The following is a 144,179-nucleotide window of genomic DNA, read 5'->3' as shown; positions in this document are numbered from 1 at the left end:
CCATTTTATTTTATTGTATTTTTGAGTGTTCCATCAACGCAGCCTTACCCGTGGAACTAGTTTTCCCTTGAGCACTCAAGTAATGATTCTTATAAGGTAACAGCTGTGGGCCGATAGATTCTATATATTTCTGTGGAAGCTACAGTTGTTTGGAAGGTCAGCCATCAAATGGAGCTCATTTTTCACTGGAGACAAAGGCAGTGCCAAGGTCTTTGCAATTTGTATGGAATTAAGCTAGTTCTGTAGAAGTGAAAACATGGGCATTAGAACAGTTTTCTTTTTTAAAAAAATACAGCAGAAGATTTATATCTTTAAAAATTCTGAAATATTGATCAACCAGTAAAGTTTTAATGAGATTTGTAAAACAAATGATAAAGCAAAAGTTATTGCTGTTTGTAGAAAAAAAAAATCCTTATTAAAGAGATCTTATTATTCCGAAATTTACTATTTACTACACTAGAATTATTATAATTAATGAGATTAGACCTGTAAAATCAGAGATAGAACAGAGAGGGTAATAAAATAACAGTTTTTGCTGTGTGTTTGTTAATTCAGCAAAATTCAAAGAAACTTGACATTATTTCGATTAACAGTTTGAAGCTATCTCTAAGCATAGAAATGGATACGTAATACAAATGCTGCTGGATTATGGACACTTCTTTTTCTTTGGATATGTGATATTTTTGCTTCCTTTTTTTTTTCTTTTTTTTTTTTTTATTACTCCCACCTTCCTATCCTCCAATATACATCATTTCCCCCAGATAATCAATGTTTATTAACTGGCATGACTCTATCCAAAGCTATCTCATGGGCCATGTCATCATACACATGCATATATATTCATCTAAGATGCTGTTTTGTTTAAATCAAAAATAGAAAACAAAATACAAAATAGAAATACAAAAACAGAAAACTTTCCTCTGCATTCAGCTTTTCTCACTTAACATGACATCCTGGAATTTCTTTATGTTAACTGGTGTAGAATCCCTTCTTTTTAATATGTGTCATATTGTATGGAAATGAAGTACTATCAAATGCTGGCTCCCCAAAATAATACCAAAGCAACCTGTTGATCAGACTAAGTGAGTTTATGGCTTAGTGGCATAAAGGGGAGAGCACTGCCTCCACAGAGCCATGGTAGTGTCTCAGAGAGGAAAGAGCAAAATCAGGATATCTATTGAGTTTGAAACCTGATTGAAGGTGATTCTTTCAATTTGGAGACTTGGTTAAGTTGGGTAAAGATCATAAAATAATAACTTCCTATTTTCAGTTCTTGTAAAATTCCTATTGTTCAGCAGTTTTCTTGGGATATAATTGACAATTTTTGTACATATTTAAAATGGACAACCTGGCCAGGCATAGTGGTTCATGCTTGTAATCCCAGCACTTTGGGAGGCCAAGACGGGTGGATCGCCTGAGGTCAGGAGTTCAAGACCAGTCTGGCCAACATAGTGAATCCCTTTCTCTAATAAAAATACAAAAATTAGCTGGGCATGGTTGCAGGTGCCTGTAATCCCAGCTACTCAGGAGGCTGAGGCAGAAGAATCACCTGAGCCTGGGAGGTGGAGGTTGCAGTGAGCTGAGATTGCATCACTGCACTCCAGGCTGGATGACAGAGCGAAACTCCCCCTAAAAATAAAATAAAATAAGACAACTTGATAAGCTGTGATGTGTATACACCCATAGAGCCATCAGCACAATCAAGCTAGTGAACATCCCCGCAGCTCCCAAAGTTTCCTCATGCTCATTTATAATTCTTCCCTTTCTGCCCTCCTCTCACTCCATCCCAGGCAACCACTGATCTGCTTTTTCTAACAATACATTCTAGAATTTCACATCATGAAATCACATAATATGGCTTCTTTTTCTCTGGTATCTTTCACTTAGCATAATTGTTTTGAGATTCACTTACATTGCATATATCAATAGTGCATTGACTTTCTTGTTGAAAAAGTATTCCATTGTGTGAATATACCACAATTTTTCATCCATTCATCACTTGAAGGACATTTGATTGTTTCCAGTTTTGGCTGTTATTAAGAAAGCTACTAAATATTTGTGCAGTTTTTGTAAAAAAACATATGCTTTCATTTCTGTTGGATATACACCCAGAAGAATGGTTGAATACAGTTGATTTTTATCTTCTGAAGAAACTGCCCAAGTGTTTTCCAAAGTTGAATCATTTTACATTCCCAATAGCAGTGTATAAAATTTCCAGTTTCTCCATATCCTAACCAATAGTTGGTATAATCAGTCTTTTTAATTTTAGCGTAACAGGTGTGTAGTGACTTCACATTGTGGTACTAATTTCATTTCCTTAATGACTAATAATGTTGAACATTATGCTGTTGTAGAGTGGAGTGTGTTCTATAAATGTGAACCAGGTCATGTTGATTGATGGTGCTATTAATCTCTACTGTATCTTGGTTGATTTTCTGTGAACTTGTTATATTAACTCTGAGAAATGGCTATATATATATATATATATATATATATATATACATACATATACTTTTTTTTTTTTGAGACGTAGTCTCGCTCTGTCACACAGGCTGGAGTGCAGTGGTGCGATATTGGCTCACTGCACCCTCCACCTCCTGGGTTCAAGTGATTCTCCTGCCTCAGCCTCCTGAGTAGCTGGGATTACAGGTGCACACCACCATGCCTGGCTAATTTTTGTATTTTTTAGTAGAGATGGGATTTCACCGTGTTGGCCAGGCTGGTATCAAACTCCTGACCTCAGGATCTGCCCACCTCGGCCTCCCAAATGCTAGGATTGCAGGTGTGAGCCACCTCACCTGGCCCCAGTTCATATATTTTTAAAGTTCCATTTTCAAAGCCATAAACACTTATAATTTTAAGTCCTTTTGACTAATTATTCCCTTTATCATTATAAAATTACCTTCTTTATCCTGGACAATTTTTTAAAATATTCTTGATATTAATACAGACATTGAAGCTTTCTTTTGAACAGTCTTAGCATGGGATATCTTTTTGCATACTTATGTATTTAACCTATTTGTACCTTTAAGTTTAAAGTGTGTTTCTTGTAGACAACATATAATTGGACCTTGCTTTTTTAGCTAATTTGACAATCTCTGCCTTTTAATTGAGGTATTTAAACTATTTGTAGTTAATGTGATTATTGATATGATTAGGCCTTAATTGATAATTTTTCATTTATTTCTTATTTGTTACATCTGTTCTTTATTGTCCTTTCCCTCGTTTTCTGCCTTCTTTTGAATCGAGTCTTTTTTATGATTACATTTTGTCTTCTTTTGTTGGCTCTTCAGCTATAACTCTTTGTGGTATTATTTTAGTGGTTGCTTTAGGATTTATAGCAAATATCTTTATCACCATCTACTTTCAAGTAGTATTGTACCATTTCATGTATAATATAAAAACTTACAAGTTACATATTTCTATTTCTCCCCTCCCCGACTTTTTTTTTTGAGATGGAGTCTCACTCTGTCGCCAGGCTGGAGAGTGCAGTGGCGCGATCTCAGCTCACTGTAACCTCCGCCTCCCCAGTTCAGGCGATTCTCCTGCCTCAGCCTTCTGAGTAGGTGGGACTACAGGTGCGTGACACCACGCTCAGCTAATTTTTTTTTATATTTTCAGTAGAGACAGGGGCAGGGGTTATTTCACCATGTTGGCCAGGATGGTTTCAATCTCCTGACCTCATGATCCACCCACCTCAGCCTCCCAAAGTGCTGGGATTACAGACGTGAGCTACCACGCCCAGCCCTCTCCCTGACTTTATGCTATTGTTTTAATACATTTTATTTTTATGTGGTAAACCCACAATGCATTATTATTTGTGTTTAAACTGTTAAATATATTTTAAAGAGATACTACTAATAAAAATTCTTATACAACTATCCATGTTTTTACCATTTTCTGTGCTCTTCATGGATCCAGATTCCCATCTGGTATCATTTTCCTTCTACCTTGAAGCTCTTCCTTTTAATTTCTTGTAGTATGGGTTGGCTGGTGGTAAATTCTTTCAGGTGCTGTATGTCTGAAAATATCTTTATCTCACCTTTGTTTCTGAAAGCCCTTTCTGCTGGCTTCAGGGTTTTTTTTTCTTTTAGTACTTTAAAGTTGCTGCTCCACTGTTTTGTCATTTCCATTGTTTCCAATGAGAAATCTGCTCCCACCCTATCTTTGCTCTTCTGTAAATATCATGTCTTTTTCTTCTGGCTGCTTCTAAGGTTTTATTTTTATCATTGGATTTAAGCCATTTTTATTTATTTGTTTATTATTTTGATAGGTTTTGGGGAAACAGGTGGTGTTTGGTTACGTGGATAAGTTCTTTAGTGGTGATTTCTGAGATGTTGGTGCACCTGTCACCCAAGCAGTGTACACTCTACCTGATATAGTCTTTTATCCCTTACCCCCCTCCCACTCTTTCCCCCAAGTCCCCAAAGTCCACTGTATCATTCTTATGCCTTTGTCTTCATAGCTTATCTCCCACTTTTAAGTGAGAAGACATGATGTTTGCTTTCTCATTCCTGAGTTGCTTCACTTAGATTAATGGTCTCCAATTCCATTCAGTTCACTGCAAAAGCCATATTTTGTTCCTTTTTATGGCTGAGTAGTATTCCACGGCGTGTGTGTGTGTGTGCATATATATATATATATATATATATATATATGCACACACACACACCACATTTTCTTTATCAACTCATTGACTGATGGACATTTGGGCTGGTTCCATATTTTTGTAATTGCAACTTGTGTTGCTATAAATATGCATGTGTAATTATCTTTTTCATGTAATGACTTATTTTCTTCTGGGTATATACCCAGTAGTGGGATTGCTGGATCAAATGGTAGATCTATTTTTAGTTCTTAAGGAATCTCCACACTGTTTTCCATACTGGTTGTACTAGTTTACAATCCACCAACAGTGTAAAAGTGTTCCCTTTTCACCACATCCCTTTTCGGCCATTCCCTTTTCACCACAAAAAAATAGCATCTATTATTTTAGTTTTTAATTATGGCCATTCTTGCAGGGGTAAGGTGGTATCGCATTGTGGTTTGGATTTTCATTTCCCTAGTAATTATGTTGAGCATTTTTTCATACGTTTCTTGGCCATTTGTATATCTTCTTTTGAGAACTGTGTATTCATGTCCTTAGCCCACTTTTTTGATGGGATTGCTTTCTTCTTGCTGATTTGTTTGACTTCCTTGTAGATTCTGGATGGCTTTGGTGTAGTTGTCTTCATTTTTTGCTTGGGGTTGATGATTTTTGCGTCTGCATGTTTATAGTTTTCATCATGATCGACTATTATTCCTTTAAATATTTTTTTCTGTTCTCCTACTCCTTTAACAGCTACAATTAAATATTATGTCACCTGAAGTTTACTCACAGCTCACTGATGCTGTTTTCATTTTAATATTTTCCTTGTGTTTTATTTTCTATCGTTATTATTATGTCTTGAAGCACATTAAAATGTACTTCTGCAGTATCTAAACCATTGTTAGTCTCATCCAGTGTGCTTTCCTTGCAAACATTGTTTCCATCTTTATAAAAATTCAATTTGGGTTTTTTTCTATATCTTCCATGTTTCCACTTAACTTTTTGAAAATATGGAATAATGTTATAATAACTTTTTAATGTATTTTTTCTGCTAATTCTAACATCTGGGTCACTTCTGGGTCAGTTTTAATTCCTGCTTCTTTCTATGTCTGGTAATCTTTGCTTAGATGCCTGACATTGAAAAGTTTCTCTTTTTCAGTGTGGGACTTTTTTTATTCCTCTAAACATTCTTGAATTTTGTTCTGTAATGCAGTTAAATTTTTTATGAACAACTTGATTTTTTTCAGTCTTGCATTTACAATTTGTTAGGCATGTCTAGAGCAGTGCTCTGTCTAGGGCCAGTCATTCCTTGCAACAGAGATAAGACCTTCCTAAGTACTCTATCCAATACCCAGTGGGTTGAGTTTTCTAGCATGGTTTATTGAAACAGTCAAAGTCCCCAGTCCTGTATGAGCATTCAGTACCATTTCCTCTAATCTTTTCAAATGGCTCTTTTCCTAGCTCCAAGTAGTTTCCTCATACATCTGTGTTGATCTGTATATACTCTGTTGAATAATTAAGGGGACCCTTCTATAAATCTTCAGGGTTCTCTCACGTCATATCTTTATATACTCTGGTACTCTGTACTCCAGATGCTTTAGTCCTCCTTGATTCTTTGTTCAATCTCCTTAACTCAGAGAGTCTTCTGAGCTTCTCCTCCCTGTGCTACACCTGAAAATGTCCTCAAAACAATAAGCTGAGCTGTTACAGGACTCATCTTGTTTTTTCTTCATCTCTCAAAGATCTCTGTGCTTGGCTGCCTAAAAAAAAAAAAAAAAAAAAAAAAATTGCTTTGTTTATTTGTTTTTGTTTTTTTCTTGTTTCAAGCAGAAAAGCCAATCTAGTTCTGTTATTCCTAAAGAAGAATGATCTGTTAATATATAATTTAAGATTGATTTACACAGAAGGCAAAAATTTTGAAGCAAGATGTTTACTGAGTAAATGGTAGTTTCATGCTTTCTATTAGGTAAGTTGCAAATTAGGTATTTGCAACTTTTATCTCCCTGGGCAAAAGTTTCCTGAAACAATAAAGCTATGTTAATGAAGACAATTTAGTAGTAAAGTTGTGTTAAGGTAGATAGTAAGCTGTGGTGTGGGTATAGGGAAGCTTCTGTTTCTCAGTGTCCCCCTTGTTGTCATCCTAAACTGAAGGATAGACTATTAACAATGTCTAAGAGTATAATTGATCCATATCTTCACCACTATTTGAGGTGTTTAATTGCATATCAAGTCCTGGGCATGGTTGTATAAACTTCCATGAAATGGAAGGGATAACGTTATAATCACTTTTTTAACATATTTTTCCTGCTAATTCTAACATCTGGTTTTCCTGATCTTTTTGCTGGATGATTATTTGTTGGATTATTTTAAGGGCAGTGGCTACACAACATTTAAGTCTCTGGAGATCACACACCTGCATTCCGCAGGACAGACCAACACTAAGAGAAGGGTTGTGATGAGATTTGTAGTCTGCTTCTCAGCAAGGAGCTAAGAGTGACTTAAGTAAAGGAAGAGAGGAGATCCCATTCTCCATCTGAAGAGCTGGCAAAACCAAATACAGGGTTATTAACAAAATTAAGTAATGTTATGATTGATGTGTTTATTTTCCACACATGTTCTTAATATTAAAGATTCCAGCAAGGTCTTCACCATATAAGTACAACATTCTTATTCTCTGACCTATTTCATTAACTTCCTCATAAAGCCTTTCTAGATCCTCGAGGGACTATGACCAATATCTTAAGTAACAGGGAATTCCATTTTACTGGGAATGGTTGCTAGTCTCTAAACCATGGCATGAAAGACTTTCCTTAATTTCTGGGCCTCTTGTAAAACATAAAGTTAAGACGAAAAGAGAAAATTTATTAGTTTTTATTAGTTATTAGTTTTTATTCTTAAATCAAGGTCCAGTTTTTCTCAAGTTAAATTATCAAATGTTCTACTCTCCCAGAAGAGAAATGAATGGATCAAAATGAATATTCAGTTCTCATCAACTATTCTGATGACAAGCACCAGTTTACCAAAGTAGCAAGTTCCACTCCAGTTTCTGTTTAATAGTCAGTATGTTTTGTGCCATAAATCCAATACCAGTCAACGGGGGGAATGATATATTTTTGGCAAAAACATTCTATAGGATTGTTAAATAGTGTTGGGATGTTTTAGTGCCGCTTAATAACAGTTCACTGCTAGGCAATAAATTTTTTAGTATCTAAATGAGTAGGTAATTCTAAAGCAAACTAAAAGTGATGTGTCTTACTTGTAAGATTCACAAAAGGAATACCCACCTTGTACTCCTTAATTCTCTTCTGTATTATATTTCTGTGAGAATTCGGTTACCAAAGCTAGCTCCCATGAAAGATCCCCAAGAATTGTTCTGGTGGTGACATGAACTTCCTTTCCCAGTATGACAAGATAAGGTTTGTTTAGATTTCTAGTTTTTGTTGTGTTTGACAACTAAAATAAAATCTCCTAATGGTTGAGTCCAGTTATTTCATTAATTAGTGAGATCCATAAGATCAACTGATTAATTACAAGAAGCTGGAACTAAGGGAAACTGAATAGCTCCAAAGAAAAATGCATAAAAATCCAACAGTCAGTTTAGTTGTACGCTTTAGCCAGCTCACAAGTAAATTGTAGCCAGATGTGGTACCCATACAAAGGAGTAAATAAGAATGCAAGGAACAATGTTAAGAACTGGGTCTTATGTGTAACATAGGTTACACATAACTAACAAAAGAAGACCATAGCTACAAGAATAAAGAACAAAAGAATGCAAATTGAAGCATGAATATCTGTAGTCCCATTCTGTGGACCTCAGGTACAAGCTGTCCACATCTCATGTAGTCATTAACTTAGTTCAAAGTTCTTAGGTAGAAGTTGTCTCTTTCTGAAGATTATCTGCTTCTGGGGGGTTCTAAGAAGCTTCGACTTGAGATCTTTAATAAAGAAAGTCTTCTAGTGAGTTGAAGATAGTTTTTTGCTCTATAATTGAAAAACATGAATCCAATAATTGACCTCTTGGAATTTTACTACTGTGATAGTTGTTAATAGCCTTTGATAATATCCTTTCCATTGGGACTTGGAAGCTGTCTTTCTCTGGTGTCTCTTTCAGAAGAGCAGGTATTTGAGTTCTAAGTAACATAAAGATTGTTTAGAAGGACGTTGAGAAAACGCTGTTTGCACTTATTGATACAATGGGACATACTGCAAAAGTTCCAGCAATATTTGACCATGTCTATCTGCAATTGTGTGGTGTCTAGGATTGGAAGTGGTATCACAGATATATGAGCCTACCTGTCATGAATCCATGTAGAATCAATGAGTCCTAGAAACAGCTGACCTTGTCACTAAAGCCAATGGTAATACCTTGGGTCCTACAATTTCTAGAATCCCTGAAAATTTTGTAATTTGAGTTTTAGAATTTTTCTTGTTCTTTCTTCCTTTCCTGGAGATTGGAAATGATGTAGACAGTAAAGTTTCTGAGTAAGGGCCTTGGCTTTGAGAAGCTCTTTGGTACCAGTCCCAATAAAGTGGAGTCCCTTGTTACTTAAGAGATTGGTCATAATCTCCAAGATTAGGAACACGAAATCAAGTAATTTTTTGCTATTATGAGAGTTGTAGCATTTCAGCAAAGAAAGGCATCAGTCCATCTTAAAAATATGCAGACAATTTTCAAGACATATCCAAAACCCAATGAAGAGGGTAGTTAAATGAAATCCACTTGGAAATAAGCAAACGGGTGCTGAGGGTTGGGCTCTTGCCCATGTTTCACCTTCACCCATTTTTACCATTTTAACAGTGTTCTGCTGGTCAGATGGAGACATGCAGGGTAGACCCCCATGCACACACAACCTTAACATTTTTAGCAAAATTTCCCCATTGATGTTGACTGTGTTGGCCATTTTTCCTTCCTGCAGTGAGTAATTTTTTGCAAAAAATTTTCTAAGCATCCATTTGAGGTTTTTTGTCTTTTGTTTGTACTTTGGAGCTAATCTCTTGCATTCTATAATAATGTCTTTGAACCTTTCCAAAGATTTAGTCTCTTGGTGTACTATGAAGGTTAGGATCTCAATGGGGGGCTGCCTGTCTGCCATAATATAGTCAGCCCTTTGTATCCGTGGGTTCTTTCTCTGGAGATTCAGCCAACTGGGGATGAATATATCAAGGAAAAGACACAAATGGTTGCATCTGTACTGAACATGTACAGACTTTTTTTCCTGTGATTATTCCCTAAACAATACAGCATAACACCTATTTATATGGCATTGACACTATATTAGGGTATTATAAGTAATCTAAAGATGACTTAAAGGATATGACAGGGTGAGCAGAGGTTATATTCATGTTACACAATTTTATTTAAGGGACTTGAGTAGCTATGGATGTGGGTACTCATGGGGGTTCTGGAACCAGTCCCCCACCATCAGCCTTGAGCCTCCAGACTATTCCATTTTGTATGAACTTGATCTTCATTTATAGTAGCCTTAGAGCACTCAAACATTCTTTTTGTTTGTTTGTTTTAGACAAAGTCTTGCTCTGTCCCAGGCTGCAGTGCAGTGGCAGGATCTCGGCTCACTGCAACCTCGGCCTCCCGGATTCAAGCTATTCTCCTACCTCAGCCTCCTGAGTAGCTGGGATTACAGGCGGGCGCCACCAAGCCTGGCTAATTTTTGTATTTTTAGTAGAGACTGGGTTTCACCATGTTGGCCAGGCTGGTCTCGAACTGCTGACCTTGTGATCCGCCCACCTCAGCCTCCCAAAGTGCTGGGATTATAGGCGTGAGCCACCAGGCCCAGCCTCAAACGTTCTTTAATTTGCTGAACATTCTTAATTGGGGCTCCTACTGAAGTCAAAGGCTCTCTTTGTTTCCAAAGCATTCTAAGACCATGGACTTCCCTAAAAGCATAACTACTACTAGTGTACATATTAACTGTTTTTTATCTCTTCCTCCAGTCTGGGTAGATTTTGGCTCTGGTAAGGCATTTTTTTTCCCAGGATGAAATGAGATTTGTTTCAGTTTAACTTACCTAATATTGTCCTGTTTCAGTCTTAATCCATGACCCATCAACAATCAGTTTGCATTTTTTAAAGGGGCTTCTAGTAAATTTATTAGGAATATGGCTAGTTCACAAGCAGAGGCTGGGGTTTCCCCTTTTTCGAGGAAATGGAAGAAGAGTAGTAGAATTTAACAGATTCGTGAATATTAAGTATATGAGGGGTAAAGTCATAGGATGTCATGGGAGGTAAGCCTACTTGCTAAGAAATGCTGTGAGTTTTTAATGAGCAACAAAGATTCTGCAACATGATTGACCAAAAAAATCACAGGAGACCCCAACATCAAGTCAGCAAAGCCTCCACTAGCTTAGCTACTGCAGCTGTTGCTCATTGACTATATGCACAGGTTTTTGCCACTGAGTCATAACAGCTCTTGGTCTTGATGATTTCCCAGGCTGAGTCAGAGCACAAAGGGCTTGTCTCTTACATAAAAAATATGCAGAGAGGATTAGGTGAGCAGAGTGGGAGTTGCTAAATGGCTAACTTGAACTCACAGAAAGAAAACCTGTTCATGTCTAGGCTTCTGGGAAGGATGTCTGGTCACGAAGAATTTGGTTAAGTCATAGAGTGGTGTGACAATTGCAGAAAAGTTAGGAACCCACCGTCTGCAGTAACAAGTGAGACCCAGAAACTTCTTCATTGTCTCTTAGTTACTGGCCTGGGCAAATTTTGAAGGCTCTGTAGTCTGTGCTAAGTAAGAGATTTATCTGCTTCGGATAAAGCATGCCCTAGATAATGAAGTTTGCTGTCACAAAATTGTAGCTTCTCTTTGGAAACCTGCTGCTCCTTCTGAACTAAAACAGTAAGTAGAGATGCAATCTGCCTTAAAGCTTACCTCATCTTTTGAACACAACAAAAGGTCACCTACATATTGGATAACAATAGAATCACAGGGAAATTTAGAGTCCTTGAGGTCATAGTGAAGGAAAAGTAGGCAATGCCTTAGCAATCCTTGGAGCATAACAAACTAAAGATTCCACTAATTTTCCCAGGAGAAAGCAAATATTTGCTATGTTGATATAAAGGAACATGAAAGAAAGCAAAACATAATACACAAATATAAAATATGCATTCTCAGGAGGCACCAAAGACAGAATTAGCATTTGAGTTTTGTTCTACAGGGAAGGAGGGACCGACTATTCTATTTATGGTCCTGAGGTCCTAAACAAATCTGCATCCCTGCCCAGTATTGTTATGTCTTGGTTTGTTTGTATTTGGTTTTGTTTCTGTTTGTTGTTGCTTGTATTGTTTTACTAGGAAGATAGGGGTGTTATGAGAATTGGTACAAGGTATAATGAGTTTTTTTTCTATTAGACCTTGATGATTAGCCTTGATCCTTCTTCAACTTATGGTTTAAATGGGAATTGTACACGTTTGAGTAGAGAATCATTTCGCTTTTTTCCTTTAGTTTCTTAGCTCTTACAAGGCACTTTTTCTTTCAGTGCTCTGTTTACAGCATCTACAAGTGTCTTTAACAAGAGTCTTATCAACTCAACCTTTTTTTTTTTTTTTTTTTTTTTTTTGAGACGGAGTCTGGCTCTGTCGCCCAGGCTGGAGTGCAGTGGCGCCATCTCAGCTCACTGCAAGCTCTGCCTCCCAGGTTCACGCCATTCTCCTGCCTCAGCCTCCTGAGTAGCTGGGACTACAGGCGCCCACCACGACGCCCGGCTAATTTTTTGTATTTTTAGTAGAGACGGGGTTTCACCATGTTAGCCAGGATGGTCTCGATCTCCTGACCTCGTGATCCGCCCGCCTCGGCCTCCCAAAGTGCTGGGATTACAGGCGTGAGCCACCGCGCCCGGCCAACTCAACCTTTTTTAAAAATTGAGATATAATTCATATAACATAAAACTATTTAAGTGTACAAATTGTCATTTTTAATATATTCACTCTGCTGTGTGACCATCACTACTATCTAATTCTACATTTCCACCACTCCAGAAAGAAACCCCTGACTTATTTGCAGTTAGTTCCAATTCCCGTTTTCACCCCCATCCCCTGGCAACCATTAATCTGTTTCTGTCTCTATGGATTTCCATGTTCTGGATATATCATATACAGTCATGCATTGCTTAACAATGGGAATATGTTATGAGGAACATGTTGTTAGGCAGTTTTGTTGTTGTGCAAACATCATAGAGTGCACTTACACAACCCAGATAGTGCAGCCTACTATACACCTAGGCTACATGGTACAGCCTATTTCTCCTAGGCTACAAATCTGTGCAGCATGTTACTGTACTGAATACTGTAAACCATTGTAACACAGTGGTATCTATATATCTAACCACAGTAAATGTAAAGAAAAATACAGTGTCATAATCTTATGGGACCACCGTTATACACTCAGCCTGTTGTTGACCAAAATGTCGTTATGCAGCGCATGACTGTAAATGGAATCATAAAATATGTGGTCATTTGTGCCTGGCTTTGTTCATGCACCTTAATGTTTTCAGGGTTCAAGCACGTCTCAGCATGCATCAGAACTCCATTTCTTTTTATGGCTGGATAATATTCCATTGTAGGGATAAATGGATAAACCACATTTTGTTTATCCATTCATCAGCTGATGGGCCTTTGGGCTGTTACTGCATTTTTGCTATTTTGAATAATGCTGCTATAAACATTTGTGTACAAGTTTTTGTGTGGACATGTTTTTAAATCTCTTGGATATATCTAGGAGTGAAATTTCTGGGTCATATGGTAATTCTGTTTAACTTTTTGAGGAACTGACAAACTTTTCCACAATGGCTGAACTGTTTTACGTTCCCACATAAATGGAAGAAGGTTTCCATTTCTCTACATCCTTACCAGCACTTGTTATTATCTGATTATTATTATTATTACTATTGTTATTGGCAACTAAGTAGGTGTGACATGGTGTGTCACTGCAATTTTCAGGGGCTCTTTTCATGAGCTTTTTGGCCATTTATATATCATGTTTGGAGAAATATCTACTCAAATCTTTTGCCCACTTTTAATTGGGTTATGTCTTTTTATACTTTAAATGTAAGGATTCTTTATAAGTTCTGAATACTAGATCCTGAATACTGAATAATATAATTACAATAATTTTCTCAGTCTGTGAGTTGTCTTTTCACCTTCTTTTTCATCAAATTCACCAAAAAAAGACACCCATGATCTGTAAGTCTTTTCCCCATGATGCAAGTTTGCTTCAGTCTTCAGAAATTCTAGAAGCTAAGTTCTTTTAAAAAGTAGTATTATAATATTTATTAGTCAAAGCAACAGTAAGTTTTCATGTGAAATGTCTATTGTCTCCTAAGCACTGGAGTTAAATGGAGGGTGAAAAGTGGTGAGGACTTATAATAAATAATAATGTTGCATACTGAACAAATAGAAGGCATATTATTAGCCAATATAACTATAACAAACATAATAGACTCTTATAGTTCAGTTCATTAAATAGCCCTATGAGAGACTGAAGGAGTCTATTAACTTCCCCTAATGCTAAATGAAAATTTCAAGATACAGTTATTTTTGTGTCTAATGAACAACATGAAACCAGCCAAGCCCTACATGAGGCACTAAATTTTGTCCCATGGTTGGTCTGAAATAAGGACAACCAAAGCCTACAAATTAGGTTTAAAGGCCCAACTCAGAGATCAGAAATGTAGGGCCCTTGGGCATTGGCAGAAAGATGTGGACATTTGCCCCTGACAGAGTAAGTGCACCTCATTTTACATAGTAGCTTTGTTCCCCAAAAGTCATATGTAAACTATGCTGTTCTCAATCAAACCTGCTTCACATGTGCCAGAAATTTTGCTATTTAAAGATATATTACAGTAAATCTTTTTAAAGACAAAGAACCCTTTGTGAATAATAATTGCTCTCCAGTTAATCTGTATTGTAAATGTGGATTTTTCAAGTAACCCATTTTCTTAAAATAGGGCACAGCCTGCAATGAAATGACAGCTGAACAATACAGATTATTCTGCAAAGATGAAAAACAAGGGATCAGCATGTACTAGGGTGTAGCTTCGGTTTCTTCATTTTGAGGAATGTGTTGTGTCTGGAAAGGATCCAGAGATGCGCAGCTACAACGGCTAAGTGAGTGGAAACTAAGACCCTTGAGAAAATGCTGGAGGATTTAAGCTTATTTAACTTGGAACAGAGAAAGCTAAGACCCAAGCTGCTCACTGTCTTCAGAAATACACAATGTAGGGAGAATATCTTACAGTGAAATAGGAAGTAAACAAAGAGAATATAAATCATGATTATGGCTACATAAGAACAAGCATAAATATGAGCAAAGAATGCAAAGAAAATGCAATGATGAAAACAGTAGATACATTGGTGAAATTGTGGATAAAATGTGTTTCTGCTTAAAACTTTCTTTAATGTTATAATACTATAATGGCAGCTATAAATTATAATTATGTTATCATATAAGATTTATATATATATATATAATGTTACATATAATGTATAAAATTTAGAGGGAAGTCAGCTTAAGTAAATACTCATAGGCAGCCATGGACAAGGTAATCAGCAGGAAAGGAGAAAAACCTTCTCCACTCCTTCCCAAATCATCTCCCTTCCCGACCCTTCTACTCCATCGCTTCCACCAATGTTGGCGTCAAGGATCCCAACATTTTCATTACTTCCCTGGTCTAGCTGGGGACATTTTGCACTTTCATTTACTGATTAATTCAGCAAAGATCAGTGGACCCCCTGCTCTATGCCAGACTCTGCTAACAACTAGAAATGCAATCAGACCAAAACGCACATCGTATCACCCCTGCCCTCACTGAACCTATGATATTTAAAGAGATGATTACAACAAAGGATGACAAGTGTGGAGACAGCAGCAGAAGAGGATGCAGACAGAGAAATGAGAAGGGGAACTGAGCCCATGTATGTGGGATTCAGCAAGGCCTTCTAAGGGAAACAACATGAAGGCCGGGTAAGAGGACGTGCTGAGAGCCCCCAGGATCTGTGGGAGAACTGTAGGAATCTTCAAGGAACTGAGACTGAAATAGTGACAACCAGTGATGAGCTTGGGCAGGTGAGAAACTGCCAGACTGTGCAGGAAACGCTAAGTCATCCTAATGAGTCTGACATTTATCCTAATCCTCTTGGAGGGTTTTAACCAGGAAAATGACATGCTGAGGGTCACCTTTCAGAAAGATGAATCCAGATGCCAAGTGGAGAATAGACTGGAGGACAGAAGTGCAGGGTGAGGAGGTAACTCCAGCCAGTGCAGCAAAGATGATCTCAGCAGTGGGACTGGACAGAAAACTGGACAGAAACAGGCAGATTTCAGAGTAACCAGGAGGTAGGCAACTGCATTTGGAGCATGGTTGACTGGGGAGAAGAGGGCAGGGACTCTGGAATGTCATATATTTTTATGAAATAAGCAAAGAGAATCAGAGAGGATGGTATTGGTGGTCCTGAAGTTCAGGAAGAACCCACAACAACAAGTTTCTGGGTGGCGGGTGAGTGCAGAAAGGAAGTGCACTTTGAGATCCTGGGCCAGCAAGTGTGAGTTTAGTAAGGGATAGGTATGGATGGGGCATTGTGGGAGCAAGCAGAAGAAACTGAATTCAAGCATCACCTCCGCAAGGAACTCCAGACCCATACTCGGGACTACTCCAAGGGAACTCTTGCTTTTTCAGGCCGCACCAGCCTCGAGAAGGAAAAACAAGGGACCCAAGAGCAAGAGCCATCGCGGTTCTGGGTTCACAGCCACCAAGGATGGACTTATAGGTAGAGTGGCCCTTCCTCTATCAAAGCCCACACATTCCCTCCAGTGATCATCAAAATGTCCCCACTGCATCCTGCAGAGCCACTTGTCATTTTATGAGCACCTGTGTAGCCAATGCCTACTCTGTGCAAGGGCCTGCAGATACAAAGATAAGTACAGCATAGTCCCTGTCCTTAAGGAGTCCCCCGTCTAGAGAGAGTCCAGGCAAGCAGAGCAACAACCATGACAATGTGCAGAGTCCTGAGGTCAACACAGCACAAGGGCCATGGGCGCATGGGGCACAGGATCAGAAGGTCCCAGGCACTAAAATGCCCAAGCTAGGTCTTCAAGGTCAGTTTTGACAGTAGCTAAAGAAAAGGGAGGAAGAGTTCCTGGGCAAAAGATGCAGACTGTGCATGGAAGAGAGACTGGAATGACCACGGAGCTGGGAAGTCGTCCCCTGGGCTAGAAGTTGGAGCATGAAGGAGCAGGGAGAGTTAGCAGATGAGATTGGAGACTGGAGCCAAGGGCAGGGTGTGCAGTCCTGGGATTGCACACTCCGTTGTTAGAACTCTCTTCTATGTTAAGGAGAAACTGAAGGAGTTTTCCAGAAAGAAATAATCGGTTCAGGTGTGCATCGTTCAGGTGTGCTGACACTTCGTCTACAGAGGGTCAGACACAAAGACACTGGTCACCATTATGGCACATTTTTTAAATATGATAGAGGCCTTTTTAAATCTGGGAATGGTCAAGAGATATTATGAAATAGCTATTCCTAGACTTTTATTTTGTAACTACGGTCAGTGGGTAATGTGCGCACCTGCTCCAGAATTCTAAAAGTACAAGGTTGGAGTCAATGGAAAAGAATCCTCCCTTCCCTGCCTAGCCCACCCCCACCCCACAGTTTCTTCAAGTTTCTTATGAAGCACTTCAAATAGATAGCCTTCCTCTCTGTCTCTGTCTCTCTCTCTTTCTCTCCCTCTTACCCTACCCCCACCCCTCCAGAAACAAATATTTTCTTACACAGATGGTAACACACTAATCATACTGCTTTGTTGCCTTTTTCATATAATATTTCTTGGAGATCATTCGCCATCAGTACATACAGAGCTGCTTCATTCTTTCTAGCAGATGCTTAATTTTCTCTTCTGTGCATATATCATAATTTATTTAACCAGTTTCCTATTTTCCTATTGATGGACTTCTAGTCTAATGACACTCTTTTGCTACCATAAAAAAGTGCTGCAATAAATATCTTTGCACTTGTGTTGTTTTGCATAAGTATGAGAATGTGTGTGGGTAAATTCTTGGAACATGCAATTGCTGAACTCTCAGTTCCTAGAAAGGTATGCATAGTTTGTAATTTTCACAAAATGTTACCTACTTGTTCTCTATAAAGATTGAAAAATGTATATTCACCAAAGCAATTAGTGCCTGTCTCTCTCTACATCATTGCAAAACTCTTGCGATACTGAACTTTTTGGGCATTGCAGTTTGTAGGTAAAAAATGTTATCTTAGATTTAATTTGACTATGTCTTACTATGAGCGAGGATGGACATCTTTTCCTGTGGTGAAGAGCCACGTGATCTTTTTCTCACTGTGACAGATCATACCTTTGGCCCATTTCCCAGTGCATCATTGGCAACTTTCTTACAGATTTATAGAAGCTCTTTATATGTTAAAGAAATTAAGCTGTTTGTGAAATAAGTTGCAATAATTTTTTCATTTTTTTCATTTTCCTTTAACTCCATTTGCTATACTTTTGCCATGCACCATTTTCTTTAGTTTTATGTAATTAAACTCATCAGTCCATTTTTTTCATTTCCCTGTCCCAAGAATATTTTGTAAGGATTACCCTATATTTTCTTCCAATAATTCTTATAATTTTATTATTACACATTTAGTTTTTTAATTAGGAACTTGTTTGATATAAAACAGGAAATCTAATTTCTTCCAGATATTGGGACACAATTCCTTCAACATTTCCCCCTGATTTTACTGGATATCAACATTTTCCTCCTCATTTGAAATCCCACCTTTATAATGTACAAAATGTATCTGGGCTTATTTTTGTTTCATTTATCTATTTATAATGTGGATCACATTATTTTAAATTTATGGAACATTCCAGCTCTTTATTTTCCTATTTCAAAATGTCATGGCTAAAATTTGTGTATTTATTTTTCCACAGAAACCTTAAAATCAGTTTATCTGGCTCCAAAAGAAAATACTCATCAGTAATTTTATTGAAATCTCATTAAGTTTATAGATTGACCTAGAGAGAATTAGAGCTTTATGATAATAAGTCTTCCTATCTAAAACAGAGTAAACTTTAATTTGTACAAAACTGATTTTGTGTCTTTTCGTACAGTTTAAGGGATCCTTCACATAGATATGCAAGTCTTTTAAAATTATACCTTTGCATTTCATCTTTGTGTTCACTATTGTGAGGCCTCTTCTTCCACTCTATCTCTAGCTCTAGCTGGTTTTGTTTATAAACATAGAGACTGCTGATCCCTGCATATTTTTAGTTTTGTATTCAGCACCTCACCTGTACTTTTCCTGTTGGTTCTTGTGGATGTTTAGTAAACAATCATATCATCTGCAAATAAAAATTTTATCTCTCTTTTCCAACTTCTACATCTCTTAGCATGCTCTCTCTCTTTCTCTCTCTCCCCCTCCCTCTCTTCCTCATCATATAATCTTGGCTAGACCTTTGATACAATGCTAAATAATGGTGATGATAGGTGGATGGATATACTTTTCTATTGTGCCTCACTTTAATAGAAATATATCCGGTATTTTCCTTACAAGCATTGGGATAAGATATATGAGTTGAGACATATGTTTATCCCTTTATTCCTCCTATAATTAGGAATGTACATGGAATATTGGCACTTTTGGAAATCATCTTACCATTCTTCTCTTTTAATCTATTAAAGTCATAAATTATATTAGTTTTCCTAATTAAACCATCCCTGAATTTCTGAAACAAACTCCATTTTATGTATCTTATTCTTTAATGGTGCCACTGAATTTTGTTGCTAATATTTTATATAAGATTACTGTATTTGTACTTTTCTGCTGTTATACTATTTTGGTCAAGGTTAGCAAAATAATGTTAAATTCATAAAAAATATTTTAGAAACCATGCCCTTTCCCCTTCTGTATGTCCTAGAGAGATATATCTATATCCAGATATACATACATATCAAACACTATCAAACACTACATATATATCAAACACTGGATACATACATATATAGCCAGATATACATATATATATCTCTGGAGGGAAACAGCACGGTTTCTAAAATATTTTTTATGAATTTACCATTATTTTGCTAACCTTGACTAAAATAGCATATCGGCAGAAAACTACAGATACAATAATACATACACACACACAGACACACATATATATACATACACACACACACACACATATATTATATATATTTTTGAGAGTCTCGCTCTGTCGCCCAGGCTGGAGTGCAATGGCGTGATCTCGGCACACTTATATGTTCCAGAATATTTTAATCATGTTGGAATCATGTATTCCTTAAGTGTTTGATAGAATTTCCCTACGAAATAATCAGGGCCTGATTCTTTTTCTGAAAGGTAGCTTTTGATAGCTTTCCATATTTCACCTACAATAACTCATCTCATTAAAAGTTTCCTTTTTATTTGGGGTCAATATTAGTAAATTGTTCTGTTTTAGGGTTTCGAAATATTTGTACAGAACCAAAACGAGTAATTCGTTACAATTCTTTCATTTCTTCCAACCTGTAATTATTACCTACTTACGCATTTGTATTCTCAATGTTTATCTTAACTGAGTTTGCCAACAGTTCATCTTTTTTATTTCCTTTTTTATATCAAGATCTAGCTTTTAAATGTATTACTGCTATCAGATTTTGTTTTTAATGCAGTATCTGTTCTTATCTTTACTAATTTCTGTCTCCTCCTTTATTTTAATAGTTTTTTTACTTCTTGAGTTCGATTCATCATTGACCTCTTTTCATCTCCCTTTGATATTAACGCATGTATTTATAACTATTAATATTACTCAAGTCCACGATCTTTTGTTCCCAAGTTTCTCTGAAGAATTTCTTATTCTTATTTTTCAGATATCCACCAGTTTCAGTTTTTATTTTCTCTTTCACTCAATAGTACCTTACAAGAGATATACTTTGTTATTATCATTATTGGTTTTATTACTGTTTTATTCTTCCTTTATGAGAGTCAGGGATTTCTTGTTTTTAATTTCTAGTTTCAGTGTGATCAAAGAATACTGCATACTATTTCTACTCTGGAAATTAGTATGATTTCTTTGGTGAATTTTTGTGACTATTTTATTGATACTTGAAAATAAATATATATTGTTTTAAGGGTACAGTATTGACATCTCAATTAGATATGCCTTATTAAATATGGGGTTTTCTAGTCTAGTGGATCTGTGATGCATTACGAAAAATAATCAAAGTTTTCCTTTACTCATTAATGTGTCTATTTCTCCTTGTATTTCTGTTTACATGTATATATAAAACATTTGTTTTTGCTTTTAATATTGATGCTGTGTTACTTGGTAGACAGACCTTTTGTGATATCTTCATTGTTGATTGTATTCTTTGCTATTTTAAGTGCCCATATTTGTCTAAGTGTTCCATACTCTCTGCCTTAAAGCCTGATATAAAATGAGGACCTTTGGATTTACTTTTGTTTGCATTTGCTAGGAATTTACTTATTCTTTTGTTTTAAACCTTTCCGATTTTCCTCACGTTTGCCCTGCTCTTGAAGGCCTCCTTCTGTCTATGCAGTTACTGAGAAGCCGCCTGGAGCCATTGGGAATGTTTTATTCTTAGATCATTTTGCTTGGGTTCCCAAGGAATTATGCCTTTTTTTTAAGTCCACAGCCTCCTAAGGTATCTCCAGTATGTCAATTTGCATCAGTTTCTCCTGGAATTCCATTTGGCCCTAATTTAATTATTTCTTGAAATGTTTGTTCTATTCTAATTTTTGGTTTCCTCCTTCAGGGACATGCGTCACTCATGTGTTGAAGATCATCTGTCTTCCAAGTATGTTATTCTTTTTTTTTTTTTGAGACTGAATCTCACTCTGTCTCCAGGCTGGAGTGCAGTGGCACAATCTCTGCTCACTGCAACTTCTGCCTCCCGGGTTCAAGCAATTCTCCTGCCTCAGCCTCCTGAGTAGCTGGGACTATAGGCGTGCACCACCACGCCCAGCTACTTTTTGTATTTTTAGTACAGACAGGATTTCACCATGTTGGCCAGGATGGTCTTGATCTCTTGACCTCCAGATCCGCCCACCTCGGCCTCCCAAAGTGCTGGGATTACAGGCCTGAGCCACCTCGCCCAGCCCCAGGTATGTTATTCTTTATCTGATCTTTAGTTGAACTCTTTACTCATATCTATTTTGTTTTGCTGATGTTTCTGATCCTACCCTTCTCTCCGATTCTGTTTCCAACACTGCAGATGGTCCTTTGTGCTGCCTCCCATTGAACACTCAACCACTGCGGCAGAGTTTCCTTTCTCTCTTCACCTCCTTCCTGAAGCCCACCCAGGCCAGCCTCCCCTCGCTTCCCACCCTGCGTCTCACCTCACCGCTCAGGTCTCTGCTTCCTGCTCCAGCGTTGTAAAAGTTATTGCTTAGATTATTTCATTCCTGTCTTTGTTTTTATTTTTAAATCCACTTGCATTTTTTGGTCATAACTTTAATCTGCTTCATAATAATACTGTATCTTTTATCTGCCATTCATTTTGCCATTTCCTCTGATCCTTTCTTCTTATAATAGCTTTTTGTGTAGGAATGTGAATTCATTGATTTCACCCACCTGCTGCTGCCCTGGTTCCTTGCGGAGCGTCACCAGGCAGTGTCTGTGCAGGCCTCTGAATGGTGCATCATGAGTTATTTTAGCTTAGGGTTCCCGCCACACCACTGAGATCTACTGCAAACCATTTCCTGAAAATACAGCCAGCCTCTGACTGCTCCTTCATCCCCATCCGCCTTGACTTCCCTTTAAGCAAAGGACTTTGGAGAAGCTCCCTTTTCCCTGAGACAGGACTGTTGGATTCTCCTCTCCCATTGCCACTTACCCTGCCCTGGAGCACCGTGCTGTGGGCATTCAGCACTCACAATGTCCCCGCCCACACATTCCTGAATGCAGGTTTGACTTCCCATGCACTCCTTTACTTACTGAGCTTCAGGTTACTCTTACCTCAGTTTCTCCAAAGCTGGGGTGTGTGGGGGGTGTTTTCCTTGTTCTCCTTCTTGCTTGTATATGATTTCTTTTTTTTTTTTTTTCTTTTTTTGAGACAGAGTCTTGCTCTGTTGCCCAGGCTGGACTGCAGTGGTGCTATCCTGGCTCACTGTAACCTCTGCCTCCCGGGTTCAAGTGATTCTCCTTCCTCAGCCTCCCGAGTAGCTTGGATTTCAGGCGTGCACCACCACACCCAGCTAATTTTTGTATTTTCAGTAGAGACGGGGTTTCTCCATGTTGGTCAGGCTGGTCTCAAACTCCTGACCTCAGGTGATCCACCTGCCTCAGCCTCCCAAAGTGCTGGGATTACAGGCATGAGCCACTGTGCCCGGCCACTTGTATACGATTTCTCAAAGAAGAGGAAGCAACACCTTCTTTACACCATCCCCTGAATTGGGGAAGTCACCTTATCCTCCTCATAGGTCTTTCGGAAAATCATTATCTAACATAGATAACTATTCTTTCATTCAACCAATACATGGTTAGAGCTTGCTGAATATTCACTGCTGTACTAAGTGCTATGGATATTGCCTGACGAAGTGGGAGGCTAGAAGATTTGACATTATGGATTTATTTATTTGTTTATGCATTTTTTTTTTTGAGACGGAGTCTCACTCTGTTGCCCAGACTGGAGTGCAGTGGCACGATCCCTGCTCACTGCAATTTCTGCCTCCTGGACTCAAGCAATTCTCCTGCCTCAGCCTCTGAGTAGCTGGGACTACAGGAGTGCGCCACCACTCCTGGCTAATTTTTGTATTTTTAGTAGAGACATGGTTTCACCACGCTGGCCAGGCTGGTCTCGAACTCCTGATCTCAGATGATCCACCTGCCTCAGCCTCCCAAAGTGCTAGGATTACAGGTGTGAGCCACCGTGCCCAACCTGGATTTATTTTAAAAGAAACAATATGAAAGCTATGCTTGTGGCACCTCAGATGGGAGTAGAGGACTATTTAGGGGGGCTGCTTTTAGCTGGTAAAGGCCCAAATGCCAAGAGACATTTAGATTGGGGTCCAGAATCATACCCCATAGACATCAGCAGCTGAATTTTAACAAATCCACAGATGATCAAAATTCTGTCCTGGAGCCAGCAATTTACTCTGGTTGGAAATGTAAGCCCCAGGCAGCAGCTGTTTTTGACCCTCACCCTGGCATGGAGTCTTTCTCACAAATGGCCCTCACAGCTGGGAGTTTCAAACAGTCTATTCTTTCAAAGCAGTTGTTCCCTAAAGCATTTGTCCTGTCTGCCCAGGATTTTCCAGAGCCCGGGACCAACGTTACTGGAGTCAGCCTGTTGTTCCACACCGAAGCACAGGCCAGCTGCCCACCCAGGGCTGGCAGTGAATCTGAGGCCGAGCCCAAATGGTATCAACTTACTTGCAGCTGTCCTTACCAGAAGCCCAATAGGCCCTCAGCATAATTCCCCTACGTGTTTAAAAAAAAAAAAAAAAATCTTTCTATGCTGTGGTGAGAAGACTCATAGACTCTGCTTTCTTCTGCACAGCTCTGACAGCAGGGAGGTAAACTCGATGTCCAAAGAGATGATGCAAAATTGATTTCTCATTAAAGTAGAAATTTTAAACAGGAAAATATCATCCTTTTACAAAATACTGCTTATTTAGGGATCTGGATAACTTGCACATACCAAGCATTCTCCTACATTGGTATTTCCACAGTGGGGACAGTGGTTGAATTGCTAGAAGTTACAAATATTCCTGTTTCAAAAGCAAAGAAACAGGGTGATTGATTACCTCAGGTGGGAAAAGAGCAACACAAGGCTATTATGCAAGTGTTTTTGGTCAATCAGCTGTTTCAACACAAAGGGAGAGAGAAGTTCTTGATTAGGTGAGCCCTGATAATTAAGGGTGACATTCTTCACTGAGGGAAATTTATTCAATTTATCAATAGTTAATAATGAAAAGTCATCTCACCTGAAAAGGATGCATCATAAGCAAAATGGGGCTCTTCAAGGAACTTATCTAAATAGGAAATACTATTTTCACTTAAGTTTAATTTGATGACAACCATATAATAATATACTTTTTTTGTTTAATATTCATGCATGTGGGTTTTTTGCAGACTCTTAGATTATTTTCTGAGTATTAGCTTCTCAATCTCAAACTTCTTAAAAGTTAAACCAATGGTGATGAAGACTCTCTCTGTCAAATCTCTTTCTCAGTTAAAAAGAAAAAAAAAACATCCAAGGTGTTTAAGAGTCACTGAACTTCATGAATGTATTTAAAGCCAAAAAAAAAAAAAAATCCGTGCATGCAACAGAAAAGATTAGAGATTCTGAAGGCACTTAAAATTGTTTATAAAATTTACAGATAATCTGAGGAAAAGTATTCTTATCGAAGTCAACTCAGCTTAGGGTCCTAGTTTCCAAGACACATAAAGCACAAGCATAGATAAATGCAATGTGTCATTCTGAATGATTTGTTTTCTCTTTTCTTTTCAAGTAAACTGAAAACTTGCTGATACCTGCAGCCCAGCTTTCTTTTATTCCCACTGCATGCCCTAACACAAAACTACACACGCTCGTCTAGCGAGTGGATAACAGAAGAAAAATATTATCTACCTGGGCACTCATTATGATGATTAACAAGTGTAACTTCTTTAATCCTCACAACAATCCTCTAAGATGCATAACTGTGTCTGCATTTAACAAAGGGGAGTCATTTTTCCGAATTTGCCCTTCTGGTAGGTGAGCAAGCAGGAACGGCAGCAAACGGCTGAGGGGCTGCCACGTCTGTGCTCTATTCACTTGCCACACCAACCCTGCCACAAATGTGAGGATGCAATTACAGTCACATCAGCATGTGCCCCCATGATGAAATGACAGAGGCAGTGTGGTGCAGTGGTTAGGAGCAGCACTGTGGGGGCTGCCTGCCTGGGTCCAGATCTCACCACACTTCTTCCTCAGGCAATTTCATCAACTTCCCTGGGAATGAACTCTCCTCCTAACACGGGGATGGCAGTAGTATCATACCTGGCTCTGGAGTTGTTATGGGAATTAGAGCTGACGGAGAGACAGTGCTCAGCACTTAAGAAGGGGCAGCCTTTCTTTGTTTGACTTGGTTCTACTATCCCATCTTTTCTAGCGGTAACTTTGCTGAAACATATAAATTCTGCGACTTTCCAAGGTAAATTAAAAAAAAAAAAGCCCAATGTTTGTTTTTTATTTGTGACTTGCTAGAATGTATTTTTTCCTGCTTGATATACTCAATCTCTACAATGAAGTCAAAAGAGAACTCATACAATCTGAATTTTCCCATCCACCAAGCTGTGTGGAATGATGAACTCTTAAAAGCAAAAGGCATTTTCAAATCACAGAAAAAAAAAACAGCATTTTATTCCTGTTAAGGTAAAACAAACAATGGCAGCATTTTTCAAGACAGATTATGGAGAGATGATAGACGGTAGGTAAGTGAGATAGATGATAGATAGACAGGTAGATAGACAGATAGATCCAAGGTGTTTAAGAGAGTCACTGAACTTCATGAATGTATTTAAAGCCAAAACAAAAATACCCATGCATGCAACAGAAAAGATGAGAGATTCTGAAGGCACTTAAAATTGTTTATAAAATGTACAGATAGTCTGAGGAATAGATAGACAGATATGTGATAGACAATAGATTTGAGTCACCAACATTTAAACGCAGATATGATACAGAAATAAAGCAATAGCATCTTTGAATCTAGAAGCATCACTAGATGTCATCGCACCTCTTTCCCATCCCACTTGCCCCAATTTTACAGAAAGCGGAGCCTGTGGGAGGTTGAGTGACTGTCCCATTCACACGAATTGTTAGCAGCGACAAATGGGACCTGAAATCTATTCCCCTCACCAGCAATGCATTTGGCCACCACACAACATCATTCTCTCTCTCCAATAAACCAAGGTCGTAAGGTAGCTGTCTTTATACCCTCTTCATTGCAATGCTTGAGATCCTACTTACTCCTAGATCCTCTTACTTTACCAAATCATCTCATTCTTCCCTATCATCTACTCTTCCGCCCACAGAACTAACCTTTAAAAATGTATCCCCCAGATGCCTCTCAGTAGCTGGTGACCCTTTGCTGGCCATACATTACTGTCACTCCAAATGGGAGACCCAGCTCACAGGGCAGGGTTTCCAGCTCCAGCTGATGGATATTCCACTCCTGAAGTTTCTTGGAACAGAAGAGGACTAGATACCAGTGCTGGCGAGGCCCCCTCTCCTCATGCAACGTCCTGCCCTCCCTGCCTGGCCACGAATCTTCCCTGAACCATTTCTCACTCATCCTTGCCTTCAGAGTCCCAGTATTATTCTCTGCACTCGTTTGCTTCCCTATATTTTACAGCATCTAGGGGACACCATAACATCATTCTGTGAAAGACTTTGAGAATTCTTGTCATGTTTCCACAGCTTCCTCTTTCAGCTTAACATGTTCTCCTTCGCTCCTCCTTTTTCTTTCCCTATATCATCTATAAGGGGATCTGCTAATCTCCCTTTCTTGGCAGGTTATCATTCCTACCCCCCTATCTAGCTTTACTTCTGATCTGTCACCAGCATGCAGCTGCAGCATTTAGTTCCAGGGACAGCTGACAGAGTAGCCAGTGACGTGATCTTTACAGTAGCTTTTATTAACTCACCCTAATGGCTTAGTGGATTTAGCCAAACTACTTGAAAACTGGGTGTCACAAAAGCTTCTAAAAATATACTGATATAAACCTTCTGATAAAATACTATGCTGAGCATGTTTAAGCTTCCACATTTCAACATGGGGAGAAAATGGTCAGTATTTCTACCATTTGACTTGAAAGTTAATGAAAGAAACGTATTAAATTCCCAAATAAGACCTCTCCCATATGACATGTTGAATTATAGAAACACAAAGTCCTTAGGCTGTGCTACAGGATCTACAGCCTTCTGCTTTCCAAACCGAAGGTTGGTCAGCTTTATCTGTGAAGGCCCAGACAGTAAACCTTGTGGGCTTTGGGGCCCTATGGTCTCTCATGCAGCCACCCCCCTGTACTGTTATGGGAGCGGCAGCCATAGATAATGTGCAAAGCGGGCTGCCTGGTTTCAGATAAACTTTATTTACAAAAACAGGCAGTGGGCCCGACAGATTCCAGACCCCGGCTCTAAACCAATAGGATATTTCATCAGTGGGAGCCACAGCCTGAGTAGAGAGCTACAGTTATCTGCAAAACACTTTTCAGTAGGTACAAAGAACCTCTTTACCCACATATTCGGATGGAGTTTCAGTCTCAGGGATAAGCCCCTGTTCAAGCTATCAGGGATTAAATTTTAAGAAAATATCAAAAGAGCGCAGTGGAGGGAAAGCTAAACACACAGAGGGCTATAGAAACGCCGCACAAACAACGGTGTCAACATCCTGCTGACCTTGGATTAGAGAAGAGCTCATGAGGAGGCTGCTGCTAACCTCCTGAAAGGGCAATTGATAAAGAGATGAAGATGTGGACACCAGCCCTCAACAGATAAAGATCCAAATAACTGAGGAACAAGGAAGAGGTATCTAGAGGCCTGGGGACATTTACCTTACCTCTGTGGGGCTGCGTCTCCAGGTCACAGGACTTGGGAGAACTCTCCTCCCTCCTCCTCCTCATCCTCATCATCAATATTCTTTAAAGTTACTCTTTGTTAAAACATTATGCTGTACACCTTACCAGCAGTACTTAATGAATCTTGACAACACCCGTGGGAGGTGGGGATGTCTAATGCTATTCTCGTCCTGCAGATGAGAAAGCAGAGACTCAGCCAGCTCAAAAACCTGACAGCAGTCACTTAATTAGAAAGTGGCAAAGCCCAGATTCAAATTCAGACCTCCACCAAAGTCCATTCTTCTAATTTAAAAAACTAAAACGTTGCTCCTTTACTTTGCAATTAGGCATATGAATGCTGTTCAAGGATGCTCATGAGCAAACCCTATCACCATCTGGGCCCATTATGAGCATTTTATTGGTACTACAAATAGCTGTAGATGCAAAAGGACACCAGCAACTTCACCCTTGCCAATTCCCTCTGCAGAGGTGGAAGGTTAACAAGCTCACCCATTGTGCCCGGAGCTGATGCATTTAGTTAACAGCTGGGAAGACCTGCTGGCCTTACACTTCAATGCATATGTATAGCATCACCCTCACTAGCCTTGTACATTTTTTGTGTGTGGGATTTTTTTTTCTCTCCACAAGGAGACTCTGGAAGAAACCAGCGGGAGGGCACACAGGCTCCAGCCTGGAACTGTCTTCTTGGAAATAGCCCTGGTACAAACCAGAATCTGTTCCTACGGAGATCACAAAGGCTGCATTCTTCATAGACACTCAGAAATAAAATTCAATTTAAACAAAAAATGCAGAAAAGACTATCCCATCCATTACCTGGAGTTTACAATGAGCTAGGTTTCCTCAATCAAGCAAAATCAACTTAGGTGCCACTGATCTTCCTAGCAGCCATCAGCAGTTACAAATAGATAATGGTGGGAAGCAAACAAAAACACACCTTTGTTTGTCAGAAGGGGCTTTTAGGCTGGGCGCGGTGGCTCAAGCCTGTAATCCCAGCACTTTGGGAGGCCAAAGCAGGCAGATTTCTTGAGGCCAGGAGTTCGAGACCAGCCTGGCCAATGTGGCGAAACCCCAACTCTACAAAAAAAACAAAAAATACAAAAATTAGCCAGGCGTGGTGGCATGCACCTGTAGTCCCAGCTACTTGGGAGGCTGAGGCAAGAGAATCACTTGAGCCTGGGAGGCAGAGGTTGCAGTGAGCTGGGATAACGCCACTGCACTTCAGCCTGGGTGACAGAGGGAAACTCTGTCTCAAAAAAAAAAAAAAAAAAGGAAGAAGGGGCTTTTATTCCAATGTGATGCCTCTTGGAATTAGCAGGAGCCTGGCTACATTTCCCAGACAAATGAAGTCTCCTCCCACTTACCTTAGCACACTGGGTGTGGCTGTTTCAAACCTTGTTCTCTCAGTTTTCTCAGAGTCCAGAGTGACCCTTTCAGGACACGAGTAAGTCTGGCAGTGAGCTAAGAGAGTAAAGCTAACTAGAGATGGGAGTGTTACTTCTGGCATAAACCGTCTCTTCTCTACATGACAGCTCAACGTGCCCAAGGCGCCACACCAAAAAGAGAGAAGTGCCACAAATAAGATGCTGCGGACGAGACAAGTAGAATATGTAAAACCAATTCAGTGAAACTGCAATAATGAAGCAATACAGTTGATCATTTTCGTGTTCTCTCAGAAAAACGAACAGAACACGCCTCACCTGTGTTGGTTATTGAGTGTAACCAACCTCACTGTATGCAAATTGGTCAACATGACTCAAATATGCAATTTGCAGAGATTTGGCTATAAAAATTATTTTCAGAAAAAAATTAGATTTATAACTTGGAATATAAAGATCTGAAGGTAAAGAATTATTGAATGTTTGGATTTACAGGCGGTAGTTTTGTAGTTTCTTAGTTTTAGAAGACTTGGCACTGAATTTCTGTTGTTAAATATCATAAAAAGAGTGTCCTGGTGGACCTAAGCTGTCATAGAGTTTTTGCATGCATTATGAATTTCAGCTTGAAATAACAAGTTCTAGACTCAGTTAGATCTGTTTTTCTGTTTACCCTTTTATCGTTGAGTACCTAGCACAGAGCCTGCCTCTAAGAGAAGTTTTATACATATTTCTAAAATAAGTGCATGAAAGAAAGGAAGGAAAGAAAGAGGAGAAGGAAAGCCTCAAGCTTGTCAGGTTGAAATTGTCATATGCTCAAACAAACATGTGTTAGTGTCTAACCGTATAGTATGTGACACATAAGGAAAACAATTCTTCTGTCAAAGCGTCACAAAAAAAGACAGGCAGGCATGTGTAGAAAGAATTCTTATATTGAAACTTCGTAATTGAAGGCAGAAGTGCTCTGAGATGTCTTTCTCAGAGTATGCACCAATACCAGTACGTTCAGGAATCTGCTGCCCTTCTCCCAGGCCCAGCCTCCACCCGGCCTTCTCCACCCAATCCTCACCAACGTCCAGCTCTCCATGTAGAAGCCTCATGGCATTACAATCTGGTTCAGCCTCATTAGAAAAAGAAAAGAACATTGCAAAACAGGGTATTCACTAAAAATTCTCAAGAAAACCTACTTGAGCTTTCCTGAGTGGAGGCACTGGAGCCTTATTTTTGATCTGCCTTTCTATTATAGAAAATGTCAAACACATAAATCCCAACATATTTGTGGTCAGGTTTCCGCCATGATCCATTCACAGAGGAGCTTGCTTTGTCTAGAACGCCGCTCACTTTCTGTAACTTAGCATGCTGCTGTCATGAAGATGGCGCCCATTCTTCTGTACCCACAGCACTGCGGGGAACTTCTTGGTGCCCTTTCACTTGGACACTGGGCTCAGCCTTGGGATGCACCTTGGCCAACAGGATGTTAGTAAATGTGACATTCAAGCAGAGACTTGCTTGAAAATTGCTCCCATGATCAGGCTGGCTCCTACTCAGCCATGAAAGCATGTCTGGGCTTGCCTGCTAAAGAAGAGACATGGGGTTGCCCTCGTTGTCCCTCCAAGACCATCCTAGATCAGTTGACAGCCAGCTGACACCTGTGTAAGCAATTCAGGCAGAAAGGAGAATTGCTCAGCCACATATAGCCAAGATCAATAGAGCCACCTAGCCAGACGGCCCAGAGTTGTGAACAATCAAGTCTTCCTGTCGTATGCCACTGACGTTTTATGGTTTTTATTATAGACAACCAGTGCAAGTCTGAATTTCAAAGACACTTTATCTTTTCTAATATAGCTGCAATGCCATTATCACATACTTAATAATTCCTTATTAGTGTTATATTGAAACTTGTCTTACTCATTATTTATCAAATAGTAATACATACTCAGTGTTCAAATTTCTAATTGCCTCCCAGGTGCCACAGAGTTTTTAGTAGTTCATTTGAATCAGGATGCAATGTGACCCACACATTGTGTTTGGTTAATATGTCTGTCTCCTGAGTGTCTGTGATGATAGACTCCCCTTCATGCACGCACTCTTGCCCTCTATTCAACGCCTTTCTTCTGGAGACCTTTCACATGCTGGATTTTGTCTTTTGTGCTCTAATGGTAACTGCGACTTAGATAATTCTGCCCTCAGATTTTCCTATGCATGGAAGTTGGATCTAGAGGCTTAATCAAATTCCGGTTTGATTTTCTCAGGGGATGAGGGGGCAAGACTACTTCATGACTGGTGGCATTTTTCCCATCAGGAGGCATACCGTACCTGGTTGTCTCTCTTTATGTGATACAGCAGCCATTGTTGATCAATTCCCAGGTCCGTTTATTCATTCATTCACTCAGGTTTGAAAACTGGCAACAGGCCAGTCCCATCAATCCATGTTTATTTGTTAGATAGAACTAAAACTTCAATTAAAAATTTTTCTCCTCAACTGTAATTTGAGTACCCAGGGTTCAATTTTTTATAAAGAAGACAGAATTAAAGCTGGATTTTTTTATTTACTATTTCTTAAAATTAAATTTTAGTTTATAGCCAGTCATGGTGGCATGCCCCTGTAGTCCCAGTGACTTGGGAGGCTGAGACAGGAGGATCACTTGAGCCCAGGAGTTTGAGGCCAGCCTGGGCAACACAGTGAGATCCCATCTCAAAAAAAAAAATTAGGTTACTAGTTTCTTTCAGTAGTGAACAATTAATTGGTTTTTCTTTTTCTCATTTTTTTTTGCATCATTAGAAACTCATGGATATAAATATATCTAATGTGCAGTCTGCTGCAGATATTATTAGTACTGATACTCAAAATATCTAATCTTTAAATATAGTAGAAAGCCCCTCAAGTGAGTTCCTCAGTCCTACTGACAGGATTATAGTAGATTTTTATGTTGATGGCTCATCTTGTATATTTCCTCCCCCAGACCCGGGATGAGCCTTTTTACCAAGGATCTCTGGTTCCTTTCAGAGGGAAATGGTATGTAGAGAATACAATATGATCTCTAAAGGTGATTATTGTTCTTAGATTGGACATTGTTTCTAGATCTTTTCAGTAAACAGATCCAGGAGGAAAGTAAGTTTTTAAAATACAAAATCCATCATGAGTTTATACTGATATTTGAAGTCCAAGATTTTTTCTTAACTTCCATTACATCTAAGTATCTTCCTTTTTTCGCTACAAAATTTTTGTTCTCAGTGAATGGTAAAATATCACATAATTATTCATCAATTTTATTCCTATCATACAAAGCAGCCTCTGAATTATAATACCAACTTTGCCACTAGCAATGTGATTACTGAAAGCAGCTTATAATTTTTAAAAATGTATCCTATATGTATATATGTACATTGGAGAAGTAAAATCAAATTAATGTATTTTAAACCATTTGAAATAGTTTCTACTGTGTGGTTATGCCAGCCAATGGCTAATCTAACTTTTTTTTTAATTTAACTTGTCAGCCTGGTCGCTCCTGCCTGCAATCCCAGCACTTTAGGAAGCCAAGGCAGGTGGATCACTTGAGGTCAGGAGTTCGAGATCAGCCTGGCCAACATGGTGAAACCCCATCTCTACTAAAAATACAAAAATCTGCCAGGCATGGTGGTGCATGGCTGTAGTCCCAGCTACTAGGGAGGCTGAGGCAGGAGGATCACTTGAACCCAGGAGACAGAGGTTGCAGTGAGCAGAGATCATGCCACTGCATTTCAGCCTGGGTGACAAAGTGAGACTCCGTCTCAAAAAACAAAGTTTAAGTTAACTTTTTTTTTATTTCCAGAGGTTGTTCGTTTCCTTTCATTTTTGTCTGAATTATGTAAAACTATTTACATTTCCAGAGTCAACTTTATTTAATAAGATATATTCAAAAAGTCTAATAAAGATGCTTTTTGTAAAACATTAAGCACCTGAATTCCTGAAAATGAAGATGATTTAATGCAGTATAGCTTTTTATAGTTTTGTCACACAGGTATATCTCTAAGAAATGTGTTAATGTACTGTTTATTAAGTTTTTATACCTTTTCTTGTTTACATATTCATTCATTCATTCTAACAGGAAGCATGAGGTTTCTGGATCAGATGTAGGCTTTTAATGACTCACAGAGTATCTTGCATTGGTTCCTAACACCTCAGACACCCATGGACTGAAGCAATGACAGCCAGATAGACACTGTACCTACAATTGTGGGTTGTACACCACAGGAGAGGAACCCCAGAATTATGAGTCTCAGAGCTTATATAGGATGATTGGCAAAAGTGCTCCTCCTCCTCTCTAGAGACAGAGGGAAAGAGGCCTTTGTTCTCTATCACGATGTCAAATTCTCTCTCGGGAAAGAAAGGCAATAATATCAGGCTTTTGTGGCCCTTTGAAATGTAAACAAATGCCTCAAGGGAGAGACAAGATTTTCTATCTTTCTGGAGTGATCATCCCTTAACCCACATGCCAATAATCTTTACTCAGAAAGCCCTGACCACGCAGAAACATGAAAACAGTCGTGTAGCACTGTTTCCCAAAATTATTTAATTTGTCTTGGTTTTGAACTTTATAAAAGTGGTAACATACAGCAAATCATTTTTTGTAACTTCTTCTGCTCAATGTTATGTTTCTAAAATGGCATAATAGAATTATAAATCCTTTAAAATTTGGATATACTCACTTGTAAAATCATCTCACCTGATATTCTTTTGGGAAATACGTTAAATTATTGACTCAGTGTCTGTAATACCTATAGGATTGTTTTGCCTCTCTTTTCTTTTTTTTTTTTTTGAGACATGCTGGAGTGCAGTGGCACAATTATAGCTTACTGCGGCCTCAGTCTCCCAGGCTCAAGCAATCCTCCCACCTCATCCTCCTGAGTGGCAGGGACTACAGGTGCATCACCACATCTGGCTGATTTTTTTTTTATTTTATTTTTAATAGAGACAGGGGTCTTGGTATGTTACCCAGGCTGGTCTCAAACTCCTGAGCTCAAGCAATCCTAGCCTCCTCAGACTCCCAAAGTGTTGGGACTACAGGCGTGAGCCACCACGCCCAGCCTGCTTTGTCTTTCAGTTGTCTCTTTAGTCATTTTGGATCAGTTATATTTTTCTAAAAATACATCAATTTTATTGAGGTTTCCAAATGCTTAATATAAAAGTGTTTACATAATTTATTATTTAATTATATTATTTCTTCTGCTCCTTTATTGTATTCTCTGTGCCTATTTCCTCCCTCCCATCCTCTCTCCCCTTCTCACCAGATGTTTTCCTACTTTGTTCATCTTTCAAAGCCAACGTTTGGCTTTGATGATTATTTCTATTGCATCTTAGTTATTTCACTGGTTCTAATCTTATTATTTATTTCATTATATTCTCTTTGGGTTTATGTCATTGTTCTCTGTCTAACTCCTCAGAGATGACTAGTTCTCTAAATGTTAGCCTCTCTTCTTTTATGACATACACATTTAAGACTATAAATATTTCTTAAAATGCTGCTGTTTTATAGCACACCTTAATATGTAGTAGTTCATCATTTGCTTGTAGATATTTAAGAATTTCCACTTTATTTCCTCTTCGATTCATAAATTAGTAGTGTTTCCAAATTTCTAAATGTGGAGCTATCTTCTATCTTTTGTCATTGATGTGAATATAATTGTACACAATCCATTTTTATAAATATTCCATGTATGCTTTAAGAATGTATAGTCTCTAATATTCAGATGCAAGGTTTTATATATATTGCCATTAAATCAAGCTTGTTGATTATGTTGCTTAAATCTTCTTTAATTTCACTAATTTCAGTCTGCACTCAGCAATAATTGAGAGAGATGTACCGCATGTTCACACAGTGATGGTAATTTTGTCAACTGCTTTTTGTAGATTTGTCATATGTGGCTTTGTATATGTTTATGTTTGTTTTATTAAAACTATGCAAGTTTAAAATTGTTTGATCTTCTTGCTAAATTAGAAATTTTATCATTATGTAATGATCTTCATTTTTTTATTATGTGTTTTTGTCTGATAGCAATGTTATGATGACTTTCTTTAGAATTTGCTTGGAATATCTTTTACATCTTTTATTTCTGTATTTTTTATGTGCTTATATTTTGTAGTGATCTTTCATAAATAATATAGTTAGCAGTTGGAATTTCGCTTTTCTTAATCATATCTACCATATAACTGGTGGGGTTAATCGTCTTAAGTTGTGTTTATTGATAAATCGGAACTGATTTATACCACCTAGTTTCAGGATTTCTATCTGCCTTATATTTTTGTACTTCTTTTTCTCCTTTTTTGCTTTTTATTAATTGAATTTTTAACTATTTTTTGCTGTATTTAAATCTATTTGTTTTTAGTGTTCTATAGCACTGTCTATGTGTTTCTTTTCCTTTATTCTTCTTGGTATACAGTTTGCTACAAATATCTGTGGATTTCTGTCTTTCATCAGTTCTGAGAAATTATCAGTCATTATCCTTTCAATACTGCCCTTCCTCAGTTTCCTCTATTTTCTCCTTCAAACTAATTAGACATTAGCTCTTCAAACTAATTAGAATTAGCTCTTCTCATTCTATTATCCATGTTTCCTTACCTCTCTTTCAAAATGTTCATATTCTTGATATATAGACTACATCCCAGATTATTTCTTCAGATCTATTTTCTATATCATGAATCCTTTCATCATCTATGTCTAATCTGCTTAAATTAATTCATTGAGTTTTTTAATTTTAAGTTTTTCCATTCCTAAAATTTCCATATGGTTATTTTGTTTTTTAGATATGCCTGGTCAGTTTTGTAACCTTTTATTTTATTCTCATTTTTATTACATCTTTTTTTTTTTTACCTTAAACATTTCATTTGTATCTATTTTATATTCCACCATCTGGTCATTTTGATATTTTAAAATGAGGTTTTACATACAGTGCTTGTTCTTTTGGCTTATTTTCCTTTATAGTGGCTGATATTTTTCCTTTGAGTAATTTTTTGTGAAATCAGATTTTGTTTACCTTAATCTGTAATGATCCTGGCAACTAAATTTGTAAAGCTCCTGTTTACAGGGGATTGTGTTTGCTTCTCTCAAGAGCCAGTGGCACTATTTATTTGTAATCACTCTAGTCTTTGTTAAGAGAACTGGGTTAATATGGAAGTTTTAAGTTTTATCTCTCCACCTTTTAGTTTTATCTCTCCACCTTTTATAGTCTCAAAGCTTCCTGCATAGTGGTACTGACCTAGGCATTTAATTTCAAGACCACTTTCCAAGTGTTTGTCTACTCTTTACTGCTCTATGATCCTAGACCCCTGTTCTTGTTTTTGTTTTTAATCTTTCTTCAGACATTCTCCTTACTTTCTAGTGAGCCCAGGGACGCATTAAAAGTTATTGTTGTTGTTATATATCTGAGACTTTTTTTTTTAGTCAATGTCCTTTCAGGTTGCTCAGTCTGAGATATTACCAGAAATAAAAGTCCCAATCTACAAAATGAGATTTTTTAACACGAAAATTAAACTATTGGAAAGGCATCAAAAACTCAGATTATCCCACTTTGGTTTATATAAAATTATACAAATAATTGAAGCAATAAATAGATGACATCTTTACAGTTAGTTAAAAAAAAAGAATGGCATTTCTTCCCTAGTGTATTCTATTTATTTAAATGTTCAGAGCTCATATGGAATAGGAAACACCAAGAAATAGAGCTGTTTCCTACCCAAGAACATGGTGTTATACACCATGGTGCATGAGCAAAAGGCTAGAAATAAATGTTATCCTTATACCCTTAAGTTTAGAAACCATTTTAAATAAAAACCTGTATTAATATTCCTGGGATTTAAATGGCTTAATAATAGTTATTGACATTGGGGTTTACAAAGTAATTGACTTTATATCCATTATTTCATTTGATCATCACAACTTTGGAAGGAGACACAGGTTTTTATTTCTAGCTTATAGTTGGGAAAAATTAAGTGCCAAAGAGATCAAGTGATTCACTGACTGTTATATAACAAAGAGGTGGGACATAAAGGCAAGAAAACAGACTCCACTTCCTGGGGTCTTTCCACCACATTGCCTTGAAGAAGGTTTAAAAATATTAATTAAATTGACCTAGATAGAAAATATTCTCCTGGATTCTAGAAACTCAAAATAAAAGAAGTGGCAATCCAAAAAAAAGTAAGAAAATGGTAAAGGAAGATGAAACTGTCTAACAACAATAACAAACTGCAAACCAAATTTGACAAGAACAGAATCATAACAAGAGGTTGCCATCACTCTCCATTAAAACTCTAGCTAAAAGCAAAGCTAGGAAATTGGGTGGAATGAGGTTTATTCAAGATTGACATTAAGATATTTGTAAGTCAGCAAAACGGGCACCATCCTTACTTAGCCTTTTTAGCCCACTTAATAGCCTACAGTACTATGACGAGAAGCTAACAGACAACACATCTGTAAGAAGGCTTTCTCAGTCAGTATGACTAAGGTGAGAGGGTCCTCAATCCTGCATTGTATGTCTGTTCCAGAGATTCTATTTGATTCCGTGATATTTGTTTTCCCCTACAATCTCAAATCCTGGAGGAGTCAGAGTCCCCTGCCATAGATGGCAATGGGTTTTTTTCTCCCTGGAAAAATGTTTCTAGTCCCCTTTGAATAAGTAATACCTAGCTGGGTTCAGAGTTGACTCTACCTTCTCAATGCTCTACACATCATCAAGAACTAGATAAGATTTCTCAGGGACGCATCCCCTGGTACTATCTGGGACCTTTAAATAACTCTATGGCTCAGTAAACTAATCTATGTCCAAATAAACTAAATGATGGCTATCCAACCAAGTTCTTCATCGACACTTTGGCCTGTAAACAGCAGACAAGGACTACCATTTTATCATTTTCCAGGGAGAAAAAAAATTAATGGAGGATTAGTTCCACTGGGGGAGACTAGTGTGGCCAGTGTCAAAAGACAATACAGTGTAAGTCCTCTACTGCTCAGCTTGCCTCTTTAGAGAGAGTCCTACTGGTGCAGGGGAACCAGCATTTATCTTAGTGAAAGCCCCTACCTTACGTATTAAGTTCAGAGGTCTCCAGGCCCTAGGAGAACTGTCTCACACTAGCTACCTAACAACTTCCACTTGAAGATTAGCAGCCTCAGGTAGTAGAAAGTAGTAGAAAACAAAGACTCCCCCGAAGCTACAGTGTGAGTCACAGGAAGCACCAGAACAATGTCTGATGCACAGTGGGACCTATTTCAGAGTAGCTTAGAAGTAAGAAGAGAACATTTATAATCTGTTTGGCCATGGTGTAACCATTCTGAACTATTTTCTTTTTTTTTTCCTTTTTTTTTTTTTTTTTTTTTGAGACAGAGTCTCACTCTGTCACCCAGGCTGGAGTACAATGGTGCAATCTCAGCTCACTGCAACCACTGCCTCCTGGGTTCAAACGATTCTCCTGCCTCAACCTCCCAAGTAGCTGGAACTACAGGCATGCGTCACCATGCCCGGCTAATTTTTGTATTTTTAGCAGAGATGAGGTTTTGTTGTGTTGGCTAGGCTGGTCTTGAACTCCTGACCTCAGGTGATCTGCCCACCTCGGCCTCCCAAAGTGCTGGGACTACAAGTGCAAGCCACCATACCAGGCCTCATTCTGAGCTATTTTCTAAACAATTTTTTAGATCCCTGGGTCTCATGGATGTTAAAGACATTCTCACTATAAACTCAGGCAAACCCATTGCCAGACATTACCGCACAGCAATGGGTACACCACATTAAAGCCATACTACAAATCTACACCAAAACTTTGAAAAAGTAGAAAAGTACATTTGTATGTGTCTATGACCCACTTTGTGTTTGGAAATTTACTATTGAAAGAGAAAGGTTCAAAGCTGAAACATTAGCTGCCCAAGCACTCATGCATGGCTAGGAATTGCATCTGTCCAGTGAGCTTCAGCTTGGGTGCATTTGTGCAAAGGCAGAACTGCAGTGATGCAAACACTCCCAACCACACACATGTAAAATCTGTGTTTGTTCCAATAATCATCCTCAAGGTCACATATTTTTCACGTGTAAATTAGGAACTCAATTTTGAAAATTTGGCCCAGCGTCTCTGTAAATTGTTCCTTCTTTGTCATTGGGAATGTCACAGCTGTTCTTCTCAGAAAGAAGACAAAGAACAGAAAGACAGTCTATTTAATCTTCATTCATTGACCTTCCATGCAAAAAGGAAAGAAACATAGAAAGGAAAGAGGAAAAAGAGAACTGTTTTTCCTTGCAGGTTTATTCCTGTACTCTCATCCATGATATGATATGCTCTCACATCAGCCCAGTTCTTGACAGCCACAAAGCCCTACTTAATGATCTAAACCAAGGGTCTACCCCACCTGAGAAAAAGGCTTGGCCATTTTCTCTTGAAGTGATACCACCTACGGAAGTCTGGCAAAGTGACTTTTACAATTTTGCTAGACTGAGCTAAACACAGAAACGTGGATAACAGGCTGTTTTGAGCATGCTTGTGCTACTAATTTTAATGGCTGTACAAGAACAAACCTGTTAGAAAAGAAACACAATGGCTTCTGCTAAACCTTTCCAGATCTACCCTTTGCTCCTATCTTCTTTCATCTTTGCTTCTGTCTTCGTTCTGCTCCTTGTCTCGTGCCCTCTGGAGTGCCTGTTCTTTCTGGCCCTGGTTCTTTCAGGAGCTGCTGACTGATGAGACTTCTGTACTCCTTGAACAACTAAACAGTTTCATCCCACCCTTCCTGCAGCCAGTGAGGATGTTTGCAAAAACCCAAACAGCCTGGGGAGGTGTCAGGAAGTGAACCGAAGAAGGCATGCTGTTTATAGGCCAGAAACATTGCTGAGATTTTATTCTGGGTTGGTTGTTTGGATTGTAAAGAGAATACAGCCCCTCCCAGGGAAACGCTGACTGTCTACAGGCTATCATTCGGAGAAACCACCTCTGTAATGTCTGGCCACAAGCCTCAGGGGGCCCACGAAAGGAGACGAATGATGAAAGGATAGCAAAAATAATTGCTTACCTAGTATAGGGTAAAAGAGAAACAAGGAAACATTTAGAACACACTTTACAAACTCTCTTAAATACTGGGACTTGCCAAATGCTTTGCTTACTGAGATATTGGAGACTTACATAGTTTGAAAATGTTGTAGAACTTTCATTGCCTTAAAACTAAAGAAAACAAAGATATGTGCTATAGAAAACCATCTTGGGAGCATTTGGCGGCACATAAGAGATAAAGAAGCCCAAAAAACAGTCAAAGAACACTGATACTACTTTGAGTGATGAGTGGATGGAAGGTTTATATTGCCCTTATGGGAGAAAATAGAGAAGCGCCTTATGAAGATGAGAAAACGGATTATAGATATTTTAGAGCTAAATAATGCCTTAGACATCACCTAGATGAACTCTCAGGCTTTCTATATTAATTATATTGGGGAAAGATCATCCAAGATCATCCAGGATAAGCCATCCTTTGCTTCAAGGATTAGGCTGAATGAGACTGAGGAACTGAGAATAAGTCAGGAGAGAGAGGCAGTGTTTCCCATGACAGACAGTAAGTAAAGTCATAAACAGAGGAAGATCCATCAGCTATCAGGTGGAGAGAAGGAAGAGCTTGGGGCCAGCTCTAGAGTCATGGGGGATGCCATCCAGGATACGTCATAAAAAAATTCATTCAATTCGAGTATTCTTTTCAGAGTCCTTTACCTTTATTTAAACTATTTATTGTAAAGTCATTACAGAAGGCTCAAAATAACTTTAGAACTCTCACAATTGGACTAACCTGGCTATTATTTTTAAAGGAAAAGGCTTCATCCACTAGCACCAAAAATGACTTTTAATACAACTAAATGCCGACAAGAATTTCATCTGGGAGAAATCATCTTCTTAAGAAGCCAAGAGTCCAAACAGTGGGGCCAAGAAGAACCAGAGACAGGTGGTCATCTCTACCTTGGTGTAGGTTGCTGCTTCAGGGAAGAATGGAACTTGCCCCTTAAACTCATGCCTCCTATCCTCAATAGAAGCAGCACTCCTCTAATTCATCTTTGCTCCAACCCACTTTCACCACATGACCGGAGAGTGCTGAACTCCAAGATTAAAGAGCTTCCCATGAAAGTGAGACGATGAGACAAGCAGACACAACTGCATGGCTATCCACACCTTGGTCTTCCTTCTGGTCCAAACCTGCTGACAGAGGAACACAGGAGGTCACGTGCACCCCTGGCCCTCACACTTGGGACTCTCTGCCTTTCAGAACAATTTGAGCTCCGAGGCTTCTAGTTTTTGCTTTCAAAGAGAAAACTAGAAGCAGAAAATATCCAACCTCAAACAGCTTATGTCACTGTGAAATAGTACTCTACGGAAATAAAATAGCTTGAGGACTTTGAAAAAATATCCAAAGGTTCTTACAGAGATGGTGTCAAACAATTCTTGAACACATTAAGGCCAAAGCACTTGTAAACATTCTGGCCTTAGAATATGCTGTGGATTCAAGATAATTCTGCTTTAAACACAGGGCTACTTCCCTTTCTTTAAATTGGATTCAGAAAATAGCATTTATTCTCTTTTAAACATTGTTGGTTTCCCTCTCAAGTCATGCTTACAAAATTCACACTCAGAAAAAAATCACCCCAAGTTCAACTTTCTGAGTTGACTTTATGAGCTAGTAATCCATCACCGGTTCATTATTAAATCATAACCAAAATGAACATTAGTGAGTCTCCCTTTCCACAATGCCCTAAGAGGCATACAGCAAAGGTGATTGCAATTCTCTGGGATGTGACTTGGGTTCACACTGGTGTTACTGACCTTCCGCAGGGTCTGTTGCATTAAAAACATTGAGCTTCTTTTTTATTTTTTATTTCTTTTTTTTTTTTTTTTTTTTTTTTTGAGATGGAATCTCACTCTGTTACCCAGGCTGGAGTGCAGTGGCACGATCTCGGCTCACTGCAACCTCTGCCTCCGGGGTTCATGCCATTCTCCTGCCTCAGCCTCCCGAGTAGCTGGGACTACAGGCGCCCGCCACCAGCCTGGCTAACTTTTTTGTATTTTTAGTTGAGACGGGGTTTCACCATGTTAGCCAGGATGGTCTTCATCTCCTGACCTCGTGATCAGCCTGCCTTGGTCTCCCAAAGTGTGAGCTTCTTTACATATCAAAAATGTTCACACATTAATAGGCTAACAAAATATATTTTGGCCCTATAGTTGTTATAGGCTAAGCTATATTTCCCCTTCCCGCAAATTCATATTTTGAGGCCCTAACCCCCAGCACCTCAGAAGGTGAGCGTATTTGGAGACAGGGTATTAAAGAGGTAATTATGTTAAAATGAGGTCCTACGTGAGGTCCCTAGTCCAATCCAACTGGAATCCTTATAGGAAGAGGAGATTAGGACACAGACAGAGAGACAGCAGATCCTGTCACACACAGACAGACAGGGTGACTGTGTGAAGAGGCAGGAAGAATGCAGTCATTTAAAAACCTAGGAGAGGCCAGGTGTGGTGGTTCACGCCTGTAATCCCAACACTTTGGGAAGCCGAGGTGGGCGAATCACCTGAAATCAGGAGTTCAAGACCAGCATGGCCAACATGATGAAACCCCGTCTCTACAAAAATACAAAAATTAGCCAGGCATGATAGCAGGTGCCTGTAATCCTAGCTATTCGGGAGCCTGAGGCAGGCGAATAGCAAGATTCCAAAAAAAAAAAAAAAAAAGACCTAGGAGAGCATCCGCAAAGGAAACCAATTCTTCCAGAATCTTATCTTGGTCTTGGGCTGTCTGCATCCAAAACTGAAAAATAAAGTACTGTTGTTTAAGCCATCCAGTTTACAGTATTTAGTCACGGCAGTCCTAGGAAACTAATTCACTTAGTCATCTCCCACATGTAAGAAGGTTTGGGAGATCTCATTCCATCAACCAAATTCCCCGATTCCATTAATCATATTCAATGGTATGGTTGGACCCCATTAATCTATATTCTATTTGCCAGCTTGTTTCATGTTAATCCTTCAGGATCAAGACTCATCTAACTTGGTGCACACTCTGAGCCTGAAAATATAGAATAGGGTTGTTCATTGGAATTTTCAAGGAAAGTGGAGGCAGAAAGTGAGCTGACCCTCTCAACTCAAAGAAAAAATGAAATGAGGAAAACTGATCACAGGAGCACTTCATTCCTCTTGTCTCTGTCTCTTCTCCTCATTTTCCTTTCTTCCTCCATGTCTTCAACTGCAAAATGAATATTATAAGCCCTAGTTCAAAGCTGATGGAAGAATGGGTGAACTAATATGCTTGACTGCCTCTGCAATGACAGAGGAGAAGACAATGCAGCGGGTGAGGGGGTCTAAAAAGGACGAGGGACAGAGGAGACAGACAGCTCACGTTCATGGGCTCTCACTGTGTGTCAAAAACCATCCTAAACACTCTACATGAACCCTCTCACTCAAAGCTCATGATAACTGGGTGGGGTAGAAGCACTGCTCCTTGCATGCATCTTTCTCCCAACCCACTTTCACCACGTGACCAGAGAGTGCTAATTTCCAAGATTAAAGATCTCCCTGGGAAAGTGAGATGATGAGATAAGGAGAAACAGAACTGCATGGCTATCCCTACCTTGGCCTTCATCACTAACTTCATTTCACAAGTGAATCTGCTAACATTTCAAGAGAGGGTAATTTGCTACCTAGTTCACATTGCTAGTAAGCAACAGATCTGAGAGAAAAAACTTCAAAACCCAACTGGTAAACTACAATGGTTGTTTCCAAGTTTGAACTTTCCTATTCTAGCTATAAATTCATGCTATTTCTGCATAGTGGTTTGATGCTGCTGTTCATAGGCAATGGAGACAGGAGTTTTTAACGTACATGAGTACACATCACCTTCTTCTTGATCTATGGAAAAGGCAAAGAATAATTGACGGGAAAAAAGAAAAACAGGACGGCAGAGAGACAGAGACCCATCCCCCTGAGCAAAGTGCTGCACTGCCAAGTACCAGGTGGTAGGCAGTTTTGAGGCACTGGAAAGGAAAAATGCAGAGAGAGTGAGTTTCAGGCAGCAGCTGCTCTCCCTGTGGAGGATACCGAGAGGGGCAGAAATGGGGAGAAAGAAGTGTAAAAGATTCCTGCTGTGCATCAAGAATGTACTCCCAACCACCCTCCTGATATTTCCTTGACAGATGAAGTTAAATATTTGAATTGCTTTACATGACTTTTTTATTCTAAGGTGTGTTTATTTGAGCTGATAATGAGAAAATATTGGAGCCATGGTGCCCAGTTATACTTGGGTAATATTTTCTGTGTTGTTTTCCACAGAAATGAAACATGGATATAACTTCAAATATCTAACTTTCTTGCAATTAAAGTATTTTAGTGGATATTTATAGAACACATTGGAAAAGAAGAAAATTTATAGGATAACATCTTTTCAATACATAAAAGGCTAGGAAACCAGTGTGTGGCTCTATATAGGAGGTTGGATTGGAGGGTAATTGACATATCCTAATCTGCCAAGGTTATGGAAGTACAAGTCTTCAACTTCTGAAAAAAGATGTCTTCTACTTCCAGCTCCTATTATCAGTGGTCCTATCGCCACCCTCTGTGCTCTTTTCTGTTTATTTGCAGGAGTCACTGAACCTCTAGATTATACTTTTAGAAGTATGGAAAAGTAAAGTAAATGTTTACCATGGAGGATGGTGGTTTTTTCCTCCAATCAATCATTTAACGAATATTTATTCAGCACCTACCCTGTGCCAGGCACTCTGCTATATCCTTGGGATGCAGTGGTGAGTAAAACAAGTAAGGGCTCTGCATTCCTGTGAGCTGACAGTCAGGAAGAAGGAAGACAGTGAGCAACCAGAGTGACTGGCTGTGTACTGGTAAGTGCTGGAGAAGAAAACTAGTCAACTATTGGAAACAACCAGCAACCGCAGGGAGAGACTATTAGCTTCAGCAATCAAAGAAGTGTTCCCTAAAGAACCAGCAACTTCACTGACCCAAAGGAAGGATGACCAGGGAGTAAGTAGGTGAAGAAAGGAAAAGAGAGCAATTTGGGAGGGGAAAAAAAATCAGAATCAGTCTCAGAATGTTCACATAGAAAAAGCCTGGGGTGGCCAAAGGCCCCTGCATCCCACTCCCCAACTCACTCGGCTTCACTTCCTTGCCTCGCGTTCTCTCCTTAACTCACTCCAAATGTTTTCCACCTCTCACTTTTTGGCCATCTCAGCATCATCTCCAACTTGAAGCACTTCCCACTAGCTTCAGTTTCCTTCTCTTTCTTGATTTGCCTCCTATCTTCCTGGCCTTGCCTGCTCCTGGGTCTTCCCACTCTTCAGACCTTCAGTCTTCCACCTGTTAAAAGAAAAATGTCAGCCGAATTAAATTTAAAGGAGTTTATAACTGAGCAATGAACAATTTGTGAATGGGCAGCCCCCAGAATCACAGTAGATTTAGAGACTCCAGAGCAGCCACATGGTCAAAAAAGATTTACAGACAAAAAAAAAAAAAAAGGAAATGATGTACAGAAATTGGAAGTGAGGTATAAAAACAGCTGGATTGGTTACAGGTTGCCGTTAGCCTTATTTGAACTTGGTTCAAACAGTTGGCTACATTTGGCCAAAACTCAGTAACTGGCACAGGTGTGGGCTATTGTTGCTTTACACCTCCACTTGTTATAGTTCACGATGTACAGAAAAACCTTTAGGCTGAACTTAAATATGTAAGGAGGCAGCTTTAAGATAAACTTGATTAACACACCTCTTCTGTTCTCCCCTTGTTCCCACCCCCTGGGGCCACATCACTGCTCTTTGAGAACCTAGGGAAGCCCATACATACACGATTGTAAACAGTGGGTCAAGATAATCCAGAGTATATTTTAAAGAGATTGCTCTATGTGGAGTATAAAAAATAAAAGCACGCATATGGGGAGCGGAGCTAGAAGGCAATAAGATGCACGTGGCAGTAACGAGGATGTGTTACAGGAAAGGGGTCCTGACCAAACCCCAAGAGAGGGCTCTTGGACCCCACGCAAGAAAGAATTGGGGGGCGAGTCCACAGAGTAAAGTGAAAGCAAGTTTATTAAGAAAGTAAAGGTAAAAGAATGGCTACTCCACAGGTAAAGCAGCCCCGAGGGCTGCTGGATGCCCATTTTTATGGTTATTTCTTGATGATACTCTAAACAACGGATGGATTATTCATGCCGCCCTTTTTAGACCATATAGGGTAACTTCCTGATGTTGCCATGGCATTTGTAAACGATCATGGCGCTGGTGGGCGTGTAGCAGTGAGGACGACCAGAGGTCACTATCATCGCCATCTTGGTTTTGATGGGATTTGGCCAGCTCATTTACTGCAATCTATTTTATCAGTAAGGTCTTCATGACCTGTATCTTGTGCTGACCCCTTATTTCATCCTATGATTAAGAATGCCTTAACCGTCTGGGAATGCAGCCCAGTAGGTCTCAGCCTTATTTTACCCAGCCCCTATTCAAGACGGAGTAGCTCTGGTTCAAACGCCTCTGACAGACGGACAGGAGTTGATAAAAGTGGATGTATGTAAGAGGTATTCCATATATTTAAGAGTTGAAATCCTCAGGACATGGAAACGAAAGGAGGAAGAGAAAGAGGTCATAGTCTGAGGGTCCTGGTGACCAGGCAGATAACAGTGCCTTTTACTGATGTGTGAAATCAAGGAGGAGCAGCTTTCAGAGACAGACCAAAGGTTTAGGTTTGAACATGAAGAGTGTCCTTAAGAAGTGCAAGTGGGAATGTTAATGGGCAATGAGATCATTTGCATCTGGAATTCAGAGAAGCAAGCTGATCTACAAATTTAAAGTTTGGAGTCATTGGAATGCAAATGGCACTTGTAGCTGGCAACAGCCATGAGCAAGGGTGAGATCTCCAGGCAAGAGCAGAGTGTGAAGGAGACCTGAGAGCAAACTGTGGAGGAGAACAGGATGGAGAAGTCTGCTGAAGAGGACAAGCAGGAAGAGCAGCCTGAAAAGAAGGCAGGGCCATGGGGGGAAGTCAGCTGCCATCAGTGAAGCCAGTGGGGAGAAGGAAAGGAGAGATCAGCCAGGTCAAATGCTGAGAGTATGAAATGAAGGCTGAAAATGCCCATCACACATGATGATGTGGAGATACCTACTATTTTGTTAATATGACATTAGCAGGATACAAAGTTGAATGCATTGAGGAGTGAAGAGGAAATGAAAAAATTGGGCTAGTTACGCTCAACAAAAAAAGAACAAAAGACCCAATTAACAAATGAACAAAGAATAGATATTTCTGCAAAGAAGATATACAAATAGCTAACAAGCACATGAAAAGATGCTCAATACCACTAATCATTAGGGAACTGCAAATCAAAACCACAGTGAGATACCACTTTATCCCATTAGAATGGCCACTACTGGAAAAAGAGAGAAATACGAAATAATAACTGTTAGCAAGGATGTAGAGAAATTAGAATCTTTAAGTGCTGTTTGTGGGAATGTAAAATTGTATAGTTACTATGAAAACAGTACGGAACTTCCTAAAACATTAAAAATAGAATTACCACATAATCCAGTAATCCCACTTCTGGGTGTGTACCCAAATGAATTAAAAGCAAGGCCCTGAAGAGATATGTGTACATCCATGTTCACAGCAGCACTATTCACAATAGCAAAAAGACAGAAGCAACCCAAGTGTCCATCACTGATGAGCGAATGGATACACAAAATGTAGAAATGTAGTGTATATACAGCCGGGCACGGTGGTTCACGCTGTAATCCCAGCACTTGAGGAGGCTGAGGCGGAAGGATCACAAAGTTAGGAGATCAAGACCATCCTGGCTAAGACAGTGAAACCCCATCTCTACTAAAAATACAAAACATTAGCCAGGCGTGGTGGTGAGCGCCTGTAGTCCCAGCTACTCGGGAGGCTGAGGCAGGAGAATGGTGTGAACCTGGGAGGCGGAGCTTGCAGTGAGCCCTGGCACCACTTCACTCCAGCCTGGGCGACAGAGTGAGACTCCATCTCAAAAAAAAAAAAAAAAAGAAAAGAAAAGAAGTGTGTGTGTGTGTGTACACTACTATGGAATATTAGCTCCAAAGTATGTGTGTGTGTGTGTGTGTATGTGTGTGTGTGTGTACACTACTATGGAATATTAGCTCCAAAAAAGAAAACTCTGACACATGCCACAACACGGATGAGCCTTGAGGACATTAAGCTAAGTGAAATAAGCCAATCACAAAAAGACAAATACTGTAAGAGTCCATTTACATGAAGTATCCAGAGCAGTCAAATCAGAGAGAGACAGCAGAATGGTGGCTGCCAGGGGCTGGAGAAATGGGGAATGGAAACTTGCTGCTTCATGGGTATAGAGTTTCAGTTCTGCAAGATGAAAAGAATTCCGGAGATCAGTTGCACAGTAATGTGAATACACTTAATACGGCTGAACTGTTTACTCAAAAATAGTTATGATGGTAAAATTTTTTGTTATGTGTATTTCACCACAATTTTTTAAAACTCAGCTATGAAAATGTAACCCTTATATGTGGGTAGAATAAATCACATGTTTTAGTAGCTAAAAAGAAATACTCGGCTGATTATTGTATACACTTCTTTCAAGGAATTTGGTGTAGAAGAAAAAAGAGATCAGGTGGTAACTGAAAGACAAATATGAGATTAAGAGAAATTCATTTCTTCTATAAATATGGTAGAAGCTCAAGCATATAGAAATGATGATAGGAATGAACTGGGAGGGGGGAAATTTAGAGCAGGAAAGAATAATCAATATTGAGACATCTCTCAGAAGTGGGAGGAGATGCAATCCAGAACACAGACAGAAAGATGAGGCTCTGCCAAGAACACAAACACCTCCTCTAAGTGCAAAGAGAGGGAATGAGGCTGGGAGGAAGGAATGAGGTATTCAGTCAGGTATATTGATTTGGGAGCAGAACATTGAAGGGTTCTAGTCTAAATGCTTTAATTCTCTTAGAAAAGAAACAGGGTTCTCTTCTGAGAAGACAGGTATTGATGAGGCTTTAGAATTTCCAAAATAGTAAAGAAAGTTCAAAATAGTCATTAAGCACACAGGAGAACATCCTGGCCAGGGAAATACGGTAGCATTGCTCGGCAGGATGGAGCCCCCATTCAAGGCTGGTATCTTATGAGTTTATCAGGATTCTTATCTGCCCTATTGTGTGGTTTTCTCTGACCTCCTGGGATACCTGGGTACAGGTACAGAGAAAATGTATTGTTGAGTTCGTCCAGAGTTGGGGTTTTGACAAATTTGCCGAGGGACAGGGAGATGATTTGGTAAGACCTAATGTTGAGGAACCAAGGAACCTAAGGTACATATGGAGAGAAATAAGGAGAGACCAATGGATGAGGAAAAGGTTAAAGAATGAATGAACAGGGGGTTCCGAGGGCCAGAGATGGTTTTAGTGGAAGTAGCTGATCAGGCAGCTGGAAAGGTTAAAAAAAAATGTGTAGCAAGAGAGAGAACATGCATATTAAGAATCTTGGCAATGACACTGCATCAAGTTGGTGGGGCGGGGTGGGGGACACATGACGAAGTGGGGGAGTGGCCACATGGTCGGGGCACCAAAAGGACAGGCCATCAAGCACATGCTGAAGGCACCCAGGAAGACGGCAGAACCAGGGTGGAGAGAAGACAGAAAACCAAGTGACAAAGCCTTCATTTGTTAGGGAAAAAGGAGGGGTGCTTTTTACAGTTTTATTCACGACATTTGCTATTATGGGTTGCATCGTATCCCCCCAAAATTCCTATGTTGAAGTCCTAACCCCCAGCAACTCAGAGTATGTCCTTATATGGAAATACAGTCATTGCAGATACAATTAATTAATTATGATTATTATAATTAATATAGTTAAGGTGAGGTCCTTAAAGTGGACCTTAATCCAATATTACTGGTTTCCCTATAAAAATGGGAACTTTGGGCCAAGCGCAGTGGCTCACGCCTGTAATCCCAGCACTTTCGGAGGCCGAGGTGGGCAGATCACGAGGTCAGGAGATCAAGACCATCCTGGCTAATACAGTGAAACCCCGTCTCTACTAAAAATACAAAACAATTAGCCGGGTGTGGTGGTGGGCGCCTGTAGTCCCAGCTACTCTGGAGGCTGAGACAGGAGAATGGCGTGAACCCCTGAGGCAGGGCTTGTAGTGAGCCAAGATCGTGCCACTGCACTCCAGCCTGGGCGACAGAGCAAGACTCTGTCTCAAAAAAAAAGGTACTTTGGGCTGGGCGTGGTGGCTCACGCCTGTAATCCCAGAACTTTGGGAGGCGAGTTAGGTGGATCACAAGGTCAGGAGATCAAGACCATCCTGGCGAACATGGTGAAACCCCATTTCTACTAAAAAAAAATACAAAAAATTAGCCAGGCGTGGTGGCGGGCACCTGCAGTCCCAGCTACTAGGGAGGCTGAGGCAGAAGAATGGCATGAACCCAGGCGGTGGAGCTTGCAGTGAGCCAAGATCGTGCCACTGCACTCCAGTCTGGGTGACAGAGTTAGACTCCGTCTCAAAAAAAAAATAACTTGGACACAAGCACTCACAGGGAGAACACCAAGTGAAGATGAAGGCTGAGATGAGGGTAATGGGCACGGGCACACAAGCCAAGGATCACCCAAGGCTACCACCAGAAGCCAGAGGAGAGGCCTAGAACAGATTCCGCCTCACAGCCTTGCAAGGAACCAGCCCTGCTGACACCTTGATCCTGGACTTCAGCCTCCTGAATGGGGACAGTAAACTGCTGTTAATTCAACCACCCAGTCTGTGGTTCTTCATGACAGCTGACCTAGCAGACACATTTGCCTTAATGCATTTCTATCCCACTCTGTAAAGACAAGTTTTTGGAAGTATTCCTTGGGCCTCAATTTCCTGTCTGGTCAGGCATCTTCACTGAATTCAAGGAACAGAAGTTTTCTTGCCTTCTAGGTACTAGAAGGTCTACTGCAGGTCTGCTATGACTCACATCATGGCAGCCATTGCAGGCAACGACTCCAATCTATTCACTTCTCACCACTGCTGTCAAGGCCTTGTTCGTAGAACTGCTTTCACAAAATTTACACAACCACCATACACGGTTAGTATCATTTTTCTCATTTTGCAAATGAGAATATCAAGGCTCTGAGAAGTTAAGGATTTTTCCCAAGATCAGACAAGTATGAGAGCTGCCATTGAAACCCAGGCTGTCTGATTCCAGAGCTGGCATTTCTCCCACTTCCAGTCCTAACTGCAGACTGACTCCACTCAGAGGCAGGTCTCCCCTCAGCCCTCCAGAGGGGCTGCCTGTTCCACCCCTGGATGCTGAAAAGACGTCTTTCCAGCCTGGTGCCATGGCTCATGCCTGTAATCCCAGCACTTTGGGAGGCCAAGGCTGGGAGATCGCCTGAGGTCAGGAGTTCAAGACTAGCCTGCCAACATGAAGAAACTCCATCTCTACCAAAAAAATACAAAAAAGTTACCCAGGCATGGTGGTGTGCGCCTGTAGTCCCAGCTACTCGGGAGCCTGAGGTGGGAGAATCGCTTGAACCTGGGAGGTGGAGGTTGCAGTGAGCTGAGATCGCGCCACTGCACTCTAGCCTGGGTGACAGAGTGAGACTCCATCTCAAAAAAAAAAAAAAGAAAGAAATGAAAAGATGTCTTTCTTCTCTGTTCCGTCCTGGCTCTGGAGGTTATTTCTCTCCTGCTGTGCCTCCTCGGCTTCTCACTGTTACCCGTCACCTTCCCAGGGACCCATTCCAAACCCCCTAAAATAACTGAGGCGTCCTCCACGATCCTGCTCCTGCCTAAGTTTTCGGTCTCTCTCTCTCTTCACTGGCAGCCCCGTTCCTCTACCTCTGATCCCTCCAACCATTCTGCAAACCATGCAATTCCCCGCATAGCCCATGCTCTCCAACCTCTCTGCCTTTGCTCCTGCTGTGCCGGGCCACCCCTTCTCATTCTGATCTCAGCTGGAAAAATTCCTCCCGTCTTCTGATTCGGATTTAGACGTCCACCTGAAGAAAAGAGACCCTTCGTATTCTCTGTTGTATTCTCATTTACTTGACATTTCAGACAAGCGTGGCCCTCTCCGTGCCCAGTCTCTGGTGGTGTGGCAACAGTTGAGACCAAGCCCCTGCCCCACAGAACCAGCATCCTGGTGAGGGAGAGAGAGGCCGGAGCCACACTAGCACCTGCCATGGAGTGTTTCTGTTGAATGCTGCTCTTGGTGGGATATTTGACTTTATGAAGGAAACCCAGACTCCTTCCTAAAGCCTGCCTTCTTGTATTAGGGTAAGTATGCAAAGGCTACATACGTAACCCAAGCATGCAATGAAATGGGCCTGGATCAAGTAGTCTGAGTGTGCAGGCCTTTCCTGTAGCTTCTGTGCAGGTGGCAGCACGCGGCTTGACTGGCAAAAAGTGAAACGCTCAGGTCCGCAACAGAGCGAAGGCTGCGAGGAGGGCAGCGCGTCGGGAGTGCAGGCCCAGCAAAGGCCACAAGGAAACGCAGGCCTGAGCTGGCAGATCCGTCTTTACAGAGAAGCTAGAAATCTGAATTTTGTTGCCCAGGCTGGAGTGCAGTGGCACAATCTTGGCTCACTGCAACCTCCGCCTCCTGGGCTCAGGCAATTCTAGTGCTTCAGCCTCCCAAGTAGCTGGCATTACAGGCGTATGCCACCAGCCTGGCTAATTTTTGTATTTTTAGTAGAGACATGGTTTTGCCATGTTGGCCAGGCTGGTCTCAAATTCCTGGCCTCCAGTGATCCACCTGCTTCAGCCTCCCAAAGTGCTGGGATTACGAGCGTGAGCCACCACACCCAGCCAACAGTAGTTGTATTTTTAAATATGTATCCAGACATCACAACCGAATATTACTCTAGCCCTAACTTGGCCCGAGGACAATCAGTCACCCTTCATCTGGGGATCATCGCCTACTCCTCTCCCTTGTTCAGTGTTCCATCTGGCCTTTCTCTCCTGCCTTCCAGGGACCACTCCACCACAGGGATACGTTGTTTAGGTTCATTTTATTGTGAGGCATTTCTGACACCTGGGTCCCGTGGAAACGCCCTGGAGAACAGAGACCAGGGCTGGACATCCCCGACCGCCACGGTGGGCAGGGCCTCGCAGGCCCGAATTCCTGCCTGGATTAGGGCTGCGGGGAGGGAGGAGGAGGGAGGAGGAGGAGGTGGGAGGGAGAGAGGAGTCTGAAGGGCAGGAAGAAAAGCTGCTGCTGTTTGGGTGTGCCGTTCCCATGGAGGTGACCGCAGCCGAGTAGCAACGTGTTAAATGAGGTTGACAATGTGTGAAGTGGAAAATGTCACCAGCAGAAGAGAGACACTGTGAACTTTAGTTTTGATTTAAATTAATGGGAACTCAAGGAGAGAAAATCCTTCCAGTGTTCCAAGAAAAGCCACAAGGTTACAAGTGTGGGCCCGCCTGAGTAGGCGGCTGCCTGGGTGTGAAAGATTCACCCACACGCACCTCGTGTTTACTTGCCGACGACAGTGAAATATTTAGACACATAAATACTTCAATTATGGGGATGTCATCCGACTACCAAGCTTTGGGTTCCACTGTGACAAACTCGAATCTTTTTTCTCCCTTTCCCTTTTTGCAGCCATGGCCTGGAGGAGCACAGGCTGCTGTGGCACTCACAGCAAGGAAGGCGCAGCCGGGGGAAGCCTGGGGCACCTGGCGCGTGCCGTGTTGAGGCTTGTGGTGCGGTGAAAAATCAGAACATTCAGAGGGAGGAAACCCCAGACAGCAATGAGAGAATGAATTGCTTCCAGAGGAAACTACCCACGGCCTCTTTGCAGCATGTGCTGGGCCAGGCATTTGCGAGTGGGGACTCTGGCCTCTGTGGGATGAAGGGGTGCCAGGCCGTGGGAGGGAGGCTGTGATGATGTCCCAGCTTGCCCACGTGCCCTCCTGCCTCACACACGGCGCTGTCAAGCGACCCAACTACAACACAACAAAGCAGGCCTGCTCGGTTCCTTCCCTCATTCATTCTCCAGAGCACCCAGCACGAATGGCTTGGCGCGAAGTCTTGGCAAGCAGTTGAACAGGGGAATCTGGACTTCAGGCAGTTAGCCCACGAGAAGTCCTGGTTGAAGAGAAGCCAAATGGATGGGAGGACAGGGAGGGAGGCAGATTTGAGGGATTGCCGTGGTGCAGGAAAGTCCCCACCGTCACCATGAGGGGTGGGAGACAGCTGTGGAGCGAGAACTGATTAGCATCGCCTTAAGAATCCAGAGGAGTACAGAGGCAGATGAGGAGTTGCGAGGAGAATTAGCATCCTTAACTAAGAGACGTAAGTGTAATGGGAGCCAAGACGGTCCTAAGTGGCTCATCCCAGGCTGCTTTGCAATAACGTGAGTGTTAAATATGCACCAAAAAGGAGGGGGCAGAAAAAGGAAACCTAGAAATAAAGCGAGTGTGGGTATTAGAAATAGATGACGCGTGTGCATTTATATACAGCTAACTCTCAGGTTTGTTTTCAAACAGACACATGACCATTTTTTAAAAATTGATATGTTAAGCCTCATTGCAATGCATTAGAATTCCAGGGAAACTGCCTTCTGTGCTCAGGGTAATGGCAAACCCATCTCTTCCTCTTATCAGGGGAGGTTTGTGATGGTGGCATCGCCCTTCTCTGATAAGGGTGCTAGGGCTCCATGGAACCAGCCATCTCTGAAATTCAAAGCAAATATTAATTGCTTTTGCCTGTGTAGGGTTTATTTTCCCAACCAGATTGTAAGTCCTTTAAGACAGAGAAGAATCCTGCACCTCCTAACATCCTCCCCGCTCCTAGCTAATGAAACCTCTTAAGCATTTGCTAGTAGACTGCTCTATGGACCAACCGTGGCAATGTGCCCACCCTATGCGCTTTGCAGCCCTGACAGTGAAGAAAAAGCCATTTTGATGTCTGTGAGCTATCAAGAAGGCAGGCACTGTCAATGGGTGACAAGAATGCATACGCACAGCTTTTTGAAAGGGGGAAAGTATTTTGAGAACTAGATATTAATAACAGGTAACTCACAATGCATGCTCCCCAAGGCTATTCCAAGCAGATTCTACAAGGAGGATCACTATTAAGAGAAATGAGTGGTATTTATTTTGTCTTGCCCTAGCCCTCCCCTGAACCTGCAGGGCTTCCACCCTCCCCCAAAATTCTTTGGTGTCCCAGCGGGGACATATTTATAAAACAGCTCTGCGGGTGCCCACAGGGCCCCTCTGTCTGCCTCCTCTGCCTTCCTGGCCTCCACTGGGGCGATCTGCAGCAGTGACATCCCCCGGCCCCTCACCCCATCTGTTCCCCTCGTATCTGCGAGATCTCTGGTTCTACCTCCTCTGGAGGACACTACTTCTCGATGCTTCCAGAGCAGCCAGTCCCATCCCCCACTGCGGCCCAGCTCCCACCACGCTTGGTGTGGGAGCCACTTTGGGCACGGGCTATGCTCCAGGACAGGCTGCCAGCCCTGCTGAAGCCCCCGCCCTCAGCCAGCTGAGAGGAGGCCTCTCTGCCACTTAGCACTGTGGCTGTCGGAGGGGTCCCTGCGAGGCTGCCCAGGTCCCCCTGCCCCACCAAGGTCTCAGGAGGCCGTTCTTTGCCTTTGGTTTTGCTGCAGCCTCCCCAGTTTGTGTGCTGAGAGTGAGGAGTGGCTGGGCCACCAGGAGAGACGCTGCAAGCCCACACTCAGAGCCCCTGCCTCCTCTCCTCCACTCACATGTCCTGATGTTTCTCAAGCTTCCCACCTTTTTACTTTGTTAGGCTTGTTTTCAGGGTGCTCTGCATGTCCTTAGGCCCAAAGAGCCACAGGGAAGCAAGCTCAGGTCCCCCAGGTGGGTCTGAACCTTCCAGTAAACACCACTTGGGTTCAAACTTAGACCCACCCATGCTGGCTGCATTCCTAGGACAAGAGCAGCTTGGGACATGCTGCACACCCATGACCTCATTCTGTTCTCACCACCATCCAGGGAAGCCAGCGGTGCTCTTATTCTCCTTTCACAGGTGAGCAAACTGAAAACCAGAGAAGCCCAGAAGCCAGCCCAGGGTGGCACAGCTCGAAGAGCAAATGAAGACTTAAGTCCAGACCTCTGCTTACTTAATTTTGTTCTCTGATGGAGAGAGGTGAAAAGGGTGCACGCGTCTCCACAGCCAGGACCAAACAAGCCATGCAGTGTGGTCATCGTGGCTCCCTTCTGCTTGTTGGTGGCAATGGGACCATAATCCTGATTGATGCTCCCCAGACAGAATGGACCCATGAGAACCAGAGGTTTGCAGCCCCCGACCCGCTCCAAGCTGAGGCACAGGAAGAGCGTCCCAGTGAACAGTGACCACTTTGATGCAACCCAGGGGACAAAGCTGAGCAGGAGTTTATGGTCCAGAAAAGTACAGGTTCTGTTCAGGAACATGAAGATTGGACCCCACGTCCCCCATGTTCCTCCCTGGTTTCCTCTCCCAGGTGAACACACCTAAGGTGGTCAGGGTCACCGAGTCAGACCCGCATGCTGCCAGCCAAGCCTTGGTCTCTGGGAGCAACCCTAAGGCACTCCCTCGTGGACAACATCTCTATCCCTCTGCATTTTAGCTTCAAAGCTCACCACACATACAAATGGGATACATAGCTCTTCAAACCTTTAAAATAATAACCATCACAGAGCAACTTTTCTTCCTTGAACTCTGAATATGAAACCTTCATGCTTTGTTTCTTCAGAGGTATTAAGATGGAGGGATAAGAGCATGCACTGTTTTCTTTTGGCTTTTTTCTAAGCTTGCTGGAAAAATCACACAACTTACTTGTTTTACCTAGAAATTTTCTGAGTTTTTAAAGAGAATATTCCCAATTGCAAAACCATCTCTATGAAGACAGCAGTGTTGAGTTTTCCCTCCCATAAGCTGGGGAAGCCCCTCCTGTTCCTGGACCTGATGCCCTCGATCTGGGTGGGGCTCACCTGAGAAAGGGCACAAGTGCCCAGACACCAAGTCCTGAGGCAAAACTGAAGCACAGGACTCGGGGAGTTCCCAGGCAGAACTTTCTAGACCGTTCTTAACACTCCTGGCCAAGATGGGTAGCATTTGATTTATTATCCAACAGTAAGTAAATGCTCAGTCATGAGGGAAACAATTTCCAAAATGTAATACGAATACTCCACAGGGCTCACGTCAACATTTAAAGCAGGATGACACCGTAGAGGGGACCTTGTCTGCACCTGATACAGTTTGGCTGTGTCCCCACCCAAATCTCATCTTGAATTGTAGCTTCCATAACTCCCACGTGTCACAGGGGAGAGCCAGTGAGGGCAGACCTTTTCCATGCTGTTCTCGTGATAGTGACTAAGTCTCATGAGATCTGGTGGTTGTATAAAGGGGAGTCCCTACCCAAACTCTCTGGCCTGCTGCCATGTAAGATGTGACTTTGCTGCTCATTCACCTTCCACCATGATTGTGAGGCCTCTCCAGCCATGTGGAACTGTGAGTCAATTAAACCTCTTTCCTTTATAAATTACCCAGTCTTGGGTATGTCTTTAATAGCAGTGTGAGAATAGACTAATACAGCACCCCACTTTCAGGGAATTTCAAATATCCTATCCAGAACTCTGCAGCCAGCACAGGGGCAAGAATGCAGTTCCTAACTCACTCCCAGTGTGGGGGCTTCCAACCCTGTCAGGCAAACTGTCCCTGCAAGGAAGATGACCATCCCTCAGAATACTGGAAAATGGGAAATAGAAAAAGACAAAAAATAGAAATAGATCCAAATTAAACAGACCATGATGATGATAGTTATGTACTGAACACCATTCATGTGTCAGGCACTGGGATAGGGATTTATACACATTAAATAATGTAATCATGCCAGGAGCGGTGGCTCACACCTGTAATCTCAGCACTTTGGGACACTGAGACAGGAGGATCCCCTGAGGCCAGGAGTTCAAAACCAGCCTGAGCAACACAGCAAAACCCCATCTCTACAAGGAAATAAAAACGATCAGCCAGGCATGGTGATGTGTGCCTGTAGTCCCAGCTACTCAGAAGGCTGAGATGCGAGGATCCCTTGAGCCCAGGAGTTCGAGGCTGCAGTGAGCTATGATTGCACCACTGCACTCTAGCCTGGGTGACAGAACAGGACCCTGTCTCAAAAAAAAAAAAAAAAAAACCAAGAAAAGAAATCTTCACTCTGACCTTATTAGCTATTTGTTCCATGTTTTATAAATGACAAAACCAAGGTGCAAAGAGGTGAAACCAAATGGCCCAAAGTCATCCGTTTACTGGAGGACAGAGCTAAGGTTCTAGCCCAGGTCTTTCCGTTACGTCATTTAGTCTTCTCGGGCCAAAAGCCCTGAGCCCGCCGAGTGACAGTGTTGCTTGTATATAGCTTCTCTCCTATCGTCACCTTCTGGCCCATACACAATTTAATCAGAAAAGACAACATTCCTGCCTGATGAGAGCGTACCAGCATGAAAACAAGATGAAAACAAGAGACAGACACGGCAGATGTAGCACATGCCCCTGTGGCTGCTGACAGCTCCTGCATAGCTCTGCCCATAGATCACCCACGTAGGTTATCACAAGTCACTCTCAGAGGCTTCTCAAAGCCTGGGTCATGCCCATCACCCAAAGCAGTCCTGCACTCCCAGGAGGCCCAGGCTCCCTGCAAGCCTGCTCTATCCAGAAGCCATTTATTTTGCAGCCAACAAAAGGAAACATGCTCCAGAGTTTAAGCTCCAGATCCTAGAGTCCCACTGGAGAAGCCTCACTTTAAAATTAAGTGTAGCTGAAATGCCTGTACAATGTAGCCCATTTAAAAGATCAGTTTTAGTCACACCACTTTTAAATGAATCTTCTTATGTCCAGTGTGGTAGAGGTCAAACACAGCTGATTTAAATACTGCCTATGGCCAAGATTAGTAAAACCTTATTAATGCATGCTCTATTCATTTGGAAGTTGTTTATGTATGTAGACACATAACCTGAGCAGAACCAGATTGACATTTGCCTTTGAACTATCTTTGAAAAAGGAATTTACTAAGCATGCAGTATAATTAATATTGCACAGAAAATGCCCAATTTAAACGCTCCCATTCAATCACTCTCATTTATTCATTAAATAGTTGCCTAAAGACATCTGTCTCTTACTGTTTTGTTACTCTAGTATCAGAATACTATGCATTCTTTAAAGCAATACAAAATGTAATTCCTTTGTAAAATTTCAACTATGATTTTTCACTGGCTGTTTTTGTTCTCTAAATCTAATAGAGAGTTTCCAGGGGAAGTTCAAACGACGACAAGACAAGGCTCACAGCATAAGGCAGCCAGGAAGGAGGCGCAGTGGAGGCCCTGACGCCCTCGGGTCGGGGAAGGTGGAGAGAGGCATCTGAGCTGGGACTCTAACCAGGAGACCCCACCATGAAGCCGCAGGGATGGGGCTGAGCTGTTCCTAGCACACGCGAGGATACAGTCTCTGTTCTAGATGGCTGGGAAATACCCACCGAGCCTCCACCAACTGCTCAGAGCTCCTTTCCAAGCTGCCAGCTGGATGACATTTTGTCCAACTTTCTAACAAACATGGGGGTGGGTACCACAGTTTGCCTGAAAAACTACATTTCACTAAAAAAAAAAAAAAAAAAGTGGGGGGAATTATTTTTTGGAGGCTTCAGCAAATGACACTAATCACCATCATCCCAAAGCACAACAAATACAAATTAGAACTGGAAGTTGTAAGTCTGGGGAGACTTGGTGGCTTTGCTGACTGAATCTCTGCCCGCCTGTCGTATGCCCCGCTGTGCAGGAGGACGGCTGCTGAGACACATGTCTGCGCGCCCGATGTGGCTACTCTCCACACCCATCCCAGCTGCGCCCCTGGCAGAGTGGGGCCATGCAGCTCACCTGGCAGGACCCCTTCAGTGCAAGGAAAGGAGGCCTTCTTGGGTTTCTTCAAGGAAATGGAAACCATCTGGAACCACCCCTGAAAAGCTGGGAGTGTGCCCGCCCGCCCGCCTCCCTGGGGCCCCACACGGTGCAAGCTGCCCCCTCTGCACTCCGCCTGCTGGGCTCCGTGTTCCTTCCTTACACACCGGGCATCCTCAGGACCTGCAGCACCCAGGATGGTGCCCTAAGCCAGACCTCCCAAAACCCACGTGCTTAAGTTCCAGCCCAGTAAGGCCCTCAGAATGGGGCTGCATGTGGGGACAGGCAGATTTACTGAGGTCACCCAGGGAGGATGAGGCCACTAGGGTGGCGGACCCTAATCCAACCTCAGTAGTGTTCTTACAAAAGGGGACATGTGGACACAGAGACGGGCACGCACGGATGGGAAAACGATGTGAAGAGACGCAGGGGAGAGGCAAGGAGGGAGGCCTCAGGAGAAACCCACCCTGACAACTCCTTGATCTGGGACTTCCAGCCTCCAGAACTGTGGGAAAATAATTTCCTGTTGTTTAAGGTGCCCAGTCTGTGGTATTTGCTATGGAAGCCCCACGCCGAAGACACCTTCCTTCCAGGATGTTTGCCTCAGAGCCTCAGCAACTGGGTCTCAGTTTCCAGCTTCTTGAAAGAAGCAGCTGATGGCCCCTTACAGAGGTGTCCTGGCCCCACAGAGGAGGATCAGAGCTGGCTGGGCCATGGCTGGCCTGGCTTTGGGTCAGGGGCTCCCCAACCCTCAGTCAGCTCAGGGTCGAGGAGGGCAGGGTCACGATGCCTAGAACCCAGGTGCCCAGGCTCACCTCAGTGCAGGGTTTGGGGACCCAAGTCCCCTGAGGACAGGCAAGACTGAGCAGGCCTGGGACAGACGTCCCTAGGTGGATGCCACTAGCCACTAGCTTCCTGAGGATGACGTAGCCAGATTCAGATGGGCACACTGCTACTACGGCCATATTATGTGAGACAGGATTCAACTTCAAGCATTTATACGAACATTAAAGAAAGCACTGCCTGAAAGGAGAAGGGCGGTTAACCTGAGACCGTGGCATTGTGGACACGGAGTCAGTGTTTAATGGGGACAGATGTCAGTTTGGGAAGATGAGTATGTTCTGGAGATGGGGGTAGGGACAATTGCCCAAGGATTTGAATGTACTTAATGCCACCAAACTGTACACCTACAAACAGCCAACATCATTAAGTTTTATGCTGTGGATATTTTACCACAATAAAAAATAAAATAAATTTCGAGGGGTATGCAACATGATGAAGACGAAGCTTTCCCCCCGAGTCCTATTTAACTGGTTTTATTGGGGACATCCCCTTCATACTACTCGTCAGAGTCTCTTAAGCTCACAGAGGGCTACTCTTCCAGTCTTAAGTACCATCTGCCGAATGACGAGCTCTGAGCCAATTATGAAAACTCCAGGCAATCAAGAGATACTAGAGAGAACACGCCCAAGGGGCTCCTGAGATGAACTAAAGAAAAATCCAACGAGTGGCTGCAAGTGACCCCGCAGTCCAGCCCAACATCTTGTGATCTGAATCCAGCAGGGTTAGTGCCAGGACACAGGTGAAGGCAGACCAAATGCCTTCACTCACCCCTTGAGCTCAGGATACCAAGATAATAATTTTCATTTATATGGAGGTTACATATTTCTCAGTAATAGTATCCTCCTAAGCTATCTGTCTGGTTTAGAATCCTAGAAATTTTACCCCCATGGGGCAATTGGAATGGGTTAAAATAGAAAGGTTGCCAAATGCATAATTCATTTGCAGTCACAAAGATAAAACAGCCTGGTTCTCTCCTCCATCCTCCAACCCCTTAGGAAGCAGAGGTTGGGAAAAGGTGTCAAATGTGTTCTGCGCAGAGATACTCAGAAATAAAGAAGGGAGAAAAATCAATACATCTTTCCTCTCACCATCCAATCCCCAGCAATGGAGACAAGAAAAGGGGATGAGAGGAAGGGTGGGATGTGGGTGAATTTGGAGTCTGGGGGTGAGGCAGCACTGGCCCAGATGCATAGAGAAGAAGGACTGCTACAAGGTCAGAACATGGGGGACAGGACCCCTCAGATGGAGTGAGGGGGCGGAGGGCCCACCCCACCCAGTGTGCAGGGTGGTGGGAGGCATGCAGGTCAAGGGGAAACGCAGCCGTGCCAGGGGGAGGAGGAGGCAGCGCTTTCAAAGGAGGCCTTTGGACGCCGGTGGAAGAAGAGGAGAGTTTTCCATCACAGGCTTTGCTGGGTCTCATGGACTGTGTCAGTGTGTGTCACCATATTCTGCATCATTTTCCACCTAATGTGTAGATGTATATTTGTATTATTGCGTTGAGTTGGTCTGGCTTCCTGAAGTTGGTGCTGCTCTATCTTATTTTGGAAAGAATTTCTCATTTACAATGAAAAAGAAAAAGCTCTCCTCCTAGCAGACCCTCCTGGGGGAGGACGTGCAAAGTGAACGTGAGTGCAGGCCCTGCGGGTCCTCTGCTCCCAGATGCCATCGCTTCTGGCATGGTGCCAGGACTCGGGCACGGAGTGGCTGGGCCTCTCCAACTTGCCTATGGCCCTGATTTGCAGGCTAGGGTGAGGGTGCCTCAGAAGGACGCTGATGGGGCATCTGTGGGAGCAGCCACAGCTCAGCCGCACTCTCCTATGCCTCCGAACTCCAATTTGAATAAAGTCTCCCAAACCAGCATGCTCACGCAGAAGGGAAGCCCGGCACTGCAAAGGATCTGATAAGCAAACAAATTCTGAGCTAGGAGTAGGCTCGGCCACTGGAGATGTCCCTGGGGCCTTTCGGCAGGGACTCGGGCAGAATGTGTGGTGAGCAGCTGCGGGAAGGCAGGGGTGTGGGCTGGAGCCCACATCATGGCTGAGGGCAGAAAGAGACCTGGTCACGCTCCCAGGAGGGGATGGGCACCTCGAAGGAGTACCCAGAGGAAGAGTGACAAGCTCCAGAGGGAGCTTGGTGGGTACTCGGGCCCCCGCAGCTGGCTGTGTCTTCAGGAGCATCCGTCTGGTCTCACAAACTCAGCATCCTTAACAACAGAATTTAAATTGCATCAAAAGTAAGGGAGAGGACTTAAAAATAATAATACAAGTGGCACACGCCTATACTCCCAGCTACTTGGGAGCTGATGTGGGAGATCGCCTGGGCCCAGGAGATAAAGTCCAGCCTGAGCTACACAGTGAGACCCTGTCTCTAAAAATCATCATCATCATATGACAGTGATACACTGTGCTATCAAAGTGCAGAGAAATGGACATTCTCACATAAAATGGTGAAAATATCTCAAGTTTTTTTGATGTAGAATAGCAATATATACTTGGTGGGAAAAAAGCTTAAAAGTGTTCTACCACTTGACCCCGTAATTTCATCTCTAGGAATTTATCCTAAAGAAAAGTCAGAGACTCACAGTCAGCACATACAGGAAGAGTAATTAAGTCATAATTACCATGCTGCAAATTTGGAAACAAGAAAGAAATACTAGCCTGCCATTAAAAAATGGGTCGTTGAGAAATATTTAAAGGCATGGAAAAGGGCTTATGATATAAAAAGTTAGCTGCAAAATAGAAAACTGTTTACCCAGTGTGGCCTTAAGTTTATGTAAACGTACACTACTCCCTCTATGATAAAAACACAACTAGAAAACAGACTGGAAGGAAATAAAGAAATTAAATGTTAATGACATCTCTGGAGAGGTGAATTACAGACTGATCTTTATTTTTTCCTCTATTTCATGTTTCAGCATTTCCTAAAATTCCCACAGTGTGTTTTGTATCCCTTTAATCATGGAGATAGAATGCTATATTAAAAAAGGGAAAATGAGTCCCATTCCCCTCTGCGTTGAGTTGAAACCTAGGCTGTGGAAAGTGAAGACAGAGAGCTCTCTCCCGCCGCACCTGGGAGCTGCAACTCTCCTGCAACCCTCCTTTTAAATGTGCCAATGTGAGTTTAGCCCAGTACCTGGCGTGGAAGATGCTGAACACAAATGAATTCCTCCTCCTCCCAGCCTCTTCCCTGCCCGCCCTTCCCATCTCTTCCTCAAGCACTCAGATGCAAGTCCCCACCAGCTTCCCCTGAAGTGGATCAGAGGGTAGAGTCTACAGTCATGAACCTTCTGTCTCTGATCCTCACATTCTCCAGCTTGGAAGAGAAGCTCCTCGGTCTGAGCCAGCCCCAAGTGGTGAGATGGGAAGAGTGACCAGCGCAAAGCCAGAAGAGGCAGGCGTGGACTCCAAGGCAGCTGGCAGCACCCACATGGCCTGCCCTAAAGAACCCGGTGGGATGCTGGCACGCACTCCTCTCTCCGCGAGAGAGAATGGACTTCTCTTGACTTCCCAGAGGGGAGCAGTACTGAGATCAAATCTTCTGGCTCCTTTCTCCCCTAGAATTCTCTCATCCCCTCAGGAAGAAGAGAGGAGAGATGATTAACAAAAATGACCAGTTAAAGCCAAAACAGAATGCAGCCTCCTCAGCTGGGCCCACATGAACAGGGTCTGCAGGCCTGGCTGGGCCCGAGCTCTTGCCAGCCCTGCATTTCACAGTGTGCACCAGACAAGCAAGGCTGGCACCCACCCACGGAGAGTCAAGGAGCAGCAAGCTCTCCACAGGCCCCAGGTCTGAGCTGCATTCTCCTACCCACCTTCCTATTAGTGAAGTTTCTAATCTAATCTGTATCCAGTGCATATCTTTTCGTTTAAACCTTGTAAGTCAGAACTACTAAGAGAAAGAAGGATAAGTTGCAGGAATCAATCACAAATATATTTAAAATATTCCTGCTGAATAGCAGGAATGACAGTATGTACAGCATATAAGAAGCATAACAAGAAGTTTAAAAAGATAGGAGTTTGACAAAATGATTCTTAAATACACTCAGATGTCTCTTATGCACCCAGCTAGTAAAGATTCTGAAGAATGGAATCTGGGCAGCGTCTTTGCAGTGGGCCCAGCAGGTTTCCAAAACATCTGATTGCTGCTAACAAATAGCCTTTTAGCAAATTAAGTGTCAGTGAATCAGAAGCTTATGGATCATGTGCTAGCTGAAACAAACAAAGGCTGCAAAATTTATAAGAAAAGGTGCTTGGCAAACTCATTTTAGTTTGTTGAACCCAAGCATTAGAAAAATAGTTCGATTACTTTTGCCAACTCAAAACCCTGCCAATTTTCTAATGTCCCTAAGTACTGACTAGCATTTTTCCAAACTGAATTTCCTATCCATATTTCTAAATGTTCTTGGCCATTCTGCTGGTAATTATTTGGAGTGCTTTATATGCACAGCAATAGTACTCCTCGTTCTTTGAGAATTAATCCAATGTCATACTCACTTTTGCACAGTTTTACAGTTCGCAAAATTCTTTCAAGAATATCACTTCGCTTCAAACTCGCGGCATTACCCTGGGAGACATATATCATCTTCCCTTCCAGGGATAAAGAAACAAAGGCTCAGAGAGGTTAAATGACTTCCTCAAAGCTACATAACCAGAAAAATGCAAGAACACAAATTAAAGTCCAGGTCTCCTAATCCCAAATCTACACCATGGAATCAAGTGTGTGTTGAGTTTAATACTGCTCTCAGCAAGCCCTTCCAAAGAGGTAAATCTGTGAGGCACTTCACTTGCTAGAAGAACAGAAGCAGTCTGAGAAAACAGAACAGACCCCACGGAATCAGGATAGAAGACTTGGGTCTCCAAGCAATTGACTTAGCTGACCTCAACTACTGCATGTTACTCTCTGTTCCTGCTTCTGTTTATTCCACCTCATTCTTCCAAAAATATTTTCATTCTACTTGAGTCCTTAATATACAAATAGGATGACTCATCATTCTGAAACTAACTTAAATAGAAAGGCACAAGAATAAGAATATGCACGTAAAGAAACTCAACCAAAATGCCAGCTACACACTGAGCCAATAGTGTTGTCAACAAAGATATGCCCCACTTTTGACCAGTAAATACACCAAATTATACAAGTTCTGCACGCTGAGTAAATAATAAAATGATTAGTCCATCTTTTGCAACACCTCCCAATTTAGTATTCAGCCATTTAATTAATGTTCTGTTTACACCCCATTTCCAGATCATTAATAAAGATGTTTAATAGAGCTGAAGTTAACACTGATCTGCATGCATGACACCCTACTGAGTTCCTTCCCGAGCTGTGGCCCTGCCCCCATCGTCACCACACACCACAAGCACCATGCAAGGATAGAAGATCGTAAGTGTTACCATCTATTTAAAATCCCGAGAATAGCAACCTCACACTAGAACTGTGATGGGCCGGGGACATCTGGGTGCTGGAGAACCTGGCCTGCTGTGAGGAGTTATTTTGCCAGAGGGAGCAAGGAAACCCCTGGAAGGGACCTGGTAGCAGGCCCTTTGATGGAGGGAAGGGGCACTTTGAAGCCTCATCTGGGAGATCTGGACCCCAACAGCAAGAACTCCTGTCCAAGTCTAAGGTCATGAGGAGGGAGCAGCAAAAACAGAAAAACTCTAAAGACGGTAGTGCCCAAGGCAGTGTTATTTCTGAGCCTTATTTCTGATATAAACTGCATAAATTTATATTCAAGATATAAACTGAGTAGTGAATTAATGAAGCTCTCACAGATAAAGGCATGTGCCTTGTTTTCACAAGGTTTATTGCTTGCAGTTCATAATTAACTAAATAAATAATTACTGAGCATCAGTTAAGTATTAGATATGAGACTAAGAAATGGGGATCGAAAGGAAGACAATTCTTGCCATCAAAGAGTTTGCTGTGTGGTTGGGGGAAAGAAGTAGGTATACATTACTGTACCCCAAGATACACAAATAATCCCCCCACCTGCTGCCCACAGTTACCTCCACACCTAGCCTCAAACCAAGAGGAGTCCTCTCGCTGAAAGGTACTCACAGGGTTCTATAACTGATGAGTCCAGATTGCAGAAGATTTTATGATTCCTAGAAGAGGTTTAAACAGAATCCTTCAGAGGTCTGGAAAGCTACAGACTACAAAGAAGCCTTACTGCCCTCGCCTGCTGCCACTGATATCGGACTTACTGACCACACCGATTTGTTTTCAAGGAAAAATGGACAGGGCAATGAGGGAACTGGAGTGCCTAAGGGAGGAAGAGAGACAAGCTCCCTAATTCATGTTTCTGAATCATAGAATACAAATTAAAACTCATGCATGGATGGTAGGTCCCCATGAAGATCACCACTGGTGAACTCCAAGGCTGGTAGGAGCCTCTCCTTCCAAGACAAAGGCCTCGGAGCTCTGGCCGTGCTCCAGAAGGGTCTTCCTGAAAAACAGCAGCAAGAGGGGGTGGGTATCAGCATCCTGAGAGCCAGCACTGCCAGCACCCTGAGATGCACTCCGAGACGTTCTAGACCATTTTCCACTTCTGCCCTTACCTGGTCCACATAAAGCCCCTCCCACTCTTTGTACCAATTCCCAATGAAGTGAGGCTGTTTCTGTTGGCGAGGCCTCATCCTGGTGTGATAGATGCTGGTGTGGAAACCTCACTTTTCTAACCGTTGCCTTCAGCAGGGCTTTCACTCATCCTTATCTCCCTAAAGTAGTCCTTGGGCACTGTCTGGGGGTCTGCCCTTGACCCTTCCCAATAGACTCTTTTTGCGGAGATGAAGGCACCGCTTTCCAGATACCCTCGACTCTCCCCAGCTCTGGAGCAAACTGCCCTGATTTGTGAGCTCCAAAGGCCCTCAAACGTCTTCCCCGAGCCTGGCCCACAGCCCTCTGGGTGTTGTAAATGTCAGCCCCACACCTCCATGCCATCCTTCCAGTCAGTCTTGTCTGACCTTAGCATTTTAAATGTGCATATATTCACGCAGATGAGGCCATCATTCCATCCACTCTTGATGACTTTTGCCATCATTCGGTCAACAATGATGGAGAGATGGGCAGTGTCTCCCACTGCTCGAGGTCTAAAATGCCAGGTTCCCCAGTCACACATCCACAGCAGACTCACAGGCAGCTCCCAGAGAAAGCATGCCTGAAGAAACTCATTGAAATATGGATTTCAATTGTATAAGAAATTACTTCTGTGATTCAGCCAGCGAGAGTGCATATAACTGTGTTTTTTTAATCTTATCAGGGTGTGACAAAATCAGAAAATTCATAGTTTTGCAGCAGCAACATATGAATGCACAAGTTACAAGAAGCCCTGTTTAGAGAATTTTAATGTCTCAATGCAACGTGCATATTTGCAGGGCTCATCTGAGAATCCGGGATTCTCAGATCACTGCAAGGTGACTTATAAAATTCCATTAATTTTCCTGCCTAAAGGAAGAGACAGCAAGATTCCTCCCTAGACTACACAGCCCCATTTCCCAGGGCTCCCAGGAGAGACCTTTGCTTTGGTTCCATTCTTTCAAAGTTCTGAGGCCCCAAGTCTCTGAGAGGGACCTCCCAGGCCAAAGCCTAGAAGGAAGGATTTCCTCCAATAGCTTTGCAGAAAACGTGCACAGGCCCTCTCAAAGTCTCTGCCATTCCATTAGGACTCAGTGTCACACAGGAGCCTAGAGGGAAGGCAGGATCGACTTCTCCAGCTTCTGAGTCATCACACCCTTCCCTGAGTGCTGCCCCCAGAGACTCACACTTTCAGCCACATGGGCTGAATGTCCGAGGGCATCTTGTGGTTGTAGGGATTTACAGCCAACTTAACAGGTAAAGGGCAAAGCAAAATGATAGGTAACATTTACTGAGCATTTCGCACACATCAGGCACCACTCCATGCTCTTTACCTGTATTAATTCAGGCAACCCTTTGCAATAGGTAATGTTACCACTATTTTACAGGTGTGGAAACTGAGACTGAGGAGGGAGGGGGCTGCTTGCAGTCACGCAGCTGGCCAGAAAAGGAGGCCAGACAGGGAGAGGAGCCCACTGTCTCCGCTTGCATCCCGCACCCTGGACAGCTGAAGGCACTGCTCACCCAGGATGTTTAGCTTCCTGCTCTTTCCCTTCGGTTCCTTTCTGTTTCCTGTTTGCCAGTCAGCGACAACTTCTGAGTGATGGATCATCTCCCACCCTTGAGACGCTTCCAGTGGAACACATAAGCCAAGTTATAATTAATCCATGTTGCCAGGGACTTTTGTTCTTCTGACCAAAAAAAAAAAAAAACATCTGTAGTAGAATCTTGAAGTATTTTACCCATATTTGTCCCCTTTCTCTTGAAAGTAGGCATGGCCATGTGACCTGGTTTGGCCAGTAAAGCATAAGCAAAAGTGACTGTGACCACTGAAGCCAGAGCATGGAACTGTCAACCCCAAGCTCACCAGCAACCTCTTCTTCTGCCAAACAGAACACGAAAGCACACATGGCCCTCACAAGCCTCACAGCTGGGAACTAAGGGCAGCAACCTCACCCTGGAAAGGTGCGCAGCCTCAAAAAGAACTGTGCAAGAGAGAGGACTGGACCGCCACTGAGTCGGCACAGGGACCTCGGGGGGGTTCTTATGGCAGCAGGACCTCTCCTGGCCATCTGATAGAGGACCTGTGCTGACAAACACTGCAAAGGGAAAGAGATGTCCAGTGACCCAGCTTAGCAACTGGGTATCTCAGAATTGTGTCCCACTGCCCAGGCTGGACCACACTCCACACAGATACCAAAAGTTTCCAAGTAAAAGTTTACAAATGTTTCCATGTCCCTCCATCTGAAACTCTGCTCTTGCATTTTCACGCAAATGAGATCTTTCATGTGGTCTTGGAGTTGGTAAGAAATCAAGTAGAAGATTATTTTTTCTTCCATGGTTCAAAGCATGAAAATTAAACAAACTCTGAGCTGATAAACTCAAATAACAAGACGAAAATGTTTAAGGAGGGGAAGTCAGGTTTAAAATGTTAAAGGATGTCACAGTTTCTAGAGTTATCATGTCTTTAAAGTTGGAAGGGATGATAAAGGTTGTTAATCCAGCTTCTTCATTTGGCAGATCAAGATATCAAGGTTCAATATAGGAAGTGAATCCTCTCTGCTGGAAAGTAGCAAAATCAATCCTTGAACTCAGGTCTTCTGCTTCAAGTCAAAGGTTATTTCTCCTCTACCACAGGCCTCTCAAAAGACATGTAACTTTCGAGGTTGGGGCTCATGTTTTATGAGTCATTGTTGTTTTCTCCAAGGAATAACATTTATTGTCATGTGTTTTATGGAATATTTACTAAGGAATTACAATGTACCAGCATCCCTACACATCAGGAGGAGGACACAATATGAAAAGTGTAAAAATATTACATTTATTTTTATCATATATGTAGGTAGATTTCCGTGATCACTACCATAGTCAAGACACAGAAGAGTTCATACAAGAATCCCTCATGCTTCCTGAAATGGTTAGGCTCTGTATCCCAACCCAAATCTTATCTTGAATTGTAATCTCAATAATCCCATAATCCCCCTGAGGGAACAGGTTCCCCCATGCTGTTCTCCTGATAGTGAGTGAGTTTTCACGAGATCTGATGGTTTTATAAGGGGCTCTTCCCTCTTCGCTCGACAATTCTCCTTTCTGCCACCTTGTGAGGAAAGTGCCTTGCTTCTGCTTCACCTTCTGCCATGACTGTAAGTTTCCTGAGGCCTCCCCAGCCATGCTGAACTGTGAGTTCATTAAACCTTTCCTTTATAAAGTACCCAGTCTCTGGCAGTTCTTTATAGCACTATGAAAATGGACTAATACACTACCTTTTTATGGAATATATACACATACACACACACGTGCGCGCACAGGCAGCCACATCCCTGTGTACATGTAAAACTGGTGAAATCTGAATATAGTGGATGCACTGTATCAATATCAATTTCTTGATTGGAATATGGTTTTGTAAGATTATATAACTGTAGAATATTGGGGGAAACTGTGTTATTTCCTACACCTGCATGACAAACCACAGTATCTCAAAATAAAAAGTTGTTTAAAACACATTATGTAAGCATCGGGATTATAATTTTCTGAAGTAACTGCATGTCAACCATCTCAATTGATAAGCAGAAGAGCTTCTGCAGGGCTTGAGGGACGGGAAATGCTGGATTCTGAGGAAAGGAGTTCAGTAAGTGGCTGACAAGTGAGAGGCTACTCCAGAAGCAGAGGGGCTGTGCTGAGCAACAGCCAGGTAAGTGGTGGGGAGAAAAGAGGTGAATGAGGGAATGAACAGAAGTTGGGGAGTTTACCTTAATTCCAGCAGAAACGGACAAGAGGAACCACCAACGTGTGGTGCGATTGGCTTCACACTGTTAAAAGCAAAACTCTCTTTTCACAGGAGATCTTCCAAGGCACCCCATATATAAAGCAGGTCATGCTGAGGTGGTCCAGAGGCACCCCCGGCAGAACCTGGGCCTGCTTAGAGTCTTGCAAAGTACCAAAGGCAAGAAAGAGCCAAGGTCTGCATCAGGCTCAAGGGCTCCTTTCTTTAGTTACTAAGTTAGTGGCTTGGAAAGTTATTTAAACCTCAGCTTCCTCATGTCTAAAATGAGGAATAGTCATATTCCTCTTAGAGCACAGCCAGTGCAGACCTTCAGAGCAGGGAGGTACATAGGGGTCCTGAACGGTGCTGGCAGAATTCCACTGATCAAACTGGGGGAAGGAATTACAGGAAGAATGAATGTAACCTGCAGCTTATGGAAGTAAATCACCCAAATATAAAAAGAACTCAAAATCTTGGTCTGTAGATTTTAAACTGAAGAGAACTTAGGAATTGTTCAGTTCCATTCTTCCATTTTACAGAAGGGAGAACCAACATCAAAATGAGGTCAATAGTAGTTGACAGAAAGAGATAAATTAATTGAAAAGAATCTGGACAGTTCCAATCCACTCAATAAACTAAAAGCTCGGGTCATTGTCCTCATTGATTTAATCTCTTCTTGCTTAAAATTAAACATGTGCCAGATAAAAGTTTTTCACTGGGATCAAAACAAGAGAACAAAAATCAGCAAATATTTCCACTGTTTTCTTCTTCCTGACATTATATCTGTCTCAACGATGAGACAGAAAACTGATTTGTTAAATCTATATTTAGCTTTATTATATTTATCTTCTTTCTACTTCTAAAAATGAATTTGAGACAGCAGTACAAACTCAGATGCTTACATTGAAGTAATTAGGGCAAGGCAAAACGAGAAACAAAGAAAAAAGTGTAGGAAACAACAGCATACAAGAACTGTGGTGACCTACAAGAATTGTGGTGAAGACAACTTCAGCTTCTGATTGCAGATTTTAATGCTGAGCATCCTACCAGCCTAGGCGAACAGGGAAACACAGCATAAATATCATCTAGCTCTGGCAGTGGGAAGAGACTTCTTTTTTTGTTGTTTGTTTGTTTTTTGTTTGTTTTTGGGACAGAGTCTCACTCTGTCACCCAGACTGGAGTGCAGTGGCGTGATCTTGGCTCACTGCTACCTCCAACTCCCGGATTCAAGCGACTCTCCTGCCTCAGCCTCCCAAGTAGCTGGGATTACAGGCACCCACCACCATGCCCAGCTAATTTTTGTATTTTCAGTAGAGATGGGGTTTAACCATGTTGGTCAGGCTGGTCTCAAACTCCTGACTTCAGGTGATCTGCCCACCTCGGCCTCCCAAAGTGCTGGGCTGACAGTCATGAGCCACCGCACCCAGCTAAGACTTGTTTTTATACTAACATAAATGAGGCTTCTCAAATTAACTCAGCAACTGTTTAGAGGCAAAGAAAGAGAAGGCAACTAGCAAACTGAGCACTTACAGTGTGCCAGGCCCTGTGCTGATAACATGATTATCACATGAATATTTAATTTAATCCTGACAATAACATTATGCAATCACAATTTGAGGGCCCACAACCAGTGGTGGACACAGCCTGAAGACTGGGTTGTCTGAGAGAGGCTTGACAGACACTCCACTGTCTACTTTATGGGGTAGGAAGGAAATTAACTTGCTTATGTATCCTCATGCATCAATAAATAAATTCATAAATAAAGAATATGAAAGAAAGCCCTTGCTCTGGAGCGCATGCCATTTGGTTATACTTAGAAACTGATATACATCCTGGCTCAGGGCCAGGAGCTGAGGCCTAGTGTCAGGGGTCTCCCATGCCCTCATCTCATTGATAAGCGGATCCCGCCAGTGCCTTGGTTAATGACTCACCCCCCATCTGCTGCGACTGCCTGAACTCAGGCCTTCACTGTCCTGCAGCATCCTTCAGGAGGGGGCCTGGCTGGTGGATGGCAGCTGACCTCTGGGGTCGCACTGTCTGGGCCCAACCCTTGACCTGTAAGTTACTGGTGAGTGACCCTGTACAGAGGCCTGAATTCTCTGTGCCTCAATTTCCTTGTCTGCTAGATGAGGATGACGATAATGGTGTTTGTTTATCTCACAGGACAGCTGCAGCCTCTTAGATGCCTGCACCTAACACGTGCTCCATGCATTTCTGCGGTGGCCGTGCCTGAGGCCTGCAGCCATGTGGCCTTTTGAGTTCATTTACCAGATGCTTCCAGGGTAAATGAGGAAAGTGCAAATACAAGCTTCCCCTGCCAGATGACCTGTAAGAGGTCTCCATGGCCTACCAAACAGAGCCCAAACCTTAGAGGGCTTCTGAGCCTCACCAACTGGCCTCCCTCAGACCCTCCATCCTGGCCCTCACCATCCCCTCCAGCCCAGGGCAGCCCTCGCCCTTCCCCAGCAGCCGGCTCTGTCAGGGTCCTCGGCCTCCCTCCTGCTTCCTGCTGTGCCTGGGATGTTTCCACTCCAGGGACTCCAAGGTCACCTACAGGACTCGGCCAAGTCTCTGCCTACTCTATGGAGACATCCCCATGCCCAGAACCCAGCCACATGAGCATCTGTCCCTTCGTGGCCCAGGAAGTGGCTGCTCCCTGCACAGCACCCAGGGGCAACTCACAGCTCAAGCCTATCCATGCATCTCTCTCCCCGTCAGACCACAAGCCCCTTGTTGCCGGGTCAGTGACACGAGCACCTCTGACCCCCCCAATGCCGAGCACAAGCCCCAGCCGGCAGTCTGCTCAGCAGGTGACAGAGGAATGTGACAGGGAAAAACAGCCGCAGCAGGAATCCCTTCCACTCCAGGCACCACCGTGGACCAGGCACTGCGTTAGAAGATTCCACAACACAGACAGGACAGAGATCCCAGGGGGCTTGGCTCTGGTGGAGGACGCAGAGTCACAAGAGCTTCAGAAACACCCCCAGGCTATCTGGGGGGGAGTGATAAGGGGTGGTAAGGGGCAAAGCCATGTTGGGTTCGTGGCTGCTGTGGCTAGGCTCAGGGCTTCCGAGGCCTCGAGCTCTTGATCTGGTGATTCTGGGGTCAGAGCCCACCAGGCTCCCACAGGGCTGAAGCCATGGTAAGCAAGGCTGGTCCTTCCGCGGCTCTAAGAGAAGCCCCTTCCTCACCTCACCCTGCAGCAGACAAGACAAGACCCCAGAGCAGAATGAACACATTTGCCTTCTTCAACTTACTTCCAGCAGGCGCAGGCCCTGCCTCCCTGCAACAGGGAGGGCCAGCTGCTCGCCAGGGACCATTCTGAATGGGGATGCTGCATCCCACAGTTCCGACTGTACAGGTAATAAACTCCAGAAATACCTGTTTCCTCTTCTTTCCAGTTCTGTTTGGTTCTTCCCACCAAAAGCCTAGGTCCAGTCTGGCATGTTTTCAAATCAACGCCAATTATGCAAAAGAGTAGCTTATTCCATAGAATTATAAAGAAAGCAAGACAGGCACCAAAGAATTTGATGTGGCTTTTAGTAATGGGTGGAGACTCAACCACTTTAGGTAGGTTACAGTCTGCCCCGGGTTCTCCCAAGACCTCATAAGAAAATCACCTCTGATAAGAAAAATAAAAGGGGAAGGAAGAGCGGGAGTTGGAGAATAGAAGAATCATTTTTCTTTTTGCTTCGGGAGCTGAAAGGGCCCAAACTGTCGCATCCGACCTGCAATCGCAGGCCTTCCACACCCGGGGAGCCACTGGAAGGGAGGGGCCCTTTGGGACTGCTCCTAATACCTTATCTTCAGTTCTGCCACCTGGGCCTTAAACTCTCCACTCAGACTCCTCACACTCTGTCAAAACAGTAACTGGAAGATTAGATCTCCCTTCTCTGGGAATTAAAGTGCTTCGAGAAAGGGGATGAACACAGCCTTGCCTATCTCTGATCACAGCCCCCTCCCCACCTACTCTCACCTTCCTCTGCCACTTAAGTACCCCAGGTTGTTCCTGGCTGGATTCTAGCAATCCTAACTAGAATCACAGGACCTGAGAGCCACTATTCCTTACGTCCATCCAATTCTTGGGAAGAGAGCTGGCAGCCTGTGAAAGTTCCACCTGAAATGATTGGTGTTCTTCACTCTGAAACTCCATCAGTACTGGACACGCACTATCCGGGGCTCCACTCACATTACGAGCGTGCAGGTGCTGTCCCTGAGAGCTGGTGTTGGCCCTGGTGGTGACCAGCTGCTCGTGCAGTGACGGGCTCTTTCACCTCCTACTCATGGAAGTCAGTCCAGCTTCTCCCGTGCCCTGCACACGCCGTGCTACCAGGTCTGATTTCCGTCTGGTCAAACCTGATCTCAATACAAACCCTGGGTGCATCGGGGACTTTTCTGAGTCCAAGGAATTCTTTAACCCGCAAATAGATCTTTTCCTGCCTCTTGTAAAGAAAAGTCTAGAGCGGGGTTTCTCAGCAGCAGCGCTACTGCCGCTTGGGGCTGGAATCTGTGGTAGGGGCCGTGCTGTACCTTGCACGATGTTAGCGGCTTCCCTGGCTTCTACACACACGAGATGCCAGTGGGAGGTACTCCCTCTCCCAGTGTGGCAACAATCAAAACCATCTCGACAGGGCCACATATCCCAAGGGAAAAACTGCCCCAGTTGAGAACCACTGGGCTAGGGAAAAGACAATGGGAAGTGGTGCCTGTGTGACTGTAAATCCAGACAGTGGTGTCTAGAGCTTAAGGATGTCGGATCTGGGCTCTTCTTGGCTGTCAGTCCTGATTCTGGCACCTCTGCAGACCACTGTGAGAGGTGAGAGTGTGAGGGGGCTGCCTGTGTAGAGGGACCAACGTGGAGCCGGGGAGTCCCAGAAAGGCAGCACCCAGTGCCGACAACCACAACAAATCCACCTCCTGATGTCACACCTGATTAAAAGTCCTCTCCAACCAAGGCCACCACACTGAAGAAAGAAAAAGAGGCCCTATCAGGACAGGAATCTGCTTTAAAATACACACTGGGCAAAGATATATGCTTATTGCAGCCTTATTTGTAGTAGCACTCTGAAAACCACCTGCCTATAAAAAAGCACTGGTTCAAATAAATCACACATATGCAGCCACGTCCTACTGCCATTTTAAAATACAGCAGACCCATTTATGCTGATATGAAACGGGCCCCAAGACCTGCTTATTAAGAGAAGAGCAAGACACTGTAGTGTTTATGGTATGCCTCTGTTTCTGTGAAATTAAAATGTGGATTAAAGTGCATGAATGTACAGAGAGTTTTTCTGATTTTTAGTCATTATACTAATTTGAATCCTTCTGCACAAAGAAGTGTGCCTACAAAACAGGAAACCGACACAGATCTTCTTTAAAAAGAAAATGCTGCAAGGTGACCTAAGAAAAGGCAATTTTGCTAAAAGTAGTTGGCAACCAAGCTCAGTTGGCACAGCCCTGAGGTCTCAAGCCTTTAAATTTAATGCACTCTTTAAGTCCTTGGTGCATGCTAATTCTCAATAAACAAAGTTGAAACAGTTGGTAGGTTTTTATGTGGCTACTATATTATCATGAATGCTTATTGAGGATTAATCCACAATGACACAATAAACCAGGAAATACCCTCAGACTGAAGGAGTGATTTCTACCAACGTCACCCACACCATGAACTTGGTCTTTGCTGGAAGTGGGTCTAACAGACACGGGCAGGATGAGATGAGCAGACCACACAATCAATACACCAAAAGTTACAACTGTCAAGTATTTATTTGTTTTTAGCTCAGGGAGTAACATAATTTCATAACTAGCAGCAATGTTGTCTGATTCGATCTCAATTTCTTCCAAAGTATTGAAATGGAAATCTCTTTGCATATCAACAAAGTCATAACTACTACCTAAACACTACCCCTCAAGCTGGTGGGACAGTGACAGATCAGGAGCCAGGAAGATACAAATGAATTAACAATGAATGAAATGAAAGGAAGGGCCGGGCTCAATGGCTCACACTTTGGGAGGCTGGGGTGGGCGGATCACTGGAGGTCAGAAGTTCGAGACCCACCTGGCCAACATGGCAAAACCCCATCTCTACTAAAAATTAGCCAAGCATGTTGGCATGCACCTGTAATCCCAGCTACTCGAGAGGCTGAGGCAGGAGAATCGCTTGAACCTGGGAGGCAGAGGTTGCAGGCAGCTGAAATCATGCTACTGCACTCCAGCCTGGGTAACAGAGCAAGACTCTCAAAAAAAAAAAAAAAAGAAAAGAAAAAAGAAAGGAAGAACATGTAAGTATACATCTAAAGTGATAAAACAGTAGGATTTCTCACATTTTTGGGTAAGTTTTCAAATGTAGTTAAAATTAGAAAAAGTCACCAATTTTGTCAAAAGGATCAACTTTTTCAACATAAAGTGTGCTTAAAAGTTTTCATAACAAAATTATTTATTTTGAAAAAGAGGAGGATCCTGCTTTGGAGTTTCATGTTAATTTTGGTCTGTGTTCTTCAACCACTGAATCATATGCGACTCCGTTGTCTGCCTTTGATGCTATCTTCTTCAAGGAAGGCCAGGCTCTTCGCAGTGAAACAGATTGGCCGATTAGCAGAAAACGTGCCAGTAAAACTCCTGTGCGTGGTCACTTAATGTCATGACCTTTTTGCCACCATATAGTTTTAAAAGAGCTATCCTATGCACGCCTATAAGCTCAGAAACACCAGAAAGCAAGAATGTAATTGATCAAGCACCTGCTATAGGCTGGGCATATCAACAGTTCTTTCGCCAATCTTTCAAATAGGGCACCATTATCATTGTTTTTCAGATGAGGAAACTGAAGCTCCAATGGTGTGCCCAGATCACACAAGGAGCGGGTGGTGAGGCAGGGTCTCCACAGGGACCCTGGAGGTGCAAATGCACTCTCCTGACCACATCCCACGAGAGCCACACCAAGTCCGGGCATCAGCGCTGCCACTGAGCATGACATGCTCCCACTGGAGAGACAGCTGGGGTGCCCCCCTTGCTCCCTCCTGGCAGCTCTGGGGCTAAGGAACCCGGAGACCGCTTTCCTCCCAGAGCCCCATGTTCACCAACTTGCCAGTGAGTCTTACTCCTTCCTTGCTTGCCTTTCCTGGCAGTATTTGTTTTGCCAAGAACAGAAGAAAGCCAAGGCAGGTAGGAAAATCAAGCCTCGGATGTCCTTGGCCTGGCCTTCTGCCTTTCAGCAGTGCCCGTGGCATAGGCAGGGCGGGCTGGCCTGGCCTGAGGCCTAGGGTGAGAAGACGCTCATCCTGACCGACTGCCCATGGGCTGCCAGAGGACCCCACATTTTCTACCAATAATTCAGCTTGCAGCATAAGCAGGGGTGGTCCTGACTGTCCCCTAGGCACTGCCACCACGGGGAGAACTGCAGACTCAAAATGCCGTGCACAAGGGCTGCCAGTCATTTTCCTCTGGTTACACTGTGGCCTCTTTCCCCACGTCAGGAAAAATGAGGCCATTTTAAAAGCCAGTTGAATAAACTGATGAGCCCATTGGGCTGGAACCACAAAACAGATCGCAAGTTGGTGTAAGACAGCCCCAGAGGAAAATGGAGGAGGAAGTATGTTGGGCAGGTACTATCTTGGTTTGGTCTGGGAAGAAAACTCTCCTATGAAAAGAGAACAAGGAACCTAGCTCAGGCCTCATTCTTTACATTTCCTGCTAGCTAGCACCCATCATGGCAGGCCCCATCAATTCAATTCTGGGATGTCTGGAACCCAGCCAAGAGCCGCTGGGCCTCCACACACTCAGCAGAGCACAAAGCAGTGACTGCTGCGCCTGGCAGGCACGGCGGGTAAATCATGGCCGCTTTCTCTGCGGCCCAATTTCTCCAGTTTATTACTTGATTTTGAAACATCTCCTTCCTGCACGTGCTTCCTGATCTTGGTCTTCCAGGAGTCTCTGGGTCCCACTGCCCACCCTGAAGATCTGTTTTCCTTGGTTTGCTGTGCTCTCACCTGGCCAGAGTTGCAATTATCGTATCTATCACCCTCAGGCTGTCAGAACGAGAAGTCAAACATGTTAGTCACCCTCCTTCCTGGGCCCGTGTTCCTCTCGGCCCTCTCGGCCTCTCAGCCTCTCCTTCGCCCACAGTGGAGGAGACGCAGTGGCAGAGAGAAAGCAGTCGATTCTCCCAGGGCCGTCACCCCTGGGTGGACATGATGTGGCCTGAAGTCCCCCCAACCCCTGCCATTCTGAGTCTTCCTCTCTCTTCACATGCACACATTCAAAAGTGTAAGCACACACATGCACACACATGCATACACACGTGTACACACATGCCCACGCACACATTTTTTTGCTCCCTATTCTGAATCAGGCCTGGTAAGTGTGCACTCTGTGTGCAACCTGAAATTGATGCCCCTGGCTGGCGACCTTGTCCAGGTGGACCCTGCAGAAGGGTCCCTCGGTTGTGAAAAGTCCAGTTTTTACGGCCCAGTGAACATCAAGCATGAATGGGCCTTTCTCCATTCCTTGAATTTTTTTCCCATGAAGTTTAAAACGTGTTGAATAAATGAATTGAACTAGTTACACACACTTTGACAAGTCAGTGAACCTCTCTGTACTTCATTTCTCCATCTGTAAATGAGCAGATACATCCAACTCATGGGGCTGTTGTGTGGCTCAGGGGACGGGGTCGGCAGGCACTCACAAATACTTGTATCTGCAGCTGAACTCGTGGGTATCCATTGAGGTCTCACTATTGATAAGATCTTTATTTACAAATGCTATGGGATACAAAAGAAACTAAGGCCCGGGGTCCAGGCACTGTCACCTAAGAAGTGAAATGTATGTCACCATGTGCAGCAAGCAGACATTTCCTCGGGAGCACAGAGACCTGCCTTCCTGCCATCCTCACTCTCCGTTTAGAGGCTTTATGTGTAATTTTGATTTTGATTTTTTAGGGATGCTGACAAGCAGCAGAAAGAATCCGTGTAGCAGGTGGGGAGAAATAAGGGATAGAGGGTGGGCAGCTCCGACTGTGCCCATAAACTCTGGAAGAAGACCCCATCCCCTCCAGACAGGGGCACCCTCAGCATGTGCACTCCCTTTCCAGGCCCCGGGGGGCGGTGCCACTCCTCTTCCTATGCGTGCTGCCCACACCCACGCTGGGGTGACTCCGTCTCTCCTTCAAGGCTGCAAGCCTAAGAGGGTATGGAATTGAGAAAGCAAGAAAACACAGATCTAACACTAGAGATGCCACCTGGCCCAACCCCCAAAGACATTCTAAGCTGGGACACTTCCAAATTTGGTGGGGTTTCAATCTCACATACTTGCACAACCCTCTTTTAGAAAAAGGCCACAAAATAAATGCAAAATTCAGTACGGATATGAACAGTTATTTGGAAGAGGCTTTGGGCTTCATGTTCCTTTCCTCTGAGACATCTTTAGCCGACTGGCCACTCAGGTTCACGCAGACATTGTGATTGTGAACTGGCTTTCCTCCTCACCTAGATCCCCCACCAGCCACACGTGCAGGGGCACACACAGGTGTCTCTTCAGTGTCTTTGTGGTCAATCCACCTGTGTGTTCATTCGGGGCTAAAATGCATGCTGCTCTGCCTATGTTTTTACAGAATGATGATAACTATGTCAAGAGCTGAAATCCTTGGATGGTTTTGAGTGTCCAACGGCAGGCTTGAGGGGAGAAAATGAAGTTAAAACTCATCTGAGTCATTTTCATTAAGTGAACTACATCATCTAAATAACCCCACAAGAGCCTTTCCAAATTCTGAAGGGCAAGGGAATTGCTGCATTCTAGTTTAATGGTTATTCCAGTCGGCATATTGGTTTTCAGTGGCCTGCTCCTGATGCAGTAGAGTGGACCCGTGGGCTAATCCCACTCCCAACCCCACTCTGCCTTTTGCGCAAGCTCTTTCACCCTCTGACACCTCCCTCTCTCCTCTGGGTCCCTAGCCCACGCTTCGAGGCCCACTCCCCTTTCCTCCACGTCTCCATCCGCCAGCACTCAGGATCTGTTTAGCTCCATTTGGTCGACAGTAAGCTTGCCCATGCTTGTCACTGCAGAGTGTTTCAGAAACTTCCACCATAGATCCCTGTTCCATTTCCCCAAGACTACAGGGCGGTAGGCGAAAATGCCCCCGGCCATCATCCCGGAAGCCCCACTGGCCACATTTCCCAGGACAGAGCCTCACCTCTGTCCCACCTCTACCAGGCAGTCTTATTCCCACACAGGTGGGTCTTTAAGGCCCACCTGTCTGTGCAGATCACCCAGCCACCTGAGCTGGGGGTGGGTGTCACTCCTTTTCTGAAGTTTTGTGGCAGTTACACTACTGTACAGTGATTTTTATCAGAGTCACATGTGTGCCTAACTTCAGTATCCTCATTAGACTGCAATCTTTCCAAAGGCAAGCTTCCCGGCATGTCTATCCCCCTACGCCCAGAACTTTGGAGAGTGAATGAATGATCCATGAACTAAACATGCTTTTTATACAAAAGACTTCAGGCTACTTTTTTATTGAAAACTACATTACTTTGAAAATTATTGATTAAAAATGTTAAGAACAACATTGGGCACAGAGAGGTGTCCGTGTGCCCTTGGGCAATTCATTTACCCTTTTGGTGCCTCCATTCCCTCCGCGGTAAACCGAGGACAACAATGGCCTCTCCGGCTCATCAGGAGTGTAGGTGGATTTGTGAGTTCAACTGCTACACAGTAAGCACGCAGAAAATATATGCTGGCCTAGATGACAGGGAAGAAATTCTACTTGCCCCTATAGCCACAGAGTTACAGCTACCTTTGGGAATAAGGCTGTCTGGAAGGTACAGTTCTCGGGTAGTTGGGCCGTGTCAGCACCATTGCTAGCAGCTTCTGCCTGGAGAGCAGCATTATAGCTTCCTGGCTGCAGAGGGCCCACGTTCGCACACAGCCCCTACGACCTGCAACTGTCCCCGTGCAGATCTGTCTAAATCAGTCACCTTCATCTGTGTCTCCACGGCATTCGAACCTGAGCCTCCAGGGAAGTGCCACCCACCCCAGTGTGGTTCTCCACCCCCAGAGGTTCAGGCCTGCCCTCGGCTGGATGCTCCCAACACTCTTCTGAACAAATGAACTTGACTGTGTAATGACTACACCATATCTAGTCTGTCTGTATTTCTCTCCAGTTTGTTTCTGCAAACTGCAAAGTGACCACCCTGATGATTTGGTAAAATTGGGTGTATTTTTAATGGTAAAATTAGAGAGAGTTGGCCTACAAGGCCCAGGACAATAACTCACTCATCTTAAAATGACACAGAAATATCCTGCAATAGTTTAGTACTCCCCTGCCATATCCACAGCATGTGAACAGCACCCTGTATAGTAATTGCCACTGTCAGACGTCACGTCCTCATCGGACCCAGCTAACTAACCTCCCAACTGGTCTCCCTGTCCCCATCTCACAACCTCTCCTAACCACCCATGCTTTCCATAGTCAGCCACCCGTGACTTTTAAAAACTCTTAACTAAGGGTTTTTGGGGAAAAAATAATAAAAGAGAGCTGAACTTCAATACCAAAAGCCTTACAGCTGAGAATAACTACCACGTCATTTTGCTAGTTCATGAGTTTAAGATCTGATTTTCTAAAATGATTTAAAACCCCAACTAGATAATTCTATTAAAAAAATACATTGATAAAATGGATGACAAATTTGGAGCAAGCAAAGGAAATCTTTGGTATTTGGCATTTTGATAATCATATGCCATCAGTGACCTCTACATGTATCCAATAATAATAACAATCATAATGCCAAGTGGCATGTGAAAATGAAAAAAGACCACAATGACCACACCTCATAGCTGAGAATAGTATTCAGGGTCTCTGTGCCTCTGTTGGTTTCAAAGCTTCTAGATCATGTGTTTGAAACTGAAGTGCATTTATCAGTTTTAGGGATGTGACTGTTAGCTCTGGGAATATTTTATTTTGTGTCTTCATTTTGAAAATCTTTTAAAAATAATGTATTGTCTCTGTGCTGTTTCAAAGCTTATGTTTATGTCTGTGCTTCTAAGCCCAGCGAGCATCTAAATCTACTGTGCCTTTAACATGCTGCTATGCACTTCTGTCCGCCTTGAGAGCACCATGTCCTCAAGACAAAGCCCTACAATCATCCAGTATCTATTGTTATTCATTCATGTTGAGTTTTCTTTTGCTTTTTAAATAAATTTTTTAAACAACGCTTGTTTTGAAATAATTCTCAAATGAGAAGTCTTTCCAAAAAGTTTGATTTCTCAAATTATTTCGTAGAGTTCATGGAATAATGTAAAATATTTCAGAGAGAAAGCACAGGATGGTGGTTAACAGTACAACTCTGGAGCTACAGTGGCTGGGTTCAAATCCTGGTGCTGTCACATATTTGCTGTAGAACCCTGGTTAAGTTAATTAACCTTTCTGTGCCTTAGTTTTCTTAACTATAAAATGGGTATAGCCTACTTGGGGAAAACATTACTCTTCAGTAAAATTTCTAGTTCTCCTCTATTTTCAGGTACATGTCCCCTTGAAGTTAGGTGTGGCCATATGAAATGCTTTGGCCAACAAAATATCAGTGGTAGTGATGTGAGTTACTCTCGGGGATAAATACTTAAAAGCTGGTAAACAATTCTCCAAGTTTCTTCCTGAAGAGAAATAATCTTGAAAGCTGAAGGTCATTTTGAGGTGACATAAGATGGAAACAGCCTAGAAAGCTAAGCCTCCACTTAGTCTTGGACAGTCTCTTGAGACCCACGAATGACTTCACACGCACAAGAAATAAACATTTGTTGAGTTAAGCCACTGAAATTTGGGTGTTGTTTCCACAACAAAAGCTAGCCTGTTCTGGCTGACACATTTCCTCACAAAGTGTTGTGAGGATTAAATGAATTCGTGTACATAAACACTCTAAAAATGCTAACACATAAAAACTATACAAATATTTGCGAAAATTCTCTATTGCATTCATTCTAACATGCATTTTTTTTTCACATTTTCACATCTTTAATTGATAGTGTTTCATATTTTAACCGGCACCAGTGTTTCTTTCCTAATGGTCCACAAAATCACAAGGCATCTTACTTAGATCCAATGAGATAACATATTAGTATTCTTATTATTTTAGAGGCTAGTGAGTAAAGAAAAGAGGGCTTGAGAAAAAAGTACTGCATTCCCACCTATGGTACAAACAAAGGTTTTGCAATAGTTTAAGTAGAGGAACGTGAGGCAGAACAGTCATTGCTCAAAACACAGCAGTAACACATGCCAAACTCAGCATTAGTCCGTATTTATTTTGGGCACAGATGTATTATTTGGATTCTCTCTTTGTACACACCAAGTGATGACGGTTCATTAGTAGTGAATACAGCAGTCAATATTCAAGGAAGGACTTTTGGTAAGTGCTTTTAAAAAAACCGTTCAGTATTATACCTTAGAGTGCACTAGTAAATTAATTCACGTCAAAATAATAATTGGCAGTTACAAACAAATTCATTAGGTCTTTTTCTCAGCAAGACATCAGTCATCACAATCAATTAATACTAATCTGAATATTATTTGTTGTTATAATTTTCTCCACATTAAATTTGGAAATTTGTTTTAGTGATTTAGTTACATGTATAAGAACCAAATATAAAGTTTTTTTTCCCAGTTTTCTATTTGTACACATTAATGTAATGGAATAATAAACATAATTAAATCAAAAAAGGATGTCCTTTAAAGGGGGTGCATACATTATTAAACTTTGAGAAACACTGGCTCAAACTACACAAACATGCAGTGGTCTTAGTCTTCCCGACGACACTCCTAAAATATTCTCTGTAAGACAGGAAATCTTCCCGAATGTGCAAACCAGGGAGAACCCGCTGTTGGACAGCCAGCCTGCAAGCTGAGGCTGGAGAGACCTGTCTGAATCCTCCACTCTCAGTCTCCAGCCTCACCAAAGGCTAGGCTTCCCCTCTTCACAGCTGCTCCTGCGGCTTCCTCACCAGAGCCAACCTTTCCAGCCAAGGAAGGTGGCCGGACTAGCGGGAACGAGAGAACAAGCTTGACAGGAGGTCCTGGGAAACCCAAGGAGGGAATGAGCCTTTTCACACATGCCTCCCCTGAGCGGTGGAGGCCCAGTGTGAGAACACAGCCTCCATCTGCTACTGTTGCTGCCCAGGAACCACAGTCATCGTGGGCTTGTTAACGAACAAGCTCCTGTCGGGGCTGCCTGTGCTGCCAGGGCCTGATCGTCGCAGCCACCGAACATCTGGGCCCCAGACCCACAGCATCTGTGTTGCTTTCTCACTGACACCAGCATCTCCCTTGACCAAACCACGCCACACACAAACCAGATTCCACTTACGAACGCTGTGCTTGGCTGCTTTTATAACTAAGAGCAAGAAAACACTTGTTCTTTCTGCATCTTGATTGGCATTTGGACCTCGACTGAATTATTTAATGAATTAATTAATGATTTGGAAACCCTGATTAGCAGCAGAGTCATGCTGGCTTCTTGGTGAAAATATATTACTCAAGGTGAAGAACTGAAGAATCATTCACATTTGATTATCTGGCTCCGTGAACCAACACATAAAGCTAAAAACAAACACACACAAACACCACCCTCAGACAAAGAGATTTTAGGAATTGTCTCATCTTTTCCAAAACTTATAAATGTGTTGATGTTACGGTGCTGGACTTGACCTTAGAGTCTTCTGGTTCTATCCCCTAGTTTTACAGATGAAGGAACTGAAACCCAGGGTGAAAGAATAACTTTTCCAATGCAACATAGCTAACAAGCAGCAAAACTAGGCTAAAACCAGCTACTCCTGACTGCAGACCAGGGATCTTTCCTAACTTAAAGAAAATATAACAGACCATTTCTTCTAGTTTCCCTCTCACCATCCAGCGGCTCTCAAGCATGGCACCTGCATATGATAAATAAGCCACCACATGTAGCCCCAGATTTGGGTCATTCGACTCAACTGAGCAAACCCACTGTTTGGCAGCATCAGTCAGATGGAGCTGAACTGAGTAGCCAGGGGCCCAGGAAACAAGGGCACAACTCGAGGCACTGGTCAGGCCCCTCGACAAAGAACAACAGTGGGCTTGTAGCAACATGACTTGTGAAGATGCAGGGATGGGGTCAGTTGCCATGGTCTGAATTATGTCCCCTGAAAGTCAACTAGAAGACTCCACCCGTAGCACCCATGAATGTGACCTTACTTGAAAACAAGGTCTTTGCAGATACAACCCCATTAAGATGAGATGACTAGGGTGGGCCGTAATCTAATATGATTGGCGTCCTTCTACAAAGAGGAAGACAGACATGGGGACAGATGTACTCAGAGGGGAGACGTGAAGACACACAGGGAGAAGCCGGGTGAGGACAGAGGCAGAGACGGAATGATGCACCCACAAGCTGAGAAGCTCCAAGCTGGAGACCACCAGAAGCTGGAAGAGACAATGAAGGATCCTCCCGACAGGTTTCAGAGGGAGCACTGCCCCACCCACAACTTGAGCTTGGACTTCTGGCCTCCACAGCTTCTGTTGTTTAAAGCCACTCATTTTTTGGTACTTTGTTATGGCAACTCTAGGAAATGAATACAGGTGGTCAACAGTTTTACTAAAACAGTACAAGGCTCACTTGTTGAGAGGTGATTTTAGACTTTTAAACTCTTGAAGGGCACCACCAAAAATTTCTGGAATCTGAAAGTATCCTGCAAACATGAAATAAGAGAGAACAGCTACCCAGATGCTCTCATTTCCCCTGCACGCCTACATTCCTTCTAATCACTATTTACACCCTCTCCAGATCCCACCCCTGCTTCTCTGCCTCCACCGCAAAACAGAAGCCTCTCCCAGCCATCACCCACAGAAGGCAGGGCTGAAGGCAGGGGATGGTAATGCTGACTGTGACCTGGCCCCATGGCCTCTTCATGTTACAACTACACACAGGCCTCTCAGTCAGACATTCATTCAGCAAGTAATTACCGAGCACCTACCACGTGGTGGACATGGCTCCAGCCTGGAGACACTGGGGGGGGCAACAGACCAGACGGCTGTCCCAGGGAGTGTCCATCAGAGATTAAACAGATAGATGACTGATTGACAGATGCACAGATAGGTGACAGATGGTATAACAGACAGATGATAGGTGACAGAGAAAAATGACAGATGACATGTGACAGATGATTGACAGATAAATGATAGACATGTACAGAGATGATAAATAGATGATATATAGATGACAGATGATTGACAGATAAATGATAGGCAAAAAAAGAAAATTTCAGGTAGTAATCAATGTCAGACAGAAAGAACAGAGTGAGGTGATGGTGGCCAATCATGGGGTTATTTCGTGGTGTCTGGTCAGTGCAGTCACAGAGGAGGGGACCCTCTACCTGGCCTCCGGATGAAACACCAGTTCCTGCATCCTGACAGAGGGTGTGACCAGAACCAGGACCCTCAGGAGTGAGAGCATATCTGGTGACAGAGACACCCCCAGCAGGTCCCAGCCCGCCCACTTCCATCACAGGGTTGTCTGCACTGCCTCTTGGAAGCCAGACGTGGCCACGTGACTCACTCTAAGCCATGAACCCTAATGGTGCCCACTTCCCCTTCCGCCTTCTGCCAAGGGCCCAAGGCCCAGGTGCAGCCAAAGCCTGGGCAGCCCCAGCAGGGCCTGTCATAGGCACAGCCTCTGGACCGCCCACACTGCACCTGGAGTTAGGAGACCTGCACTCTGGTCCCAGCAAAAATACATTTTTGTTTTAAACCATGTAGGTTTGGAGGTTATTTGTCAGCACAGCACAGCCTGACCCTCCATCTCCAAAGGCAGGTTTGGGGCAGGAGGGTGGGGAGCCTGGACGGGGCTGCCCAGGGCTAGGGTGTGGGGGCAGGGGCTAAGGGAAGGGGCTTCTCTTAAGTCTATGTGAAGCTAGTGGGAGGTTTCCACAGGGAACTGGTCCACAGTGGAGAGTAGGCAACAAGCAGGAGGGCAGGCCTCACACAGCAGGGGTCTAAGAGCAGGACCCCCAGGACCATGACCTCTAGGATGCACCATTCACCAGCTCTGTGACTTGGAGCAGGTCACTTCTGTGCCAGGTTTCATTCACCGCTTTTTTTTTCGAGACGGAGTCTCTCTGTGTCGCCCAGCCTGGAGTGCAATGGCGCAATCTCAGCTCACTGCAACCTCTGCCTCCCAAGCTCAAGTGATCTTCCTGTCTCAGCCTCCCAAGTAGCTGGGATTACAGGTGTGCACCACCACACCCGGCTAATTTTTATATTTTTCTAGTAGAGACAGGTTTTTTAGTATTTTTTTTTAGTAGAGACAGTTTCACCATGTTGGCCAGGCTGGTCTGGGACTCCTGACCTTAAGTGATCCACCCACCTTGGCCTCCCACAGTGCTGGGATTACAAGCGTGAGCCACTGCGCCTGGCCTCATTCACCTTTATAAACAAGGATAACAAAATGACCACTGGCACGGTGCTACGTGAGGATGAAAGACGCCAGTTCACATGAAGGGCCTGGAAGAGCACCAAGCGCCTGGTCAGCACTCAAGAGGAGCTGAGGAATCACTGCCACTCCTGCTGCTAGAGACCAGTGACCCATTCCCCAACAAACGCCAGAGCTGGCTCTTAGGGGCCCCTCGCTCATTCCTGCAGCCTAAGTCTGAGCTCCGCTTCAGCACCTTCCAGGGCAGCAGCAGAAAAGGGGACTCCACCTTTTCTAAAAGTCAGAAGTCAATTTAGGAGAGTCCCGGAAGCCACTGGAGCTGCTGACTAGGTGCCCATTTCTGAGCACATGTGGGCGACCACGCTTGAAGGGACAGGTGGGGGGTCGGGAGACACAGAGGCACCGCATTAGTAAACAGCTGGAAGATCTTTGTGCTTTTTGGAGACACACACTCAGTGGCAGGAGCCTTGGTTTCCTTCTTCATTTATCAGTTTTGCCCTGAGGGAGAGACAAGGCAGAGACTAGGAGGTGAGAACAATGAATGACAAATGCAAATTTACAATGGATAAAATATAATTAGAGTTAATTCAATCTTTCACTAAAGAGATCAAAAACTGAAGGAATGCTGCCTGAAAGTGCTTCCGACGTCAAGCTATCCTGAAGCACCAAATTCTCAACTGTTGCCGTATCTTTCTGTCCCAGCAAAGACCTTAACTCCAAACAAGGCTCAAGTCTACCAAGAAGGCACCCAAACCTTCTGCAGTCAATAAATGCAGAAGGTTTGGGTGAGGGCAGCAAAAACAGTGATTGCCTAGTAACAAAGTGACCAAGGGTCCCTCACACCAATATTGTAGCACTCATTTTTTTTTTCTGTAATTGTGAATCTTCTTGGTAAAGTAAACATATACTAAATTGAAGACCACTGTGCACTGGCTTTTAATCTGTTTTAACTCTCACAGCATCATTAGAAATCACTTTGACGCAGTTCAGGATGCCCATAAGATCACAGCCACCACTGGGCCCGTCCACATGGCAAGCTTAGTAACCAAGGAAAAGTCTGCAAAGCAAAACCTATAAAGTGACAACAAACACCATCTTGACTTTCAGCAAACGCTAACTCCACACATAGATGCTCCCTATAAACGCAGTTTTATGGACCTTAAATGTCTCTGATGGTTCTCTAAATGCTGCGCTTAGCAAGTGACAGAATTCATGAAGGAAGAGGGGGCTAGCCTTGCTGGGTGTCCACCATGCCCTCTCCTGAGTCTCCTGGGGCCCCAGAGTCACTGCGGCCCAGGGGCATGTTCAGGTAAGTTAGAGAGAGGGGTGCCCTGGCAGGTGGGGAGGGAGAGGCTGTAATCCAGGGCTCCTGGCTTCATTGGTTTGGGCAGCTCTAACAGAACACCTCAGACCCGGCGGCTTATTCCTCACACTCTGGAGGCTGGGAAGTCCAAGATCAAGGTGCCAGGCGATCCTGTGTCTGGGGAGGGCTCCCTGATTCACAGCCGGTGCCTTCTGGTTATGTCCTCATGTGGTGGAAGGAGTGAGGGAGCTCTCCAGGCCTCCATTTCGAGGGCAGGAATCCCATTCACAAGGGCTTCACATCATGACGTCATCGCCTCCCAAGGGCTCCACCTCCTAAGACCATCCCCTTGGGACTTTTGAGTGACACAAACATTCGAACCATTTGACCCCTGATGAAATTCCTAACCTCCCCTTGTTAGAGTCAGTCTCCTCCCGGCTCTCCACTGCCACTGTCTCTGGCTGCCACCTTGGTCCTAAAGCAGCCTGGCCCTGCTGGCTCGCTGCTCTCGTTCTCTGGAGCCAGACTTCTGATTCCCATGCATTTGACCTCTGGCCTCCTCAGCCCACACCACCTCAACTCTTGAGCATGGAGCCCAGGAGGAGGTCCCTCCGCGGACAAGGTCACCATCCCTCTGCGCCTCCCTCTAAGGTGCCCCCAACTTTCTCTGCCTCCATGGTCGCTGCCCCCTCCCACCCATCCACATCATCCTGAGAGGCTGTAATCAACCTCCCCTCCCCGCTGTCCCCCCGACATTCCCCTCTGCCCTCCCATCCCCACATCAGTGTTAATTCCTTTCCCCGTACTCCTCCATTATACCCTAAATATGGGCTTCTCTGAGAAGTGGGGTCAGCCCGAGGCCAAGCTGAGAACCTGCCCCAGCCTCCCTGCAGGCCTGGCCTGGGACCCTCCTGTGGAGGCGCTGGGTGCCCAGGGAGACCCTTGCAGGCAGCCAGACAGCCTGAAGAGAACAGGGTGAGGGGCAGGGTGGAGGGAGAGGAAGGGAGGGAAGTGGGAGGTAAGGGGGACTAAGAGATGGGAAAGGAGGGGAAAGGAAAGGGGAGCAATGTGGAAAGACAGGGCGCACCTTCTTTAACATTCAGGTCACGCTGGGATAACCTAAGTCACTCTACAGCCTCACCAAAGAGATGGGGGTGAGCGGAGAATGAGGAGGAGAGGGTTGGGGGCAGGGAGAGGGTGGGGGAGGGAGATGAGAAGGTGGGGGTGGGGAGGAGAGGGTGAGGGGCAGGAGAAGAGGGTGGGGGTGGGGAGGAGAGGGTAGGGAATGGGAAGGAGTGGGGGGAGGGGAGGAGTTGGGGGGAGGAGGGGAGACAGTAGGGGGACTGAAAATGGACATGTCCACTTCCCAGGCACCCTCTCCTGGGTGGGAGGAGCCCACAGAGACCTGAGGCTGGAGGGATTCCCTGGTGGGAAAGGCACGCAGGGCTTCGGGGAGACTTGCTGAAGTCTCCAGGGGAAGCCCTGAGCCAGAGCTGGGGTCAGGACTCGCTGGAGCCAGCACCAGGTGACCGTGGCTCTGGACGGTGTGTGGAGGGGAGGAACAGAGAGGTGGAGCTTGCGCTTGACTGTGCCTGGCTCCCTGCAGGCCCCCAGGTTCCCCTTTCCAACCCCAGCCATGCCACCGTGGCCAAGATGGAGCAGCCAGAGCCGGGCAGACCAGGAAAACACTGGCATTTTTATCTGTCCAAAATTCAGTTTTTAACACCAAATAGCTGTAGGCCCTGCAAGAAAGAGATGAGGAAGGGGGTCAGGGGGCCTATAAGCTAAAAAGTACCAAACAAGCCTCTCCTGCTATTTGTCCTCCTGAATAAAAAAGCAAAAAGTGGCTTTTCCTCTCCTGGTCCACACCCAGCATGCATTGCTCTGCCCATGCCTCTCACGCTCACGCTGTCCCAGTTCTGCGTTTATCCTCATGCTGGTGGGTGTCCTCCACCAGAGGGTAGGCTCCTGCAGGCAAAGGGTCTGATTCATTGCTTCCTGCACAATATTTCAGCTCCGTGTACAGTAAGAGCTCAGAGAGCAACTGAATTTGGGTGGCTGGAAAACCAAGTGGTCAGGCCACTGGCAGCCTCATTTTCCCCCAGAAGCAGACCCCGGGAGGCTTTCACCCACAGCCACCCTCAGAGCAGCCAGCCCGCTCCCGGAAGAGCTGGACGATGGGTCAGCACGCTCCCCTCCAACACTCCCTGGGGAACAGAGGCCAACACATGGGCTGGAGCACCGTGCTGTGATGCCACAATTCAAGGGCCTATCTTTGTACGCAGCTGAAAAGAGGAAATTGAGCGCCAGCGTAGCTTCTCAGCGGCAGGTCACCCCAAGCTGCCAAGGAGGATGTGGGCAGGCAGTGGGCAGCTGTGTTTCGGGAGGCCTGCAACGCTCCACTTCCCTAGAGCGCTCACATGGGATCCCTGGGTTTCCAGACTCATAATGTGCACGGAGGGACGGCTGGCTGAGAAGTTTTGAAATCCATCCCTCGTCGATGGGGTCTTATGCCAGTTCTACTTAATACTTTGTTTTTCTAATTCTAAGCATCAGTTCCCTGCCAGAAAATGAGTTGTGTTTGCTTCAAAAATACTACAAAACGCAGAACTGGCGAGTATAAATGGCTCTAAATTTAATAAATATTGATCACCCAACCAATGTGCAATATTTTTCTTCCCACCCTTTCAAACCCTTCCTTGACCTTGAAGTCAAAGTTTAGCTGGAGGACCAGCCTCCCACGCCTGTTCTGGCCTTCGTTCCCAAGTTCAGCCTGGACAGTTAATTGATAGCAGGTGCGCCACCCATGGTCCTGGCAGGGCTGACCCGGGCTGGAAGCCTCCAGCGCCCCCAGTGGCAGCCCTTCTGCAGGATTTGTGTCCCAACCCAGTTTATTTGGCAAACAACAGTCTTGATGTGGGTGGAGATGGGAAAAACATCTGCCTTCCTCATCTGGCTTTCAAAATACAGCGTTGCCTAAAAGACTGGAAGGGAGGACAGAGAGTTCCAACTGGCTGGAAACTCCTGCCCAAACAGATGACTTGGAAAGCTGATTTCATTCTGGGGGATGGGTGTGGAGTGTTCTAGACCCGCCCAGCAGGTTACAACCTTTCTCTTCATTCCTTCCTTTCCAGAATTGGTTATGGCTATTTTTTCTTTTTTACCCTGAGCATCCACACCGTATCAAACATCATCCAAGTACACATATTTTGTGTGCAGTAGGTTGATAGTTTCTAAAAGAACACACAAAAGCATTTGAGCCAGACTTAAGTATCGCCAAGAAGGAAAAGGCAAAAGGGACCCTATCCTTCTGTGACCTGTCAGTGAAGACTTTAAGAACTGAAAAGGACCTTGTTTCCTCCATCACGTGCTGCCCCCTTGCAAATGAGACTGGTGGCATATTTTGTTCATCAGACCATTCTTGATTCTGGACCTCCACACAGATGCTCCGTTGCTCTGCAATATCACCCAGTATCCAACATCGGGTGGCCACAAGCACAGCGGAGAGCTGGTATCATGAAGGGCTCTGATCCTAGAAGTTTTCATTTTTAGAAACAGGCACTTACATTCTACAAGAAGTAATGAAATGTTGGCAAGTAGCAATTGTAGGCATGGATGCAGGAGTTAAATAAAACGTTCCCTTAACTCACTGCTGGAATGGATTAGAGAAATCCTTCAAGACATAAACTGAGTGAAGGAGAAGACAGATTGCCTTTCTTCAGCTGACTGAAATTTAAATATTAAAAATTAGGCTTCTATGAAAGCAGGAAATGGAATAGGAAGTCCAAAAAGTAACCAGGAGTGGAGAGATGAGGAAGTAAGTAAAAATCATGAAGCACCTCCTTGGCTACACCCAGGACCCTGGGGCTTCACTGCAATCTCCTCTCTTCCAGAGGTTTCTAATCTCCAGTGCTCCTCCATATCGATGCAGAGCAGGACGCTTGTGAGTGACACGAGGTGCTTGTCAAACACACAAGCTCCTGGGCTGAGAGTCTGCAGCTACAGGCCTGAGTGCAGCCAAGGATTTTGCCTGTTGATTTCCAGATGACCCAGATCCACACTTGGGTTTAGACTAGTCTCCAAAACCTAGTCTTGCTGACTTTCTTCCCATAACTATGAGCACGAATGTTGGGCCGTTACATAAGCAGCACTGGAAAATCATTACAAAATTCAAGAAAAAAAATCTGAGCTATTTAAGTACAAGGTTTACTATGAGCATTATTTTGGCTTCATTTTACGTGCCATGCTAGTTTATGAACATTCTATAAGATTTTAGGAAGACATTTTATATTCATAATCAAATATTGAAAGGAGAGGGCCCCTTATAGCTAATCTGGCTCAAAATCAGCTTTCTGAGAGGACAAGGATGCTCAGGAACCACTGATTTAGGCTGGTCTACAAAATGCTGCTAAGTGTCAGCAGCCTGTTGAAAGTGGCATCGCCCTTCCCTAACCTCTAGTGTCTGTTTGTGGGTGTGCTGAGGAGCCAGGAAGTGCCCGTAGCCTTCAGGGAGTATCTAGTGTGGTGGCGAATAGGCGGCCCTTTAAAGCCTGTGCTTCATGCCCAGCGAAGAGCATTCCCATCAACTCTGTTATTTCAACAGGACTGGGGCCTGGGACCTGGCAAGGAGAACCAGTGGCCCTGGACTCTGGGTTCTGCCCTGGGCTGCCCAGATCCAGCCAGGAAGAGCCCAGGGTTGGCAGGGGATGAGACGTGGGGGCTCCACTGACTGAGCTGCCTAAGTACATGCTGTTGCCTTCCATCCTGCACCCCTTCCCTGTTTGGCCACAGTCAGAGCCAAACTGGAATGAACTGCACTGAAGAGAGAAGTGGCTGCCTCCCCTCCCTCCCTGGGCCACAGCCCTGGCTTCCTCTCCTACAGGAAGGGAGGTAAAGCCGCTCCTTATGAAGGATGTGGACTCAGGAGGGGCCATACACAAAGGGGAGCCTGTCACATGGGGGGAGCAAGTCAGGATGTTACTAACAATCAAAAGCTTCCTTCAAAGGTTCCTGTTTAATTAAAAATTTCAAAGGGTAGGACTTCCAACCTGCTGGTCTCCCCAGGACACCCCAAGGGTCTCAGGGGAGGGTGCACTCAGACAGATGGTGCCTCCCCACCCTATCAGCCACCCCAGCCTCTCTCCTCAGTATCTCCAATATAGGGTTACCTCTTAGGTGGTCCTAGAGAACATTTTACTCTAGTGGTCACCTGGCTGAATGCACAGACGTCCCCTGGGACGTCTTGCTGGAGCACAGAGGGGGGCCTGAGGATACCATCACGGGCAGGCACTGTTCCCAGGACAGGGAGAGAGGAAGCAGATTCGTGCCCTTTCTTCATGGTGGGCTCATCACTGAACAGAAAGGAAATCACTGTCAGTCACTCCAGCTGCCAACCTGGGTCTCCCTTCTGCTGCTGCTGGGTAGCAGGCAGTTTTGGCGACCCCAAGTCATGCACCCAGGGGGATTTATTGCCAAGGTTCCTGGAGGACATCTGCCCCCACTGTTCCCTTTGGAGCGTCTCAGTAAGAGAACCCATAATGTCTAAAAATAGTGCATGTCAAACTTCATAAGGTTCTAGAAAGAGGCCTAAGTATAGTTATCCACTAATAAATTAAGCTGATTTTGAGAAAGATTAGCTATAGGGGGCCTTCTCAAGATTTGATTACGAAGATAAAGTGCTGTATTAAAATATTACAGACTATTTGTAAAGCAGTATGGCACATAAAATGAATCTCAAAATAATACTCAGTAAACATTTAAATAGCATGGATCTTTTTGCCTTGTATTTTATAATCATTTTTCAATCCTTATTATACTAAAAGCCCAGGATTCTCATTTTGTGGGTATGGGGGGGAAAAAAAAAGCAAGTCTAAGCAAATAACAAGAAATCTGGTTTCACAACTCCTAGCCCAGTAAGTTCTCGGGACAGAATGAGGTCCAACGTGGTCAACAAACATGACATCATGCCACCCACGAGCTGGACACGCGACACCTGGGGCTCCAGCTGGCCATGCAAGAGGGTGAGGTCTCCATCCCTCCTTCCATGACAAAAGTAAGCTCTCCTTTCTGAAGAGCCCTCAAGCCAGAGACTGAACCCCCAAATAAAAATACAACAGAGGTCAGCTCTGAGAAACCAAAATGACTCATCACCTCACCTCCTGTCCTAAGTCCCTGGCTTCTCACACTCTCCCCTCTTGACTGTGTTTCGAGGCAAGGAAAATACCTATCATTGCCAATTATGGAACCTGTTACCAATGAAGGCCACCTTGGCTGCAAACTTATCTTTGATATGGGACATTCTCCATTGCTTGTGGTGGAGAGAACAGACCCTTTTCCCTTCTATGATAATATGCTCCAACGGAGGTTTTCCACCACGTGAATAATCTAGACGACAGGTTTTCTGTGTAGCATCTTATGCCAACCTACGTCCCTCGTGCACAGCTTTGGAGAAGGGTCCATAGCTCTGTCTAGAGGCCCGTCCACCCTGAGCCCAGAACATCTCCATCCCTCAGGCGGCCGCCTGCAGCAGTACAGCTGGAGGAAGTAAGTATTTTAGAGCATGTTTTCATACCTTGCTACTAGAGAAGTGGCAAAGCACTCTTGTTTTTGAGAAGTGATAACCTCTTAGAGATGAAAAAGGAAAAAGCTAAGGGGAAGCACTGAGCTGGGGAAATTCTTACAAATCAAGAATCTTATAGCAGAAGAATTTTGCTTCTTTTGGAAACGGAATTAGTGTCACTAGTGGAATTACACCCCCGTGGGGGGTGGGGGGGCACTGTTTGTCTGGCAAACAGTGCAAGTCATTTGTCACACCTAAACACGACTAGGTTCCCCTCAGCTACACCGTGTCTCCCACCGTGTGACCTGTGATTTCTTCCTGCTCTCCTTTCCATCTGTGTCCATAAAGACTTGGAGTGAGATCCGGTTTGCTTTTCTGCCTCCTCTGTCCTATTTGCCAGAGAAAACATTCTGGAATTCCTCCCAGGAACCTTCCCCCAGTGGTTTCTGTCCAGCCGTCCGCATTCTGTCCTTTGGGGAAATATTTCTCCTACCATTCTGCACCAGCAGGTGTGCTGACGCAAGCCTGTGCATGAGCACCACTCTGCCTGAAGATCACACCTGTCACAGGAGTGTCTGTTCTGTGGACAACACTGAGGAACGCCTCTCTTTCCTCATGCCAAGCCACTAGCCCTCCACAGACACTTTCTAAAAACTGCCACCCACATCACAAATGGCTGCTTTTACTTCTCTCTCTACTCTCCCAGCTCGTTTTAAATGCTCCGACTTAAATTTATCACATGTCCTCACTGGAGTTTACGGATAGCTTCTAATGTACCCGAATTCTAGACTTATGGGAGAGAGGAGCAAATAAAGTACAGGATGTGGCTAAACCAATTTGTAAAAGGAAAGGAAAAAAATGCAACCCAGGCAGAAAACAACGGCATTCTTTTCCTATTAAATGTAAAGCAAATATTAAACTCCTGCAAGGATTTTAGAATTTATATCCATACCCATGCATTTATATCCTAATTGCTCATCACTATGGGAACCAGGTATTTTTAACTGATACTTTAAATATAATAAAGACACAAAAGAAAAAATAGATCCAGCTTTCTGGGTGTAGACATTTTTCTAGGTGGTGCTTAATGAATTTAAGCTTCTGAGAGATAGTTTGTATTCATCGGATCCCCTATCCAGATACCAGACCGTAGTTCCTTGGTCTTAAACTGCAAGGATCAGACTCGCCTGGAGGCTTGTGAACATCCAGACTGGTGGGGGGCACCCCCAGACTGTCTGACTCACTGGGTCTGGGAGGGGCCCAAGAGCCTGCAGTTCTAACAGGTGCTATAGATGCTGCTGGCTTAGGGCCCAGTTTGAGAAGTGGCTGCTTAGCTCAGTGTTTTGAGAATTAATAAGAGAAGGACACGTGGGAGATGAGACTCTGACATTAAGGATCACACCAAAATACCTCTACATCCTTCGCCGGAGTCCTCACTTGGTGTCTTCATGTGCATATTCAAAACTCTGGAATTCAAGTTAATAATAGAGCATGGAGGCCTATGCTCTATGAAATGTCCTGACAACATCCCTAACTTATCTCAAAGAGACTTACTACACATTGAATTTAGGTTTCACAGGGAAGTTTTTGCATGTTAATTAAATGCCAGTTGATTACTAAAGGCAAATCCACTGAGGATTAACTAATGTCACTGACATGGACTTCTGACATAACTGCAAAATCCAGTACTTAACAGATAGTAACAAGCTGTCTCATTAGAAATCAAATGACTATGGAAGAAATCATTTTTAAATGTGGGTATTTTTCATCGTGAGATTTGCTGACACATGGCAGCAAACAGACTTGATTTGGGATAACATTTTCTAACTACTGTCCTTAGCCTGCCGTGTTTCTGAAGCTGCTCCTGCCACAGCAGAATGCCTCTAACGGATGACCCCCCACTTAGGACAGCACTGACTCGCCCACGCAAATCCAAAGTGTGGTGCACGCAAATTTTAGCCTTGAGTTCTAGTCTCAGAGCACAAAATAGTAACAACTACAACAAAAATAACAGCACCACGCACTGAGTCTACTGTGCTTCATGTACTACATGAAAGAGGAACCGCAACACCAATATTCCAGTCAACGGAAACGGGGCTCAAAGGGGCTAAAGAGTGGATTGACCAAGGTGACACGCGCAAGTCAATGGTGGAGCTAAGATCAAATTCTAGGTGGTCTCACCCCAAAGCTCTTTGCTTAATCACTACAGATATATTAAATATTAAACATTTACAGTCTACACAATCTCTATTTTGTTGAAGATTTTTATGTGGTACATAATAGAATCATTTTACATGATACATAATGGAATATTTATTATGTTTTACAAATAAAACTGAGGCCGAGTGAGATTGGGAGAGTTACACAAATTCACAGAGGAAGTCCATAAAATGCCATGATTCTAACTAGACTACAAAGCCCCCTCTAAGCTCTGTCATTGCTCTTGGAGAATCCATTCGTGTGCTTCACTTGGTAAGTTCAGAGGTACTTACAAAATGCCTTCTATGTGCTAAACACTGGCAAAATGAACTTGCTGATAATTTTTATGATTGATCAACTTGAATGATGAGCTCCTATAGATTAAAGATGGCCACGTGTTCTTTGATGTGCTTCCCTATTAAGGGGACACTATTTCCCCTCCCACAGGAATTCTGGGCTAGTCTGAGGCCCAGTAATTATATCCCAATTACTCAACACTATGGTTACCAGGTACTTTTGACTGGTACTTTAAATATTATAAAGACACGAGAGAAAGAAAAAATTGCTGGCCAGGTGCGGTGGCTCACGCCTGTCATCCCCACACTTGGGGAGGCTGAGGCAGGTGGATCACTTGAGGCCAGGAGTTCGAGACCAACCTGGCCAATATGGTGAAACCCCGCCTCTACTAAAAATACAGAAATTATCCAGGCATGGTTCTCAGCTACTCGGGAAGCTGAGGCATGAGAATCACTCCAGGAGGCAGAGGTTGCAGTGAGTCGAGAGTGCACCACTGCACTCCAGCCTGGGCGACAGAGTGAGATTCTGTCTCAAAAAAAAAAGAAAGAAAGAAAAAATTGACAAGATACAGACTGCTGGGTGTAGGCATTTTTCTAGGTAGTGATATAATAAGTTTAAGCTTTTGAGGGACAAAAGAGAAGGAGACTAATCTCTTTAGTCTTCTATATAACTCATCATTCAAGTTGACCAATCATAAAAATTATCAGCAAATATATATTTTGTCAGTGTTTAACACATAGCAGGCATTTTGTAAATTGCTCTTAACTCACTGAGTGAAGCACACAAATTGATTATCCTAGAGAAATGACAGCTGAGAGGGGGCTTTGTAGTCTAGTTAGAGTGCATTTTATGGACTTCCTCTGTGACTATTCAGCTTTGACTAACAGGGTATGGTGAAGTGACTGCAGGCCAGTCCACAGGCTTCAAAAGGACAGGCAGCTTCCACCTTGGTCTCCTGGAGCCCTGTGCTGCCAGGTAAGAGATCTGACAGTCCCGCCTTAGAGGCTATGGGGAGGCCCTAAGATGACATGGGGAAGCTGAGGTATCAGCTGAGCCCAGGCTTCCTATCCCTACCAGAGTGCTGGGCCTCTGACAGAAGCCTTCTTGAACCCCCAGGCCAGCCCAGCTACTAGCAGAAAAATTTCAGGTGTCTGAGTCCATTCATGCTGCTAAAACAGAAGACCACAGACAGGTTGGCTTAACCAACAAACATTTATTTCTCACAGTTCTGGGGGCTGGGAAGTCCAAGATCCAAGCACCAGCAGATTTGGTGTCTGGTAAGGACTCGCTTCCTGGTTTGCAGATGGGTACCTTCTCATTGTATTGTCGCAGGGGCAGAAAGTAGAAAGGGAGAGCTAGCACTTGTGTCTCTCCTTATAAGGAAGTAATCCTATTCATAAGGGCTCCATCCCCATGACCTAATCACCTCCCAAATACCCCACCTCCTAACACCATCACAATGGCAGTGAGGATTTCAAAGGGATGAATTTTGAGGGGACACAAATGTTCAGTCCCCAGCACTAGGTGACCTCAGTTAATATAACATGAAATTAAAGAATCATCCAGCTGACTCTTGTTCAAATTCCTCACTTCCCAAATGACAAAACATAGTCAAATTGCATGTGCTTTCAGTCACTGACTTTTGGGGTAGTTATTCAGCAATAGGTTACCAGAAAAAAAAAACACTTGTTACCTGGAAGAGGGGTGCTTCTGAGACAAAAATGGCAGCATGTGGCTCAGGACTGGAGACCTGGTGGTGGAGGTGGAGCAAGGTCTGGAAGGCCTCAAGACATCTCTTAATGGGGAAGGAGGGACAGTGAGAAGTTGTTATTAGAGACTGGAGTAGAGATAGCCCATGTTATGTGATGGCAAACAGTTGAATGAACCCATCCCTTGACGAACATGGAAAACAGAAGGTACAGCTATGAATTCATGAATTAGGCCTAGGAGCTTCCCAGGTGGCATACAGAACTCATCTCCTGGTTGTCAATGATAAAATTCAAAACAAAGATGAACCAAGAAAGGAACTGTTAGTTTTTATAAACAGAATGTAGAAGAAATATAAAGGAGCCAGGACTTGCTAGGTTTGAAAATAAAACTTTCTCCCTCTCCCTCTCCCCACGGTCTCTCTCTCCCTCTCTTTCCACGGTCTCCCTCTGATGCCGAGCCGAAGCTGGACTGTACTGCTGCCGTCTCAGCTCACTGCAACCTCCCTGCCTGATTTTCCTGCCTCAGCCTGCCGAGTGCGCGCCACCACGCCTGACTGGTTTTCGTGTTTTTTTGGTGGAGACGGGGTTTCGCTGTGTTGGCCAGGCTGGTCTCCAGCTCCTGACCGCGAGTGATCCGCCAGCCTCGGCCTCCCGAGGTGCCGGGATTGCAGACGGAGTCTGGTTCACTCAGTGCTCAATGGTGCCCAGGCTGGAGTGCAGTGGCGTGATCTCGGCTCGCTACAACCTCCACCTCCCAGCCGCCTGCCTTGGCCTCCCAAAGTGCCGAGATTGCAGCCTCTGCCCGGCCACCACCCCGTCTGGGAAGTGAGGAGCGTCTCTGCCTGGCCGCCCATCGTCTGGGACGTGAGGAGCCCCTCTGCCTGGCTGCCCAGTCTGGAAAGTGAGAAGCGTCTCTGCCCGGCCGCCATCCCATCTAAGAAGTGAAGAGCGCCTCTTCCCGGCCGCCATCCCATCTAGGAAGTGAGGAACGTCTCTGCCCGGCCGCCCATCATCTGAGATGTGGGGAGCGCCTCTGCCCCGCCACCCCGTCTGGGATGTGAGGAGCGCCTCTGCCCTGCCGCAACCCCGTCTGGGAGGTGAGGAGCATCTCTGCCCGGCCGCCCCGTCTGAGAAGTGAGGAGACCCTCCGCCTGGCAACCGCCCCATCTGAGAAGTGAGGAGCCCCTCCGCCCGGCAACCACCCCGTCTGGGAAGTGAGGAGTGTCTCCACCCGGCAGCCACCCCATCCGGGAGGGAGGTGGGGGTCAGCCCCCGCCAGGCCAGCCGCCCCGTCCGGGAGGGAGGTAGAGGGGTCAGCCCCCCGCCCGGCCAGCCGCCCCGTCTGGGAGGTGAGGGGCGCCTCTGCCCGGCCGCCCCTACTGGGAAGTGAGGAGCCCCTCTGCCCGGCCAGCCGCCCCGTCTGGGAGGTGTACCCAGCAGCTCATTGAGAACGGGCCAAGATGACAATGGCGGTTTTGTGGAATAGAAAGAGGGGAAAGGTGGGGAAAAGATTGAGAAATCGGATGGTTGCCGTGTCTGTGTAGAAAGAAGTAGACATGGGAAACTTTTCATTTTGTTCTGTACTAAGAAAAATTCTTCTGCCTTGGGATCCTGTTGATCTGTGACCTTACCCCCAATCCTGTGCTCTCTGAAACATGTGCTGTGTCCACTCAGGGTTAAATGGATTAAGGGCGGTGCAAGATGTGCTTTGTTAAACAGATGCTTGAAGGCAGCATGCTCGTTAAGAGTCATCACCACTCCCTAATCTCAAGTACCCAAGGACACAAACACTGCGGAGGGCCGCAGGGTCCTCTGCCTAGGAAAACCAGAGACCTTTGTTCACTTGTTTATCTGCTGACCTTCCCTCCACTATTGTCCTATGACCCTGCCAAATCCCCCTCTGTGAGAAACACCCAAGAATGATCAATAAAAAAAATAATAAAAAAAAATAAAAAGAAAAAAAACAAAATAAAACTTTCTTATCCTTAGTCTCTCCCAGCAAAAGATTCTCAAAGGAAAAACTGGTTCCACGGCAAAGATCAAACCCAAGATGTTATTGAAAGATTCTTTGTTAGGTCTTCAGAAGGTCTAAGGTGGTGTCTCACGGGTCATTTCAGACAGACGAAAGTCCTGCAAGGGATGTTCAAGGCATGCCTCAAAGAGCTTCTCTATTAAAAAGATGGCTTCCATGGCTTCAGACAGCCTCCCAAAGAGCTAAAGTTAAAGAAAGTTCTGTGTGGCTCCAGGGAATTGGTGTGTACTGAGAAGGGGAGGGGCCCACACGAGCTCAGCCTCCCAGGAGACTCTTCCACAGCTGCAAGGGCATGCGTAAAGCCATCTTGAACCCTCTGGACCAGCCCACTTGCCAATGACCACAAAGTGATCCCTGTCAAACTCTATGTGAAGCAGAATAACCGTGGGCCAGTGTCTGCCCAAATTCCTGATCCACAAAATTGTGAGACATAAAAAGATGATACTTTAAGACACTAATTACAGAAGTCACTTCTCATGCATCAAATAACAATTATGACATGAAATTTCACAGCAAATGAGATGAGCACTCCAAAGGTCAAGTGGAAATTGTTATCACCTTCTTTGTGTTCATATCTGCATATGGTTCCACCAAGGTATGACCTGCTACTAACCACCTAACAACCAGATGCAAATTTCTTACCCTTTCTGCAGCAATAGACACAGTTCACTTACCGCCCCCCCACCCCTCTGCCCTTCTTGAAACTCCTCTCGGCTTCCACTGCACACTTAGCATTTTCTCAACTCCGTTTTCGAAAATGGCTACCATTTGTCCCTTTCTATTTTCACTTCTACCACCTACTTTAAGCCATTCTCTCTCCTACCTGGGCTGTTGTAGTTGCTTTGTAAGTAGTATCTCTACCTCCAGGATGTTCTAAACCTCATGTCATACTAATCTTCCCAAAGTGCAGCTCTGATCATATCCAGCCCTACCTCCTACCAAATGTAAACTATTCACCAGTCAACATACATTACTCATTATTCTCCAAATATATGCCCCAGATCTTTACACATGCCATTTCTTCTCCATAGAATAACTTCTTTTTCTCACTCAACATCCCTCTCAGCCTTTAAAAGTCAGCACTATTGCCACCACTGCACTGCTGTTTTCCTCTCGGAGGAGGTATGGACCTAACCCCCCCAGCCTAAAGTCAGTCTCCTTCCTCCCAAATTCCCATGGTGGATGGTTCACAATTGCCTAACAGTTTTACCATATTCGATCAAGTGATAAATTCATAGGTTCATCCTCTACCAGATTATATGCTCCTCAAGGTTGGGAAGTAGATCCCAGCTGTGGAAACACAAGAAGTCCACACACTGGGGAAGACACAGACCTTGCTCTCAAAATATGTTATATTCAACAAAAGACAAGACTAACACAATGAACACTTAGAGAACGAAATAAGACAGGATATAATGAATTTCTAAATTACATGGTACAGACTGTAAGTGCTTTAGGAGATTGGAGAAGTAGAGGAGCTATCGTGGAGCGCTGGAATCATCAAGTGGAACTCTGTGGATGAGGCAGAATGTGCACTTGTAATGTCAGGCTGGGAGGAGACAAGTGGAGAGGAAGGAAGCCACTTCAGACAAAGAAATCAACATGAGCTCACAGACAGGAGCGGATAAACACTATGTATTCACAGAAGAGTGAGGAGATGGGCTTCAGCTAATTAATTCTCCAGGAACTGGGAGACTCTCCAAGGCAGCCTCTTCTCCTAAGAAATCCCTATTCTTACCATAAGCTCACCTTACCTTTGGCTATAGAAATCATTAAGATATTTCCCAGACTAAAATCTGGGACGTGTAAGGGAAAAATATTTGAGTCCAGTACGGTTCAGGAGAATCAAGGAAATACGAGCACCCTGCAGTGAGGGTTTGGGGCAATTATTCCCCCCACCTGTAAGAAGCACACACAGGAGAGTAGACCACTCCCACGGCTGTATCCACTGCAGAGGGCACTGAGCCACAGGCCCTCAGCAGCCCAATCTCTGCTCAGTTTGAAGAACCACTGTCAGTTTTTCAGCCTGTCCTGCTTAACCTAGTGAGCCTTTAGTCATATATGTTTCCTAAACAAGGTTCTCTCACCTTTGTCTTAAAGACTGTGGATCTGTGGCCCCAGGGAGGTTTGAGGAAATGGCCGAAGACCCCATTGCCCAGGATACAGCAAACCCAGAAAAGGAAAGCAGCTGTCTGGCTCTGCACCCCAGGGGTTCTCCCTCTCTGTTGTACTTTCTCCCAAGAAGATGAAGTCTTGCACAGGTCACTGATATTATCTAGAGCAATAAGCTGCCCCATGGAAACTATCTCATGATGTGTACTCAGTAAGTGTTTGCAAGGAGAGCACCCTCTCCTACCTCCCTGCCAGCCCACGAGATCAGAATGTCCACCAACACTGTCGCCCTCTCAGGAGGGTGGAGGAAGAAGCAGCCGCCTTTTCTCATCTCTTGTCGGCTCTTCCTGAGGACAGTAAAGAAGATTCGCACGAGATGGGACAATACGCATCCCACAACCATGGCCTCATTCCTCTGGGAGTCGGGGAAGCGGCTCTTGGCTCTCCCAGGCTTTCTCTCGAGCTGCCTGTCCCCTCAGGCCACATCGCCCTGAAGAGCAGGCCCTGCCCATCTGCTGGGCCCATAGGCTCAGCTGGGAAGTTCAACTCAGGAGAAAGGGAGTAGGGCGCTCATTTGGGCTTCACAAACAAGCCATTGGATCCAGTTTTTCCAGCCAAGAGCAAATTTGACCCCTCTCAATTGAATTCTCTGTATCTTTTTCCACAAGTTCAGAATTCAGAAGGCTTGAGAAAACTGACTCCCTCAGAACCCTCCAACGCCACCATCCTGAAAGAAAAATCAACAGAAATGGTGCTTCATGGGAAACCTCAGGGGGCTCAGAGCACAGAAACGATCCATGCCAATGGTTACTCATGTGAAATTCCTCCACCCCCTCTCAAAAGGACTCTGAATTCACGACCCCTCCCCAAAATAAACAAAGCTCTGGGCCTGACATCAGTCAACTCATTTCACGGTGTTGTGGGGCCTCAGCCTTGTCCTCTCCATCTTTCTCCCCAGTTCTTCTCTGTGTGCAGGGAAGTGCCTCCCACAGGAACCGGGGGCGCCTATTGTTAGCAGAGCTGACCCCAGCCCTGGAGGTGGCACTGACTGCTTCATCGTGGCCTCTGGAGCAAGCCAGCAACCTACAATGCCTTTGAAGAGCCAGATGGCAGGAATATGTTTTCATAGCTACCTTCAAAAATAAGAGAACAATGAAACAGACCTAGACCATGGAGAAGCAAAAAAGGGCAGCTCCTTTATGACTGCAGCCTGTCCGGCTCCATCTGCTCCTGGGTCTGTGGCTGCACGGCACTCAGGCTGACGTCTCCATCCAGGGCTGTGGGTCCTCCTCCTTCTGCATGAACTCCAACCTTGAGTGGGATCCCACAATATCCTTCCTCTGCCAGACCCGGCTCCACCTACTGTCGTTCTCCTAACTCAAACCGTGATTCTTTCTCTGTCAACTGGATGCTTGCCCCAGCCTATAAACTTGCCCCAGTTGCTCCCATCCAGAAGGAAAAAAAGAAAAACCTCTACCTGTCTCTCTAGCATGCCACCTCCACTCTCCTCTCCCCTGGCCAGGTGCTTCAAAGAGCTGTCCATGTGCTCCATCTCTTACCCCTCTCATCAATGCTACCTACATCTGCCCACACCACTCATGGAGACCACTCTCTCCGTAACCATCTCCAAAGATGGCCTGTACTGGGCTAAAGAGTGCCTCCCAAACATTAACATCCACCCCAAGCCTGTGAATTTGAGGTTATCTGGAATTAGGGTCTTTGCAGATGTCATCAAGTTAATATGAGGTCATTAGGGCGGGCCCTAATCTAATCTGACTGGTGTTTTTATAAAAAAAGAAGAGACTGCAAAACACACAGGGAGACCACCATGGACAATGGAGGCAGTGACTGGAGTGACGCATCTACAAGCCAAGGAACACCAAGGTCTGATGTCACCAGAAGCTAGGGAGGCAAGGACAAATTCTTCCTAAGAGCTTTCAGAGGGAACAAGGCCCTGCCAACACTTTGATTGCAGACTTCTAGCCTCCATATCGATGAGAAAACAAATTATTGTTGCTCTAAGCCACCCATTTTGTGGTACTTTTTACAGCAGCCCTGGGAAGCTAACACATGACCTCTTTCCAGTTCTTCTAGCCACTTGTTTGCAGAATTTGGCACCACAACTCCATCCTTTCTGAAATTCTCTTCATCAGTGATTTCAGCAAGATAACTTCCTGTTTCTCCTCTTAATTCTCTGCTTCTTCCTTGCCTTTTTCAATGTCAGATTCCCCCACAGTTCTGTCCTTACTCCCTTTCTCCTCATTCTACTCTTCTTTCCAAGGAGAGCTCATTTGACTTCTGTCCACGATGACCCCCATATTCACACCTTGCCTCTCCACTGAGCTCCAGACCCGTGTCCCCAAACACTTAACAGAATTCCCACCACATACACCTCGTAATACCACCCAACCAGAAGTAAACTCATTATGTGCTATATTAATTTTTTTTAATTTTTATTGAAGATTGACCCTGGCTATCAGATGGAACGCCAGACCTAGTCTTTTCTATGGCTACTTCGGCTTCCTCCCAGCACAGTGGCTGGTTCTGAAAGTGAGAAACTTAACGAACACTCAGAAAAAGGTATAGAGCCTTTCACTGCCGAATCACATAAGCCCTACAGCATCTCTTCCACTCTAGTCATAAATCTGCCCAATTCAAGGGGAGGAAGAATAGATGTCACCTTTCAATTGGAGAAGTGACAAAGTTACAATGGAAGAAGAATGGACGGGATGGGAGATAGTGGGTGCTGGAAAATGCAACCTGCCATGGCTTCCTAACTAGCCTCCCTACCTTAGGGTCTCATCCCTCAACCAAAGTGACCTCTGCATCTGTGCCAAGCTCATGGCTCACCCTTGCTTAAAACAGCTGATGAATCCCATTTCCTACAAAATAGGTTTCTCAAGCTTTCCTATCACCAGGAGCCTGGTTACTTTGCTACTGGCTCTCAGCTCCAAATGCACCCTTGTAAACCCTTCTGTGACACTGGGCTGTGGCTCTGTATACCACACTTCCCAGGCCCCCTTGCCAGCTGCCTCCATTAGGTTCTGCCAAGTAACTAGAAGACACTAGAAGGAAACTCTAAATCAAGTGGGTGCAGAAAGAGGTTCCTCCCTTCTCTTTGCTTCCTGTCAGCATCACCCCTGCAGGGGCACTTTACTCCAGCAGTGACCGAAGGTTCCAGCTTCCACTTTCTTTCTATGCTCCCAGAAACAGCCTAGCTGAGTTCCTAAGAGTCCTAGAAGCAGCTGGGTCAGACCCCTTTCTTGGAAGCCTGAGTCCCGCCTCTATAAAGCCCTCTCTCCAAGTTCCAGGTTCTGAAAACCCCATCTCTCCCCTTGTTCTCCCAGCCCTCAAGGTGGCACCTGCAGCTGTCAGGGTTACCTTGGTGTTTTCTTCTGGCCCTTTCATGGCAATGCCTATGAGATCAAGCCCCCATATAAAAGTCCCTCTTTGAAACACCTAGTGTGGGTCCTCGCTCCCTAACCAGGCTCTGGCTGACAGGGCGTGTTAAGACTTTTCGTTATCTGGCTGCAATCTGCCCTTCAAAACCGACATTCCAAGATTCTCTCCATAAAGCCCTCTGCATTCTACCCACACCTACTATTTCGCCCTAATTTTTCTTCATCCTCTTAACGACTATGTATATACTGAATCGCTAATTTCATGAGGGAAGAAACTGCATCTTAAATATTTTACTATTTCTATTGAATTTAATTGATGCATAATTGTATATATTTAAAGAGTACATAGTGATGTCCTGATACATACAATCTATAGTGATCAGATCTGGGTAATCAGCATATCATCTCAAACATTTATCACTTCCTTGTGTTGAGAACATTCAATATCCTCCTTCTAGCTATTTGAAACTGTGTATTCTTAACTACAATTATCCTACAGTGGTATAAAAAGCTAGAACTCACTTCTCCTATGTAGTTTTTGTTTTCTTACATAGAAGCTGTACTTTTTAAAATTTTTTTCCTTTTTTTTTTTCGAGATGGGTCTCACTAAGTTGCCCAGGCTAGACTCAAACTCCTGGGCTCAAGCAATCTTCCTGCCTCAGCTCCCCAAGTAGCGGGGACTACAAGCACACACCACAGCCCTTAGGCCATTTTTCTCTCTCCCTTCTCTATCTCCCCACTTTCTTTACCAGTACCTTTTGCAGGAAAAGACATATAATGTTAGTTTAATGAATGCAATTATTAATTCATTCACTATATGCCTAGAGAAATGATATACTGAATGGATTTCTGACATTGACGGTAGACATGTAAGATAGACATTAAAGGATGGGTCTTACCTAAGCCTCACACACCACATCACCAAGCTGCCTCTCACTTGTCCTATAGATTAAGGAAGGCATGATTATGACCTTACGTATTACATACAGTAGTCCCGTTATCTGTGGTTTCATTTTCTGCAGTTTCAGTTACCCACAGTCAACTGTTGTCTGAAAATATTAAATGGAAAATTTCTGAAATAATTCATAAGTGTTCAATTTTACACCATGCTGAGTAGCATCATGAAACACAGTCCCAGTGACAATTAATACTGAGTGTCAACTTGATTGGACTGAAGGATGCAAAGTATTGTTTTTGGGTATGTGTGTGAGGGTATTGCCAAAGGAGATTAACATTTGAGTCAGTGGACTGGGACAGACAGACTCACCCTCAATCTGAGTGGGCACCATCTAATCAGCTGCCAGCACAGCTAGAATAAAGCAGGCAGAAGAAACCAGAAAGACTGGACTTGCTGAGTCTTCTGGCCTTCATCTTTCTCCCACGCTGGATGCTTCATGCCCTTGAACATCAGACTCCAAGTTCTTCAGCTTTTGGAGTCTTGGACTTACACCAGTGGTTTGCCAGGAGCCATTGGGCCTCTGGCCACAGACTGAAGGCTGCACTGTTGGCTTCCCTACTTTTGAGGTTTTGGACTCAGACTAGTCAACCACTGGCTTCCTTGCTCCTCAGCTTGCAGACGGCCTATCGTGGGACTTCAGCTTGTGATTGTGTAAGTCAATTCCCTTTAATAAACTCCCTTTCATATATGCATCTATCCTATTAGTTCTGTCCCTCTAGAGAACCCTAATACAGTCCCGCTCCAGCCTGCTTGCAATGTGAGTCACCCCTTTGTCCACCTTATCCAAGGTGTAGAAGCTACCTGCCCATTAACTTTCAACATCGTCCACTTCTGACATCCAACCATCAACGTCATCATTACCCAGGCTCCAGGATCCAGAGTCACCTGAAGCAGATGATCCTCCTTCTGAGGTTTCATCAGAAAGTCAAAAGCGACATCACAATGTCCACGTCATTCACTCACTTCCTCTCATCCTGTAGGCATTTTATCGTCTCATATCATCAGAAGAAACATGAGTATTTTTTGAGAGAGACCACATTCACATAATTTTTATTATAGTACGTTGTTATAATTAGGTATAATATGTGTGTACAAGAAAAAAACTGGGTGTACAGGGCTCAGTACTATGCCCAGTTTCAGGCATCTGGAGGTCTTGGAATACATCCCCTGCAGATAAGTGGGGCTCTTGTAATAACCAGGGAAGCCCCAAAGGGATAGGCATAAATCTGAGCCACAAGCACTGGAGAATGCTGGTCATGGCTCTGACATCTGATTATGTATGACACTTGCCCAACCGCAGCTCCATTTCAAGTATAAAAGGGGGAAATTGCTATGAACAGTGTAATGGGCTATTTAAATTACCGCATCATGATAGCACTGAGAACTGATCTTGTCCTTTTTGCGAAAGCACCCAGGTGTCCCACTAGATTAGTGTAATAACCCTGTAAGAATCTCTGGCCAATAGTTCTCAGACATAACGTCCAGGACAATGAGCTTAGGGGAGTTTCTCAGCCCCACAGAGCCTGAATGAGGCCCCAGGAATGCCTAAGACTTACGGAGAGTTGAAAACTAGGACGTTTTTAAACACTTTGAATTAGAAATGAGTCATCTTTCAAAACCAACTTTGCCTTTCGTTTAGGTTTCTAGTAAAAAACAAACATGCAAACAAAACCCCAAACTAATTCCAAATACCTCAGAAGTTAATTTGCTTTTCATTTCTTCTCCAAACAGATACAGAGGTTTTCTTTCCTTTAGCATATTTTAGTTTAGGCTCATTTGTTTGCTAGGAACAAACATTCCCTCTAGGTGGAACAGATAAGGAGCTGTTTATGTAAGGGGTGATGAGAGACCCCCCTCATGGAGCCCTAGAATAAGGCTGTGACAAGAAGCTGCCCTCCGGTTGGAGAATGGGGTGTGGGGTGGGATCCGAAGCAGATTCCCGGACTCCCACAGCGGAAGCAGGTGGATCTTCACGTGAGCGCTCCACCATCAGCAGCCACAGAAACTCCTGTGTCTCTTTTTTCTCTTACTAAGTAACAACAGTTTCTTTGCTTCCTTCCAGTTTAAGTTCTTAAGAGGAAATCTGATCAGACTGGCCCATAGACGCCACAGATCTGTGGTCAGCCTGGGGATACAGACCGGCTTTCCTGGGTGTTGAGTGTTTACAGATATGAGTGCTATATGTGTGTGTGTCGGGGTGTGGGACATTGGTTCACTTAAAAAGCATCACGTATATTATGAGAAAAAAGGTTTGCAACTGGAATATCCATTTTATGATTCTTGATCAACTTGCTAATATGGTATTTCACACCTGTGTGAGTCTGGGAAAGGGGTGGGCAATTCTTAGCTAGCCTGAGTGGTTTTATGCTTTCATGGGGACCTCACAGTATTCTTCAGGTTCCCATTTCTGGGTCTGATCTCCTGCACTCTGCTGACCCACGTGTATGCAGCTTGATTCGGGGCAGTATCTTCAGATCCCTCCCGAGCTCCCAGAAACGGAGCATCCCTTTCAGCTCCTTGCTGCTGGGGTCCCTCCATCCTTCTAGGTGGCACTGTTGGGCAAGACCCAGGACAGTCCCACACCAGCTCTTTCACATGGCCAGTATTTGGATCGGAAGACAATGATACATCCCTTGCTCCAAAAACTTCTGGGAGTGCAGGGCAATCCCAGGCATCTCTATGCTCTTACTAGAGCCCACTTCATCCTTCTCAGGCAGCAGTACGCTGCATCTCCCAGGTGTAAGAACACACTTCAAGAGCCCTGCAACAGCTGATGGAAATCCTCTCACTAGGCTACAGATGAAGGGTGTGGCTCCCCCAGCCACCTCCTCCCTGTGAGGGAATGAGGATTCCCAACACAGCCACATCATTTTCCACACGCACCTCTCCACAAGCGTTCACCTCTACTCCCTTTTAGACTTTCTATGTGGTTTAGAAGCCCAAGGCTCATGGAATCCATCTGCAAAGTTTCTCCTATAAATTCTGCATATAAATACTCGTCTCCCACTCACTTTGCCATCTCTCCTCTATCCTAGTGGTGATTCAGTCTAAACCTCCATTTTTAAATCCAATCACACATTAACAAGTTTTGACAAAATCTGAAGTTATTACTTTAATACCATATTATATATTTAAAAACATATTACCTATTTTATAATTTTTGATGTCTAATTTATGAACTTGACATGATGAAGCCAGAAATTAATCCACGTAATAGCAGAAATTGGTTAGCCAGCATGCATTCAGTGACTCTCATGTGCCACCTTTGTGTGCTGGGTGCCTGCAAAGACTACAGCAGACCCATGACCCAGGAAACACAAGCACACTTCAAGACCAATGGGACCACAGAGTTGACCATAGTGCTATGCCTGAAATGCCAACATGTAGGATTACAGTAAACAGCATAATGCTAATAAATTGAGTAGGGGTTTGCAGATAAAGCAATGCAGTCCTAGAGATCTGTGGTTAAATTTTTTCATAAGAAATGGACATCAGCTGGGCGCAGCAGCACACGCCTGTAATCCCAGCACTTTGGGAGGCTGAGGTGGGCAGATCATGAGGTCAGGAGATCGAGACCATCCTGGCTAACACAGTGAAACCCTGTCTCTGCTAAAAAATACAAAAAAAATTAGCCGGGCGTGGTGGCGGGCACCTGTAGTCCCAGCTACTCGGAAGGCTGAGGCAGGAGAATGGCGTGAACACGGGAGGCGGAGCTTGCAGTGAGCCGAGATCACGCCACTGCACTCCAGCCTGGGAGAGAGAGCGAGACTCGGTCTCAAAAAAATAAATAAATAAATAAATAAGAAATGGATATCACAGTTTATTGTTACAAACATATTTATCTAGAAGATGTTATTTACAGGATTGTTTGTTTACAATGGTATAACATATTAAGAGCTCATGGATAAATTATGAATGTAATACCAAATACCAATATTTAAGCTTCTCATTAAAAGTATCAAAAATCAAAAATAAAAAAACACTGCCTTTGAACTTATTTTATTCTAGTCAAATACTGTTAAGCATACAAGAGTAGCATCTGCTTTTATAATTCCAAGTGAACGTAAAGAATATGCAGAATTTAGTGATAATTTTACTGTGTTTGGTGACTCAACACATGCAGTTAGTTTAATCCTGTTGGCCCATGTTTATAAACATGCTATTCAGGAAGTAGAGATGCTAAAAGTATGCTTGTATACTTTTCTTTAAAGTTTTAATGCTATACGATGAAAAATGTAGACCAAGTTCACAATGCACAAGCCCTAAACAAAACCACGCGTCTCTGGCTGGTGCAGTATTTCCATGACACCAGGCATCAGCCTAGCTTGTGTTAATGTTGTATCTTGGGAGAATGACAAAGATGAGTCTTGATTTTTAACAACCGGCAATTGCTGAAAAAAAGGATTCAACAGTGAAAATGCTCAAAAAATTATCCTCAGAACACATGTGATAAGCATAAACCTTTCACTGCTATGACTGCTGGGGATAATCTTGCCTCTATATTTCACAAAAAGTTACCAAACTGATATACACCAGATTTCTCAACCCCGACACTACTGGTATTTCTGGTGCGACATTTTTTTTTTATTGTGGGGGCTGTCCTGTCCCCAGGATGTTTAGCAGCATCCCTGGCCTCTAATCACCAGATGCCAGTAGCACCTCCTCCCCAACTTGCAACAGCCAAAAATGTCTCTAGACATCGCCAAATGTCCCCTAGGGGCAAAACGGCCTCAGTTGAGAACCAGTGACGCCCATTAATCATCTGGGGCACGGAAGTAAAACACTCTGTAGTTTAATTCAATGCAACTACATCTGTTATTATCCACATATACGGTGACAGGCATGGAGCTTTCAGTCCAGCAGGAGAGCGTAAGTAAAAGAAGGCTTGAGACCACGTGTGCAGGAGTCATATGGCTGGGTCAGACTGTCCCCTTTGCTAGCTGCCTCTCATCTTGAAAAATTCACTTGATCTCCTTAAGTCTTGGCTTACTCAACTGGGAAATGGGAGTAAGAATAGCACCTGCTTTGTATGCTGTTGTGAGAATTAGGTGAGAGAATAAACAGGCATTCATTCCAAATAAAACGGCATTTAACAAAGTACTGGTATACAGTAAGTGTCCAATAAATGTTGGAAGATGCATGGGTGCTGTAATAGCACACAAGAGGACAACAACAGTTGCATCACCCTTCTCCAAACCCAGCTGGAAACAGTGGAAAGGGAGGATTTGCCAGCCTGCTCCCCGTTACCAAGAGAAGGGGTTCATCTGAGATATGTGTGCGTCCACACATAAACAAACATGCATATGGTTGCGTAGTTTTAAAAGATCCAATCTATAACATCCGTGTTGAATTAAGGTGTCAAGTACATTCTGATGGTTTTATCTTTAATAAATTAGATGACAAGTTAAATTTGTTTTCATTCTGCTTAGAAATCTTAATACTGAATTTTGAAGCAGACGTTACTGATGCTTTCAGAGCCTATTTTTAGCAGATTTTCTTTTCTAAAGATTATTCCATAAAGACAGGTGAAAAGAGAAAAAGTAAATTGTGATGTGAAAACTGTCGCTCCATAAAAGGCACATTATATATTCATTACATCCCAGCAGCAGAAGGATGTGAAGTGGTCCCGACTTAGTTTGGCAGAAGTCCTTCCACAAACCCCAGGACTGTGGCCTGATGTGAACACCGCTGCTGCTGGATGGTCAGGTGGACCTAACTCCAAGCCAACCTGGAGTCACGGGGTTGCCACACACAGACCTTCCACCTGGGAACTGTTGAGGGAAGACCCAACAGGACTCTGCTCTCCTGAGGGTCCCTCACCAAGAACTGCCTGGGCCTGGCCCCGTTCTCCAGCTGGGCACAGCCGTGGGCAAGGCACATGGCTTGATGAGTCGAGGAGGGCTGTCTCAGCCCCGCCAGCCTATGCAATCAGCCTGTGCCCCTACAAGGGGAGCCATGACCCACCCTGAGCTTGCTCTTCCAGGGTCTCTTGGTCCATGGCTTCGTCTTCACTTAAGAGGTGCCACTACGACCAGAAAAAAAGAACTCCGCTCCATCCTTAACCCTGGCTCTCAGCACAGGGCACTAACTTACCTATTGAGCCTCAGGAGAAGAACCTGATGCTCTGGTCATCACATCTGTAAGGAGGGCCAATATGTAAGGCCAGCCAGAATCAGTGCCATCCCCTCTTGAATTTATGAGAAGTATTCCTCCTCTGAACACCCCTGCCTTCCCCACCTCTCCCTGGCAAATCCACATGTATCTTTCAAACCTCAGCTCAAAAGTAGTCTGAACATTGAAGCCTCTCCCAGCTCCCTCCTCCACCACCAAAGTCTGAGGTCACTTGCTCCAACTAACCATGCACTACATTGTTTGTTTGTTGAGTCTATCTCCCCTACTCAACTGTGCGTGCTTCATGACACACTTAATAGGTAGAATAAATGATACGATTGATATTTTATGGAATTGAATGTAGCTTTTCATTTTAAGGGACCGATTAACACTACACTAGGTTCAACTATTATTTTTCTTCCAGTGAAATCCTTCAAGCCTTCTGAGCAATTTAATGTTTTCCCTGCAGAATCATCTAAATATGAAAATAGCCACTGTGCATCAGAACAGAGCAATCACCTATTAGTGACTAGGTGTGCCACCTTCATGGAGATGGCTTCCACATCTCCTAACAGAGGACAACCATGCTTATTTAAATGCCTGCTACGTGGCATACTATGGAGGATGATCAAAAGCAGGGCCAGATCTGCTGGGCAAGTGGGAGCTGCAGAGCTGGTGAGTGATGGGCCTGGGCTTTCACCTGTGGCCTGGCCAACCGAAGCCAGTGCTCTTCCCACCACTTGCTGATTAAACACGACTTCCTTATTGCTTTTCCCAGGTGAGACTAAAAATCCTGAGAAATCATCTCTGGCTACAGCTGAAATCTTCCCATTTGAAATTCAATATCTGGATGGACACCAGACTAACCTTGTTTACGAATTAAAAGCATCTCAATTATTTCAGCCTGCTCCATTCCGAGCTTCAGTCACGTTCTACGCTGCACTCCCTCCCCAATGCCTTTCATCTGGAGCTTCCTAAGGGCTTCCCGAATTGCTGTGAACTTTCTTTCCTATCAGCCCTGTCTGGGAACAATCATGTCCTAATCTCTAGCAATAGAGTAAAAAAAGAGTTTTAAGCTCTTCAGGCCTCAGTTTCCTCACTGGTAACATTGGGAAGTACTCTCCTGCAAAGACAGAGAAGCACACTGGGTTTTGCTCCAACTTTTGTCAGTCTTCCCACTCTGTGCCACAAATTTCAAGAATGACGATAATAAGCTCTTTCTTTCTCAAAGTGTTCATGCCTTCAGAGAGCCCAAGCCTGATTAATCACTAAAACATTGGTAGCCCTCAGAGCAGACAGGGGTATTTTTGTATACAACAGCTTGAACAGAAAATTTTAAAGTGAGCTCAAGAGTGGAGAGCGCATGTTTATAAATGCCTTTATGCCTTTATTTGACCTCTCCTCTGTTTTTAGAACATCATTAAGGAAGATCATTTCTTTCTCTAATGATTTTGAAAGAAGTCATGGGTTATCCTTAGGAAAGATGAAAATGAATTAGGCTTTGAAAATGACAAGAATTGAAGTCAAAATCAAGATATCACATCTTTGGCTATTACACTTGCACACATGTGCACACACAAATGTTCAGAGCAGGCAGGAGACTCAAAAGTATTTGATTTCTTCTACTTTTATGAGAAAACCACTGAAGTGAACTTCACCAACACCATTTTCTCCCTCAAATTCCAAACTAGTTTGTGCTTAATCCCATTCAAGCACATTCATAAGAGACTTTTATCCCTGGAAGGACCATGTGAGTCGTCCACATGTGGAAATGCACAGTTCATGTCCCATAAAAATCAGATGCTGCCTGGGGCTGAATTTTCTTCAAATAGGCACATCTGACATATGCATTTGCAGCAAGACTGTGTGGTACCCACATCTGTCTTACCCGGAAGCAGAGGCTTCACTTGATCATGTTTATTTACAGTAAAGTTCCCTGATAAAATCATCACATGCTGGAGGGAATGGCAATGAGTACACACACAGAGACCAGCACAGTCCCCCACAGTGGGCACGCCTTCCATATCCTGAGCCCAGGACACAAAACCAAGTGAGGGAACAGCAATGAGTACACACACACAGACCAGCGCAGTCCCACCCAGTGGGCACGCCTTCCATATCCTGAGCCCAGGACACAAAACCAAGCCACTCTGCCCTGGAACATGATCAAAGAAATACCATTCTCAACATCGTGCCTCGGTCTGATCGAGCTCACTGCTTTTTGATGAATTCTCTCATGCTACCACCTCTATTTCAGAAAACACAATTACTAAACTGGAGGAGGTCATGTTTGTTTCACAAAAGGAGAAAAGGACAGAACAGAGAGAGAAAATTAAAACATTACTCTGATGATATTTCAATTAATTTGGGACCTCGATATTCTGGAGAAAGGCCTCTTTGATCCAGTTATTTCCGTAAATGCACAATAACCTCTGATTACTGTGAATGGACATTTATTCATGCAAGTTTAGGTCACTAATGAATGATTGTGCCCAGGCAAAACATACACATACTCACAGTCACTCATTTCTTATGAAACCTAGGGAAATGCAGTAAATTTTAACTTGGGAGAATAAAGGTTAAGCATGGCAGTTAAAGGGGTAAAATCTGAAAGTCAATCATTAGAATAAATATCCCTAGTGAATTACCGCAATCCTAATGTTTCTAGCTCTGCTGTCACCCAGATTTAAAGCACTTATTAGCACCCAGTAAGAAAAGCAATTCCTGCCCATAAAAGCCAGAAGGTCACCTTTTTCAACTTGGCCCAAGATATTCAATCCTTCCCATCTGCAAACATGGAGCACTTGGCATGAGCCAGCATTACTCTTGGCTTTGATGGCAGATGCAAGAGATGGACAGGCCACCACCCTCAAGCTGTTCCCAGTCCACTGTGGGGAAGGGATAGAATTACCTACAATGGAAAGAAGAGTTTTCTAAGTTTTCTGAACCCACCAGACAGAATGGAGGGAGGGAAGATCTTCATGAGAGGCACGAGGGATGCTGGAGAGCCCCTAAAGGGAACAGTGTGCTCCCGGGTGAGGGCTATGACAGCTCCAGGCAAACTCTGGAGTACTAGGTGGGTGTCAAAGTGTGTCCTGGTCAGGGTCCAAGCAAGGCAGCAGAGCCAGTACAAGACACACATGGAAGGATCGAGGACCAGGAACCATCCATGGGACTGTGGGGGCTGAGTACACTGAAATCCACAGGACAGGAGGTCAGGACACGAAGACCATGGGGAGGACAGGGCTGCTGGATCGGCAGGTGGAATGTCCTCTCTCTGGGAAAGCCTCAGCCCTGCTTTCAAGGGCCCACTAAGTCAGGCTCACCCAGATTACCCAGGATAACCTCTGTAACGTCAACTGAGTATGGACTTCAATTACACCTGCAAAATCCCTTCAGGGCAACACCTAGACTAGTGGCCGACTGCGTCGTTAGACCGTAGCCTCGCCAAGTAAACACATCAAAAGCTGCCACGGGAGGTTATTGTTGTTACTGGAGTCAGCTAATTGAGCCGCCAGGCTGCCTAGGTCTGAACTCTGGGACTGTCACTACTAGTTCTATGTTCTTGAGCAAGTTACTCAACTATTCAGTGCCTCAATTTCCCCATCTATAAAATGATGATGACAAACAGTACCTACTTTATAGCTGTTTTGTAAGGATTAAATTTGCTGACAAATCTGAAATGCTTAGAATACTGAAATGTAAGAAGAATTCAGTAAGTGTTACCTGTTTTGCTGTTATTATGACTATGATTACTTAAGGCATGTATGAGTAACAGTGTGTGTAGCTAATACATCAAAAATTACTTTAGCAAGCTGGTGGCAGAGCCAGGACTGGAAATGAGGGTCCCAGAATCAAATCCTTTGGTAGCTGTTTATTCAGCATCTGTTATGCTTGCAAGTGTAGAAATTTAATGAAGTGTAAATAGAAGTCTTATCCTTGTGAAGTCACATTATAGCTGATAATATGAGACAGATTGTACCCAACAATGCATTCCACACGCCAAATGAAGGGTAGGGAAAATGGTGCTGTAAGAGTCCATGTGGGGAGAAGGACTTGCCTTTGTCTGGGCAGACGCCTTGCGAAGGGGTGCAGTCTCTTCTTGGGCGGGAGAGGTGAGAAAAGAACTGAGGGGAGGGGTAGTAGGCAAGGGCCACAGAGGCAAAAAGGCACAGAAGCCAGAAAGGTAATGAGGGCACTGGGCCAACAAGAAAACCCCCAAAATGTGAAGTGTTCATTTCTAAGGACTAGTTGGTATTGCTTCACTTAGGAAAGAATTCATTTACCAGCTTGAGCCTTTGTCTTTGTACAGAAATCCCAAAGCACAGTCCCACAAGCTTAACAGCAAGCCAGAGATTAAAAATGCCTCTGTTCATGATTTTTTTCTTCATGGAGTTGGGTTTCCCCTGGTTTTTCTCCAGTGGTAGGCTTTAATTGAAGCAATAGATACAGCAGCTGATACCTCATATTAAAATAGTTTCACCAGCCTGGCACAGCCGAAGGATTTTATTTTACAAAATCTATAACCAGAAAACATTGGCTTTGCCTTTTGTACTAGAGATGTGATGGAATTAAAGGATTCAAGATTGCAAAGCCTTCGTGAATAATTTAGAATCATCTAGTCCCAGCAAATATTCCCTTCACTTTCTATGTGCCAATATTGGACTCTAACATCTGAGGAGGGTTTAATGCTGCTGAGTACTCTCTAATTCAGAATCATCTTCAAACATCCACATACACACACGTGCACACACACACGCACACATACACACGCACGCACATGCGCACACACTCCTTTCAACTGTTCTATGTGACTTTATGTCTGAAATCTCAGAATTCTCAGTATGATGTCTAAAATATCACAATTCTCAGCTTTGTGATTTATATAATTTATTTTAACAAACACTTACTTGACACTTACTAACCATATCCCAAACAGTGGCTCATGTTGGTCCTCATAAGAAATCTATTAGGTAAGAACAATAATCATGCTCTTTTTGTAGATGAGGTAATCAAAACACGAAGAGGTTAAGTCACGTATCTAAGCCACACATCTAGTAAGTGACAGAACTGGGATTCAGATGCAGGCTCTCGGATCCCTGAGTTTATACATTTAACCGTTAATCTGCCCCTCAGACTGGACACCAAAAGACCGATATCGATATCCAAGGACTGCTATATCCTTTCTGCTACATACTCAGGAAGGGTCAAGACACTGAGTGGGTCTCTACCCAACTTGGAGAATCCATTCTCAGCCTGAATCCCAACAAGCAGTTATTGTGTCCATTAACCTTTGAACAAGAGAAAACATTTTCCATTACCACAGCATGTCAATGACTGGATACAGAGACTCGGCAGAAACTGCCAAGGCATCCAATTTGATCTATAAGCCAATGCAGGGCAAAATGGCATTTCCAGAGGAAAAGAAACTGGTAGGGCAATTTATAGCCCATACTGGAGCAGAAGCCTCAAGAACACCTTGGGGAAGCATTTTATACTCTGCATAAATATTAAATATTTATCACTGTAGACTGAATTTTCCCTAAAAGGTCATAAAGGTCCTCATACACCAAAGTGACCCTCCAAGCGCAGGTGTGCACAGATCACAGAGAAAAGGATCATCTAAATCCGGACCACACAACAAAAAAGAGGCATCCAGACCAGCATGGTATGTACTCTTGCCCTGCCTAAGAGCTTCAATCATATAAAGGACTTGGGAGTCTATACCAGACTTATGCTACAGATAATTTGCCATACAGGAGGCTTAATTATCATTAAGTTAGTACAGAAAGAAAAGCTGCCTCAAGTGAATCCACTTAAAATAGAAACCAATATATCACAGTTGAATGATCAAACTGTTCAACTGAGGTTTTATCTTGAACTCAAAGATAAAAACAAAGAAATCAAAACAAATTTGTTTTGTTTCTATTTAACATCTTTTTAGGTTCTTATTAAACAAACAATGCATCAAGTATGGATGGTGGCAGTGTTTGAGCATGACAGCTTACATTTATACCCAACTTCCTCAGCCCAATCAAAAAGAGGGTCAGTTTTGCAAAAATATCACAGCACATTTCATCAATGCTTCCAAGCATCCCTCTTGATCTGTTGAAACTTATCACATCACTGTCCTTATCAATTTTCTACTCTTCACATGTTACCCAGTATAGCCTTCCCAGGAACTCACTTTTCAAGGGCTTTGCACAAGATTTGAACAGTTCTCCAACATCACTTTCAGTAATTTCATAAATCCTGCTTCTATTGTAAGGCTCAAAATTTCACTTTGCAAATGTTTTGCAGGCATTTGCATGGCAATGTCTGATGTAATAAAGACTATGATAAAGAAGGAAGGAGGTTTCCATGAGACCAGTCATTCTTCTATTGATTGGTGTCTATTTTTTGTTATGATGACTTTTATTTTCTCCAGGCAGACTTACACCTGAAGATACCACAGAAATAACAACAGAACAACAACCTCTTCTTGTGACTCCTTTTAAGTGACTGAAGCCTTGGAATTCTCCAGCTTGAGTTAAATTCCTACGTGTATCCTTTTTATTTTCATCATGAAGTCCTGCATTATAGATGCTCTAGGGAAGTTACAGCCTAATTACCTGCATCAGATGAACCTAACCTCCAGTAAGACTCTGGTACTTTCCATTTTCATTAAGATAAACAATGACATATGCTTAAAAGCTTCCAAATACAAATCTATTAAAACTAATATATAAAATATTCATTTTTAAATATTTTTATAACTAGCCTGGCAAAAATTTAAAGAACATTCTCACATACCAAAAACAATGACAAATCCTGAATAGAAAGAGGTAAGCAAGGGCTAAGGCTGAAAGATGTGGCGATCTGCTAATGTCTGAGGGCTGAGTGGGGAAAACAGAAGAGCAAGTATATGTAAGCCACTAAATCAGATCAGAGACCACCACACAATGAACACCAGGACCCTCGGTAAACAACACCCACAAGAAGAAGGCAGCATGAAAAGACTGCTTCAGCACGGGCTCTGAATGGAGGGAGGAAAATTCCCTGAGAACGTCTAACCACATTCTGGTACTCACTGTGTTTGGGGCCAGAATTAACCCTACTTATGTTGCTCTGTGATCCATGGTATTTCTCTCGATAGACACAGGACAAAAACCTTAAACCCAGACCTCAAAGAATTCCTACACACTAATTTCCAAGTAATATGTTTCACAATTCAAAGTCGAGCAATGCATATAAGGATAAAAGCTACTATAAACAAGCAAACCCACAAAGAAGTAGAATTGAGAATTATCAAAATATATATATAAAATACACATATCTAGTATGTTTGAAGAAATTAAAGAAGATACCAAACTCATGATGCAAAATTAATAATCACGAAAAAACCATATCTTCTAAAATTGGAAAAGGTGGAAAATAAAATAAACACACAAAATAAATTTAATATAATAAAGTTAGGAATGCAAAGGTTGGGTGAAAACAGAAAATTAGACATCTCTGAAGAGAGAATTAGTGAAGTGAAAAATAAATTTGAATGAATATTCCAGAATGTATCACAGAGATGTAAAGAGGAAAAAGAAAATATTAACAAGGAATTGAGAAACACAGTAATACAGTGAGATGGCCTACCATATATCTAATTGAAGTTTCTAAAGGAGATAATACAATGAGACAGAATATTTGAAGAGATAATGGTTGAGAATTTTTCCAAATTAATGACAGACATAAATCTTCAGATTCAAGAAACCCAACAAATCTCAAGTAGGGAAAATAAATACTAAAACACTGGAGAACAATAGTATATTAATTGGGACAATCATGATTGAAATTAAGACATTCTAAGTTTTTTTTTATTCTTTAGGAAGAAAGTAAAGATATTAACTGAATTTAGACTTTAGCTTAAATATATTTTAGTGATTTTTGGAAAATCACTACAAGATAATACATTACTTCAAATCAGTATAGAAAAAATTACAATAAAGAAGGAAAAGGAAGAAAAGGCCAGTCAATCCAAACATAAACAAAAAAGAAAAGCACTAATAAAAAGCAGAGCAAATATAAAGCACAAAAATGAAATGGCCAAGATAAATAAGATATATCTATAATCACAATAAATGTGATTATAGATCACAAAACTCATGAGTTAAAAGACATTGATTGTCAGAGAAATTACATATATATTGAGAAATTGTATCTATATTGTCCACAATATGTATAGCTAGAAAGAAAAATACATACACACACACACACACACACACACACACCCATACATACATACACACGCAGTATACTGGAAACATATCTAAGACAGAAAGAAAAGTTGAAAATAAAAAAAACACAGAAAATACTAATAAAATAATTGGTATTAATAGGAGAAATAGTCTTTAAAGTAATAAGTATTACTAGACATAAATGGGGCCATTAGGCTATAATAAAATGATGAATTTTATTATCATTTTTATTATGAAAATTTCTAAAAATCTTAACCTTGTAGGCGCACCTATTAATATAACTGCAAAATATACTTTTAAATGGCAGAACTTCAAGATAATCTGACAAATCTACCAATATAGAGGGAAACAGTAACATTCCTCTCTAAATAATTGGTAGACCAAGCAATAAAAAATATGAAAAATATAGAATATTTGAATAATATAAATAACTACGCTGATTTGCTTCCTAAAGCTACAGAAGTTATTTTCAAGAACACATGAACATTTATAAAAATATTCCTGGCCATAAACAAAACTTCAACACATTTCTAAAAATCACTATAGTACAAACCACATTCTCTGACCCAGTGCAAGTAAGTTAAAAATCAAAAAGAAAAAGAATTTTTACACCCCCCACCAATGTATAAAGTTAAAAACACCTTGTTAAATAGCTCTTGGTTCAAAGAATAAACCGTAACTGGTATTTTAAAATGCTCTGGACTAAACAATAATAAATATATCACAAACCAAAACTCACATGTTGTATCTATACCATCCTCAAAGAGAAATGTATAGGCTTGAGTGCTTATTTTAGAAAAAAAGTTTTTAAATGGCTTAAAGTTAATGAACCAAGTATAAAACTTAAATAGTTATATAACAACAAAATAAAACTTTAAAAAATTTAGAAGTATGAACACAAAATGATGAAACAGAAATAATGAAACAGTTTATACTGAAAGTATAACAGAAAATGATGAAATAGAAAACAAAGACACACAAAAAAAGAAATTAACAAAACCAAAGGCTGGATTTTTACAAGGGCTTAAAACATGGATAATCCTTTTGCAAGACTGATCAATAAAAGAGGATACATAAACAAAAAATATTCAGTGCATATGCTAAACTACACATACGCATCAAGATTCAGGATTCAGGGCAAGTTACTCAAGGTGTTTTAAACTGTAAAGCACTGAATACATGGAATGAGGGGCCTGAAATTTGCTGGAGGGTCTGCAAGAACCTTTCCAGGTTGGACTTACAACTATGACTCTGGTAACAACTTAGAACTACCCTCAAGGGGAAGTTCCTTCTTCTGAAGCCACCACTAGAGCTGCAAGCTCAAGAAGACATTCCAGGAGCTGCCATCAAAGGACTAGGAAGCTGATACCAGAGCCAAAATCACAACACCCTCTTGTAACCCAGAAGCCTGAGCACAAACGCGGAACACTCTATACAAAAAAATCCAAACAGCCAAAAGAGGGCAAGAAGATTGTCTCTGCTTCACTAATGCCTTCCAAATTTCACATCAGTGTATCTAATTGGTGCAAACTACCCAACTTGTCTCTCTAAATGGAAGAGGGGCAGGTCCAGAGAGCCAATCTACACACAAATCCCTCTCCTGAAGCATCCGTCACCACTTATTTCCATTGAGTTGTGATTGCCTCCTACACGCAAACACACTAAAAATATCTAAAACTAGAAGAGAGCTCTTCTCAGACTTCATAAGAATCAGGATAGAAAAATGTGTTTAAACTCCATTTTCTGTCAAATAAGACTAGTTGCCCATTAGTGCAAGTCATATTCTGCCTTAATCCACTATCTTCTTTTTTCTTTTACTTGTTTTTTCCTACCTCTTAAACAAAAGCTCACTTTTGATTACATAGATAATGTTAAGGACTAAATAACTCAAATAACTTCCCTAGGTCCTTTCACATTGCATATGATGATCTAGAAGAAGCCACGAGAGCCATATCCATAATAATCTCAGGTCCAAACTAGAAAATACAACAAACCAAGAAGTATCAAGCTGAAGACAAATGCTGCATTAAAAGTTGATATAACCAGCTGGGCACAGTGGCTCTCACTTGCAGTCCCAGTTACTCAGAAGGCTAGGGCAAGAGGACTGCTTGAAACCAGGTGTTGAAGGCTGAAGTGAGCTACGACTGCACTCCAGCCTTGGAAACAGAGCAAGAGTTAATCTCTTTTATTTATAAATAAATAAATAAATAAACAAATAAATAGGAAGGAGAGGGAGGGAGGAAGGAAGGTTGATTGGTTGGTTGGCATAACCCATGATGCTGAAGAGTGCTCCTTTAAGCTAACCATCATTATTATCAGCCAGAACAATACTGAAAGTGCAGCTAACACATACGAAGAACTGTCAACATTTTATCGCAAGTGACATTTTGTAAAAAGCTGACAGAACTTTTATGGAACTGTCTTAAGACTGCTGCATGTGCCAATTGATCCACTGATGTCTGACGTGATCAATGAAGTTGCCTGGTGACTCACAACATCCAAAAAAGGGAAAGCGAAACCTCTTCCCAAAATATTCATTTGGTTCAAGATGCCACATACAGGATGATACTTTAACATGAATGGAAACACAGCTTGCAGGGCATAACTAGCATTCGCTGCTATCTATGTCTCACACACTAAATACACAGCACTTTGATAAAACAGAGACAAGGCATGCCATAAATATCTACAGATGCCCTGTGTATTCGTTTTCCATCTCCATGTAACAAAGTACCTCAAATTGAGTGGCTTAAAACAACACACACTTCTTATCTCGTGGTTTCTATGGGCAGGTTTCCAGGCATGACTTAGTGAGTTCTCTGCTCAGGATCTCACAAGGCTGGAATCAAGAGTGTTAGCCAGGGCTGGGGGCTCCTCTGAGGCTGGGTTCTTGGGCATGTTCACAGGGTTGTTGGCTGAATCCATTACATCGCAGCTGTATAACTCAGGTCAGCTCATTTCTTCGAAGCTAGCTGATTTCTTCAGCTTTCTGACCCCTAGAGTTTCTTTCAGAATGCTCGCCTGATTCGGTCAGACCTATAATGCATTCTTACAATTTTGTGTTGCCTCAGCATCCATTCTGAATGCAAGTTTAACTTTCTCCTGCAGAAGCAGGGCTCAGTGACCCCTGGCAGTTTCCAGTCTGACACCACACCTACATGGCTCAAGCTGGTGGCCAGAGATGAGAACTTAGAGGCATCTCTCCTGCCTATTAGACTGGGTCCCCCTTTCCTGCCACTTCCTTTAAGGGGACCATTGATTCAGGCATTTGCCCCCGAACTTGGAGGGCCCACAGCCTATTCCCTTATATATACTGCTAGTTGCCACACACACCCTCTCTCTGCCCAACTCTTCATTCCTGCCTTGCCTGACTTTAGGACAGAGGACTGCCCACCCACATCAACACACCCTCCTTGACCAAGATCTGTAAGTAAAAATCTTTTAGCTTGTTTCCTATTGTGGTGGTGGATTGAGGTAATCATAAACTGGACACAGCTCACACAGAGCCACAAGGGTGTCTGCCAGTACAAACAAGTTTCCCATGTAAGGAACCCCCTGGTCATGGGTCAGACAACTAGGCATTAGGCCATCCACCAGGTTACAGAAGTGTCCCATGAAAGGCACACCGAAAACACCCACATCCAGCTCCCTTTGTTCCCTGCTAGGACAGGGCTGCTAGTTGCTCTGGTACTGGAACCCAAAGGGCTCTCAAATTAAGGTCCACACAGGATAATCTTCCTTTCAATTATTATAAAGTCAACTGATTAAGGACCTTAACTACTCTACAAAATCCCTTTACCTTTACCATATTTTATTAGTTAGAAGCAAGTTAAAGGTCCCATCCAAACCCAAGAGGAGGGGATTATACAAGGGTATAGGTCATTGGGGGTCATCGTAGAATTCTGCCCACTACCATCTTTATGTGGCAAAATAGCAAGGAACCCCTGCATACTTTTCCATATTAGGTGTATGGCTAATACTGTATTGTAATATTTAAATGAGCAGTCAGTCTCTCAGAGAATGCTGCTGCTACTGCTATACCTCTGATTTTTTTTGAGTTATTCACTCAACAAACATCTTTCTACTGACAACAACATATCAACTACTGTTCAAAGTGTTGTGTATATGAAAATGAATGAGCGACAGTTCTTGACTATGATGAAATGACAACCACAATCACCTTATCCCATTAGCCAGGCAACAATAGTCAGGTTGGTCTTTTGTTACTTATTTGTCACTATTTTGCTACATTACTTGTTTTTCTGCAAAACCCTTTCTCTAGCATGACTGCAGAGGTGGTTGTTTAGCCTGATTTTATTATGACCATGAATGTAGGAGCCTGAGGCCAATGCTGCAAACCAGATGTTTCAGGAAACCATTCTTACCTGTCTGTGCTTAATGAAAAGAATAATGACCTGTTTCAAATGAACTACCCAAGCAAAGATTCACAGGCTTTCTCTTCTGAAAATCATCAAGGGTAAGAGGAAAGCTGGTTCAACAGCAAACCGTTCTTCAGCATGTCAGAACAAACTATGGGTTTTCTTACCCTGCATTAAACCAAAGCTACCATGCAAAGCTGATAAACCAGCAATCTGGATTAGTCATTCATAGCCAAGCATCCACTAAGCACCTGAATATGTTATCCATCTGGAATTCAGAAGCCTAAGTGGAGAATTTGTCCAATAATTCCCAATCTATTTAACGGAATCCGAATCTCCATTCACCACACATATAATCTCATGGAGCTGTGTGTGTAACCCCTAAGATCAAAACCAGATGAATATCCCAGAGCCTGGTTTCCTCATGAGATGGAACACGGAGTAATTATGGGACAGCAGGCTGTGTTCACAGTGTTTTCCAAAAATTATCAATCGCTTTGTTGCCACTCAACTTTGTAGGTTTTACAAGTAAATAAAATAAACTTCTTGATAGTAACTATTACTTCCAAAGAAAGTAGTCTAAGTGTTCCATTACCCTGGTGTATTAGTGAGGGTTCTCTAGAGGGAAAGAACTAATAGGATTCACATATATATGAAAGGGAGTTTATTAGGGAGTGTTAACTCACAGGATCACAAGGTGAAGTCCCACAATAGACCGTCTGCAAGCTGCAGAGTAAGGAAGCCAGTCCAAGTCCCAAAACCTCAAAAGTAGGGAAGCCAACAGGGCAGCCTTCAGTCTATGGCCCATGGCCCGAGGCCCAAGAGACCCTGGCAAACCACTGGCATAAGTCCAAGAGTCCAAAAGCTGAAGAAGTTGCAGTCTGATGTTTGAGGGCATGAAGCATCCAGCACAGGATAAAGATGAAGGCCAGAAGACTCAGCAAGTCAGCTCCTTCCACCTTCCTTCTGCCTGCTTATATTCTAGCCACACTGGCAGCTGAATAGATGATGCCCACTCAGCTTGGGGGTGGGTCTGCCTCTCCCAGTCCACTGATTCAAATGCTAATCTCCTTTGGCAACACCCTCACAGACACGCCCAGGAACAATACTTTGCATCCTTCAATCCAATCAGGTTGACACTCAATATTAATCATCACAAGTCCACCCCTGGTCAACTTGAACCCATACACATCTCCTGAAACCATACATAATCTTCAAAGAAAGACAATAATAAGATCATAATTACATCTAATAATACAGATACCCTTCATACAACCAGAAGCATACTAATCCTTAACCTAAATGCTATTACATAAAGTTAACAACACTTAAATGCTGATATGAAGTCAATAAATCTTACGTCACATGATAAAAGAAAGGAAATAAAAGATTTTCTTAGTACAAGTCTATACATGCACAAACATGTTCTAAACAAAACAAGGAGGAAATACTCATGACAATTACAATCCTCGTTTCTGCAACTGGTCACATGATTGTAGCTGGTATTGATGACTACCTTCTTCTACTACCCATTCTGTATTCCCTATGCTTTCAGCAAGCACCTCAGCAGGTCGTGGTTTTTTTTTTACCTGTTAGAGTGACCCAAACCTTCATTCCTGAAGGCTCTGGGCCATCTGTAGTCCTCCTCCCTGGATTGGGTTGTTGTAGTTTCCCATGACCTTAATTACAGGGCATGGTAATACTAAGAGATGCCCTAAGGGATCTCCTGTATTCCACACATACTCTTCCTTACCTCCACTGTGGAGTATTAGTCTGATTTCATTTTGATAGTCCAGGTCAATCACCCCAACCAACACTGTAACTCCCTTCCATACTGTTGATTTAGAAGTAGGAGGAGCCCAAAGTGGCCAGGTCGCAATCTTAACTTCCAATTTAATGGAATCATTGTTGTGTTTCCTGGTGACAGCATTCCTCCCTCTTGAACTAAGACCTCTAGGCCAGCAGGACATAATGTCATGGGAACAGGAAGCAATAATTTTGCTAGTGGATCATTCCTGGGGAGGTGGCTGACAGGTGGATGAATGGCCTGCAGCTGGTGCCACCTTTTATGCCCAGCCTTATGATTATATATGTATATATTAATTATGTATTATGTATGAATATGTAACATAACATGTATACATATAATATGTATACATAATATGTCATACACAAAATATGAATTATATATATAAATATTATATATGATTATACATTATGTATATTATAATACATGATTTAGTTCAAATGTTTCCTTCACTTGACCAGACCTGACCTCTAAAGTTATGACTCTGAGGCAGTGTCCAAGAATATCTTTTGGTCAATTACACTAACAATCAATTGTAGCAACTATAAGAAAACACCAATTTTGAAAAAAGAAAGAAAAGAAATCTTACTGACCTACTTAAAATTATGCTACCAGGCCACAATGCTAAACTCATTCAAAGCCATCTCCTATTATTAAATATCATTTTGCCTTTTCTCATTTCCTTCTTTTGAATATCACTTCTATTTTGGATGACATTAACATAATGCCATTCTTCAAAGAGTACAAAGTGCTTTGTTAGCTCCTCATCATGTTCCCATCCATTCAACAATACATGGGCACTTCAATATGAGTCACTGTTGCCAATAACAATGGTCATACTCCTAACACCATGTTCAATTTGAGCACCTCAGCTTAAGGAAGAAACGGAGAACTTGGAGACAGTTCCTCTAAAGAATCCCAATTCTTTCTCTTTTTCCCTTTGCTCCCTCTCCACCACTGCCCTTACTTCTCCTTCCTCCCGTAGCAGTCACACTCATACTCACTCACACATGCACACCACTTGCTTTTTCATTTTCCAGTAAAGCTCAGTGACTGGTACAGTGTGCCTGCTGTGCACATCTGTAAGACCCAGTAACTACAGGTTCAGCAAGAGACCATGCGTAAGAATCATTGCATTCGAGTGATAATATGGGATTTTGCAAGTCTGCAGATACAATATTAATTATTTACCAAAAAATGAGTTGCACCTGCATTCAAAATATAACTATACCAAATTTATAATATGTAGATGATTTCAACTCTTTTATCACATATTTGTTTTTTAAAAATAATTATGTTAAAAGAGGCTCCCTCAGGAAACAAATCCTTATGTTTAACTTAACTCCCATTTTCCATCCCAGGACTCTCTGTAATAAAACCAAAACTCGTCTGACATGTTTGTAGAGCACTTTATCCAAAGAGTCCCAAAGGCTTTACAGATTTCATTCTATCAGAGGGAAGGGAGTAAATTATTCACTTTACTGAGAGCTATGAATAACGTTTCCTGGCTACCTCAGTCAACTACCTCTAATAGTGATAAACTAAATCAGGCTCTCTCAGCCATTCATAGGCCCACATCTATCTGTGAGCTTGCCAGGACCCAGAGAGACTAGATCTACTTTCCCCATGTCATCTTTCCATCCATCTTTCCCATCTCCAATCACATCCCATCTTCCCCCTCTTCACTCTGATCTTTACTCACCAGATCAAAATGTGGAAACAGAAAATGAGAACAATTCAAAAACTGAAGGATCAATGCACTAAATAGTTCCCTGACACCCTGAAAGGTTAATGTCATTTCAAAGAACAAGCCTCCATTCCATCTTACCAGTCTCCTTGTGCCATCCGTCCCCAAAATTAAATTCAGTATTCTAACTACATACTATCATTGGTCACCAATAGAAGCAAAATAGAAAGAAGGACCAGGAATGAGTCAAAATAAACTAATGTCTAAAGACAGACAATATTCATATATATATATTATAGCAGTCATCAGAAAACACTAGTAAAACACTAAAGAAGACCAAGAAAAAGAACTGCAGGAAATCTTTAGCAAGGACCCAGTGAGAAAGCCTATAAACGCTCTTTTATAGTAGGATGCTCATTCTCAAAGAGGCAACAGGAATCATTCCATTTTTGCTCAAGGAAAATAAAGATGAAGAAAATTCACCACTTGACTGTACTAGTTCTGGAAGACTCAACAATAACCTCCCTAGAGTCATTCAATCAACTAACATTAGTCATGATCCTACACTGTCACAGCACTGTGCAAGGCATGGAAAAGGTATAAACATGCAAGGCATCAACATCCCTGCCTAGGAGATCTTCTAGTCATCACTTGGTTTTCTACTATTGGCCTACATTAAGCTGGGAACCATCTGGAAAGGACTAATGGTGTGATCTAGTTTGGATCTGTGTCCCTGCCCAAATCTCCTGTTGAAATGTAATCCCCAAAGTTGGAGGTGGCGCGTGATGGGAGGTGAATGGATCGTGGGGGACGATTTCTCATGAATGGTTTAGCACCATCCTCTAGGTGTTGTCCTTGCAATAGGGAGTGAATTTTCATGAGATTTGGTGGTTTAAAAGTGTATGGCACCTCCCCAACCCTCGCTCTTCCTCCTGCTCTGGCCATGTGATACACCTGCTCCCCCTTCACCTTCCGCCATGATAAAAGTTTCCTGAGGCCTCCCCAGAAGCAGAGCAGGTGCCAGCATCGTGCTTCCTGTACAGCCTGCAGAACTGTGAGTCAATTAAACCTCTTTCCTTTATAAATTACCCAGTCTCAGGTATTCTTTATAGCAATACGAGAATGGACTAACACACAATGGAACTTCTAATTTATTATTAGAAGCACACACACCCCCAATACTCTTTTTAATGTTAACATTACTTACACCATAGTAATAAATATATGCCGAACTGCAAATAAACATCTTTACAGATTAAGAATCAATGCACTAAATGTTTCAGTTTCACTCTACTATCTAATCAATTCCACAGCAGTTTATTGTTGTGTATATGCCAAATCGATAAAAAATGCACCTTAAAAATACCTATAAAATAGAATGCTATAGAACAGATACTATAGGACTACAAGAAGCAATTACACTGTGCAATTATATAGCATAATACCAACAGCAAGCAGTTATTGTAACTACCCATGAAAAATTATGGGATGTTTCAAGCTAACTTGCTTTTCCATTACATCCTTCTCAAACAAAATCCAGTATCAAGGAGTGTATTATAGTCTTTTATTCGCATATTCTGGCACTGCCACCAAAATTGAAATGTTCAGGGCTAAATAGGACGAATAGAATGATTCAAAAATTGTATTCAAAGCATGGGCTCCCTTTGGTCCCCAGTGGAATACTGCTAAGGCTGCAGAAAGACCACAACCCCATGCTCAAAAAAGGCGTGAAGAAAATAACTCAGAGGACGAGGGTCACTGCCTTCAAACATTCAAACAGGTACCACATAAAGAGGGATGAGACATTCTACAAGGACCCACAGACCAACGAGTCAGAGCTGCTATGAGAAACTGTGTTTTAATGTGAAGGCAGATTTCCTAAAACTTGGCTCCTCCCCAAAGGAAGAGGCTTGTCTCAGGCCCCAGGGAACTCTTATCTTTGAACTGTCCAGACCACATATTAGATGGTTACAAGCGAATCTTGCCTTTTGGAGGAGAGACCTTGACGACTTGTACAGCGCCCCTCCTGCTCACCTGCTGCTTAACAGAGAATGGTATCATGTGTGGAGCCATTAAAGGCAACAGGGTATCTGAGAAAGTATTCCCGCTGCTCTATAAGGGAGAACTTTCCAGAACTGAACATCAACTAGCTGCTTCAGAAACCATCACTAATCAGACCTCGGGAAATCCAACGAATTGTGCCCCTATTAAATGTAATGAGTACAAAGTGATGTCCACCAAACATAACAGCACACAACTTAGACTGCCGAGAACATAGGAGAATATTCTAGGAAGGAAATAGCCAAGCCCAGCTCCCAAAGTACAATTAAGGGAGTTTTTCTTTTATTGGTGTTTTTTTGTTTGTTTGTTTGTTTTTGAGACAGAGTCTCACACTGTCTCCCAGGCTGGTGTGCAATGGCGCTATCTCGGCTCACTGCAACCTCCGCCTCCCGGATTCAAGTGATTCTCCTGCCTCAGCCTCCCGAGTAGCTGGGATTACAGGCACCTGCTACCACACCTGACTAATTTTTTTGTATTTTTAGTAGAGACGGGGTTTCACCGTGTTAGCCAGGATGGTCTCAATCTCCTGACCTCGTGATCCGCTCGCCTCGGGCTCCCGAAGTGCTGGGATTACAGGCGTGAGCCACCGCGCCCGGCCAGTGTTTCTTTTTTATAAAGAAATCGTGTATGCACATTTTCCTTTTCGCGTGGATTTTGTGTTTTGTGCTTTATTATTGCTCCATAAACGATTACCGTGTATGTGAAGCTAAGTTAGATGTTTTGCCGCAATGGGGTCACCGTTCCCTGTGAACGCAGCCGCGGCCCTGCGCAGGCTCGGGTTCCACGCCAGGCCTGGCGCCTTTGCGCTGCAGCACTGCCTGGAACAGCGAATCCAGCGAGAGTCAGAGGGCCTGAAGGTAGACGTCCCAGGCCCCACACTGCCCACCCAGCACTGCCTTGGGACTGGCACGGTGCTCCCATCTCACCCTGGCATCTGCAGAGTTCAAGGGGGCGCAGTGCGCTGCGTAATGCTCCGTCCTCGTCCCCGCGGGGCCTCACTGACAAACAGGCATCACTCCCGGGAACCCACCAGCTCTGGGGAGGGCTGTTTAGACTGGGCGGAGGCACCTTACTCTACCCATGCACTGCAGGTCGCCCACGACTTGGCCCCAGTAGCCATTACCTCGAGTATCGCCAGTCCCAGAGGCAAACGGAAGAGGCCTAGGAATCCACAAGTGCGTCCCCAAAGCTCCCGCGCAGGAGGAATAACCGTCACTTCCGCTTGCCTCTCATTGGTCAGAGTGGGTCACATGGTGGCATGACGTCAATGGGGGCAGGGCCAGCATCCTCCCGGGTGCCCGCCCTAAGCCTCAGCGGAGCCGCTAGGAGGTGGAGGCGACTTACCGTGGCAAGCCTGGGTGGGTGGGCGGGTGGGTGCCCCTTACTGCTGAGATAAGGCTGTTCAGGCAAGCGGCCTCCTGACAGTGCGTGATTACCAGGCGTGTAAATCCCAGTGCTAGCCAGGATCCAGGAAAAGGCCAGGCTTTCCCACCTGGCAGGTGAGTGGGGTCCCCTGGACCACCTGGAGGCCACGCAGGAGCAGCGGTGCTACAGCCCCGTGCAATGAACCCACTCAGATCTCAGGCGTGGTTCCTGGGAGCCACTCAGCCCCTGGCTTCCTAAGAGCTTTCCCACCCCACCCCGCCCCTAGTCTTCCCTTCTAAGACTCTTTAGAAAGGAGCCTGTGGTCAAACTTTGCCCACGCATCTAACCTCCAGCCTGAGTCCCTGGAAACTTTATTACGTCACTGCCTCCTGCATAGCTACTGTCCACGTTTAAATATTATTTGAACCATCGTAGCTTCGAGAGGTTAAAACTTTAAGTGAAGAGGAAAATGAACCTTATAGTTCAGCCTCGACTGCCCAATGCCTGTGACTTCTCAGGCATCGCAGCACAAAGATCTACAAGGAACTCATCCAAATGAGACATCTTCCTCATTAGCGTTTATCATTAACTGAGAAAAGAAATAAGTATTTAAAGTATCATTATTTTTTTTTTTTCGTGAAGGTATGGAACTCCAATTTTCTCCAAGTAAATATGGACCCATTTGGTTGTTTTTTAAATGAACGCTTTGTCTTTACAATTTGTGCTACAGCAAGCTCTCCTCTTCATTTCTAACTCTTTTTACTGGAGGACCCCTAGAGAAAGTAGTTTGGGGACTTCCATGCTTATTAGATGCACATCAAGCAGATCCTGTTCACTCCGTCTCAGCTTTTCTTTCATGGCATCAGGGGCAGGATATTATTTGCAAGCAGCCAAGGTAATTACCATCCAGCAGGGTCCAATTGTTTTCAATTAAAAGCTTTACTGCAGTCTTTAGTTTTAATACCATTGTGGCCATCTGCTTTCACTGAAGATCTACCAGCCAAAAGCCCAGACCACATCTTAATGCCATTAACTCCTGAGAGCCATTTTCCTCCAGAATGAACTCAATAGTCCAGGGGAAATATGGGGATAGCCTCATGTTATCTTTGGTGGCCTGGGGGAAGCTATAGGACTCAGGAAGGTTATTTTCAGAAAGACAAGCACTACCTCTTCTTGCCTGAAGTACTAGGTAATTGTCTTAATTCTCTGCTTCACTTCAGCAGAGGATGCCGAACTGTAACTGCTCCATTGCACATTTTCCATCCAGCCTCAATATTCTGTAGCTCTATTATAAAATGTCTCTGAACTGTATTTCATCAGATGGATCACTTTGGTATAGACATTTTCCATTTTGATATTCAATTTCTATCCAACTCTGCTTAGCTCACCATGACCCAAAATCTAGATGTGGGTAAATGGTAAGGAGTGACCCAGGTTACCGAATGGATGCTCACACTGCATGTGAGGTCATTTAACTGTTTTCATGGCTTAAAACCTGCAGGCCATTGCAGTCACAAATGTATTAGGGATTAACTAGAGAGTTTTATTGAACTATCAGGGACAATAGCCCAAGGCCTAGACTTGGAGTTTACAGCACATGTTTTGCCTACTCCTGAGGGTTCACAGTGTGCATCGGTTCCACCAAAGCCATTTACATTTCTCCCTTCTCCTTCCCTTGCTCTGCAAGAGAGGCTTCTTTGCAACCCAGGTGGCCATGGCCCATAACCCTGGCCAATAAGATGGAGGGTGCAAGTCCAAGAGGAAAGATTACCTTCTCCCAAAACCATACAGAGGCTCTATGCTCTTTGATTTCCTTTGCCCTTGTGCAAAAATCACTAGCTATGTCAGATCTACCAGTAGGATTTATTGTTTTGGTTTGTTTGTTTGTTTGTTTAAAAAAATTCTAACTGCTAAAGTAATCAAAACTAAGAAAATGGTCACAAAAGTGTCCAAGAAAACCAGAGGTATTGCCTTCCTGGTTCCAGAAAGCATTTCCATTTTGAGGCAGCAAAATTAATATCTTAATTCTCAAAATTATAAGACAAAAAATTCCGGAAGGAATTACTCAAACTAAAAGAATCTAGAATGCAAAATCTATAATCCCTGTGGCATAGCTATCACTTTCCTACAAATATTTCTGGCTTTCCTTCCAGGAATAAGATGGGCTTGTGCTTCCTTGCCCCTCCAACATGACACATCAGGGTTGTTTGTTACAGCAAAATAACCAATCTGACTGCTACCCAATGCTAACAAACAAACTCTGGAAAATGCAGGGACATTGAGTTGGAGAAAATGATCTTTGAAAAGCCCTGAAAGGCGGGGCACGGTGGCTCACGTTTGTAATCCCAGCACTTTGGGAGGCCGAGGCGGGCGGATCACGAGGTCAGGAGATCGAGACCACAGTGAAACCCCATCTCTACTAAAAATACTAAAAATTAGCCGGGCGTGGTGGTAGGCGCCTGTAGTCCCAGCTACTCGGAGAGGTTGAGGCAGGAGAATGGCATGAACCCGGGAGGCAGGGCTTGCAGTGAGCCAAGATCACACCACTGCACTCCAGCCTGGGCGACAGAGCGAGACTCTGTCTCAAAAAAAAACAAAAACAAAAAGAAAAGAAAGGCACTGGAATGTTGTCAAGATCACCCAGCGACTCCGATGTGCAAGAAAGCTTAGAAACCATCCAATCAAAGTCTTTTTTTCTTAATTAAAAAAAAAACACTCTTTTTATGGGCATAAAAGTATTTATTACAAAGAGGTCAAAAAGCAATGGCTGGCTATGCCAGGAAAGGAAGCTAAGATGGCTAGGATCTAACTAGGAGGGTAAGTTGCAGCCTGTTCATACTGCCCAGATGGAAAGGGGACTCCTATAATAGCTTCATACATAAAGGGCCCCACTGTCTGCAACTTCCGTTACCTAATACCATCTCCATCAGCCTTTCAGCCAAGTATGGCAGCATCTTTCTTGAATATTTATAAATTGCCTACAAGCACTGAAATTGCTGTTAGAAACTATACATCTTCAAACATGCACACTCCATTCTGTTGTCTCCAGACTCTGTTCTCCCCAGAATCCTGCTAATTTCTCTGCAGTTTCAAGTCTCAGTCAGGGCTTCAGAAGGCTGAGGAACAGGCTACCCTCTGCAGTCAGGTTTGTCCTGGCTACAAAGTCCTGCCCCACCTGCAATCTGCCTCTGCCCTCGTGCAGTCGTGACAGACTGGAAAGCACATTGTATTGAATTACCCTTTCTAGAAAAGAGCCAAGTAAGAAATTAGTTATTCATAAGTTCTTTGTGCATGATTTGCCACAGAAATAACATGAACTATTTTTGTAGGGCTTTGACAAACCTGACTAGGCTTAGCCCAACCTGGAATAGTCCCCGGGGAGCCTGCGAAGAACAAGCCACGTGAGCCGTCCTGATGCTAGCTTCTGAGGGCCCTGACCCCCAGATCTCTATCCTCCCCCTCACCCTGCTTCTCACCCCCACCCCCTGCAGTCCTTCCTGTCAGGCTTTTGCAGTTACTCAAGAAACTGTGCACGTAGCAGAGCAATCAGATGCTTTCTCTCAGATGGCTTGGCTAATGGCCACTTCCTGTGGTTGTCAAATGAAAAAAGAAGAACTAGCACATCCCCAATGACTTATTGTATCACTTCCCGTATCTGACTATATGGCAGCCAGCATAATTTAACATCACTCGTAAATTAAGAGCCTCTTGCGAGGGTGCCACAGCTGAGCCCACCACCCTGTTTTGCTGATTAGAAAGAAACCGTGCCAGGACTTCCATTATGAATACTCATTTCCTAAAATGTAACTCCAACAACACTGACATCTAATCATATATTGAATGAATGAATAGGGGTTCCATATCCACCCTGTGGTCCTCTGAGCTCATTCTGAAGATTAAAGTGACTTCCTTTAACGTTCTCCCCACTAGCACCGTGCCCGTAAGGCCAGATTTCACCGCGACCGCCCCTTGCACCCCCCAACCAGCCCTCCAGCCCCCAGGTTATCCCCCACACTTTTCCCTGTCTCTTGGCTTTGCTCCGTTTCCCCTCCCTTCACGGCCTGGCCTGTGAGAAGAGTCAAGGTGAGCTCAAGCAAGGACCCTCATTCTGCCCCAACACCTCAGGCCCCTTTCTTGTTGAGACTGGACAGCTCCATCAGGCACTTGGTGCCAAATGGAAGCAATGGAACTCGGTGCTGGCTCTCCATGTCCAGCCAGCGCTGGCTGCAAGCAGCAGAGACAAGCAGGGGCAGAAATCATAAGCAGACCCCTAGGGCTGCGTGTCCTCCCCTGGGCAGGCACACAGTGGGGCGTGCTAAGCAGCTTCGCAGGTAGCAGCCAGCGCTGGCTGCGCCGCATCTTGTTGACCTTAGCAGAGAATCCCATCCTCTGCTAGGCTTTCCAGCCAGGCTGGAAAAGCCTAGCTCATACTTGAGGAAAAAGACCTCCTTAATGCCATAGGTGGTTTTGCGTGTGCGTTTGTTCTGTTCTCTTGCTTTTTTCAGTGTGGGATTGTGAATGAGCACTGGAGCTGGGTCCAGTGGCCCAATTTGCACACTGGCTTTGTTTGGTGCAGAGCGTGGCCACAGCCTCAGCAGCCCTATTGGAAGTGAGCTGTGTTTGGGTAAATCATGACCTCTCTGAGCCTTGGGTTTCCCTCTGTAAAATCGCAACCACACTCTACTGAGCCTTGATCTATGTTCAGGACTGTGAAAAATCAATGGGACAACACATATGAAAATACTCTGGGAAATGGAAATTTATAGCTGTCATTTTGCTAAAACTTATAAGAATAGATTAGCCCAGTTCTAGTAATAACTTCATCATTTATGAGTTGTGTGTCTTTAAACATGATATTTAAACTTCCTCAACCACAGGAACTTCATACAACTCATGGCTCCTTCCTACGTTTGCTGTGAAAACTAAAATGAGTTGATATAAAATACATACCACAGTACTTGGCAGAGAACGTGAGCTCGGTAAATGACAACTGCTTTTATTTGTTATTGTTAGTATTTTTATTATCTGAAGAGGACAAAGAAGATAAAAAGCTTGTCCAAAAAAAAATGAGATGCCATTTTTATATTTTATGAGTCTCGAAAAGATCAGGGACGTGGTTTCTAAAATGACTTTGATTCAAAAATAAAGACCAGTGTTTGATAGCTTCAGAATATTGTCTAACGGATTTGGGAACTCTGAAAAAAAAATATGAGAACAGCTGACACACTGCAGCTTAAATATAATCAGTCACTGAAATTGCTCTGCAATTTGTTTCAGTGTTTTCCTGTGGATTTCTTTTTTTAACCCTACATGTGTCCTAAATATATAATTATATGGCAGAGTATAATAGCTCATTTGGAATTATTGAGGTCCATTATATAATCCAGTAGGACCATGGGGCGGGGCCTGGAGGGGGTGGTTTTTCGCTTGATGAGCACCACACATGCACTGGAGTAGAAGCTAATAGATGGTCTTAGCCCCAATTATCTTCTTCCCCAGGCCAGTCTCCCAAAAGACAGGGAGCACACTTTTCTGCCCTACAACCAAATTGTTTTAAATTGCTGTTGTGCATTTGCTTGAGAGGTCAAAAATTTTACAGAGATGTAAAATTCCTGAAGGGCAGAGAATAAGTGTGTACGTGTGTATATGTATGTCTCTGTATGTCTGTGTGTCTGTATGTGACTCTGTGTATAACAGTGTGTGTGTGTGTGTATATGAGTGTTTCTGGGTGTGTGTGTGTGTGAGTGACTGTGTATTAGTGTATGTCTATGAGTGTGTATGTGTCTCTGGGTGAGTGTCTGTATTTAACTGTGCCTGTCTGTGTGTCTGAGTGTGACTGTATATGACTCTGTGTGTGTGTGTATGAGTGTTTCTGGGTGTATGTCTGTATGTGACTGTGTCTGTGTGTGTATCTGTGTGAGTGTCACTCTGTGTGTGTGACTGTGTGTGTGTGTATGAGTGTTTCTGGGTGTGTCTGTGTGAGTGTGACTCTGTGTGTATTAGCCTATGTCTGTGTGTATGAGTGTCTCTGGGTGTGTGTCTGTGTGTGTCTCTGGGTGTAAAGTATGTGTCCCAAAATGCTAAAAATGGTGTCTTGGACACAGCAAACACTCAATTTTTCAAGAAATGAATAAATGACACAAACTGCCTCTCCCCAGATACCTTTCTTTTGCATCAATCTATGAAATCTGTGTATGTATATAACTGTTAGGCCAGACTTGAAAATATACATTTTCTACCACCCTTACTTGGATTTAAAATAGAATTGGCCAGAGCTGTGGTCTTCTAGTAGAGTTAATCACCTTGCCGATATATCCCTGTTGATTAACTGATGGAGTCAATGCAGGCTTTTTGTCAATTTCCCTTCCTATTGGATAATTTCTCTCCTTCAAGAGAAATTAGGGCACTAGAGACCGTATACTCAAAATCCATTACATAATTTACTTTTAATCCCAAGAAAAACCAAGACTGATGAAGGCTTTGCTGTGCCCTGAAAGATTGACTCATAAGGGTTGGGGGCAGAGACGCTCACCTGGTCCAGCCCTGCTGCATCCTCATGCTTGCAGGTTCTGAGCCGGGTATCCAGTCTTCCAGTCTGCTTCTTTAAGCCAATTCTGTCTGAACTGGTCAGTCTTTAACTTCTTGCATTTAAAGTTTGTGAAGAACTGTGTTTCACCCAAAATACGTTCATTTGCTAGGACACAGTCCCTCTGCCGCATAGGACTCTGTCAGCCCGTGGAAATGGGTGCCACTTTGCGAGCGGGCAAGATGCTTCTCAGCCCACTCCAGAATGCCTGTATCTGCTGACCCTGGAAGTGCTGTCTCCATCAGGCCCAAATCCAGAAGTCCAATCTGCCCCAAGAAGTCCCTCGCTTCTCTCTGGAGTTCAAGAGAATCTTCTGGGTATTCCAGATACCTCTGACCAACCAAGGGTGAGAGCAACCCCCACAGAGTGGTGTCACATTAAATATGGCACTTGGAGAAATCTCAGCCAAAAATTAGATTCTGCAATTATGTCCCTTAGTTTCAAGGCTGCAATCCAGGAATAGTCGTGACCACTTGTACCCCCTCTTTCCCAGGAAGCTGCTAAATGCCATATAGACCATATTCACAGGGATTCAGCTTTCTTCCTATCATTGAAAAGGAGCCATCAGTGATCCCAAGAGGGGATGAGGCCTAAGGCTGGTGGAGGAGCCCAGGAGCAATGGCGGATACGCTCATTGTGGGGAGGCTGTAACTGTGGGTGAGAGTGTTCATCTTGGTTGCAGAAGGAGGACTGCTCAGGTAGAAGGAAGAGGGAGCTGTCTCAAACCAGCAATGGGGGGTCTCCAGACACAGCGACATTAAGGTGGGCACATAGGAGGGCTCAGCAAAGGGCATGACCTGAAAGCCTTCAGGGAGGATGCAAGGACTGTGTCCTGGTGAGAAAAACCATTGAGCCTTCAGAGTCTTTATGATGACCCCAAAATATCCCAATGTTGACTCAGATCTGACTGGCATTTGGCAGTCACGGTGTCCCCATGATGACATTTGATAATACCTTCCTTCCCTGCCTTCAGTCACTGCTTGCTTCGAGCTTGCTCTTGATGTCCCTCACTTTTGTCCAAAATAAACTCTCTGCTGCAGCCAGCCCTGGCAGCTTCTCTCCGGCACATGAACTTGGCTCCCATGCCCACATGCCACTGGAGTTTCCATAAGAAGCTACGGCATCCTTTTGTGATTCATTCTCAGGATTCATCCAGACCAGCTCCTCACCCAGAAAGGTGACCATCAGGAGTGGGCGACCCAACAGCACTGAGTCCCCAGCTCCAAGCAAGCGGCCCCTCCACCTCCCCTGCCTCCAGGCCTTGTTCTTGCAGTTCTCCCTCCCAGAGCCCCCTCCCTTGTCTTCCTCACCTAACAAAACCCTAACCATCTCCCAAGGCCCAGTTTAGATCCTTCTTCCTCCATGGAGCCTCCTCTGCTCGGCCCAACCAGAGGAGAGGGCTCATTCCCATGAACTTAGAGAAGCCATATAGGTCAAGGGAAGAGGCTCTTCAGTTTAGCCTTTATCGGAACAGTTTCTGTGAGCTAGGCACTCTGCTTAGGGCTTTCTGGGAAGGACTAATCGAATCCTCATTGTAGGTACTATTATTAGCCACCATTCACAGTTAGGGAAACTGAGGTACTAAGATGACAATGGACATACTCAAGGTCACCACTGATAAGCAGCCATTCGGGTGCTGAAACCCCAGTGCACTGGCCCTAGCGCTGGGCTCTGCACCACCTCCCGGGCCACCCTCCTGTTCCTTTTCCATTGGACATTCAGCCCCACGTGGCCTTGAGTCAGCTTTGGAGTTTGTCATTCTATATGCCCATGTCATCCCTGCAACCAGAGGGCAGGGACCATGGCTCAGTGTCTAGGAATGAAGCCGGCGGGGGTCCAGAAGGACCTGAGGACTCTGGGTCCTGCCGTGAAGCGTGGGGAGGAATCTGGGCAAGCCCTTTCTGTGTTTTGCTTCAAATCCACAGACTAACCAATATTTCTGTTCAGAGGTCCCTTGAATATGTCACTCCCGAGCCCAGGAGTAAAGAGGGAAATGGCTCAGTGGCCTGGGCTCTGTCACTGAATCTACATCTCTGTGTCAGGGGACCGCACACACTGCGGCTGGACACTGGGTTTCTGTCCTTGTCACACGTGTTCCCTCCCAGGGCCATAGGCTTTCCACGGGAGCAGAGGAGGGAGTTGCTAGGGCTGGGAGACACTGGTCTTAGAGGAAAACCAGTCTACGCAAGAATAAAAGACTCAGCCAGGCTCGTTCTAAAGCCCACCGCTCAGGACTGAACTTGGAAGTCAACAAATAAAACTGCCGTCTCCCTGGTCCCCAGAGGCTGCAGTGGAGGACGGCTG

At 43.6% G+C, this 144,179-nt stretch overlaps 2 long non-coding RNA genes across 3 annotated transcripts; one reads left to right on the top strand and one right to left on the bottom strand.

Annotated features, from left to right (window-relative positions):
* Positions 1-41,352: 41,352 nt before the first annotated feature.
* LOC109027206 (uncharacterized) lies at positions 41,353-135,131 on the bottom strand. Of its 2 annotated transcripts, XR_008680530.2 has the most exons (4): positions 135,048-135,131; positions 101,133-101,234; positions 45,709-45,913; positions 41,353-41,758 (listed from the first exon to the last, which is right to left on the bottom strand). It is a non-coding gene; the product is annotated as an uncharacterized lncRNA (long non-coding RNA). The 2 variants fall into 2 exon arrangements; XR_002006312.3 differs by lacking the exon at positions 101,133-101,234 and having other exon boundaries at positions 41,354-41,758.
* A 128-nt stretch (positions 135,132-135,259) lies between these two features.
* Positions 135,260-142,279, top strand: LOC109027273 (uncharacterized). Its single transcript, XR_002006391.3, has 2 exons — positions 135,260-135,423; positions 141,988-142,279. It is a non-coding gene; the product is annotated as an uncharacterized lncRNA (long non-coding RNA).
* The last annotated feature ends 1,900 nt before the right edge of the window (positions 142,280-144,179 follow it).

This window comes from Gorilla gorilla, chromosome 5 (assembly GCF_029281585.2).
Source record: "Gorilla gorilla gorilla isolate KB3781 chromosome 5, NHGRI_mGorGor1-v2.1_pri, whole genome shotgun sequence".
NCBI lineage: Eukaryota > Metazoa > Chordata > Mammalia > Primates > Hominidae > Gorilla > Gorilla gorilla.
This window is presented reverse-complemented; position numbering and strand designations above follow the sequence as displayed.